General features: G+C 37.0%; 6 protein-coding genes and 2 pseudogenes across 11 annotated transcripts; 2 read left to right on the top strand and 6 right to left on the bottom strand.

The window, feature by feature from the left end:
• Positions 1-4,449: 4,449 nt before the first annotated feature.
• LOC117705640 (D-3-phosphoglycerate dehydrogenase pseudogene) lies at positions 4,450-6,766 on the top strand (annotated as a pseudogene).
• A 17,057-nt stretch (positions 6,767-23,823) lies between these two features.
• On the bottom strand, positions 23,824-33,615 carry LOC117706026 (olfactory receptor 4K2-like). 3 transcript variants are annotated; one of them, XM_076931113.1, is made up of 3 exons: positions 33,565-33,615; positions 31,975-32,281; positions 23,824-29,090 (listed from the first exon to the last, which is right to left on the bottom strand). In XM_076931113.1, exon 3 carries the CDS (start codon positions 29,070-29,072, stop codon positions 28,092-28,094), a length of 981 nt encoding a protein of 326 aa, XP_076787228.1. In that variant the 5' UTR covers positions 29,073-29,090; positions 31,975-32,281; positions 33,565-33,615; the 3' UTR covers positions 23,824-28,091. The 3 variants fall into 3 exon arrangements, with proteins under 3 accessions (XP_076787228.1, XP_076787227.1, XP_076787229.1); XM_076931112.1 differs by having other exon boundaries at positions 31,997-32,281; XM_076931114.1 differs by lacking the exons at positions 31,975-32,281; positions 33,565-33,615 and adding an exon at positions 31,745-31,968.
• Positions 33,616-55,595: 21,980 nt separating this feature from the next.
• LOC117706168 (olfactory receptor 4N4C) lies at positions 55,596-59,369 on the bottom strand. The gene has a single exon (XM_034499030.2). It carries the CDS (start codon positions 59,354-59,356, stop codon positions 58,430-58,432), a length of 927 nt encoding a protein of 308 aa, XP_034354921.1. The 5' UTR covers positions 59,357-59,369; the 3' UTR covers positions 55,596-58,429.
• Positions 59,370-62,046: 2,677 nt separating this feature from the next.
• On the bottom strand, positions 62,047-72,117 carry LOC117706167 (olfactory receptor 4N2-like). Of its 2 annotated transcripts, none has more exons than XM_076931110.1 (2): positions 71,611-72,022; positions 62,047-69,944 (listed from the first exon to the last, which is right to left on the bottom strand). In XM_076931110.1, the coding sequence occupies exon 2, from the start codon at positions 69,933-69,935 to the stop codon at positions 69,009-69,011; it is 927 nt and encodes a 308-aa protein (XP_076787225.1). In that variant the 5' UTR covers positions 69,936-69,944; positions 71,611-72,022; the 3' UTR covers positions 62,047-69,008. The 2 variants fall into 2 exon arrangements, with proteins under 2 accessions (XP_076787225.1, XP_076787224.1); XM_076931109.1 differs by lacking the exon at positions 71,611-72,022 and adding an exon at positions 72,057-72,117 and having other exon boundaries at positions 62,048-69,944.
• Positions 72,118-78,613: 6,496 nt separating this feature from the next.
• On the bottom strand, positions 78,614-79,345 carry LOC117706087 (protein-L-isoaspartate O-methyltransferase domain-containing protein 1-like; annotated as a pseudogene).
• A 10,160-nt stretch (positions 79,346-89,505) lies between these two features.
• On the bottom strand, positions 89,506-100,417 carry LOC117706134 (olfactory receptor 4M1). 3 transcript variants are annotated; one of them, XM_034498984.2, is made up of 4 exons: positions 100,309-100,371; positions 96,445-96,484; positions 93,730-94,449; positions 89,506-91,807 (listed from the first exon to the last, which is right to left on the bottom strand). In XM_034498984.2, exons 3-4 carry the CDS (start codon positions 94,421-94,423, stop codon positions 91,797-91,799), a joined length of 705 nt encoding a protein of 234 aa, XP_034354875.2. In that variant the 5' UTR covers positions 94,424-94,449; positions 96,445-96,484; positions 100,309-100,371; the 3' UTR covers positions 89,506-91,796. The 3 variants fall into 3 exon arrangements, with proteins under 3 accessions (XP_034354875.2, XP_076787222.1, XP_076787223.1); XM_076931107.1 differs by having other exon boundaries at positions 89,506-94,449; XM_076931108.1 differs by lacking the exon at positions 96,445-96,484 and having other exon boundaries at positions 89,506-94,449; positions 100,309-100,417.
• Positions 100,418-110,487: 10,070 nt separating this feature from the next.
• On the bottom strand, positions 110,488-116,421 carry Or4q3 (olfactory receptor family 4 subfamily Q member 3). The gene is made up of 2 exons (XM_076931106.1): positions 116,265-116,421; positions 110,488-112,371 (listed from the first exon to the last, which is right to left on the bottom strand). Exons 1-2 carry the CDS (start codon positions 116,267-116,269, stop codon positions 111,402-111,404), a joined length of 975 nt encoding a protein of 324 aa, XP_076787221.1. The 5' UTR covers positions 116,270-116,421; the 3' UTR covers positions 110,488-111,401.
• Positions 116,422-130,018: 13,597 nt separating this feature from the next.
• On the top strand, positions 130,019-140,058 carry LOC117706147 (toll-like receptor 11). Its single transcript, XM_076931105.1, has 2 exons — positions 130,019-130,140; positions 136,035-140,058. The coding sequence occupies exon 2, from the start codon at positions 136,049-136,051 to the stop codon at positions 138,818-138,820; it is 2,772 nt and encodes a 923-aa protein (XP_076787220.1). The 5' UTR covers positions 130,019-130,140; positions 136,035-136,048; the 3' UTR covers positions 138,821-140,058.
• The last annotated feature ends 4,121 nt before the right edge of the window (positions 140,059-144,179 follow it).

Genomic DNA, 144,179 nt, shown 5'->3' with positions numbered 1-144,179 from the left:
AGTTTTATTGATGTTGTAAATTTAGTATTGTTATACTTGCAAAGTTCCCATTTAATGATAGAAAGTATATTTCACTCTTGAAGGATTGTAACCCTAAAAACAATGTCAAATCCGTATCATTTGGTTTGACATGAGCTATTAGTTTCTAATGTGACACACCCAAATGATGCTCTGCACTGCTTTATGACTTACTTTTCAATATATTACTTTATGATTAAACACTTTATACATTATTTGTGCATATTCAATGATATATATAATATTGGGATGTTATTAATAAACATCTTTCTATCTCTGAAGAATTGAGTTGGAATTTTGATGGGGATTTCATTAAATCTGTAGATTGCTCTTGGCAAGATGACCATTTTTACTATATTAATCCTGCCATGAGCATGAGAGATCTTTTCATCTCTAAGATCTTCTTTGATTTCTGTCTTCAAGGACCTGAAATTCTTGTCATTCAGATCTGTCACTTGCTTGGTTAGATTCACACCGAGGTATTTTATATTATTTGTAACTATTGTGAAGGGTGTCATTTCACTAATTTTTTTAGCCTGTTTATTGTTTCAGTAGAGGAAGGCTACTGATTTGTTTAAGTTAATTTTATATCCAGCCACTTTGCTGAAGTTGTTTACCAGGTTTAGGAGTTTTCTGGTGGAAGTTTTGGGGTCACTTAAGTATACTATCATTATCATCCTAGAATAGTGATATTTTGACTTCTTCCTTTCCAATTTGTATCCCTTTGATCTCCTTTTGTTGTCTAATTGCTCTGACAAGGACTTCCAGTACTATATTGAATAGGTAGGGAGAGAGTGGGCAGCCTTGTCTAGTCCCTGATTTTAGTGGGATTGCTCCAAGTTTCCATTTAGTTTGATGTTGGCTACTGGTTTGCTGTATATTGCTTTTACTATGTTTAGGTATGGCCTTTGAATATTGCTTTTACTATGTTTAGGTATGGCCTTTGAATTTCTTTTTTTTTTTTTCCAAGGCTTTAACCATGAAGGGATGCTGAATTTTGTCAAATGCTCTCTCAGCATCTAGTGAGATGATCCTGTGGGTTTTTCTTTTCTTTTCTTTCTTTCTTTTTTTTTTTTTTTTTTTTTTTGACTTTGTTTATATAGTGGATTAAGTTGATGTATTTCTACATATTGACCCATCCCTGCATTCCTGGGATAAAGCCTACTTGATCATACTGGAAGATTGTCTGCCTTTATATATTGACTTTTTTCCCTTACTGCTTTTAATATTCTTTCTTTGTTTTTTTGCATTTGGTGTTTTGATTATTATGTGATGAGAGGAATTTCTTTTCTGGTCGAATCTATTTGGAGTTCTGTAGACTTCTTGTATGTTCATAGGTATCTCTTTCTTTAAATTAGGAAAGTTTTTTTCTATAATTTTGTTGAATTTATTTATTGGCCCTTTAAGTTGGGAATCTTTGCTCTCTTCTATACCTATTATCCTTAGGTTTGGTCTTCTCATTGTGTCCTGAGTTTCTTAGCTATTTTGGGTTAGGAGCTTTTTGCATATTGCATTTTCTTTGACAGTTTTGTCAATGTTTTCTATGGTATCTTCAGCATCTTCTCTTCTATCTCTTATATTCTGTTGGTGATGCTCACGTCTGTGACTCCTGATCTCTTTCCCAAGTTTTCTATCTCCAGGGTAGTCTCCCTTTGTGATTTCTTTATTGTTTCTACTTCCATTTTTATGTCCTGGATGGTTTTGTTCAATTCCTTCACCTGTTCAGTTGTGTTTTCTTGTAAATCTTTTAGAAATTTTTGTGTTTTCTCTTTAAGTGCTTCTACCTGTTTGCCTGTGTTCTCCTGTACTTCTTTAAGGGAGTTATTTATATCTGTCTTAAAGTCCTCTACCATCAACATAAGAAGTGATTTTAAATCTGAATCTTGCTTTGCCAGTGTCATGGGGGTATTCAGGACTTGCTATAGTGGAAGAACTCGGTTCTGATGATAGAAAGTAACCTTGGTTTCTGTTGCTCATGTTCTTGTGTTTGCCTTTTGCCATCTTGTTATCTCTAGTGCTAGGTGCACTCACTGTCTCTGACTGGATCCACTCTCTCCTTTTATCTTGGTTGTGTCAGAACTTCTCAGATCCTTTGATCCTTTGATCATGAGATCCTGGGTGTAAGAGCTCCTAGGATTCAGGCTGCTTCTGGGATCCTGAAATCCTGGTGTGACCAAGCTCCTGAGATCCTGTGATCCTATGATCCTATGTTCCTGGGTGTGTTAGAGCTCCTGTGAGTCCAGCCTCTTCTGGGTATTCTGGGATTAAGTGCAAAGCTGGTGCCCTAGGTCTGCTCAGGGCACCAGCTCAGACCAGAAGGTGCTTGTTTCTGTTTTCTTAAGGAGCCTTATATCTTTTAAGTTAAAATTCTTCTATAAGTCCATCTGGCCTTGACTCTTTTGATCTGGAAGTCTTTTTAACTACTAGTTTAATCTCTTCATTTGATATGTATCTGCTTAGGTTTGTGTCTTCTTCCTGGTTTAATTTTGACTGAATCTTGAATCTCAGCTTTTCATCATCATGAAGTACAAGTTTTTAAAATATTCTCTTATATTTTGAATTTCTTTGTTTTCTGTTGTACTATTTTCTTCAATTCTGATTATTTTATTTTAGATGCTTTCCTTTCTTTCTTTTTTCTTTTTGGTTTTTTTTTTTTTTTGATTAATTGGGGCTTTTGATTAATAAAGGGTTCTTAGAAGTAGAAAGAAAAAAGAGAAAAAGACTTAGTGGAGGTAGTTTGCTGTACAGATGTGCTATGAACATTTGGGAAATAATATTGGAGATAGATGGTATGAGCACACAGGGGAGAGAAGGATGGGAGAAGAGATAACAAAACTAAGGTGTATTGAAAAGCCCTGAGGAAACCTATACTTTTATGAGTCTACTAAAAAGACCACGTGACTATTTTTGCTGGTCAACTTAACTATATCTAGAATTAAATAAAATATTTGGGTATACTTATGAGAGGCTTTTCTTAGTTAAATCATTTGAAGTGGGAAGAGCTACCTTTAATCCACATATTTGGAGGTGTGAAGATTGAAAATCTACCTTTAAGCTGGGCTACAAGTTATGGTAGCAGTCTATATAAAGTACATGGAAAAAGAAAGCACTTTCTCTTTGCCTGCTTGTGTTTACTCTAAATGACAAATTCATTCCTTCACTGACATTAGAGCCTTTTTTGGGTTTCCAAAATACACTGAAGATTAGATATTAGGTCTTGTAGGCTAATCTGGACTTTCTGTTGGTAGGTAGCAATTGATGAACTAGTTGGACCACAGCCTGTAAGACACTCTACTACATTCCATACATGTGTTCATTCTGTTAGTTATGTTCCTCTAGAGAAGCCTGAATAATACAGATTTCAGTACCAGGAGGAGTTATAGAGCAAAGATGTATAAGGATGACTTTTGTAAATATCTGAAATAGGCATTTGAATTTGATGACACCTACAGGTGACAAAACCTCTCTAGATACTGAAACCCTTCCTGGGAGTGCAGAGGGTACAGAAAAGCCATGGTGTGACATGTTACACAAACTTACTAAAACAAATGCATTTGATATTCCTGATTCAACAATTATGAGAGGCAAGTAATTTAGTTACTCTCTATACAAAACGTTTGACAACTTTTAGAAAAAATGAGAAAAGTAAAGATGCTGGTTGGATGTTCCTACATCTCTGGATGAATTGATGAAGGAAAGGGGTGATAAAAAGAACCAACTTCTAGTATCTCAGAATGCAGGAGAGAACAACAATAAATTCATCAATGAAATTGACTGGGATTCAGATACACATAAACAGTTTAAATGTTTCTAAGTGTGCCCTGGAAGAGACTCTTTTTCCAATAAACCAAAGATATCAAGCTGTAGACAATCAAACCAAAGCACTCATTGTAAGATTGGCTGAAATACAATGAAAATTCAAGCTCCAGCCCTGGAAAGTGTCAGGAGATAAAGTAAGGGCATCTTGGGATGGAGATGTGTGGGACCATCCTACTGAGGATGAGAACTTTGAATACTCAGACTGACAACAGTTTGTTTCACCCAAGAAAGTAGTCTCTCCACACTCAGCAGAAGATATACTCTTATCCTGACTTCTGAAATATTGCCTTTTCCACTTTTAAGTGAGGAAATTAACCTTTCTTTGTTTGCTAAACTAGCTATGACTTTCTCTGAAGGAGATGTCAGGCATAACAATAGTGATGTTGCATAGGGCACACCAATATTTGTCTCTAGACCAGTAATCAGACTTGAGGCAAAACAGGTTCCTAGACGGAAGTGCAGTCACACAGAAGTTTACTACACTACTGAAAACTTAATGAGTTTGTAAATGCATTCAACCAGAAGTCTAGGGAATATTTGTGTGAATGGATTTTAACCGTGTAGTATAATGGTAGAAAGAACATAAAACTGGATCAGACTGAGTTTTTTGAAATGGGTCCTCTGAGTAGAGATCTTGGATTTAATATGGAAGCTTTCACAGTTAAAGAAAAAGTGTCAAAAGTTTGTTTGAACGGTTGGCTGAAGCATTTGTCAACAGATGGCCTTCTGAAAAGGAATTGGAGATGCTTGGTATCCCTTCACTTAGTGTTGATGAAGGAACTCTAAAGCTCAAGAAAATTGATAAGCTAGATTATGTATGCTGTATAAAATCTAGTCTTCCACAATGGGAAGGCTCAGAGGTCATGCCCTTCACTAATTCTATAAAACTAAAAATGGTAGGAGGGGCATCAGTGCATCTGGCAAGCTTTGTTTTGCCAGACCTTAGAGTCAGAGATTCTGCTATTCAGTTAAATTTTAAAAGGATTCAATTAGGCCCAGTCAGCTACTAAGGTCACTGCTGATGTCATCAATGCAACAGAGAAGCTCCAGGTGGTGGGCAGGGCTGCTACAGGCCTTGAACAACGTGGATCTGGAGGCTGCCATGAAAAGGGCATCCTAGTCATGAACACCACCAACAGAAACAGCCTCAGTGCTGCGAAACTCACCTATGGAATGTTCATGTGCCTAGCCAGGCAGATTCCCCAGATGATGACTTCGATGAAAGATGGCAAATGGGACCAGAAGTTCATGGGGACAGAACTGAACAGGAAAACACTGGAAATTCTAGGCTGTTGGGAGCCGACTTGTAGCAGAAAGCGGCTATCAGCTTTGCAGCCATCTTGAGCCATATACCCTGACATGAGACTTCGTTTTCAACAGCCTACAACAGCTGAGCACACTCTGATAAATATCTTGTTTCTGTTTAGTGCCCACAGCTGCAAGGCGCACGTGCTATACACGCTATACATGTCTATAAGGCATACGTCATATCCACACCTGCAAGGCATGTGGTATCCACAAGCCTACAAGGCACTTGACAAAGTGTATAAATACCCCGACTTCCCTTCAGAGGGGGAGAGATAATAAAAGGGAGACAATAAGAGAAAAAGAGAGACTTGATCAGAATCTCTGTCTTGACTCCATTCTTCGTGTCTCTTGCTAGGCCCTGACCCGCAGGCCAGACCGGAGCAGCACAGAGCAGTCCACGACATTTTGGCCCCCAAGCATGGAGTGGAGTGGTCTGCAACACAGTAGCTCCCAAGCGTGGTCAGAGTGAGCCGCAACACTAGGCCTAGGCAGAATCGGAAGAGAGGTGGCCAGCCTAATGCAGTCCTTTGGAATGAAGACTGTAGGCTATGACCCCATCATTTCTTCTGAAGTTGCGGCCTCCTTTGGTGTTCAGCAGCTGCCACTGGAGGAGATCTGACCTCTCTATGATTTTGTAACTGTCCATACCCCACTCTTGTCCTCCAACACAGAATTGCTGAATGACAGCATCTTTGCCCAGTGCAAGAAAGGCATGCAAGTGGTGAATTGTGCTCGAGGAGGCATTGTAGATGAAGGCGCCCCCTGCTCCGTGCCCTGCAGTCTGGTCAGTGTGCTGGGGCTGCACTGGATGTGTTTACAGAAGAACTACCATGAGACCGGGTCTTAGTGGAGCACGAGAATGTCTTCAGCTGTCCCCACCTGGGGGCCAGCACCAAGGAGGCCCAGAGCTGCTGTGGGGAGGAAATCACAGTCCAGTTTGTGGACATGGTGAAGGGGAAAGCTCTAACAGGAGTGGTAAATGCCCAGGACCTTACCCATGCCTTCTCGCCACACACCAAGCTTGGTCTGGCAGAAGCATTGGGCACGCTGATGCATGCCAGGGTTAACTCCTCTAAAGGGACCTTCCAGGTGGTTACACAAGGAGTATCTCTGAAGAATGCTGGTACCTGCCTGAGCCCTGCAGCCATTGTCGACCTTCTGAGAGAAGCACCCAAGCAGGCAGATGTGAACTTGGTGAATGCTAAGCTACTGGTGAAAGAGGCTGACCTCAATGTCACCACCTCCCACAGTCCTGGGGTTCCAGGGGAGCAGGGCTGTGAGGAATGCCTCCTGACTGTGGCCCTGGAAGGTGCTCCCTACCAAGTGGTGGGCTTGGTCCAGGGTGCCACATCAATGTTGCAGGTGCTCAGTGGAGCTGTGTTCAGGCTAGAGGTGCCACTATGCAGCTTCTGCTCATATTCTGGGCTCAGACCTGCAACCTTGTAATGTCCACTATGATCAGCCTCCTGGCAGAGGCGGTGTACAGCTGCTATCCTTCCCAACCTCCAAGGTATCTGATGGAGAGACCTGGCACGTCATGGGCCTCTCCTCCCTGCTGCCCAGCTTGGAAGCATGGAAACAGCATGTATCTGAGGCTTTCCAGTTCATCTTCCGACCCTGAGGCTCAGTGGTCCCAGTGTCTCAGGCTCTTCTGAAGAAACCTACTCTCTGTGACTTATAGGGAGAGGAGATCCACATACCTGCGGCATCTGCCTGAGCTAATATCTAGTAAAGAATCTAATTCAAAAAAAAAAAAAAAAAAAGGTAGGAGCTTATGAACATCAGGTAATTAACGGAGTTGTACCTGGTGTCTAATAGATTCAGTGGGGGCCAAACTCATCTGTGTTTATTTCCCTAGTACAAGACTGTAATTTGGGTTAGATGTATTTAGAAGCTGGCAGAATCTTCACATTGCTTCTCTGACATGAGCAGTGAGGACTATTATGATTGGGAAGAATAAAAAGAAACCTTTAGTGTTGCCATTTCCAGGGAAAACCGCGAATCAAAACCAGTATCACATCTTTGGAGAAATTGCAGAAGTTAGTTTCACCAGGAAGGTCTTAAAAGATGCAGGGGTAGTCGTTCCCATCAAATCTCCCCTTACCTTTCTTCTCTGGTCAGTGCAGAAGATGAAGGGATTGTTGAGTATGACAGTTGAATATGGAAAACTTAAGAAGTGACTCTTTACAGATGCTGTGCCAGATGTGATGTCCTTAATCAAGCAAATTAACAAATCTCTTGATATGTGGTATGCAGCTATTGATCTAGCAAATTCATTGTTCACAGAACCTATCAAGACAACCAAAACCATTTTTATTTCAATTGGCAAGGCCAGCAGTATACCTTTACAGTTTAACTTCAAGGATACACATACACACACACACACACACACACACACACACACTCATATATATATATATATATATATATATATATATATATATATATATATATATAATTTGATCATCTGTCTTTTCCGTTAATTTTCATATTGGTTCACCATATAGCTATCATTAAATTGATTTGGCTCACTGGTAATACATATGCATATCAGAAGTTGAAAAATTAGTCCAACCAAAATTCAAGAGCATTCTTATCAACAAAATTTTTAGGAGCCCAGTGGTGTGAGGCATGCATAGATATTCCTTCTGAGGTGAAGGATATATTATTGCACCTGGATCTTCCCACCATCAAGAAAAAAGCACAATGTTTAGTGGGCCTATTTGAATTCTAGAGATAGCACATTTCTCATTGGGTTTGTTACTCCAACCCATAAGCCAAGTGAGTTGGAAAACTGATAGCTGCGTGTAGGGACATGTCTTAATTAGGGTTTTACTGCTGTGAACAGACATCATGACCAAGGCAACTCTTAATAGGACAACATTTAATTGGGGCTGGCTTACAGGTTCAGATGTTCAGTGCATTATCATCAAGGTGGGAGCATAGCAGTGTCTAGGTAGTCATAGTTCAGGAGGAGCTTAGAGTTCTAAATCTACTAGGAAAATACTGGCTTCAGGCAGCTAAAATGAGGATCTTAAGGTCCATGTCCACAGTGACAGACTTCCTCCAAAAAGGCCACACCTACTCCAACAAGACCATATCTCATAATGGTGCCACTCCATTGTCCAAGCATATTCAAACCACCACAGAGTAGGAACAGATGAAGGCTCGTGAAGAGGTCCAGGCTGCTCTGTAGGCTGCTTTATTACTTGGACCATGTGATCCAGAAGACCCAATGTTACTTGAGGTAACATAAGATTGCTGATTGGGGATTTTGGCAGGCCCCTTTGTGTGAATAATAAAAAAATATTGTTGAAATGTGGGAGCCAGGCTCTACCATTATCTTCAGACAACTGCCCTTCCTTTGAAAGACAACTCTTGACCATCTGTTTAGGCTTTTGTGGAAACCTAGTTTTTGACAATGTACCACCAAGTTACTACGCAACCTGAGCTGTTCATCATAAACTATATGTTATCCGACCTGTCATGGCAGTCAAAATAGAACATGCACAGCAGCAAATGGAAGTAGTATATATGTGATCAGGACAGAACAGGTCCTGAAAGAACACACAAATTGCATGAAGAAGTTACCCAAGTGTCTACAGTCTCTATTTCCATTACAATGCCACCTGCTGCCAAGCATACATCCATAGCTTCATGTAGTGCATCCTATAATTGATTGACTGAAGGAAGAGAAGACAAGTGCTTTACTTGCTAATGGTTCTATATATTATGCAGTCTAATTGGTGTTCTATAAGCTTCTTGTATGTTTATTAATATCTCTTTCTTTTTGTTAGGAAAGTATTCTACGATTTTGTTGAGAATTTTTTCTGGGCTTTGGAGCTGGGATTCTTTGCCTTTGTCTATTCCTATTATTTTTAGGTTAGGTCTTTTCATATTTCCCAGATTTCCTGGGTGTTTTGTGTCCTTCAAAGAACTAATGACAATACTCTTAAATTATTCTGCAAAATACAAACTTAAGGAAAAAATTTAAATTCTGTTTTATAAAGCAAAGCCATCATTACCTTGATATAAAAATCACACAAAGCCCCAACAAAAAATGTAGACCGTTATTTCTGTATGTATATAGATGAATATATTTTCAATAAATACTTGCAAACTGAATTAATAGACAAAAAATTATCATAATCAAGTTAGCTTCATCCCTGAGATGCAAAGCTCATTCAACATATGTAAATCAATAAATGTAATTCACCATATGAATGTACTAAAAGACAATACATGTTGTTTCATTCTTAGACATGTAGATCTTTCATTTGTCCTGGACCATTTGTTGAAGATAGAATTCTTCACTAAAACATCTGGTCCAAGACCATTTTTGGTTAAGAGACTTTTAATGACTGATTCAATTTCTTTAGCGATTATGGGGCTGTTTAAATAGTTTATCTGATCTTGATTTAACTTTAGTAAGTGATGTCTGTCAAGAAAATACTCAATTTTGTTAAATATTTTCCAATTTTGTGGAGTACCTTCTTTTGAAGTAAGACCTAATGATTTGAATTTTCTCAGTGTCTGATATTACGTCTCCTTTTTCATTGTTGATTTTGTTAATTTTGGATACTTTCTCTGTCTCTTGGTTAGTTTGGCTAAGGGTTTGTCTATCTTGTTGATTCCTTGAAGAACCAGCTCTTGGTTTCATTACTTCTCTGTATTGTATTCTGTTTCTTACTGATTGATTTCGACCCTGATTTTGATCATTTCCTGCCTTCTACTCCTCGTTGGTGTGCTTCCTTCCTTTTTACTAGTACTTTCAGGTGTACTTTTAAATTGCTTATATGAGAATTTTCTAATTTCTTTATGGAAGGACTTACTGCTCTGAACTTTCCTCTTAGCACTGCTTTTCTTTGTGTCCCATAAATTTGGGTATGTTGTGCCTTTATTTCCATTGAATTCTAGAAAGTCTTTAATTTCTTTATTTCTTCCCTGACCCAGAGATTGGGTAGAGAGTTTTTCAATTTCCGTGAGTATATATGTTTTCCAGGATTTCTGTTGTTGCTGAAGTCCAGATATAATCCATGGTGATCTGTTTAGATATAAGGCTTTATTTCAGTTTTTCTTGTATCTGTTGAGGCTTGCTTTGTGACCAGCTTTATGGTCAATTTTGGGCGAGAATCAATGAGGTACTGATAAGAAGGTATACTCTTTTTGTGGTTGAGTGAAATATTCTACAGTTGTTTCTTAGGTTTATTTGATTCATAATGTCTGTTTGTTTTGTTATTTATTTATTTATTTATTTATTTATCTAGATGACCTGGCATTTGGTGAAAGTGGAATGTTAATGTCTCCCACTATTAATGTGTGGGGTTTAATGTGCAATTTAAGATTTAGCAATGTTTCTTTTACAAATGTGGGTGCCTTTGTGTTTGGAGCATAGATGTTCAGAATTATCGTAGATTTTTTTTTATGAGCATGAAGTGTCCTATTCTGTCTCTTTTGATTAATTTTGGTTGAGAGTCTCTTTTATTAGATATTAGAGTGGTTAATCCAACTTGCTTTTTGGGTACATTTCTTGGAAAAGTTTTTTTCCAGACCTTTACTCTGAGGTAATGTCCATATTTACTTCTGAAGTGTGTTTCTTGTATGCAGCAGAATGATGGATCCTGTTTTTGTATCCATTATGTTAGCTTGTGTCTTTTTAATGGGGAAATGAGTCCATTGAGGTTGAGAGATATTAATGGTAAGTGATTGTTATTTCCTGTTATTTTTATGTTGATGGCGTTATTGTGCCTGTATGCTTGTGTGGTTGTGGGGTGTGTATGTGTGTGTGTGTGTGTGTGTGTGTCCCCTTTCCTTGTTTTTGTTTATATGGAATTACTTTTTTCCTGGGTTTTTTGTTTTTTTGTTTTTTTGTTTTTTTTTTTGGATGTAGGTATTCTTCTTGGGTTGAAACTTTCCTTCTAGTATTTTTTTTGTAGGGCTAGATTTGTGGAGAGCTATTATTTGACTTTGGATTTGTTTTGAAATGTCTTGTTTTCTCCATCTATATTGATTGAGAGTTTTGCTGGGTATAGTAGTAGGTTGCCACCTGTGGTTTTTTGGGTTTTTTGTGTTTTTTTTTTTGTTTGTTTGTTTTGTTTTTTTTAGAGGTTGCTGGCCCTTTTAGCTTTCAGAGTCACTGTTGAGAAGTCAGGTGTAATTCCGATACGTCTGTCTTTGTATGTTACATGTCCATTTACCTTTGCCACTCTTAATATTCCTTTTCTGTTCTGTAGATTTTGTGTTTTGAATATTATGTGTCAGAAGGATTTTTTTCTGGTCTAGTCTAATTGGTATTCTATAAGCTTCTTGTATGTTTAATAATATCTCTTTCTTTTTGTTAGGAAAGTTTTCTACGATTTTGTTGAGAATTTTTTCTGGGCTTTAGAGCTGGGATTCTTTGCCTTTGTCTATTCCTATTATTTTTAGGTTAGGTCTTTTCCTGTTTCCCGGATTTCCTGGGTGTTTTGTGTCAGGAATTTTTTTAGATTTAACATTTTCTTTGAATGGTGTGTCAATTTTTTTTCTATTGTATGTTCCATGCCTGAGATTCTCTCTTCCATTTCCTGTATTCCGTTGGTAATGCTTGACTCTGTAGTTACTGTATTCTCTAGGTTTTCCATCTCCAGGATTGCCTCACTTTATGTTTTCTTTATTGCTTGTATTTCCACTTTCAGGTCTTGCACTGTTTTATTTATTACCATAACCTGTTTAATTGTATTTTCCTGCATGTCTTTAAGGTATTTATTTGTTTCTTCTTTAAAGACCTCTATCTCTTTGATTGTATTTTCCTATATTTATTTAAGAGATTTATTCATTCATTTCCTCTTTAAAGGTCTGTATCGTCTTTATAAAGTTGGATTTAAGGTCATATTCTGGTGTTTCAATTGTGTTAGGATATACAGGGTTGCTATAGCTTGGTATTTGTGCTTTGGAGATGTTTTATTGCTTGTTGTTTGTGTTCAAGGGTATTTAGCCATCTGTATGCTAGTCCCTGGAAATCCTTGTCGTAGTTGGTACTGGGGATGGGGCCAACCTCAATGGCTTTGGTCTGTCAGGCCTCTGATGGGTATCCTTGGGCTGTATGGTTCCAAACTTTTAGGTCTGTAAGGTTCAGGAGCCTCAGATCTGATGAAGGTGAGTGAAGAGGTGGCAGGAGAATGGAGTTCTCTCTGAACTAGTAGGCTGCTAAGTGCAACTTGGTTTGGCAGAGAGGGCTCAGCCAGCAGGGAAGATGGGTGGGGGAATGTAAGCTAATCTGTATTGTTCAGGTGTTTGATGGAGGGGGAGGAGAGGTGCAGGTAAATGGAAATCCCCCTGGAATTGCTACTCTATATTTTAAAGTGCTAGTTTATCATTTAGTAATCTATCCCTTCTTTACATAGAGAAGTATTCCAATAGAATGAAAGCAAAACATAAAATCTTTTATGAACTCAGCTCTGTCTCTCATTCTATATTCCATCCATATATTGGCCAATAATTTACAAATAAATACATATACAATCACTAAAATTATGCTGCTTATAACTATTAGCATTAGAATATGTTATTGAATATAATTATTTATATTCTTTATAGCTATTCAATTTAAGGATTGCAAAGTCTAATTCAACCAGAATTTAGCTAGAAATCCAGGATTATGTTTTACATATTAGCTCCAGATATTTATGAAGTTCCTCTCGGTGTAGTTCTTGATAGTCTATAAACCATAAGTCTCTTCTGCCCACCCACCCCCATCAACCACACAAAATGTGCAAGTGAAACGATATTCAGATGTTGCGTTAGATTTAAAAGTTCAAACAAAGAACTGAAAGGCATGTTCCTAATAATGACTGGCTAATCATTTTACTGATGTATCCCAAGGGTATGTCTATATATGCCTTATTCATAAGTGAAGGGCTGAATTTGGTTCCTTGTCAGTTGGACAAATTATTGATGTAGTTAATCTCAGACTCTATTCTCCCAATCATTCTTACTTTTCCATGATAGCTATCTTTATTTTGACAAGTCTATTTAAATGAGTTACAAAAATTAAAACAACCAGGGAGCACTTTCTGTCCCTAATAGTTGGCACAATATCTCTAAATAATCAATGAAATAATAAAATGATAGCTATAAACTTTATAAATCTTGGAAGAGACACAGATATGCAGGTCAAAGTAGCCCCTAAAACTATTAAAATAGTTGACCACAAAAAGTTTTCTTTAGTGCATATTATAATCAAACTTTAAAACACTGAAACAAAAATAATTCTGTAAATGAGAGAAAGCATCAAGTTATGTATAAAAAGATCATCATTATCTGAACAAGGACATCAACAGACATGCTAAAATGGATAGAGAAAAGTCAACAGTGCTGCAATGCTACACAAAGAAATTTGAGTAACTGTAGAATGCTGTCAATGGGAGAGATTATCTTCTCCAGAAAAGAGCACACCAATTGGTTACCCAATAGCAAATGATCATACCCGAAAACATTCATGCAAGTAACATTATACAGGCTGATCAGGTTATATTTAGGAATATATGTTTATATACATACATACATGTAACAATTGATGAAAAAGGAGGGCATAATTTTTTCACATTTCAAACATAAATTTATTGAGCATCATTACCACACTATCTTTTTTATTTTATTTATTTACATTTCAGTCATTTCCTTACAGTCTCCCTACCACAGTTCCTCATCCCATTTCTCCTTTCCCTTGTTTCCAAGAATGTTCCACCCTCCACTAAGCCTCTCCCTTCCCTGGGGCCTCAAGTCTCTCAAGGATTAAGGACATCTTCTCCTACTGAGGCCAGACCAGGTAGACCTCTGCTATATATGTGCCAGAGGCCTCAGACCAGCCCGTTGTATGCTCCTGGTGGATAACTCAGTCTCTGGGAGCTCCCTAGGGTCTGGGTTAGTTGAGTCTGCTGGTCTTCCTACGGGATCACTCTCCATTTCATCTTCTTCAATTCTTCCCTTAATTCAACCTTAGAAGTCTCGACTTCAGTCCATTTGTTTGGGTATATCTGCCTCTGTCTCAGTCAACTGCTGGTAGGGCCTCTCAGAGGACAGCCATGCTGGGCTCCCATCTGTAAGCACATCATAGCATCAGTAATAGTGTCAGGACTTAGTGTCCCCCTCCATGAGCTGGATCCCAAGTTGTGCCAGTCATTAGACTCCCTTTTCTTCTGTCTTTTCTCCATTTTTGTCCCTGCAGTTCTTTTATACAGAAGCAATTCTGGGTCAGAAATTTTGACCGTGTGTTAATAACCCTGTCCCTCTACTTGAGGCCCTGTCTATTAACTTGAGGTAGACTCTTTGTTTTCCCTCTCCCCAGTGTTGGGCATTATGGCTAAGGTCACTTCCAATGATCCCTAATAGTCTCTCACCTCCCAAGTCTCTGATACTTTCTAGAGGGACCCCACCCACCCACCCCAGCCCCTGAGGCTGCTTATTTCCATTCATTCTCTTGGCCCTCTGGACTTCTCTCCTATTCTGCGCCCCCAGCCCCATATCTGACCCTACTCCCCTTTTCTCTTCTCCCTCCCCTCTCCCACCTATGTCCCTCCTCCCTCTGCCTCCCATGATTATTTCCTTCCCCCTTCTAAGTCGGATTGCAGTATCCTCACTTGGGCTTTTCTGCTTTTTTCACTTCTTATGGTTTGTAGATTGTATCCTAGGTATTCTGTATTTTTTTTGTCCAATATCCACTTATCAGTGAGTTTATACTATGCATGTCCTTTTGGATCTGAGTTAACTCACTCAAGCTGGTATTTCATAGTTCCATCTCTTTGCCTGCAAAATTCATGATGTCCTAGTTTTTATTAGCTGAATAATATTCCATTGTGTAAATGAAACACATTTTTTATATTCATTCTTCAGTTGAGGAACATCTGGGTTGTTTCTATCTTCTGGCTGTTACTAAGAAGGCTGCTATGAACATGTTGGAGCATGTGTCCTCGTGGTGTGGTGAAACATTTTTTGGGTATGTGCCCAAGAATAGTCACTGAGGTGTGTTTCTTGTATGCAGCAAAATGCTGAATCCTGTTTATGTATCAAGTCTCTTAGCCTATGTCTTTTTATTGGTTCTTTGAGTCCATTGATGCTGAGAGATACTAACGACACATGATTGTTCATTCCTGTCATTTTTGTTGCTTTAGGTGGTATTATGTATGCATGATTCTCTTCTTTGTGGTTTCTTATGAAACATTTAATTTCTTGTGTTTTCTTGTGTGTAGTTACCTCTATAGAGCTGGATTAGTAGAAAGATAATTGTTTAAATTTGGTTTTGTCATGGAATATATTGGTTTCTCCATCTACAGTGATTGAGAGGTTTGTTGGGTATACTATCCTGTGCTAGCATTTGCATTCTCTTAAGATCTGGATAACATCTGTCCAGGATCTTTTAGCTTTTAGAGTCTCTGTTGAGATGTCTGGTGTAATTCTGATAGGTCTGCCTTTATGTGTTACTTGGCCTTTTCCACTTACTGCTTTGAATATTCTTTCTTTGTTCTATGTATTTAGTGTTCTGATTACATGTGTTGAGAAGATTTTCTTTTCTGGTCCAATCTATTTAGTATTTTGTAGGCTTTTTGTACATTCATGGCCATCTCTTTCTTTAGGGAAGTTTTCTTCTATTATTTTGTTGGATATTTTTTTTGCCCTTTGAGCTGGGATTCTTTACTTTCTTCTACTTTTATTATTCTTAGGTTTGGTGTGTGTGTGTGTGTGTGTGTGTGTGTGTGTGTGTGTGTGTGTGTGCATGTGCATGCGTGTGTCTTGAATTTCCTGGATATTTTGTATAAGAAGTTTTTACACTTTGTATTTCCTTTGATGTGCCAATATCTTTTGTGGTATCTTCTATGCCTGAGATTCTCTCTTCTAGCTCTTGTATTCTGTTGGTAATGCTGGCATCTGTAGCTCCTGATTTCTCTCCTAAGTTGTTCACCTCCAGGGTTGCCTTCCTTTGTGTTTTCTTTATTGTTTCTATTTCATTTTTTAGTTCTTTGATGCTTTTGTTCAATTCCTCTATCTGCTTTATTGTATCTTCCTGCATTTCTTTAAGAGTTTTTTTTTTTCTTTAAGGGCTTCTACTTGTTTGCCTGTGTTTTCCTGTATTTCTTTAAGGGAGTTCATTATATTCTCCTTACTATAATACCACACATCCCAGCTGTCATCTTCATGAGATGTGATTTCAGGTCATTGTCTTATTTTTCATGTGTGATAGTATATCTAGGGCTTGCTGTAGTAGGAGAACTGGGCTCTGATGGTGCCAAATTGCATTGAGTTCTATTGCTTTTAATCTTGTGCTTGCCTCTAACCATCTGGTTCTCTCTGGTATTAACTGACATGGGTGTCTCTGACTGGAATCAGCCTCCTTTGAGGCAGGTTGAACTCTGTAACATGAGTTATAACTGGCCTCCTTGGAGGCAGGCACTGCTGCCTCTGATTAGGGTGGACCTCCTATGTCTCTGGTTAGAGTAGTCCTCCTGTGTCCCTGGTTACTGTGGACCTCCTATGTCCTTGTTTACTGCAGACCTCCTGGGAAGCTTGCAAGCTGTAGCCTTTGGTTTGGCCTTGTTGAGGAAGTGGACTAGAAAGAAGGTGGAACTCAGGGGTGATTGGATGAGATTCTCACCTGTGTCTTTGGTTTCTGTGGGCCTCCTGGAATGCAAGCAGGCTGTAGCATTTGGGTGGGTAAGGAGCTGCTGAACTGGCCTGGGTGGGGAAGTGGGCCAGAATAAAGATGGAGCTCTAGGAGTGGGGAGGCCTTGGCTAGAGGAGGTCCCACATCAGCTGGACTATGTGGGTGTCCCAGCTGGTGTGGGTATTGGGGTGAGATTCTCATCTGTGTCTTTGGTTGCTGCAGACCTCCTGGAAAGCATGCAGGTTGCATCATTTGAGTGGGCATTGAGCCACTTCTATGTCTGGGATAGGGAAGTGGGCCAGAAGCAAGAGACCATTCATTTAAGGAGAGAAAAACAGGTATATGAAAGGGTTTGGAGAGGAATAAAAGGAAAGGGAGAAATGATGTGATTATATTATAATATAAAACAAAGAAATGATAAGAATAATCATCACCCAAAAAGTAACTGTTAACTTCTCAACAAATTTTATAAAGTAGGAGAGTCTAAGATGAAAAATAATAACAAAGGGATGTGCGAATAATGATTTATTCAGAAGGTTCAAATAAAACCTTAAAACACAAGGAAAAATGTATATGTTGGATGCTCTTTGATTTGGGCCATTTGACCCAGTAGACCTAATAACACTCATTATATAGGAATGGAGTTTAGAGATGTTGGCAAACATTAGGTGAAACATAGCAGAGCTTCTTAATACCTTCTAGTAAGGCCTTACCATCACCTGAAGGCAAACATGCTTTCCTTAAGTGACAGGACTTACCCGCCTATTAAGCATTAGTGTTAATTGACCACTAATGTACCACCTATTAATTATTTAGCCTAAACTTCACATCACATACTGGATATTTTCTGATCTATAAATTGACCAAGCTGGAATGCAAAATCACAGTCCATTACCAAGTAAAAGGGTATTATACATGATTACACCCAAGAAGATTCAGAAACCACAGTAAATTACATGAAGAAGCAGCCCAAATGCCTTTCATGCCTATTTAAGTTATAATATTTTCTATATGCACTTTTTAATTATTATTATCTCATTAGATAGCCTTTATGATCAGCAGGTGGAAGGACAATTTGACTGAGGCCAGGTGATAATTTTTTTACAGTTCTGTATGGTGTGTAGGCAGCACAAACACCATGCAGCTGAAGTACTACCATTCATCATTTTATCAATCTTGAATGGCAGTGGTGAAAAAAATATTCACAATGGAAAGAATTTCAGACAGTGCACAAGAGCATACATTTTGCTTCATGGGGACCAAAGTTGCAAATATGAAATTATAATCTGATTCATTTTGCAGTAGCCAGTGGTTTGAGTGCATAAGTGGGAACACAAATGGAGACATGTTTGAAACATATGTGAAGAAAATGGGTAGAGAAGGGGTATGTGAGTATCCTTACTGGAATAGATACCTTTTCTCTACATAATGCTTCTGCCAAAACCCGTCTGTGGATTTATAGAATGTCTCATCCACCATTACTGGAACAATTTAATTCAAAGCCAAAAAAAGGGTGACAATGGCCTCATGTACTTTCTGGCCTTAAATCTAACTACTACTTTTAAACAGCTGACCTGATAGAATGGAATAGTGTTAAGGAAAGCACAATGAAATAGAAGGTAATGATCAGAAAGTGGGAAAGGAAAACTAACATGAAAGAACTTTAAAATAAACATATAGAATCTCTCTCAATCTCTCTCTCTCTCTCTCTCTCTCTCTCTCTCTCTCTCTCTCTCTTTCTCTCTCTCTCTCTCCAAACACACACATGCGCTTGCATACATGCACACGCACACACACACACACACACACTTCCCCAAGTAGATACATTATGCCACCCAGCTACCCAATAAAAAAATCCCAGTTGTAGGAATGAGTTATAATTTGCTGAGTCATTGAATAAAGAGGTCCCAGGAAATCCTCAAACATCCTAGGCTATTGCCCAAGGCTGTTAGTATGAACTTCTTAAAATGAAGTTATGCTGCCACCCAGATAGCAATATAGTGGATAATTGAAGCCTAGTTTCTAGAATGTTATATGTGCTCTGGTTCAGCATCAAAAATATGGTAATATTTCTCCCATAATCATATTTTATGAGTTCAATATCAAAGGATAACAATCAGATTTGTACCACACATCTTGATCTCTGTGGACTTTTGCTCTGCTGGCTCAGAACTCTTGGATCTACAGGGAAAATGAGCCAGAAGCTTAGATGTTCTCCTGGCCATTTTGACCTCATGATTAACTTGAAGTCTAAGAAAAGGACTCACTTACAGTGTTAGGAAAGAGGAATTATCTAATCTATTGGAGGTGGGGAAAAATTGACTAGTGTCCCACAATGGAGGAAACAAAGAGTATCTCTGAAATGTGAAAGATACTTTGTGGTGTTTCATAGTGTAGCCATATCTGACAATTAAAGTTTATAGATAGAAAACTATAAGAACCAAATCCAAGATGAATAATAAATGTCCCAAACACATTAGAAATTAATGTGTGGGTCATCTCTCAAGGTAAGAAGCCAATACACACAAAAGAGAGAGAGAGAGAGAGAGAGAGAGAGAGAGAGAGAGAGAGAGAGAGACTTAGACACACAAAACTATGTACAAATTTATACACAAATAAAATTAAGTACAAATTTTATTGATAAAACAGATTGCTATAGAAAACAGAATTCTAAAGAGGTAAATTTTCACAAGGTTTTGTGAAGTTCAAAAATTTAGGGAATTCATCACTATCAGAAAATCCCTAAATAAAATGTTTTGGGGGTTCTTTAGTAGAAGCCAGAGTATAACTAATGTCATTAAATTATGGGAAAATAAACTCACAATAATAGTTTAGATATATAAAACAGAGAAAATAATTTCACCTTCTTGATACAGAAAAAGTGCTTCTCATGATGTAGAAGAAAAGAACTCACTCCCAAAAATGTGCCCTCTAACTTCTGTGTGTATCAAGCACTCACATAAACAAACAAATAATAGAATGTGATTAGAAGTAAAGATATATTTTAAGAGAATATATTGTTTACCAGATACTCATTTCAGATAGGTGCATATGCTTATAATCATAAAGGTCAGTAGGAACCAGAGTGTCAGGATTTCAAAGCCAGTTTTAGCTACATCATGAGTTAAAGGCCAGCATGCTAATTTCAGATTCTATAATTTGGTTTCTCATTTTCTTTCCTGTGTTTAGTTGAGCCAAGGAACTGTCAATTTTGTTTATCTTATCAAAGAACCAGTTCTTTTATTCATAGGTTCTTTATATTGTTTTTTTTTTATACATTAATCTCTGCTCTGAGATTTTATTACACTTTGCTGTTGAGTAGGTTTGGATATGGTTTGTTCTTGTTTTTCTTAGATCACAAAGTCGCTAATTTGTAATTTTTCTTAGTTTTTTTAATATAGCATTCAAAGCTATAAATTTCCCTAGTAGGACTGTTTTTAATGTGTCCCAGGGAGTTTGTTGTATGGTATACTCATTTTCATTCAGTTCCAGGAGAATTTTTTATTTATTGATTTCTTCTTTGATCAGTTCATCATTTGGAAATTAGTTGTTTAATTTTCATGAGTGTGATGACTAATCTTGGTTGTCAACTTGACTACATATGGACTGATAAACCAAAATCAGGATCACATCCTTGAAGTAACTGTAGAAATTAATGCTACTATTAAGGACTTACAGGATGCAGAGGTATGTGTTCTATTTACATCTTTCTTTAATTCCTTGTCTTAGTGTTTTACTGAAGGGAAGAGATATCATGACCAAAGAAACGCTTACAAAAGGAAGCATTAATGTGGGCTTACAGTTTCAGAAGCTAAGTCTAGCAACATAATGGTGGGGAACACCACATTAGAGTAGTAGATGAGAGCTAAATCCTGTTCCACAGGCAAGGATGGGGGGCTCATCCTGGGCTGGGTTTGTGACACATCCAAACCCTCCCTACTGACACACTTCCTCCAAAAAGGCCATAGCTAATCTAACAAGGCCATGTTTCTTAAACCTTGTATTTTTTTCAAGGTGTTGTACTTCCTGTGACTGAGTATTCAAATATTTGAGTCTATGGGAGCCATTGTTATTCAAACTACCAAAATCCTGTATCTTGTCTGTGCAGAAAACATATGGATCATGGAGAATGATAGTTGACTAACACAAACTTAACTAAATATTGACTTCTGTTGTAGCTGCTGTACTAGATAACATGTCCTTACATGAGCAGATTAATACATCAACTGATGCACAACATACAGGTATTGATCTAGTAATTGCCTTTATCTCAGTACTTGTCTAGAAGTACCACCAAAAGCAGTTTGCTTTCAGTTGTCAAGGCCAACAGTATACTTACATAAGTATAGCTCAGAGGTATACTAACAATTTAACCCTATGTCATAAGTTATTCAGTAGTGATCTTGGTTGTCTCTTCCACAAAATATTACAGTGGTCCAATATATTGCTGACATTATGCTGATTAGACTAAGTAAACAGGAGCTATCAACCACTTCGGACCTGTTGGTAACACATATGTGCATGAGATGATGAAAAATACATCCAACAAAAAATTCAAGACCCTATTTCCTCAGTTAAAATTTTAAGAAATCCAGTGGTGTGAGTTATACAAAGATATTACTTCTAAGGTGAAAGATAAGTTATCTCACCTGGTTCTTCCCACCCCTCAGAAATAAACACATTTGGATCCATCTTGGATTCCTCAGTTGTGTGTGTTATGCTAGGCAATATGCAAAGTAACCCAGATTGCTGCTAGCACTGGGCAGAGCCTAGAACAAGACAAAGCCTTTCAGCAAGTGCAGGCTGATGTGCAGTATACTCTACCACTTGGACCATAGGCTCCAGCAGAATCAATGGTACTTGTGGTAGGAGCAGCAGATTGAAGATGCTGCTTGGACCCTCTGGCAGACCATTATAGTAAAGCACAGAAGTGGTCCTTGGGATTTCAGACCAAGGCTTTACCGTAATCTGTAGAAATCTACTCTCCATTTGAAAGAAAAATCTTGGCCTGCTACTGGGCCTTAGTGGAAACTGATCATTTGAATAGGGGTCTACCAAGTTAGCATGAGACCTGAGCTGCTCATTATTAGGTGGGTATTATCTGACTGACAAAGCTATAAAATATATTGTTCACAGTGTTATATTCATTATCAATCCTGACCAAGTCCTGAAATCAGGAAAAAGTTACATAAGGAAGTTTTCTGATTATGGTTCCTCCTGACATTAAAAAACACGACATACCTTAGTTGCAGAATGCAGAGAAAAAAAAATCTGAAACTGAGTTGGAAGCTTCCCTCCTATTAATTAGCCTTGTTCATCCAGCTAGAGAAAAATATAGCAATAGTTTTGCATTCAGGCTGCAATGTAAAATGGGGTTAGTGCCTAATAGGGGGAGGGCTCATGCCCTATACTGTAGGTCCATGACTGGCAGGACATGGACACCAGGGTTGACCTACTATTTTTGTTTGACTAAATGGGCATGTTGTCAAGCTTCATGTTAAATATTTATGTTTATACCTACAAGTGAGAACTCTTCTCAGTCTTAATCAAATGAGTGTTTTCTTTTTAGTGAATAGCATTTAGTGAAGAAACTTATGGAGATTAAGGTACTAATAACAAGTGACTGTTGAGTATTCAGCTAGAGTTCCTATAGCACTTTTTCTGAGGATAAGGGACCTTTGTGAAACAGTGAACAAAGCTAACATGAGAACCAAACAATAGGAAAGAAGATCTGAAATGCTGTCTTTTAAACATCTCATGGCCATAGCACTCATGAACTCACACATTTTCAATTCCCTGCATAAGATATTCAGTCATAGACAAAGGAGGGAGGAGGTGTTCATAGGGCAGCACTCCTCTAAGAAAGTTAATGGCAGTGGAGAGCTGTTAGAAACTAGGGAGCTGTCTTCAGTTATGTCGCCATTGATAAGTCACTTATATGCAGTCAGGGGTTTCATGAGTGGCCTTGGTTAATCTCACTTTGTCACTAAAAAAAGAAAGAAACAAAATAGTCACAGAACTGATAGAAGTGGGGACTTGATGAGAATAGACTAGGGTATTAGGAAGCAAAGTAAGGGTGAAGAGATGAGTGATATGGAGAGAGAGAGAGAGAGAGAGAGAGAGAGAGAGAGAGAGAGAGAGAGAGAGAGAGGGAGAGGGGGAGAGAGATGATAGAGATAGAGATATAGAGATTAGATAGATATAGATATAATTAAGATATATATATCTTATCATATATATATGAGAGAGAGAAAATGTGTGTGTGTGTGTGTGTGTGTGTGTGTGTGTGTGTGTATGTGTGTGCGCGTGTGTGTGTGTAAGAATGATAAGTTGGGACTGTATTTGTATAAGTGAGCTAAACCTTAGAAAAGCTGATTTTCCATCTCTCTTAAGCCATTGTCTACAGTTCTTGGGTAGGGCCCTGTAGATTTCCTCCAAATATTTTGATATGCCAACTAATCTTGTCATTATTGTTGTCTGGTTTAAGCAGCAATATTATTTAAACTTCATGGATACAGCTCCATTGCCATGGTTGAAAACAGTATACTGATTCTCTGTCTCTTACAATCTTTACAAGCCTACTTCTAACTTGTTCTCTGAACTTTATGTATAGTGCAATGTTGTAGATGTATAGAATAAAGTGGCACACCCTGAAGCTAGTTGTTCTCTGCCTTTAGACCAGTGGTAGATTTCTGTGATAGCCTTTCTCTGCTGTAAGAATACGTCTCTTCAATGAGGGATAGGAATTATGATTATCGTGTGTATAAAGTTAAATATTTAAAATGCAGTTAAAATTACAAAAGTGGTAGTAGTAGGTTATCCTCTAGGGTTAGGTGTGTGCTTATATATAGGCATACATGTGTGTGTGTGTGTGTGTGTGTGTGTGTGTGTGTGTGTGTAGAAATACCTAACTTTCAAATTTCCTCAATGAGACTTAATATTAAATATAATAAATATATACAAACAAACAAAAGTGAAAAAATTAAAGGTCTTTTTTTTAAGAATTATAAAGGGTGGTGAATGAGAATAAAATATAGAACAAATCTGTGAACATTTTTATTGACTATATTATAAATCTATTTTTATCTTCAATGAATATCTTCTAATTATGATGCACCTTCATTCTTCAACAACAGATATTTTATAATGGGCTGAAGAGAAAATCAAGGATTAAAAAAAATGAGAGATGACCTCACACAGGTGAATACATGACATGTTAAGGAATGGCTGTCCTGATACATCATATGAGTTCAGTACCATGTCCAGTCTGTGCAGTTGTGAGGTAATATTCAGAACAGAATTTGTTACCCAGAATTAAGCTACATACCTACCCACTCATTCTCTAAATTTAGAGACTTATTATTCAGAGGAAATACGCACTTTGAATTTTTCCTATGAAGTACTTTCTACCACATCCTTAAACAACAACTTTTTCATACTCTTGGAAATTGAAACTCTCCATGCCTATACTTAATTTTTTTACTGGGTTTGATATAAAGTGACTAGATAACAAATCATCATTTATTCACAGTTAATATTTTAAATAAATCATATTATATAAAACTTAAAACACCTACATTACTGTCTTTGGCTGTGTGAACACAGACAAAATATAGAAGTCATACTTTAAACTTCCTCAATATGGTTACTATTATTTGGACTCTTTTCCTCCTACTTGCTCGCCTCATCAAGCCTTGATATGAGGCTTTGAGCCTAATCTTACTGTAACTTGTTATGCCATTTCACTTAATATTTCTTTAAGGCATGCTCTTTCCTCAAGGGAAAAGGAGGTGGAGTGGATCTGGGAGATGGGTTAGGTCAGAGAAAGAAGATGGAAGGAGTGGAGGGAGGTGAAATTATAGTCAGGATGTAATATAATACATACTTTAAGTTGAAACAAACAATAACAATGAAAAAGAATTCTATTCTATTTTCCCTTCCCATGAAGATCTTTGCATCCCCCCTCCCCCTTAAGCCCTCCTTGTTACTTAGCCTCTTTGGATCTGTGGGCTGTAGCATGGTTGTCTTTTACTTTATAGCTAGTATCCATTTATACATGAGTACACACCATGTTTATCTTTCTGGGTCTGGATTATCTCACTCAGAAAGAATTTTTCTAGTTCTATCTATTTGCCTGCAAATTTCATGATATCATTGTTTTTAACAGATGAGTAATACTCCATTGTGTAATTGTGCCAAGTTTTTATGTATTCTTTAGTTGAGAGACATCTAGACTGGTTCCAGTTTCTGCCCAGTACAAATAAAGTTGCTGTGAAAAGAGTTGAGCAAGTGTACTTGTGATAGGATGGAGTGACCTTTAGGTATATATGTCTAGGAGTGGTATAGCTGGGTCTTGAGGTAGACTGCTTTCCAGTTTTCTGAGAAACTGCCATATTGTCTTCCAAGGTGGCTGTACAAGTTTTTACTCCTACCAACAGTGGAGGAGTGTTTCTCAGCTCCATATCCTTTCCAGCGTGAGCTATCTCTTGTGGTTTTGATCATTTCTTCAAGTACATCTCATCCATTAGAAACTCTTGTGAGGATTCTGTGTTATGGCTGAGTAGCTCATAGGAATTCCAACAGAGAGCAAGTGCTGTCCCTAACTCTTTTGGCTAATTGATGGACATGTTTCCTCCTACTGGGTTGCCTTGTCAAAGTCTGATGTGGTGGTATATGCCTGGTTTAATTGTAGCTTGCTATACTCTGTTTGGTTGATGTTCCTGTGAGGCCTATTCTTTTCTGAGGGAAGCTAGTAGAGGGGATAGATTTGGGGGAAAGCAGAGATTGCAGGGAGAGACTGGGTAGAGGGAAATTGCAGTGGAATATAATACATGAGAAAAGAACAGGAAAGAAAAAAGAAACAAAGAAAGAAAAAACAAAGGAAAGAAACAAGGAAACACAGAAAATGTTGTAAAGATACTGACCTGTCAGACATAGTATACTTATTTGATGTTTTCCATACAGCTATGGAATGTGTTTCAATTTAAAGTAAAGTTGTAAAATATAATACTTGTTTACAAAAACACAGCTGTACAATAAAACAATAAATGTACAAATGAACCTAGATTTATGACAAAAGTATTGGCATATATCTAATATTACAGAAAATAATACACTTTTATTAATATAGTACTATGTCAGGCAAGTTCAAGTAAGACCCTTCTATTTCAGTTCCTGCAGCTTTGTCCTTTTTAACACAACAGCAAAAGTAACAATATTATTACTTAGTATTTATTACTGCTAAATACCCTACACATATTTTTTGTTTAGTTTCAACATCAATAGTTGTTACACACAATTACTACAAATTTATAGGTGAAGAAACCAAGGCTAAAGAAATTTTTAAAAAAATTACTCAAAGTTTTAAAAATAGACCAAACTTCTGGGGTTTCAATTTAAATTTACAACAGACATATCTAATTACTGAATAGACATCTCTCTGTGACAAGGAAAAAGATCCTGTACTTGAATGACCCTGTAGCACCCAGCAAGGACTTGATACAATAGGTGCTCAACAATGAATGACTGAACTAAATGAGGGTACTTTAGAGCTAGACATCACATTTTAAATAAAGATATTTTTGCATAAGATTAGAAATGACACAGAAGTATACTAATATTTTTGTATGTTTTGTTTACCTGAGGCAACAAAATAATTATATATTTGCTCTAGCTCTCAAATTAAATGTGTGGCTTTATAGCTAATCTTAACACTACATATAAATATATATATATGTATATATATGTATATATATGTATATATATATATATATATATATATATATATACAAATAAACTTTAGATATTAAAAATGTACCTTTAAAGTTGTCACTTCTTTGAGAGGCAAGAGCTTATGTTTTTGCAGGATTCTTAGTCTCTGGTGACAGTTTGCTCTCATAATTCCTTTTATATCCATTAAATCAGGGAGAAACAACCTCATGGTGTATCAAAACATTAGGCATTCTAACCAGAATGTTTTTATCATCTGTTTTACCAGACCATAGTTTTAAAACAGAAAAAAATTAGAGCATTAAATGCGATTTTGCTACTGCTTTTCCCAGAATAAAGCTACTGTTCAGAAGCACATTGATTAAAATTAAAGCATAGTTGAGATAGTTCAAGAAAATAGAAATCACATGTCTACTTTACATAAAACATTATCATAAACATTTTAATCTACTTTTCATAATTTTCATACTAGAGATAAAAAAAGGGTTAAAAAGGTATAAATGAGTCATCCAGGATCTAACTCAGGAGCCTTGCTGGTCTCTATAATGTGCTTTGCTTCTTATCATGAGTTAGCCTTGAATTAGGAAAAAGTCTCTGTGCCTTTGGTTCTTCAGCAGTTTAGAAGATGGATCATCTATCTGACATTTAAAGATTATGTCAGATAAAAAAAAATCTACTTAACATCATTGGTAATAAACCAAGTTGGGTAGAAATGAACCATATATTTTAGAAATTAATTTCAGTTTTTCTCACTAAACATATGATATTGAAAACTAAATGCAAATTTTATAAAAATTTAATAGTTTGAACTAATTTATTTAAAAAACAAAGTGTATCATGAATTCAGCAGTTAAGAGTAATCTCATACAAAAAATTAAGAGTAAATGGGTCTGTTATACCTATTATTCATAGCTAAGTTCTAAAAGCCAGTCTACTTAAGTAGTCTTCTTTCTATTATTTAAATATCACAGATCCTCAATTAATTCATTATTTGCTATGTCACTCATCTGATAGCAGTAATCATCATATTAACTGAGAATATAGATTGTTAAAGTATTAATCTATTAGGTTCAAATTTGTATTAGGACTCAAACAGTGATTAAAATTATTTAGTTTTATTTACAATAATTGTTTCATAATATCAAATTTCCAAATAAATTTTCTAATGTTATGAATAAAGCCTGTTAATGTTTCAAAATACTAATCAAAGTTTTAAATTGAAGTGGACACCATAAAATATCACAAGACAGTCAAAGAGAAGTGCTCGGAATAAGCAAACAAGAATAGTTTATGTTAAACTTCTTACAGAGTATTAACCCTGGTATGTATGTGTCAGATTTCATGTATACAAGAAAATGAATCAGTGTTCAAAGTTATAGCAACATAAGTTTTCTATGAAAATACATTATAAACTTCAACACATTCAAGTGGATTCATGATCATAAAAACAAACACAGCACTAGTTTTAAAGCAAGCCAATGCATCTCTCAACCCTGACTTCTTAGTATCATAAATTAAGATCAAATGTTTAGAAAGGCAGATCATAGGTTAATTGTTTCTTATTCTGTTAGAAAACCTGGTCTTAATCTTTGGATCTCTCCAGTGCTCTCACTGTATAATTTGAATTTATCTTCTCAAAAGAGAAATATTGCTTACTTATTTTCTTCTTCACTGCTGTTCTTACCTCTTGATTTCTCAAAGTATAGATAAGTGGATTCAGAAAAGGGGTGAAGATGGTGTAGAAAACAGAGAGAATTTTATCCATCAGAAAGTTTGTGAAAGGCCACACGTAAATGAAAATGCATGGGCCAAAGAACATGAGCACAACTATGAAATGTGATGTGCATGTGGAAAGAGCCTTAGATGACCCAACTGAGGAGTGGTCCCTGATGGTGACAAGCACCACAATGTAGGAAATGAGCAAAAGCAGAAAACTTATAAGAGCAATAACACCACTGGTTGAGACCATGAAGATCCCAAGAACATATGTATCTATACAAGCCAGTTGGATTACCAAAGGAAGGTCACAGAAGAAACTGTCTACCACATTTGGACCACAGAAAGGTAAATAGAGGATAAACACTAGCTGACTCATTGTATGCAGGAAGCCGACCATCCAAGAAGTTACCACAAGTCCAACACACACTTTTTGGCTCATAATTGTTGAATAGTGGAGAGGTTTGCATATGGCAATATACCTGTCAAAAGACATGGAAATCAGCAGTACAATTTCAGTTCCTGTGAAAAGATGCAAAAGAAAGATTTGAGAAATGCACCCCTCAAAAGAAATGGTCTTGTGGTGAGCAAAGAAGTCCATGATCATCTTTGGAGTTGCAAAGGAGGAGAGGCATATGTCAATCAGAGAAAGGTTGCTGAGAAGGAAGAACATGGGTGAGTGGAGATGTGAAGTGGACAGGACAGTGAACAGAATTAAGCAATTCCCAAGCATTGTCATTAAGTAAAAAATGGAAAATGCCACAAAGAAGAATATCTGAAGCTCAGGAGAATCCGTGAGTCCAAGTAACACAAATTCCGATACTCTGGAATGGTTAAGCCTCTCCATCTATGCGTAGACTCTGCTCTGTAGTCATAAAAGACAAAAATATTACAGTCCTGGGAATGCATAATATGTCTAAAACTATATGTGAAGAACTTAAAACATTACTTAGTAATTATCTAACTCACTGGCTACCTAGAATCCACTGAAAAATGCTCTTCGGTTCAAGATGTTTCTTTTTCTTTTGGGACCACTTAAACAATTGATGCTGAGTAACACATCAGAGGCGCAGCCTCTTGGATCTATCCAGCAGCCAAACGCAGTACAGTACTTGTCAGGTTGAGCATCATAGCCCTCATAACACACCTGTCTGACTATACCCATGTTTGGGGTGTACATTTATAAAAACATGTGTTAAATTCATGGGAAGTGCTAAACAATACACATGCAAAAAATAAGAGCTGAGCTCTCAAAGCTTTTTCTGATGCACAAGAAGTGGAATTATTTTTGAATCAACCATTTTAACAGTGCATTTAACTAACAAGTTAAAGGATATGATGATATCAAAAAAATTCACTCAATCCCTATAAGAGTGACAAATTATTTAGTTTAAAAGTTTAAGCTCATGAAATTATTAGTGATCAAAAGTATACTTGTAAGCACTATAAAAGTAATCTCAATTTATATGATGTTATAATCCCAAAACCCTTTTAAAGTTAAAAATGTAAATATGCCACTTTTGCCTTTTTGGTCCAGCTTATACAATACAAAGTTAGTGTATTAAACTGAGATAAGATGTTTAGAACCATATTTTCAGAACTCAGATAATTTTAAAGTTAATTTTTCCATTTTCAGTTCTAAGTTTTGAAAATTTTATTGTTTACTAATGTCTATCAATTTGTCAAAAAAATTGTAAAAACAAAATAAAAATTGTTCCTGGTTGACAAAAGCTAATGTGAGAAATGAGGCAAACTCCTCCAGTCATCTACCTAGTGCACTGTAGACTTCTGACTACAGAAAGTGTGACTTGTTAGTAAAGTGCATGCTTATTAGAAAAATTTATCAAGTACAAATTAGCCAAGTACACAACAATGTAATGTTATTTCAGCTCAATTAGTTATAAAAAAATCTGTATTGCAGCAATATAAATTCTTTCCTCATTTTTAGTTAAACCAATATGTTTACAGGTAAAATTATGAGTCATTTGCTACATTGACTCATTGTAGAATTACCAGTATGTTTCATTTATAGTTTTCATGATAAAATTTGTCTATTCATAGGTACATTAGTATATATTATCCATCTTCAAAATGTGATTTTTGTTTATTTTATATATAAATTTTCTAAGTTCACCTAAAGTGATTAAAATTTAAATAAGTGTATGAAACAAGGTGGAGCTGTGCCAAGAAATTTAAACTGTCTTTCTATAATAACATTTAAGATATTCTTGATATTATTAGGTTTAGAAAAGAATGAAGTCTTTGTCATAAATTCAGAGGATGCTCAAATAAAAATAGAATCAATAAACTCTGATTTTTCTCCACTATTTATTTCTCTTTTATTAATTTACTTCTAATGATGCTCAAAATGTTTAAAATAGCAATAGAAACACATATTACAAAAGCATCACATGAAAATCAAACTAGGATTGAACTTGCTTTTGACGGAAGATTAACACACAAAGAGACAGAGATTGAGACACAGACAGACAGACAGACAGACAGACAGACAGAGACAGACAAAGAGAAACTTAACCCTTCTGTGAATACCAACATATAATTTCAATGAACAACATAGAGCATGATTTCCATTTGAATTAACATTTCAGTCATGTGCCTACAGTTAAAATGACGTTATGATTCCTAGCCAAAAAATAAATCTTAGTAAATATTAAAGCAACTCTTCCAAAATAATTTTGCATCTTTTTTGAGCACTTAACACAAAATTCCCATTCACTGCATCTTCTGCCTTTGGAGAAGAAATATGTCCAGTGTAGTTGTGGCTTACTTCATAGCCCATTCAGAAACAGGAAGATGACAAAAGGGAATAAAGCCACAAGTTCACATCTTAAATGCTGTACAAAAGAAGTGAACTAACTAAACTACAATCTTCCTCACTGTTTTGTCTTTAACTGTTTCTGGCCAATCAATGCCCAAATTTAAACCATTACTATTAATACAAATTTTTGTGTAAGTAACTTCCTGTTTTCTCATGAAAAAGGAAGTATATTTACATACTGTTAAAGTGTACATATTCAATTTGCCTTTTCATGATTAATAAACATGGTTAATTTTTTTAGTTAACAAAATTGGAGAAATCTTAAAATGGAACAATCACTCAGTAGTTATGTGTGGCAGTGATGTTTTTGACCAAGATCATATCTCAGCATCCTTTTGACCTGCTGACCTCTTCAATTGTGAGAGTTAAATTAGATCATTTATTTAAGGCTCTTAATGTAACTTTTGACTAATAACCAAAGGCATTTCTGGAATTGAAAATAAAATGTTCTTCAGAAATGATTCTTTGTTTAATTTTATTAGTAATATTTGATATAACATGTGCAACAAAATATTCTAATCTTGCTTCAATTTAGTGATTCAATAAAATGCTATGCTACCAAGGTAATTATATGTTCTTTCATACACAATTATTTTAAAAAGTTTTGCTTACACATTTTGCTCTTTCACATACTTCCCTGACAATGATTTAATTATGATAGAAACTACACTTAAAATTACCATAAGTGAGGGTTTTTCTCCACATCTCTAGACAGGCAACTCTAATCACTGTGCAGTAGAATAATCCAGCTTCTTTTTTCTTCAGGTTAAATATACTTTTTATTTATTGTATATCCACTTACACTTTATATAGTTAATCAACACAAGTGGCCACTTTAGTTACCAGAAGTCACAAACCACAATTTGCTCTCAACATTTTTACCATAATATCTGACTTTTAACCTACATACCAGCAGTCAGAATATGACTCACCACATCTTAAAAATGTGTAAGTCTTCTGAAATCATGATGGTCTTAGCGAGCATTAGTAGCCAGGAACTTGAATATATATCTTGATATAGAAGCCTCCAGAAGGCAATGACACTTGGAGGTGAGTGATTCAGACCTGCAATCTACTTGCAGTGGGAGTTATTAACATGCTTAGCTGTCTTCTTAGAGTTGCAAGGAGAACTTTGGGTGTGTCACCTTTATTTAAAGTAGGAAGTATTTTCATGATGAAGTGGTGTTCCTCAGAGAAAATGGCATGACTGAACCTTCCTGGGAGAGGAAAACAACGAATTCACAGAGTTATTTCCATTTACATTCCAGTGTTCAAAAGATCAAAGTTGGAAACTGTTCTTTAAGACACACCAATTTATCTCCAAAGATATGTGGTTGTTCTAAGACCAGTGAACTCAAGTATCAGACAAGACAGTAAATACTCAGTAAAACCAAATAAATATAAAGTTGACTGTTTCTGTGAATAGGTGAAGTCTACACAAAGGATAACACAAAGCCCTAAGTACCTTGGGTACAATAATTTCAGTTAAAATTTTTATGTAATTTATATATGTGCATGTGTATCATATATATGTATTTGAAGTTTGTAAAAAAGTTTCCATGAGCCTTCTCTTTTTTAAAATTTAAAAATTTTTAAATGTGTTTCATGTTTTATTTTACGTAATACATATGCCTGTGTGTATGTACCACTTGTGGTTGTCAGAGACCAGAAGAGGGCAAGGAATTATCTGGAACTCCAGTTTGATTGATAGTGACCACATGGATGCTAGAAGAGGACCTCTGCAAGAACAACAGGGGCTCTTAACTGCAGAAATATCTCTCCATCCATAATGTGGTCTTTTAAAACATCATTAGTGTCATCTATCTCTCCCCTTATAAACTCTTCTGCACTATGTTCCCACACTCCTCTCCACTTAAACTGTCCCCATTATCCATCCTTTACTCCTTTTTATTGAAATAATTGATATGAGAACATTACAGATTGCCAATCTTTATTAAGAGTATTGCGAGTTCTATACCCAGCTGACTAAGAGCCGGCTCACACCTAGGGAAAGACATCTCTTTTTTGTTTGTTTTGTTTCATTGGTTTTTAAGTCTGAAGGCTGCAACTATATCAGACCATATGAAGGCTGAGGAGATTTTTACAATGAGGTGGATCTTGTAAAACATCAGATAAAGACCATTCAGTAGAACAATTTGTATTCATCACAATCCTTTCTCAGCCAAAGGGGAGCCAATTTTGGTGTTGCAAAACACTAACAAAAGGAATGAGAAACTGTTTAAAGGAATATGTGACTCCAGAGTGGGAGAGATCAGGGTAAGATAACCTTGCCTAATCCACTTTAAAATCACCTCAGTATCACCCATGTTCTGTAATTCCCCTCCCTTATGTACTCCTCACTGACCCTTACGTAGTTCCCAAGTAGCTACAAGTTGTCTTATGTTATGTATTTTTTCCATTTTCTTCAATTTACCTGGAAATTACATTGGATCTATAGATTACTTTAGGGAAAATGGCCATTTTACAAGATTAATCTTACCTGTGGGAAGCGGCTCTGCTCTCGCCTTTACAAGGTGGTGCTTGTCATAGGCATTGCTTGAGAGAAAAGACAACTCCATATATGGAGTTGTCTGCGCTGAGAGGTGTGGTTATCTGATTGCCTTACCTCGCATCATTGAGAGTGGCCAATTAGTAGTGACATCGTGGCAATCGCTGATTGGAACACGGAAAAGGTTTTAAGGGTATGCATGGGGAGGAGAGAGAGAGAGAGAGAGAGAGAGAGAGAGAGAGAGAGAGAGAGAGAGAGAGAGAGAAGAAGAAGAAGAAGAAGAAGAAGAAGAAGAAGAAGAAGAAGAAGAAGAAGAAGAAGAAGAAGAAGAAGAAGAAGAAGAAGAAGAAGCAGCTCGCTGTACAGGGATAGCTGAATAAACCGCTTGAATAAGAACATGGTGCCGTTGCCTTATTCATTTTTTAACATTTTTCATTGTAGATCATGCAGGTCTTTCAACTTCTTTGTTAGGTTTGTTTTGGAATTTTGTTTTATTTTTCTATTGTCAATAGGATTGTCTCCAAGGTTCTTTTCTCAGTGTTTATTTATTCTCAGCATGTGAGAAAGGCTACTGGTTTGTAACCTAACATTTTGAACTGTTTATCAGCTCTAGGAGTTTCCAGGTTAGTCTTTGGGATCTCTCATGTACAGAATCACACCTCTTTATATAGAGATGTTTTAACTTCTTTTCCTATTTGTAACTGTTTTATCTCCTTCTCTTATTGCTGTAGTTATTGTTTTATAACACTGTATAAAACTAGTGTTTATACAGTGTATAAACTGTATAACACTAGTGTTTATAGCTCTGTACTGAATAAGAATGGAGATAGTGGGCACCCATGTTATGATCCTGGTCTTAGTGGTAATGATTTTTATTTTTCACCACTTAATATGATGGTGGCTATAGGTCTGTCATGTATAACCTTCATTATGTTGAGATATGTTTCTTTGATCCCTGTCTCTCTGGGTTTTTACCATGAAGGGATATTGGATTTTGTCAAAGTCTTTTTCTTCATCGATTGAAGTGATCATTGGATTTATGTCTTGAGTCTATCTGGTGAATTACTTTTATTGATATAAGTATGTTGAACCAATATTCTGCATACCCGGACAATAAAGGAGACTTGGAAAGAGACTTGATCACACCCTGTCTTGTCTCCATTCTTCACGTCTCCTGCCCCTGCAGCCCCACTCTCTCTCTTGACCAGAGCACTTAGCCCAAAAGCGTTGAGGCAGAGTAAAGGCCACAACATTGTGGTGCCCAAAGAGTACGGGCCTCAACATTGTGGCACCCCACGTTGGTCGCCACAACTGTCTCGGCCTGTACTGCCCGGCTTTGTGGGCCAAAATGTTGCGGCCTGCTCTGCTCCATGCTTGGCGGCCACTGTGTCTTGGCCCAAGCTGCCGCTCCAGTCCGAGGGTCAGGGTCTAGCGAGAGAGAGAGTGGGGATAAAGGAGAAGAGACTCGAAGAATGGAGACAAGACAGAAAGTCTGATCAAGTCTCGTTTATTGAAGGGAATTCTGAGGTATTTATACGCTTTTGCCACGTGCCTTGCAGGTGTTGATATGACGTAAGCCTTACAGGCGTCTATAGCGTGGACAGCACGTGCACCGCAATGCCTTGTAGGCATGGATAGCACGTGTGCCTTATAAGCATGTATGGCGTAGATAGCACATGGACAGCACGTGAACTGCATGCCTTGCAGGCATGGCCACCACGTGCGCCTTGCAGCTGGGGGCAGTAAACAGCAACAAAAAATATGTGGGATATCAGAGTGTGCTTCATCTGTTGTAGGCTATTGAAAACCAAATCTCTTATCAGGGTATATGGTTCCAGATGGCTGCAAAGATAATCTAGCCGCTTTCTGCTAAAAGTCGGCTCCCAACAAAAGTGAAATCAACCATGCTGCATGATCTTTAGGATGGAACCTTGAATTAAGTTTCCAACTTCTATATTGATAATTTTTGCACTCTTTAGCTAGAATTACAGACAATGGTAAGCCACCCAAGATAGATTCAAGAGAAAGTGCTCTCAGCTACTAAGCCATCATTCCAACTCCCTTCCTTATCTATTTGTAGAATAATTAAGGAATATTTACATTAATTCTTCTTGGAATATCTGGTAGAATCGTGAGTTTGTTCGCATATTTTTTGTAGTTTCTCTGATTGTGCTTTCTAGAGCTATTCCATTGTAGTCAGATACAATATAAAACATTGTTTCAATATTGCCTTATCTGTTGCGTCTGCTTTGTGTTCTAATACAGGTTCTATTTTAGAGAAGGTCCCATGGAGCGATGAAATATTTATTCGTTTATTTGGAATGAAAATTCTGTATCATCTGCCAGGTCCATCCATTAGATTTACAAATCCATTTAATTACAGGATTTTTTAGTTGGTTTTTTGTTTGTTTGTTTGGGTTTTATAGTTCTTCTAGCTAATTGTGAGAACAGTATATTTAAATCACATTTCATTACTGTTGAGTAAGTCTCATTTTCAGTCTAGAAGTACTTGATTTATGAACATCTATTAGGCAGTGCTTGGTGTAGGTCTCTTCTGCTCTGTTAATTTCCTCTTGATGGATTGTTCCTTTCATCAGTATATACTAGACTCTCATTTTTTTTTTTGAAAAGTTTGTTTTGAATTCTGTTTTGTCAGATGCTAGAATAGCAATGCCTTTTCATTTTCTAGCTAGATTTGCTTAGGATTTTCTTTCCCACCCTTTTTCCCTAGTAATGTTTATCGTTGATAGCACACATGTTTCTTGGAGAATAGGGGAATTCCAATTTCTAATTCAGTCTGCTAGTCTGTGTCTTTTTATTATTTATTTGTCAAGCTTTCACTATGTGGCTCTAGTTAGTATGGAGCTTACTATACAGACCAGACTGGCTTTGAATTCATAGAGATCTATAGACGGTTGGTGTGATGCTGCTACGTATTAAAATGCTAAATACTGGCCCCCTAAGACCTAGTTGCCCCAAGACTTGTGAATTCTTAAGTATACCAGCTTTTGTTGTTCAAACATTGCTCCCCAAGTTACCCCTGACTGGGCTATAAAGATGCCTACACCTTGGGCTGGACAAAAGAGAGGAAGCAGAGCAAAGGTTCCTGGGGTCTGAGGATGGACCAGGAGGAAGGGGGAGAGGAAAAAGAACAGGTTGCAGTGGAGAAACATGGATCTTGAACACACGGCCATGAGACCTAACGGAGTGGGAGCAGCCCAAGTGGAATCTTGGGGATCAATACAGGGAAGTAGACAAAATAGCATAGAGGGTTGATATCTGCCCAGTTTCAGTGTTTGTTTGCTTTTTATTTATTTAATTTTCAGTTTACATCCTGCTCACAGCCCACCTTCTGGTAACCGACTCCCCTTCTCCTGTGAGTAAGTAGGGGCCTCCTGGGTATCCCCCCACCCTGGTGCTTCTCTAGGAGGCTAGGCACTTCCTCTCCCAGACAAGGCAGCCATCTAGAACATATACCACATAAAGACAACAACTTTTGGGATAGCCTCCGTTTCAATTGTTTTGAACGCACATGAAGACCAAATGGCACAACTGTTACATATGTTCGGGAGGCCTAAATCCAGCACACGCATGTTCTTTGGTTGGTAGTTCAGTCTCTGAGAGCACCAAGAATCCAGGTTTTTGTGATTCTGTTGATCTTCCTGTGGAGTTCCTGTCCCCTCTTGGCCAGCAATCTTTCCTCACATTCTTCCATAAGATTCCCCATCCTCTATCCACTGTTTGGCTGTAGGGATCTTTTTCTGTCTGGGTCAGCTGCTGGTTGGAGCCTCTTAGAGAACAGCCATGCTAGGCTCCTCTCCACAAGCATAACAGAATATCATTAATAATGTCAGGGATTAGTGGCCATGGGATGGGTTTCAAGTTGAGCCTGTTATTATTTGGCCATTCTCTCAGTCGCTGCCCCTTCCCTAATTCCTGCACTTATTATAGACAGGATAAGTTTTTGATCTAACAATTTGTGGTTGGGTTGGTGTCCCTATGGCTCCACCGCGATTCCAGCCACAAGAGGAAGCCTCCCCAGGTTTCATACCCCAATGCTGTGAGTCACAGCTAAGGACATCCCTATTGATTCTTGGGCACCTCCCCATCCCAGGTCTCTGTCTCTTCCTGAAGATGCCCCCTGCCTCCTAGTCGGTTGCAGATTTCTACTCATTATCATGGCCATCTGGCCATCCCTTATATACCCGACCCTGAACCTCCTATTTCCCCCTCTATCTCCTCTCCCACCCAGTTCCCGCTCTCCATTTGCCTTCCATAACCATTCCATTTTCTCCCTTCAAGCATCCTTGCTTGTGCCCTCCATCCTGTCCAGCCTCCTTGGGTCTGTGGAATGTAGCATGGACATCCTGTATTTATAGATTATATTCACTTATAAGTGAATACCTATCCTGCATGTCCTTTTGGGCCTGGGTAAACTCACTTAAAGCTTATTATAAATCTAAAGGTCTCTGTTTTTTATTTGGGACAATCAGGATGATATTTAATGTTTGACTGATGTTCTAAGAACCAAACTCTGTTGCTAATCCATCCCTGTGGCTTGATTCCTATCTAGAACAATAATCACGCTCTAGAAGCTAACCTTTGCTAATAATAGCGTAACAGACACTTTGCAAGTACCAGTTGGCTTAGAGAACATAGGGACCCTGATCGTACTGTGTATGTTAATATTTTAGCAAATGTAGGCATTAGGGGAAAGAAAATATAGGTAAGCTGTCACAGGAAGATTAATAATCAATATGAGGTTGTTGGATGGCAAGTAGAGGAGAAATATATATATATATATATATATATATATATATATATATATATATGTGTGTGTGTGTATGTATATATATGTATATATGTATATATATTCTGATATATACATATATATATATATATATATATATATATATATATATATATATATATTAGAATGGGAATACTAAAAGCAAAAGGAAAACCTGGAGCGGAAATGTGGGGGTTTAGGTTAATGGTAGACTAAAAAGGTAGGGGTAAAGTTCTATACCCAGATATCATAAACTAGTTAAGCTTCTATGCTTTGGAGACATAACAATTAGAGCAATGGATATAGAAAAATTAAAAAAAAAAAAACAAAAAACTGAAGGTAGGGGGAAAAAAGAGCCAAAAAATTAAAGTCATGAAGAATAGAGGACTATGGTGAAATAATACACTGATATACTGTACTATATAGAAAAAAAATATAGCTGAATTGGGGCAGAGTTGGGTGGGGATACAATATAACAACCCCATCAGAAGATAATATCTGCAGTGAATAAGGAGACCTAGGTAGAGATATAGCCAATTAAGATCACTGGGCTAAAAGTTACTTTTGTCCCCTTAGAAAATTTGCTGCTTCCTCTTCCTTGTCTTAGTCTCAGATAAACTCTGTGTTTATTTTTATCAGTTTAATTCTTTTGTGGATTTTCCATTCCCCTTCTGTGGAGTTTTCTTGTCTCTCTTTTGTGAGCTACAGAGAGCCAAGTGAAACTCCACCCAGCTGTGGTTGCTGCATCCCAAAGGGTTAACAACTGCGGATTGGCTGTGTTGTGAGCCAAGCTACTTTGGAGCCTCTCATCAGCTTCAGCAGCTTTGGCTTTTCCTGTTAAGGTGCTAGTGGTGGTTCTAGCAAATAATCCTGGGAACTCCTTTTGTAAACTTCATCTTGACACAGCTTTGGCAGATTTCCTAGTGAAAGTAGATTTCTTTTAACTCAGGTTGCTGTCATCTCCTTAAATTCTCAGCTAACTCAAGTTATTTCCCTAATAATTTACTATTAATAAATTTAATAAATAAAATAATAAAACTGAATAAAAAATAATTTTCACTAAATAATCTAGACACAAGTGAAACAACGAAACAATCAAGAACAACGAGAGTGATGTGGATCCTTAAATGTACTTTATGGAATAAAACATATACTAAAGTTTACAAGTATAAGTATAAATTTGTGTTTTATCATATCTACATTTAACCTTTTATTTTGTTTTGTATCACAGGCTGGTCTTATAATCCTTGCCTCAGCCTCCCAACTGCTTGGATTACAGGCATGCATCACTACATCTAATCTATAAGCACATTTATTCATTCAATAAAACAAACATACAAAATAAACAAAATCCAAACTATTATTTTGGTATCTGGCAAATTTCCTCTTTCTTACTCAGTCTTTGAAATCAGTTATACTTGTATTAAGCCATGTCTCAAATCAGTGGAGACAGAATTTGCATGTCCTAAAGCCACATGTGACAAGTAATCACAATTGTCCAAATAGATGAAAAGATTATATTTAATAAATTTTCCTTTCAGCTGTGATTGGAGGATATTTTTCCCCCAATGAACAAAATAAATATAGAAACTCAGAGTTGTCCAAGGTATTGAGAATAAGTAAGGGTTGAGTCCTCAGTAAGGGCATTTATGTCACCTCTTCTAAGGCTAAAAGGTTATCTTGGAAGGTGCAGTGGAAAGGATATAGAAGCCGAAAGACGAGAGGTGCAGTATAATGCTTTCCTCTGACACGACAGGTCTAACACAGGCATAATCATGACAGGTCTAACACAGACATAACCTCACAGTAGCTGAGTCTGCTATGGGCTTTCAGAAGACTGGGTTTGAAGACAGTCATGGACTAGGAAGGAGCCCCACCTGTCTTTGCTGGATAATATCTGAGGGAGGAACAAACATTGTCTGCCTACTGGAGCTCACCAGGCTAAAATGAAAAGCTCCACAGTCATCCAGATGGCACTGCTGGGTAAACCCAGTGAGTCACAAAACAAAGCAAAGAGACTTGTATGTGGGAAGGAGTTAATAGGGAAGATAATAAGAGTGGGAAGGAAATAAGAGAGGGTAGGGGGGAGACTAAACAGAAAACCTACATATGCTTGAAGTCGTTAGAGAACAAATGTAGATAAAGATTGTTAATCTATGGTCTCACAGCTTTTTTTTTTTAAAGTGTTGTTCATTCAGAAAGAGTAAATTAAATTACTGCTAGTCTGCCTTGGTCATAAGCATAAATATTCATTTTATTTTAAAATTTTTTCAGTAAATTTAAACATTAGCTATTGAAATAGCTCAGTGAGTAAAGATGTGGTTTATAACTAGAGTTCAATTCCAAAGACCCACATGGTGGATGGAGAACCAACTCCTGTACATGTTCACACACACACACACACACACACACACACACACAGTAAATGAATGTAAAACAATTTTTTTTGTTTTCCTTTTTTTATTGGATATTTTCCTTATGTACATTTCAAATGTTATCCCCTTTCCTGGTTAAAAAATAATTATCTAGGCAGAGAGCTTTTGGGGCTGCTTGGCAGGAATCTGACATTGGCCAAGGACAAGGAAATGGGTTGCTTGGCAGGAATCTGACATTGGCCAAGGACAAGAAAGTAGGCTTCAGGCAGGAATCTGACATTAAGCTAGAACAAAGATGTAATTTCAGGCAGGAATCTAAATCTTAGACTAGAACAAAGACGTAGGCTTCAGACATGAAAATGACTTTGGACTAGGACAGGGAAGTAGGCTCAAATATTTTGGTCATTCTGATAAACCCTTAGAAATAGTGATCATGGGAGTGATCATGGAACTTTGTTTATTGCCTTGCTTGTTCTTTGACTATCTGGGTTTATTGTCTTGCTTGTTCCTTGACTATTTGCATCTATTGTCTTGCTAGTTCCTCAACCTAGAACTGACCTTAATACTTGCATGTAATTAAAATGGTATAAAAGCAAAAAGAAGGAGGGGGGATGGAATAAGGGGTTTCTGGAGAGTGGGGAATGGGGAAAGGGCAGGACATCTGAAATGTAAATAAATAAAATATCCAATAAAAAATTTTAAAAATTAGAAAAAGAAATAATTATCAAAGTTAATTTATTTCGTGTGTCTACAGTTGTTACTGCTAAGTGAAAAAAATAAAAATATCTATTTTTAAAATAAAAACCATACAGGCAAGCTGAATATGTGAAATTAATTTAATCAACAAAATTAGTAAAGACAGATAATTTCAATTGTTGTTGGTAAAAGACTAAATTGACAGAACACATTAATTTGCACAACTGTGACAGGGTAGAGTAGGGCTTAAAGTTTAACTTGGATTCAGAATTAGAAGAGATAATGGTGGTTTGGACTAAGGTGAAGGAATTATCTTGTATGGTAATTGGATGATGGCAGAACACAGTTTGACTTGTTCATAGACTGTAGACTATGAGAAATACGTCCTCAAAATATTATAAGTCCAAGTTCTGGAGAAGATACCAAACAGACAAAATTAAATCAACTATGCTTAGCTGGTATGGTGAAATCAACTATGCTTAGCTGGTATGGTGAAGAATAGAGGATACTGGAGAGTCAAAAGAGCCTAGGATTTTTTGGAGGAGACAGGAAGTGATGCCAGGAGATAGGCAGATGCATAGTAATCACAAAGTCTCAAAGAAATGAAGGAACAGATGATTAGGTAAAAATGAAGGTGGGAGGGAAGAGAATCGTATTGGAGGTGATTCTGTGGCAAATGATAATTAGAAGTCAAGTATTACTTAACAGAGAGGGAGAACAGGAAATTTTTAGGACATTCAAACTATTCTTTAAGAGATTGTGACAAGCAAAATCTTTAAAGTCCGTAAAACTATACAACACAAATAGTGAGTCCTAATAAAAATTATGTACTTTCATTATAGTGTATTTGTGCTTATCACTCATAAAAAATATTTTCATATGAGATCTTTATTGTAAAAAGTCTCTATACTTGTATGCATAGAAAAGAGTTTATATACAATCTTTATTTGGTAATTATATTTTCTGTGATCTTAAAACTGCTTTTAAAACTTTATCAGCTTGAAAAGAAGTAGAAACAGCTATAGAATATCATTAAAGAAAAGGAGAAGTTACATGTAGATAGAAGAAAGTATCCAGTAAGGTTTAAGATTAATACAGAATGTTGCTATATGCTGAAGGTGAAACTAAAACAGAGAACACAATTAGTTTGTGGAAAGTGGAAAACCTGGGCTAGTATGATGGCTCAGTGCATAAGAGTGCTTGTCACCAAGCCCGATGATCTGAGTTTGATCCCTGTAGGACGCATTATAGAAAAATGGAATCAATTATGGCAATTGTCCTCTGACCTCTACAAATGCACATGATGTGAATATATCCACATATGTAGTGTTTAAGGGCACGTGCTACTCTTGCAGAGAATGTGAGTTCAGTTCCTAGCATTCATATCAGGTGACTCTACAACAGCCTATAGCTCCAGCTCCCAGGGAGCCAACACTCTCTTCTACACATGTCAAGCACATTTTCTCATATGCTAGCAAACACACATGTACACACATAATTAAAAATTAAATATTAAAAACAAATTTATAAATGTTGTTTAAAAGAAGATAAAAAAAAGAAAAGGGAAAAGGAAGCAGGCAAGAGTTACCATCTGCAGCAGGAAGGACAGGATGAGTCCACTTTATCGGCAAGTAGAATGGCCTATGGAGGCACAAAACCATGACGCCTCGTCTCAGGAGAGAACTGAAGAAAACACAGATTGATTCTCTTCTCCACCTTTTCTCAGTGAAACAGGGAGCAAGATGTTTAGATTAGAGTCACAATGGGGAAGTTCACTTAGAGATTAAGACCATTTCGTCTATTAGACTCCTGCTATGCACATTCTTTGTAACAATGAATGTCTTAATTTTTAACTATTAGTAACACCATATTTTTAAATTAATGCTAGACTACCTGAGTTTGTTTTAAATGACATGTATTAGACATAATCATGTAAGATTTAGACTTATATTAAGTTTTAAAAGGAGGAAATGCTTCTGTTTTAAACTTAGTAGATATGTAATGATTCTGAATCTTCTTGATCCGACATTAAGGAATATTTAAAATAGCAAATGGTAAGAAAATGACTACTTTTCCACAATGAACCCTGAGCCTTTGGAGGACATAGAGCTTCAGTTTAGTGACTGAACATTATATGTCTTCCTCTCAACTCTTCAGACAATTGTGGGTTGTGGGGAGCCGACAGAAGGCGGCTATCATCCTTGCAGCCATCTTGAGCCATATACCCTGACAAGAGACTTGATTTCATCAGCCTACAATAGCTGAGCACACTCTGATAACATCTTGCTTTAGATACCCAGGATCTTCCCTTGGGTATGTGAGACTTAAAGCTGTGATTTAGAGCCAAGACTTAAGGGCGTGACTTAGAGATCAGATTTAGAGACAAGACCTAAGGGCATGACTTAAAGGCATGACTTAGAGGTGTAGCTTAGAAGTGAGACATATAAAAGGCGAGAGGCAGACAGGAGAGTTCAGAACAATTTGGAGTAACAGAGATTCAGACATTAGGAGTAGGAGTAGACATTAGACACTCGGAAGAGAACAACTTGGAGTACAACTTGGAACTAGGTATTAGGTTAGAGAGTACAACTTGGAGTACAACTTAGAGAACAACTTGGAGTAGTTATTAGGCATTAGGTAGCAGGCACTTGGAAGAAGTAACTTGGAACTTCGAGTACTAGGGACTAGGAACTAGGGACTTGGAGAGAAGAAGAGAGACTGAAGAATAAACTTGATTGAATCACACTCTGTTTGGTCTCCATTCCTCGCGTCCATCCTCTCTCTCTCTTGCTGAACCCCGACCTATGGACCGGAGCTGCTTTGGCAGAGCGGGTCCCAACATTGACAGAATGGTCTGAGACATTTTGGCCCCCAAACGTGGGGTACTACAGTTCTCAACATTTTTGGCCCCCAAGTGTGGGCTAGAGTGGCTCTCAGCATGAGGCAGCTCGGGCCACAACAGTGGGTCTCTCTGTTGATCACGTACTCCAGACTCTGGGGTTCATCTTATAAAATAGGACTTAGAACCATTCATGAAGTAGTTGGTTACATTAATGCCATTATTACAGTACTGGACAATGTCTTCACAGGCCAGTAATTATTGTAGCCCTCAGGTCTCACAGATGGAAATGATAGATGATTATTCTTTTCTTTCAGTAATATGCATAGAACTTTCTACCACTGTAAAAACTAGTTAATAGGGATAAAGTTCCAGGACAGTACAAACTTTATTTCTTCATGTGCTATGACACAAGTGTGTGCTATCTTGAGCAATAGGTACTTAATGACAAGTTTTAGGTGATAACCACATCACACTGATCTTTACAAACCTCTTCCCTTCTGTGGATATTTTAGATGGAACACATATTTCTAGAGATTCAAAGATAAAAGAAAAACATACTATAGTTCTCTTTGGGGGTCTAGGTTACATTACTTAGAAAGATCATTTCTTTACCCATTTACCTGATAAATAATTTTTATAATAACTTAATACTATGCTATTGTTTATATATATTCCAAATGTGAATTGTTTCATCAGTTTGATGGAAATCTAGGCTGTTTCCAGCACCTGAGCATTGTTATAGCAAAGCAGAAATGTACATGGAAGAGTGATCATCTCTGTAATAAGATATTTAATTCTTAGTGTATATGCCCAAGTAGTGCATCTAGATATGATAGATCCATTTAACTTTTTGAGTTACCTCCACACTGATTTCTATACTGACTCCACCACTTTGATCTCCTATCAACACTTAAGAAGTGTTCTCTTTCTCCTGCATCCATATTAGTTTTTTGTCCTCATTTGGGTTTTCAAACTTGAACATTTTGACCAGTGTAACGTGGAATCTTAGAGTAATTTGAGTTTGTGTTTGCCTAAAGGCTAAGTATGCTGGACATTTTAAAAAACATTTATTGGCAGTTTGTATTTCATTGTTTGAGAGCTCTCTTTCTTTAGTTCAATGACTCATTTTTCATTGGTATCTTAGGGTTTCCATTGTTGTGAAGAGACATCATGGCAACGCTAATAAAAGAAAACATTTAATTGGGGCTGGCTTACAATTTCACAGGTTTAGTCCATTATCATCATGGTGGGAAGCATGGCTGCATGCAGGCAGACATTATGCTGGAGGAGCTGCTAGTTCTACATCTTGATCCACAGGTAGCAGAAGGAGACTGTGTCACACTGGCCAGACTTGAGTATATATATGAGACCTGAAAGTCTGCCTACACTGTGATGCACTTCCTCCAACAGAGCCACACCTACTCCAACAAGGCCACATCTTCTATTAGTGCCCCTCCCTATGGGCCAAACAGTCAAACATATGAGTCTATGGAAGCCATACATATTCAGCCACTACAGTTGGGATGTTTCTATATTTTGGGAGTTTCTTTATTCTAGATGCTAACCCACTACAGAATAAATTGTTGGTAAAGATTATCTAGGCTTCTTCACAAAAGCTATAGAAATGTTTGATGTACAGAATGTGTTTTTTTTAATTCATGAGGTTCCATTTATTAATTGTTGGTCTTAATAACTATATGACCAGGGAAATTCAATAAATCCTTTTTCTGTATACATAAGTCTAGATGTATTCTCTACATTTTAATCTGTCAGATTCAGACATCTTATGCTAAAGGCCTTGATTCATTTTCAAGGTGAGTTTTGTGCAGAGTGAGAGATAAATATTCATTTTTATTCTTCTTTATGTATCTATCCAGTTTGACCAGCAGCATTTGTTGACTATTCTATCTTCTTTCCAATGAGTATTTTATTGTTTGGAAAAAAAGAGATAGATGGTTGTAGGAATGTGAATGTATTTATGGGTTCTCAATTATGTGCCACTGATTGATGAATCTTTTCTTTCCACCAATACCATGCGTCTTATTATTCTAGATTTGTTGGATGTGTTCATTGTACTATGTATTTCCAAGTCTTGTCTTTTGAGTATATCCAAGACTTCCTGGAAATTTCATTCATGTTCCTTTTTACCCATATAAGTGTCAGTTTGTACATTTGACTCAACTTAGACTTCCACCCCTAAAATGTATTATTTCTTGTGATATAGTCTATTAATGGTGGCATCATCAGTATTTTTAATTTGATTGACAATCATCCTCATTTAAAATATTTTTTGTTTGGATATTTGTAAATTTTTAACATCTTTGCTTAATGTTTCCTTCATATATTACACTGTCACAACTTCCTTCTACTTTGAAAACTTATTAATTAATTCATTAATTCATTAATTTTTCAGCACAGAGATTATTAGATTCATGCTTTGTTTGGAGTCAGTAAAAATATCTTTGATGAACTATAATGATAATTTAATTTGTGAATTGATTTTTGTTATTTCTTTTATTTTTCAGACAATAATATAATGTTTTCATTTTTCCCTTGCCTTTTTATTCTCTAAACCCTCATATATATTCTTTTTCTCTTTCAAGTTCATGGTCTTGTTTTGCATTCATTGCTGTTCCATGTGTATCTCTACATGTACATATTTAAAAAACATATACTTCCTCAGTCCTTATAATGTTACTTCTATGTATGGTTTCTGGACTAACCATTTGTACTGAGGTTCAGACTCAGCTTGAGAAGGATCTTGGGGAAGGTGGGAATGTGAGCAGTACATTCAATAATGATTCGTCGGAATCAGTAGTAGATGCAAGCTGTCAGTTCAAGTGCTCTCTCTTTGCCCAAGGATTCTCATCATTCTTTGTTCTTCTCCTTTCTTCCTTCTCCCTTCTCATTGTTTACATTTCCCTTCTCATCCTTTTGCCTTCTTCTGATTAGAGAAGCTGAATCCAGTGCTACATCATCAAGGCTTTAATCATTATCAATATTTTTATAAATTATTAAATTTACATAAATTCTATGAGAACTGAATCATTAGTCCAAACCTCTGCTTCCTTAAAACAGAAACCAAACACAAAGCAAAAGCCCACTTCCTTATAGTTTTTGCCCAGCCTGTTCTTCACAGGTAGCTGGCACAGCTATTGCAGTTTCCTAGTACAACAGATAGCAATCTTTAATTCTGTTCTCACATAAGAACAGAAAGGTGACAGACTACTAGGGTTAAAATGATTTCTTACACAGTTAAAAATTTTTGCAAGTAAAGCAACTTGCTCTCTCTAATATCTATCTGGGCATTCTCATCTCCAATTCTTTAAGGAGCCAGGAGAACAAAGCACTATTTTTTATATGCTTATACATCATCTCTTAATCCTCTAATTTTTGTTTCCTTATCCTAGCAATTCCATGGCTTCATGTTCTCTCCTAATACTATTTGTTTCTAGATCTTATGCAAACCTTTCTCCTATAAAATAAACCCATCTATCACTTGCTAGTATTTTGTCAATTCCTTCTTTTCCTATCATGCCTTTTCTTTTAGACACCATTTTAACTCTCTATCCTTGTCCCCAGGTTCACCCTGGCTAATTAATGCAGCCATCATTGGACTGGAAGGTACATATATCTTCTTATAATTCTAACTTCAAGGCCAAGTCTGGCAGTGAACAATTTCTAAAAGGACCAACTAAGCTTTTATAGTCTCTGTGGTTATGTTGTCTAGATCCTTTCCCATGACCCCAAAGACTAAGTAGAAGACCTGTTCCTCATTCTCCACAGCCTCATGATCACAACCATTCCTCATTCCCAAGAATTGCATCTGTTTTATTTATTATGACCTGATTTTTCTAAGTAATGGGGGGAGTGTATTCCTCAGGAGAAGAGATTGAAAGTAAAATAGAAGAGAAAATAGATCAGTGTCAGGCCATCCGTAGTCATCACCATACACGGGGATCGTGGGGATCAATGGCCTGGTTATGTTCCAGAGGCAGGAACTGTGTCACATCTCCCTTTATACAGCCATACTGTGCTGCTTGTTCCCTGTACCCCTACCCCCTCTTCCCAACCTCACTTGCCCTTGGGGGTTGGAGGTGAGGTGGCAAGGAATCGACAGCACAGAGGAGCTGTGAGAAATACTGCAGCAAGCTTATCTGAATGCTGCTACAAGCTCCTTTAATGACCTCAGCCCATGCCCAATCGGTCCCGGAAAAGCATCCTTCTAAACAGCAGTTCCTAATTGGCTGGCATTGGTTAGCAATTCTTGGTCTCTCAGACGGTCCTCTGTTAGTTCCTTCTGCATAAGATGCCTTTGCAACTGGGTCGCCCCCTGGTGTTTATGCAGAGACAATGCTGGACCTGGTACATTTGATCTCTGGTAACCAATTAGTGTGCTATTCTGCTACCAAGACCATTTATCCTAGTTTCAGAATTCCTTGGTTGACTTTAGTCAGGTATTTGTAAACTTTATAACCTCTTGTTTAATTTTTTCTTCCATATATTGAATTGTCACTTACAATTTACATTATTCTACTTTGGAAACTTTCTTATTTATTTATTTATTTACTTACTTATTTACTTATTTATTAGTTAATATAATATATATCAATAAAACATCTGTAATGGATTGTGATGATAGTTAAACATCTTTTATTTTATAGATGTGGAGATATATATATATATATATATATATATATGTATATGTTGAAGAACTCATATATAAACCCACACCCCTCTAAACATCTATCTATTTTTTACAAACAAGAAAATATTCATTGGAGAAAAGACATAAGTCTCAGCAAATGCTGCGGGTCAAACTGAGTAAATACATAAAGAAGAATAAAAATGAATCCCTATCTCTCACCCTGCACAAAACTCACCTCCAAAAAGTAGAGAATTGTCCTGACCTCATGCACACAGAAAAAGATTTATTGAACAAGATGCTAATCATACAGGTATTAAGACCAACAGTTAATAAATGAGGTTTCATAAATTAAAAAAAAGAACATATCCTGTACAGCAATTAGGTATAGGTTTGAAGCACCACAAACTTTCCCCCATCCAAATCACCATGACTAATTATGTCATCCCTTTTTAGGTCTTGTATATGCAGCAATGTTTGTAAAACTTTATGGGTATAGCTTTGTAGATCACTAAGAGATAAAATCTCACATCAAACGCCTTGATCCTCTCCCTCTGACTGTCTTTCAGTGCCCTTTTCCACAGTGATTTTTTTTTCCAGCCATTGATGGAGAAGTTGTTTTGTAGATGTGTCTATTGTGACTGGGTTCCACAATGATTCATTTTAAAGGGTAAGAATTTCTGTAATGACTTCCATATATTGCAAACAGTAGTTTTCTTGGTGGACATTAATGACTACATTTTTTTTCTGTGGGTATTAGTACAAACATGATGTAGTTAGGGGTTATGCTGGTTCAGTAAAGTTGAGGCCTTTTGGCAGGTGTCAAGGGAGTAGTATAGGTAAGTCAAATGATCAATTTATTTTTAGCTCTTCAAAGCCTTTCGATGCTGGTTTTCATAGTGGCTGCATCTGTTTGCAATCTCTCCAACAGCGAATAAGAATTTCCTTTCCTCCAAATCCATTCTAGCATTTATTTTTGCTGTTTTCTTGAATTTTGCCATTGTAATAGATGTAAAAATGAAATTTCAGAGTTGTTTTAATTTGAATTTATCTAATTGCTAGGGAGCATGAACATGTTTTAAGATATTTCTTAGCAGTTTTTTTTCTTTTTTTGAAAAGTTTCTCTTCAGATTCCAGGAATTTTTTTTCTGAATGAATCATTTACTCTTTTGAAACATTATTTTTTAATTTTCTATATATTCTAGATATTAATCTTCTGTCAGATGGATAGGTCACAAAGATTATTTCCTGTTCTATGGGCTTCTGCTTCACTCGGGTGTTGATTCTTCAGTTGTTCAGAAGCATTTTAGTTGTATATATTCTCACTTAGTAGTTGTTGGCCTCAATTCTCAAGTAGAGCCCTATTCAGAAAGTCTTGTCATATACCTATGTCATGTAAGGTACTATAAAAGTTTTCCTCTAGCAGTTTTTATTATTTCAGAACTCCTGCTGAGGCCTCTGACCCATTTGGTGATGTACACTCGGGTAAGGTAATAGATGGAAGTCTAACTGTATTTGCCAGCATACAGATATCTAGTTTCCCCAGAATAATTTGTTAAAGATACTTTATTTTCTTAAGCTTATATTTTTTGGTGTCTTTTCAGATACTAGATATCTAAAACTAAATGATGTTATGTATACTCATGTATGGATTTTCAGTTTTGTTCCACTGATCTACATATCTCTTTGAGTACAGGAATCATTTTGTTCTTTTATTTTTGAAATTATATATAACCTCAACATTTTGTTCTTCACTTTCCTCCTGACAAAGCCTCCCGTATACACCTTTTGCTTTCTTTCAAATACATGCCCTTTTTCTCATTAATTCTTATTCATGTGTATGTGCATATTCAAATATATATGTATTTCTAAATACATACTGCTCAGTCTGTACAATATTACTCATCTGTATGTTTTCAGGACCAACTATATAGTGATGGATAATTTTTTTCTCTTCCCTAGAAAAGACTACTTCTGCACTCAGCATCCCTTGGTTGCCCTTAGCTTTCTGTGTAAAATTAAGGTCTTGTGGACTTTTCCTTTTTCCTCAGACCTGTCTACTGGTGTCTTCCCCTTTCAGTTAATGTTTAGGCAGTTGATGAGAATTTATGGATGTAGCTTCTGACATTCATAATTCAGGCATTCTAGAATCTAGACACAATCTCACAGTAAATGACTTATGTCAACTATTCTGACTCTTAACGTTTCTGCCCCCTTTTCTGCAATGTTCTCTGAATGTTAGATATAGGGGTGTTTCATAGATGTGTTCAACAGAGCTAGTCTTTGCATCTCTGCACTTTGATTGGTTGTGACTTTCTGTTATGATCTCCTGTTGGAAAGAGACGTTCCCTTGATGAGGGGTGAAGACTACACTTATCTGTGAGTTTATGGACAAATGTTTATATTGTTGTTAGGGATTATACTAGTATAGTAAATTAATAGTTTAGCTAGGTAAACAAGACCAAGCATAATTTTCCTCCTGTTGATCAGGTTTCAAATTCAATTAGAGAGCTGTTGGTTACCAACAAGATATGTATGCCACTATCGCATGCACCCTTAGGGTTATCATGCCATATTGGTTATTAATAGGACTCATAAGTTACATAGGAATATTGGTTTCTTCCCTCATTTGGAATTTTGCATGGTATTTTGTGATACAATAAAAGCTAGTGTTCAGGGAAGATACCTTCAAGGCAGCTCCAGCTCAGGTACAATCTAGGCCTTGTTTCTGACGTGCCTGGTATCTTTAGTAATAAGAATTTATAACCGTCCTCTAGGGAGAAACCAAGGGCAATAATTGTATGCTGTATGTTTTGGGAGTTTCTGGTATAGCATTAAACAAGAACTCAAATGAGTTCCATTTCTGGTGTTGTATCTTTTACTAGACTACTTTTGGCTCTTAGAAGGAACATTATCAGTTCTGATTATAAAAGTTTATTAAAGCTACATAAGGACATATACCTATAATGAAGTGTGTGTTTTTTTTTAAGAATTCTTATTGCTATTTTGTCCTCCCCTCTTTTTCTGAATTTATCTAATTCCTCTCTTTTAAAAAGCCTCCTTTTTTGGTTTACCCAACAGTTCACTTGTATCCCACTATTACCTTCTCTATTGATCCCAAATTCCCTTATGCCAGCAATGGTCCTATTTTACTTTTCTGAAGTCTTTAGTTACTACTGGCTATGTAGTTATATCTGAAGATTGGGAGTGATCAACCCCCAATGAAACTGAAATGTGACATTTATTTTCAGGGTCTATGTTAGTTCACTCCATATGATTTTTTCCAGTTCCATTCATTTAGCTAAAGTTTCATGATTTTATTTATTAATTGTATAGGAATAGTTTTCAATAGCATATATGTACCACCTTTTTATTATCTATTCATTGATTGAAGAACTTTAGAATTGTTTCCATTCACAAGATAGTGTGAATAAAGCGGCAATAAAAATGCTTGAGACATTATATCTAGAATAGGATGTCAAGTCCTTTTGTCAATGCAAAGGAATGTTATAGCTGGGTCATATGATATATTTATTCTCAGCCGTTAGAGAATTCTCAGTATTGATTTCTATAGTAGCTACACAAGTTTGTAATCTCATCAACAGTGAATGAAGTTTTCCTTCACACACATGTCCTCCTGCATTAGTTTAAATTATTTTATTTGTTTTTAATATTCTCGCTGAGGTAAAATAAAAATCTCAAAGTTGTTTTGATTTACATTTCCCTAATTGCCAAAGAAATATATTTTCTTTTTTATAAAACTGAAGTTTTATAAAGTTGCATTTAAAAATACTGTTGACAACCATTCAGAGCCCCCAGAGTCTAAACCACCAGCCTGGGAGCACATAGGGAGGGACCCATGGCTCCAGCATGGCTCCAGCTGTATTTGTAGGGAAAAATGGCCTTGTCAGGCATAGGTGGAAGAGGAGATCCTTGGTCTCATGAAGGCTGGATGCCGAGTGTGGGGGAATTCGAGGGTGGAGAGGTGGTAGTGGGGGGGGGGGGGGTAAGTGGGTGTACATCCTCATAGAAGCAGGGGGAGGGGGATAAGATAGGGGGTTCCTGGGCAGGGGGTGGGGAGAAATGGTGTAAGGGGATAACATCTGAAATGTAAATAAAATATCCAATAAAAAATAAAAATTAAAAAAATACTGTTGAAGTAATTATTTAAAACGGCAGCACCTGATCTGTCTTGTGTTACAGAGCTGCCATGTGTCCGACTAGTCTAGGTCTAAGGTCATGAGCATAGGCGTGTTCTCACTGCTGCTGTGGCTCAGGCTGCCAGCTCAGGCTGGCCAGAACACCGACCCTGGCAGCCATGAGATGCCAGCATGGGAGATGGCTCTGCCAATCTTCCACACTGTCTCAACAAGGCTGGACTGAGCACAGACCATTCTGCCATCCACGAGGTACCCGGGAGAAATGAGACTCTAAGGCTTAATATTATCCAGTGGCTTTATATATTTGGTAACGCTCAAATATCAAGATGCCCACACAATTGGAAGTTTTAACCAATTAACTAACCTAGATATAAGTTGTTACCTAGGACTTCTCTCGACACATGCTTAGTCATCCATGGCTCCTACATTTCTGCCTCCCTCACTCCCTGTCTTCCTTCTCTTCCTCCCCTTACTCCTTCTCTTCCTCTCCTTACTCTTCCCACCTTAGATCCTCCCAACTTGTGAAAAAAATATGCTGCTACAAAATACAATTCTCAGCTGCACTTTTTCAAATAAATTTTGTTGTTGTTTTTTGAGTTATTTGTATGTTCTGGATATTAATCCTATGTTATATGTAGAGCTTACTAAGATTTTCTCCCATACTGTGGGCTTCCTTTTTATCCTGACTGTCTCTTTATCTATGCAGAAGCTTTTTAGTTTTATGAAGTCCAGTTTTTCAATAGTTGGCCTTAACTACTAAGCAAGCAAGTTCTATTGTGAAAGTTCTTCCCTAAACCTAAGTCATGTAGGGAAGATAAAGAGATCTGAAAATGTCTATGTTCTAGTCTAGCAGCTTTCAGTTTTACATTTAGGTAGTTAATTCATTTGGAACTAGTTTTGGTGCAGCTAGATGATAAATGGATACATAGATAGATGATAGGTAGATGGTAGATAGATAGATACATAGATAGATAGGATTCTGATTTTGTTCTTTTACATGTGGATATCCAGTTTTCCTAGTACCATTGGTTGAAGATGCTTGCTTTTTTTTTTCAGTTATAGTTTTGGTGTCTTTGTCAACCACTAAGTGGCTGAAATTGTTTTCATGTTTTGGTTTTTGATTTTGTTCCATTGATTTACATGTCTGTTTTTGTGAATATCATATAGTTTTTATTAGTATATCTCTGTAACATACATTAACATCTGAAAGTGCAATCCATACAGCATTGTTCATTTTATTCAGGATTGTTTTGGCTATCTGCTAACTTTGTATTTCTTATGAATTTTAAAATGCATTTTTCTATTTTTCAGAAGAATGAATTAGGATTTTGGTTGGGATTGCATTGATTCTGTAAGTAGATTTTGGTAGAATGGTCATTTTGACAATATTAATTCTAATAACTCATAAGCATGGGATGTTGCTGTATTTTCTAGTTTCATCTCTTTCTTCAGAGGTTTAATGTATGTTTTGTAGAGCTTATTTACTATTTAATTAGGTGTATTTTGAGATATTTTATTTTCTTTCAATCTATTGTGAGAGTGCATCATAACTTTCTTCTCTGTATATTTGTTGTTGTATCAAAAAGCTATTTATTTCTGCAGCTACTGTGTTCTTCTAGTTGTTATATTTGTTAATATTTCTACAAGTTTTGTAGTAGAATTTTTGTGTCATATCACCTGTGGATACATACAGTTTGACTCCTTCATTCCCTATTTATATTCCTTTAATTCCCTTCTCTTGCCTTATTGCTTTAGCTAGTACTGAAACACAATATTGAAAGGAAGGGTAGACAGTGGACAGCCCTGTTTTAATCCTGGCATTAGTTGGATTGCTTCAGTCATTTCTCCTTCTAGAATCATATAGGTTGGGGTATCCTGCATCTAGCTTTTCTTCTGTGAAGGCATGTTCTCTCTAACCTTACATTCCTTTGGAATTTTATCATGAGTACATGATTCATTTTGTTATAGGCCTTTTCTACATGAATTTAAATGATCATGTGATTTTTATATTTAAGTCTGTTTATGTGGTTTATGTTGTTGACTTGCATATATTGAACAATCTGTGCATTTCCAAGACAAAGACAAGTTTGTCATGCATGGTGTAAAATCTTTATGATGTATATCTAAATTCTGCTTGCTGTATTTTATTGATCATTTTTTAAATCTATGTTCATCAGTGATTTGGGCCTTTAATTTTCTTTTGTTGCTGTTATCTTTACCTGGTTTTTGTCTTACAGTGATACTAGCATCATAGAATGAGTTTGGGTATGCTTGTTCTGTGTCTATTTTTAAAAAATGACTAAGAAGGTTTAACTTTACTGAAAATCTGATAAATTCTGCTGTGAGTCCTTCTGGTCCTAGGCCTTTCTTTATCATATATATATATATATATATATATATATATATATATATATATATATATATATCCATGAATTTGAAAGAGTGTGGGGAGAATTAACAGGCTTAGAATAAAAAAAAAAACTTTTAATAAAAGTTTCCAAATGTTTCGACCCCTCTTTTAGCCCAATGATTAAAGGTAGGGGAGAAAATATGGTAAATATAATAAGGGGATGTAGACCTGTTTAGAAGTAGTTCCTTAGAGCAGTTTTCATTTTAATCAGAAGCCTAGTTCAGTAGTGTCAGGATAACAAACACAAATCAGAAGTGATAGCATGAACTAGTAGAAACTACCAGTCTTCTGCCAAATTGGCATGAGTCAGTAGCAGGAACCAGGATTATCTGGGATGTCAGTTCTCTCAATGAAGCAAAGATCAGCAAGGATGAAGACACAAGACCAATGAAACATTGTAAAGCTAGCCATGCAAGCATGCCTTCAGTGTTTGTTGACTCTTATTTATACTTTCTCCAAACATCACATGTCCTCCCATGAGTCTTGCCTCAGCAAAACACCACATAAGTCTATCTTAGCAAAACACTATATGAGTCTCCATCACCTGACACATCATATAGGAGGGTTTAGAGGAAGACAAGGGAAGGCAGAATTGTAATTTAAATACAATCTCAGAAATAAAATGCTTAGCTAGTATTCTAATTTTTCTCAATCTTCATCAAAAATAAGCATTTAAAATGATATTATATAAATATGTATCATAAAACCCTGACAATTGTTTGTTTACTTGGTTACTCAAAGTAGAAAGATATTTATCAACTTGTTAGAAAGTTACATAAAAGAAAACTGTGGAAAATGATAAATGCTTCATGTACAGGATACATAAAAGAGGGTATAAACAGGCAGTGTCTTTCTTGACTTTTCTGGTACATAAATATTTTCAAAAGAAAGTTGAACAGAGACTAAAACACATGGAACGTAAAATCAAAAGCCATCCTTTGTCCAGCACTTAGTAGCACCTGTGTCCAAGTAAGCAGGACAGGTACCGATATAGATGAAAAATGTTAACTAGGAGCCAGAGTGATGTCTCAGTGGTTAAGGAGCATCTTGCTCCTTGCAGAGGACCTGGGTTCACACTTGGTAGACTACAAGCACTATAAATGCAATTTCATTTGATTCAACACCCTTTTCTGAATTCTGTGAGCAACAGGCAAAGTATAGTGCACAGACGTAAATGAAGGCAAAACACGTATATATAAAATCAATCTTAACTTTTAAAATACATATTACTAACTGCAAAAAACAGCCAATTATTAACGGAAATAACACAGAGAACTGGCTATGTGGAGAGATAGTCCAATTTTAGCCTATAAGTTGAAGAAAGATAAACTGCAGTAACGTCTTCTTGGTTCTCAGTATGGTCATCATGTATCTGTCCACTGGTTACTGACTTTTAAAATTGCCCCATTATGAAAATTTCCTTTTGATATCTTTCACAATAGTTTAAGACATAGGTATTTGAAATGACAATATACCATTTTGCAAGTGCTTAAAAATGTAAATGTAATGGATGTTTGATAGAAATGTCATTATACTTTGGTTGGTAAATGTAAAAGAAAATGAGAAAGGAAACCTAAGATGATGATGTAGACAAAGTGGTCAAATTAGGAGGCAGGAAAAAAATTCCATGAAGCAGCTGAATTGACTTCAGACAACATCTTTGTATAGATAACACTGAAGGTAAATAATATAGATAAGTCACTTAAGTACGACATTAGCAAGTCTCACTTCTATACAGAAACAAAGAGAGGCATCAGTAAGTTTGACTATGAGAAAATGAAATGTTTTTAAAATGACTTTGGGGAGATTCATCTTGAAATACAATGAGATACTGAAAATAAGATGTTTTTCCTGTGGTCCAGATGATAAGAAAGGCAAAGGATCAAATGAAGTTGTGTCTCAACTCTGGGAACAGTCAGAAGAGGAAACAATGTCAAAAAACTTACTTGTGTTTATATCAAGTGATGAAAAGAACAAGGAAAGACCTCAGAAAAGCAGCAGAACAAAGACCTCTGCCATTTTGCCATTGATGCTTTCTAACCTACTAGTCCACAAATCACAATGAATCAATGTATTTATAGACTCCTATGGTCATGAGCCATTACACAACAAATAGAACATTGGGTTAGTTGTTCTTTTGTTTAAAATATAAAGATGGTATTACTACACTTAGAGGGTACTGAAACTGTTTGTTTTAGCCTAAAGCCTATCCTAGTTGGGGATATTATTGCTATGATGGAAAAAAAAATGGCAAAACATAGGTTGGGGACAAGATGGTTTATTTCACCTACAGTTCCATGTCTTAATCCTTCAATCAATGAAGTCAGACTAGGATCTCAAACAGGGCAGGAATCTGAAAGCAAGAGGAAAATCCATGTAAGGGTGCTGCTTACTGGCTTCTTCAGCCTTATTGCTTACAGAACCTAGGACCATCAACCTAAGAATGCCACATTTCACAGTGCACTGGGTTCTCTAGTATCAGTCACGAGTTGTTTTTTTTTTTTTTTTTTTTTTTAATGCCATATAGCTAGACCTTATGGAATATTCCTCAACTGAGGTTCCCTCTTTTCAGATGACTTGAGCTTGTATCAAGTTGACTTACAACAAGCCAACACAAGGGCCTTAAGGGATTTTCACTCACACGTCTTACAAGTTTTTCTCTTCACATATTTATCACACTCATCCAATACACTTCAACAGCTCTGTTACTCCTTTCAACCATTAAACACACAAAGAACTTGCTCTCTCTCTCTCTCTCTCTCTCTCTCTCTCTCTCTATATATATATATATATATATATATATATATATATATATATATATATGTCAAATGGCCTATGTATTGCCAGAAAAAGAAGACATACTCAAGAAGAACAACATTTCTTTTATAACAATAAATGTTATGCAAAGTTATCATATCGATTGCTCATTTAAAACCCAATTAACAAATAATATGTCGGATGATTAGCTTTCTCATGGAAGTTTTTACTTCCTGGTTCCGAAGGGTATAAATCACAGGATTCATCAAAGGAAATATTACCGTGTGAAAGAAAGAAACCACTTTGTCAGCTGGTAAGGCTGTGAATGGACGTGTATAAATAAAAATTGCAGGTCCAAACATAAGAAATATAATTATAACATGAGTGGTACATGTAGATATAGCTCTGTTTTTTCCTTCAGAAGCAGACCTATGAACATGGCATAAAATAACTGCATAGGAAGTCAGAAGACCAAGAAAGCACACAAGGGTAAGCAGGCCACTATTGAACACCATTAGGAGCTCAACTGCAAAGGTGTCTGTACAGGCTAACTTGATGACCTGTGGAACATCACAGAAGAAGTTATCTAGGTGATTTGGACCACAGAAAGGCAAGCGGAGGATGAGGACAACCTGAATAATGGAGTGAACAAAACCTCCAAGCCAGAGACCAAACAACATCATATAGCAAGCTCTAGGGCTCATGACAGTAGAATAATGCAAAGGCCTGCAGATGGCAATGTAGCGGTCAAAGGCCATCACAACAAGAAGTAACCCTTCACCCCCTCCAAGAAAGTGTAAAAAAAATAGCTGAGTGATGCAGGCCTTGTAGGAGATTATCTTCTTTTCAGAGAAGATGTCTACTAACATCCTGGGAGCCACAATGAAGGAGTAGGAGGCATCCAGGAAGGCCAAATTTCCCAGGAAGAAATAAAGTGGAGCAGTGAGTCCAGGGTCTGACCTGATGGTCAGGATGATGAGAATATTTCCAGGCAAGATAATGATGTAGAAAATTAAGCTCAGAACAAAGACCAAGCGCTGAATATCATGTGACTGAGTCAGTCCTATGAGGATAAATTCTGTGACAACTGTCCTGTTTTTTGTCTCCATCACCAGTCCCTACACAATATTAACAAATAAAGTAATTCTTTATGTCTCTTCTGACTAGATCATAGCTATTCTTCTAGAAGCATTGTTAGACACTGGTATATTCTCTCATTTCTTTATATTCAAAACCATGCCCTCTGTCCTTCAGCTCTTACATTTCATAACTGTAAACATCTTGTCGTTGAAGCCACACCTTCCTGCCAATGTTAGTACAAAGCTTCAGCTTGTCCCTCACATGAAATAATAGATGTCATTGCTCTGGGCTTAATTTGCATTGCCATGAAAGAGACTATGTTTTTCTGAAAGAGAAAACAATTTGCTGAAGGTATTCAAATCCTCATAACTGTATTTTATAGACTAAAAGTTTATCATGTATATATTTATGAGTAAACTGTATATTAGATATTTTTAGGTCAAATTAAGCCATAAGAATGCTGGAAACTACTTATTTCCTGAGAACATTCCATTTCCTTTACAGAAGATGCAGTCATTACCTAGGTATAAATAGAGAAATTTTGGTTTATTGAAGAATGGTGAATAGATACTATACTATCTAGTTATCTTGCTATGGGCCTGCACTCTGTAGCAAAATTACCATTATAAAAACTTTACTAATTTCATGCCATGCATATTTTTATCTGATTTTTTAAAGCCTTGTCATTTAATTGTGTTGTTCATATAGCATTTTATTGTGAATTGAGTATATGTATATATGAATTGATATATACTCTTATGTATGAATTTATATATAGTGAATATTTATATATGCATATATTTATGTATACACACACCTATGTATATAGATTTCCATATTAGTTTTAAATTGACATTTTATAATTACATTAAATCACACACACAAACACACATAAATTTTCACATAAATGTTTACTCATATAATACATATATAGATACATATACATTGAATCCTATGCAAAATCATAGCTCAGAATGTATAATTAGAATGGTCACAAACCCATTCACACATTGATAAAAATATACTTTGTCTTCAGCAAAGGGGGCACTAAAGGGAAGATAAACATAGTTGATAAACTATGTTTATCAGATAAACATAGTTGTAGATGGATATAAGGAATATGCTTTGTATAGATGTACAAATGCACAATTTATTCAAAATTCTAAGAAGTAATATGTGATAAAGATTGCCTTTCCCTACTTTCAGAGTGAAATACTTGAGTTTGATAACTACATAAATCTAAGATTACAAAATCAAAAATGACACTGGTTTATCTTCAGCCTGATTCCAAAACCCTAGATTAGTCTTCATCAGCATTATTTGTAAAAAGAGAACTAGTATTTTATAAAACCATAATCCTAAGAAATATATTTTTAATTCTCAGCACACCATTTCTGTATTGCTTGTTGGCTCTATTCTCTCCCTTGTTTCAGTTGCTGTATATAATTTGTGGCTAAAAACCAAAATGATGCACATTTAGTGAACACTATTCATTCCTAATATGACTATTCTAAATATCAAAAGAAAAAATATATTACTGAGAATTTACTATAACTTAGCATCCATAAACTGATTTATGTCTGCTTTATGTCTTTAAACCAATAATAACACTTGAATAAATATATCAGTTAAATCAGTTTACATTCCTCTTTTATTTTTTGAAAATTTGAAGAATAATAGGAACATTTACCTAACAGCCACCAATACTCTCAGACAGCAAACATAACTTCTTAGAATGAAATAGACAATACCAGATTGCTCTAACTTTTTAACTCCTTTTCCAGCAGAGAGCCCTTTTAAAATATGAGATACACAGCTAATTTGTGATGCAATGGAGAATTGTCCTTGGGGATTTAAAGTCTAACAAAGCTGTAGAGAGTTTCAGTGAGAACTGCCAAAATGCCAACAGGTTACTATTGAAAAATAAAACTAGGAATAAAATAAAACTAATGTATAAAACATTATGAATGTTAATGTATTAGAAATTTATGTTACTGTTATTTAGAAAATTACCCTGTGTTAGAGTGTAGTTTCCCTCATTTCCTCACATCTTTACTAATGCGCAACTAGTTTTCTAGTCCATGGAAAATGGAAAAATGTATGAGCTTACAAAGGCATATTCTAAATTATTAGAAATGCTCTGAGATTAATTTATACTAACTCTGAGAGATGGAATGTCTACTTTTCCACATATGATCTGTGAGAATATATTAGCATGACATATAAGAGTATCCCAATATCATAAGAGGCCCAGTAAAGATGGAAAATTTGAGATGAATTAGAGGCTATGATGACTAAAGGGGATGTGATCATTAAATACAATGTCACTGTCCTATATTTGCTTTAGATGTTTATCTTTTTTCTAGAGACAGAGGTAATTGAGTTTAACAAATCTTGAACTCATCAGATAGCTTTTAAGAACATCTAATTTATTGTTGTTTAATATTTCTAATATCAACCAATTTGTTTCATTCAGATAAAAGATTTTGTATAAAAATAAAGAGGTGTTCAAACAGGATTTTTGAAAGATTGGAAAACATTTTCTCAATTTAAAAAATAAACTAATTTTATCCAGGCTTTACTGAAAAATGACAGGTAAATTACAGATGCTGAAAACACTTAAATTTTTTAAACATGAAATATATTTCCAAGTAAGATAGGACACATGAAATCAAGATTAATGAAAGAAAATAATATACATGTTTTTAATTTTATTAAATAATGAGTAGCATTATTTTACCACATAGAAACACACTAAGTGAACTATTAAATGCCATGAATACATTTTAAAAATATTTAACTGTAAAAGAGTTTTTATAATTTGAGAACCTTGGAAATATAAAAGAAACATTCAGTTATGGGAGGTACTTAGTGTGAATGTAGTTGAAGATAAGTCTCTTCCAGCATTTTTAACTTTACAAAGATGTGTTTTCAGATGAAGGTGGTATGCATTTTTATGGGAAATGTGAATCTAAATGTTCATCATTTTGATTTCTATAGTAAAACAGGAGCTAAGAAGCACCATGTTAGTCTTTTCACTCTGGTCAGAATGCAGTCTTTTGTATAATAATTATTTTATTTATCTAGTTGACGAAGTTTTCTGTTTTTCTTTATCCTTCCAGGAAAAATAGGTCATTAATATTGAATGGATTATTATTTATCAAATTGAAAAGTCCTTTTATAACACTATACATGTTTTCCTTTAATAGAGATAGTATATAGATTTTTTAAATGGTGCCAAATAGTTTTAAGAAGATAATGAAAGTTTTCTAAAAGAGGTAAATTTCAGAAAGTAGCCAAAGATAAAGTTAACTATGATAATTTAATTTAGTATTATTGATTTATCTAGCAGACCAAATTTTATAAAAATATTTAAATATTTGTTCATTAAAACAAATCCCACTATCATCATGCTATGCACTAAGAATGTCTTATCTTCTATTAAAGTAGTGGGTATTGAAACTCAAAGTCTATGTCCAACAGGCAACATACAAAGCAAATAAAATCACAGGTTTTAAATGTCTAGCTTAGTAAAAAGAAAACAAGGCTCTGTTTTTTCTAGGCCAGTTTTACTGTAAATACTACTAAATATAAAGTCATACTTTGTAAAACCTTAGTTTGCGCTGGCCAATTGTTTCTAGGCATGAGGTCTGCCCAGTAATGTGATCGATATACTAGTAACACTCTACTAGAGAAAGCTGATTTCCCCTTTCTAAATTTGTTTATTTTTCGTCCTACTGGTTTTTCTCATTTTTAGTGTTTGTTTGTTTGTTTGTTTGTTTGTTTTGAAGTGTTTTTTAATAGAGAAAGAAAGAGAAAATGAAGTGTGGTGGGTAAAGCAATGAAGAAGATCTAGAAAGACTTGAGAAGGAGAAATAATATGCAAAATGTATTGTATAGTTTTTCTTTTCAATTAAAAATAAAAACCCACAGGTCACTCCTGCCGAGAAAGTAGATAGGCTGACTGAAGCTTTTCATCTCTCCTTCTGCTCCTTCAAATCCAATACCTCAGTCTCTTCCCCAGCTCCCTATCAGAACACCAGATGTAGTCTCCTGTTCCTTTCTTACCAATGGATCACAAAGATCTCCTCCTCCAATCTTCCTTCCCTAAATTTATTCCTCATCTCTAGGCTCCTACATCAGCAGACATTCCCTGGGGAGACACCAGATGAGTAGGCCAGGATACAGATAACTAGTTGTTAGTATAAAAACATAGACAATAACAGCCAGGGCAATATTGTCTCCACTAGAGCCCAGGAAGACACAGAAAATTTTTAAATGGCTGAAACACAAGAAAAATCCCCTAAAACAGTCTGTATGAACATGATAAATGTCCTTCTTTTCCATAAAACTGGAAAGTTGGAAAGTCTAAATGAAATGGACAATTTTCTTGATATAACTTACCAAAGTTAAATCAAGATCAAGTAAATAATTTACATAGACCTATAACTCCTAAGGAAATAGAAGCAGTAATTAAAATCTCCTAAACAAAAAAAACAAAAACAAAAACAGGGTCAGATGGTTTTAGTATGAAATCTACCAGACTTACAAAGAAGAGATAATACCAATATTCCTCAAATTATTTCACAAAACAGAAACAGAAGGAGCACTGCCAAACTCCTTCCATGAGGCTACAGTCACCGTAATACCCAAATCACCCAATAATTCAGAAAAGAAAGAGAATTTCAGACCAATTTCCCTCATTAACATCAATGATAAAATACTTAAAATATTTGCAAACCAAATCCAAGAATATGTTAAAAAAAAAACATCATCTACTATCATCAGGTAGGCTTTATTGTAAAGATGCAGGGGCAGTTCAGCATATGAAAACCTGTCAATGTAATCCACATGTACACACACACACACACACACACACACACACACACACACACACACACGATCATCTCATTAGATTCTAAAAAGCCTTTGACAATATCCAACACCCCTTCATAATAAAAGTCTTGGAGAAATCAGTGCTACAAGAGACATACCTAAACATAATACCAGCAAGAAACAGCAACACAAAAGCCAACATCAAATTAAATGGAGTCAAAATCAAAGCACTTCCACTAAAATAAAAAAACAAAACTGTATACACTGTCCAAATCTTTTCCATATACTACTTGAAGTTCCAGATAGAGTGATAAGACAACTAAAAGAGGTCAAGGGTACATAAATTGAAAAGGAAGAAATCACATAATCACTATTCTCAGATGATATGGTACTATACATAAGAGATCCCAAATATTCTATCAGGGAGTTGAGAAACACCTTCGGTAAAGTGGCTATCTAGAAGACTGATTGTAATTGAAAAAAGAAGTAGCCTTCCTACTTACAAGCAATAAACAAGTTAAGGAAGAAATTAGGGAAATATCAACAACAATCATAGTAGTCACAAATAAGAGAAAATACCTTGGCTTAACTCTAACCAATCAAGTGAAAAACCTGTATGACAGGAACTCTACGTTTTTGAAGAAAGAAATTGAAGAAGATATGAAAAGATGGAAATATCTTCCATAATCATAGATAGGTAGGATTAACATAGTAAAAATGGCCAGCTTACCAAAAGCAATCTGCAGATTCAATGTCATATCCATCAAAATTCTAACACAATTCTTTACAGACCTTAAGGAATAAAACTCAACTTCATATGAAAAAGGAAAAAAAAACAAAATAGCTGAAACAATCCTGTACAATAAAAGAACTTCTGGAAGCATCATCATCTCTAAGTGCAAGGTCTACTACAGAGCTATAATAATAAAAACTGCATGGTGTTGGCATTGAAATAAACAAATTAGTCAATGAAATTGCATTGAAAACAGACATAAATTTGCAGACTTATAGTCACCTGAATTTTGATGAAGAAGCCAAAATTATACAATGGAAGAAAGTATCTTCAATGAATGGCACTGATCTGCAGTAGAATGCAAATAGATCCATATTTATGCATAAGCTCAAATCCAAATGGATCAAAGACATCAATATAAAACCAGATACAATGAACCTGATAGAAAGAAAGTGAGAAGTAGCCTTAAACACATTGGCACAGGACACAACCTCTTGAACAGAACAATAGTGCAGGCACTAAGATCAACAATTAATAAATAGGACCTCATTCAAATGAAAAGCTTCTGTTAAGGTAAAGAATCCTGTCAATAGGACAAAATGACAGCTTACAAAATGGAAAAATATTTTCACCAACTCCATATCTGAAGGAAGGTTAATATCCAATGTATATAAAAAGCTCAAGAAACTAGACATGAACCAAATAATCCAATTAAAAATTAGGGTACAGATCTAAACAAAAAAAAAAAAAAAAACTATCTCATCAGAATAATCCAAAATAGCCAAGAAGCACTTAAAGAAATGTTATCTTTAGTCATCATGGAAATGCAAATCAAAGAACCCTGAGATTCTATCATACAGCTGTCAGAATGGCTAAGATCAAAACCACAAGTGACAGAACATGCTGACAAAAATGTGACCCAAGGGGATTGTTGCTCCATTGCTGGTGGGAGTACAAATTTTTACAGCCATGTTGACAATCAATATGGTGATCTCTCAGAACTCTGGAAGTTGATCGACCTCAAGATATATCATTCCTGGACACATATCCACAGAATGTTCCATCCTACCACAAGGACACTTGCTTAACTCTGCAAATAGCATTTTTATTTTGAGCTATCTAGAAACTAGAAACCAGATACCACCCCATTCAAAGAATGGATACAGAAAATGTGGTGTGTTTACAAATGGATTATTACTCAGCTGTTTTAAAAAAGTTATATCATGAAATTTTCAGGCAAATGGGTTGAACTAGAAAAAAATCATCCTGAGTGAGGTAATCCAGACTCAGAAAGATAAATATGGTATGTACTCACTAATAAGTGGATGTTTAGCCATAAATAATAACTATGCTACAATCCACAGACCCAGAGATGTTAACTAAAAAGAAGTGTTCAAGGAGGTGACTCATAATCTCCCTGAGTAGAGGAAATAGAATAAATTTTGTGGTTGGGGGAGGACACTGGGGATGCAAGGAGATGGGAACAGGATGAACCAGTTTGGAGGATGAAGGGAGAAAGTATTAGGAGTGACTACTGGAATTTGGGGGCATCTCCAGGATGAGCTAAAGACCTAATGCAAAGAAAACTTTCAGATAACTACAAAAGTAACCCTAGATAAGACTCCTAGTAAAGGGTGATACAAAGCTTAAACTGGCCATTTCCTGTAACTATGCAAAAATTCCAGTGGAGGGATTGGGCCATCAACCCAACCTCAAAACCTTTGACTTGTAATTTCTTCAATTTCAGACCATAGTAAGTCCTATTAAACTATCTGGCTTTTTGATTTATACATTTTATATTACAACTACAAGTTATATTGAATATCTTCCTTTATGTGTTTTTTTTATTGATAAAATTTTTCCCAAAAGTTCAATTATCTTGTTACAAATAACAATAGTTTGCCCTCTTTCAGCAAATATTCTTAGGTGTATGCCCAGATATCATGTTTTAGCCACCTATTTATTGGTTCACATGTTGCTTTCACACAATAGCTACTGTGAAGAATGCTATGGTAGTTCTGGTATTTGTTAAAGATACTATAGTTTACATTTCCATGAGAATGCACACAAACCCCCTTTCCTACATATAATTATCAATTTCTTTGTGGCCTTTATGGTCATTGTACTCCAAGAATTATAATTAATGCTATGTCATCATACATGTATACTGCATATTCTTTGTTTCACATAAGCACAACAGTGAAGACAGCTTTTTGTTCCTGGGTTTTCTCAATTAATTAACATATTTCTGGCAGGTTATTTTTTACAGATAATATTTAATTGCATTTTCCAGTTTAGATCAGGAACTTTGCTATGAGATATGTCTCCTAGTAATATCAGAAGTTATGCAGGTAACTTCTCACCAACATGACAGCCTAAATGTGAGACGAACAAGGATGATACCAATGAGCATGCCACACTGGAGGAGAAAGTCCATGAGTCCTCAACCCTACACAAAGCACTACCAGAAGCTAAGTAAAGTTCAGATCCTTGAAGGGGAGAAGACAGCAATGTATTGTCCCATGCCAAATGATCAACCCCAGTCATATACATTCAAGTAACATTATATGGACTCAGAAGTTTATATTTAGAAATATATATATGTATATTCAAATACATATATACATTCAATAACAATGGACAAAAAAGAGGCCATGAATTTGACAGTGAGCTAGGATGGGAATAGGAGAGCATTTGAAGAGAGGAAAGAGAAGGAGAAAGAACTATAATTAACGTATGATCTCAAAATAAAAAAAATAGCTCTTTTATATTTTTTCACAATTTTTATCAAAATTGAACATTTAAAGAGATGTAATGGCATTAAACAACCTCAGCTGTTTGTGGGCTTGATTAATGCAAGTGGGAAGAGACACAAACTTGACAAAAAGTGATATCATGAAGAAGTATAAAAAGAGATAGATACTTTTGACAGGATACATAAAAGGGGTAAAATCAGCCAAGTGTCTGTCTTGGGTTTCCTTTGACATGTATATTTTCACAAGAAAGTTGAACATAGACTAAACATATGAAAAGGGGAATGAAGATCTCTCCTCTTTTGTCCAGAAAGTACTGATGTAATGCCTGTGTCTAAGACAGCAGAACAGGAACAGATACAGGTATAGCCTGCTGACTAGAAGCTCAAGTGATATCTCTGTGGTTAAGAGCATTTGCTGAACTTTCAGAGGAGCTGGGTTCAATTCTGACAATAGCTATGGGTTCTCATTCATAACTGCAGTTCCAGGTGACCTGACACCTTCCTCTGAACTCTGTGGACAACAGGCACAAGTATAGTGCACAAACATACATGAAGGCAAAATAGTTATATTTATTAAATAATTCTTGAAAATGACTACAAGAAACAGTCACTGGCCATCAAACCACTAGTACATCATAGAGAACTAGCTGTATGGAAACCCAGTCCAATTTTGGCCAGTAAGTGTTGTTTCTCAGTGTGGTCAATCATGTGCCCATATAATTTTTAAAGCAGCTCCACTATGAGACTTTCCTTTTCTTCCTTATTTTTTATAATCATTGGAGAAATACATTTTGAAATAGCAATATCCCATTTTTCAATTGCTTTAAAAATGAGATCAATGGAGTCCAATACAAATGCCATTATACTTTGGTCTAGAAAAGTAAAAGAAAATAGGATATTTCTTTTTTGTAGAGCCACAGCAGCCTTTGCATGGAGATCCCTGATGAACCAAAATGAATGCATCTATTCATAGAATCTTATGGTCCTGATCTATTATACAACAGACAGAACTGTGAGTTACTGGTTCTGATGTTTGACTACAAAGATGGTATTACTACAGTTATGGAGATACTGAAACTATTGATTTTAGCATAAAGCCCTTTAGTGTTTTATCCACACATAATATAAAATTTAATCCATACAGCTATCATAATCATCCATTGTACTTAGACAAATCTATTGTTTCTTTTGCATCCTTTAAAACAAACATTTTATTCTCTCACTATGTATAAATGCATCAAATTGCCTATGATAGTATCTGAAAAACAAGTTCTAATCAAGAAGACCATCACTTATTATATAACTTAATACATACCATGTCAAATAACTCCTGCCTGATATCTCCTTTAAAAACCAATTAACAAATTACTTGACGGATAAATAACTTTTTCATGGAAGTTTTTACTTCCTGGTTCCGTAGGGTATAAATCACAGGATTCAATAAGGGAAATATTACTGTATGGAAGAAAGAAACCACTTTGTCAGCTGATAGGGCCGTGAATGGACGTGTATAAATAAAAATTGCAGGTCCAAACATAAGAAATATAATTATAACATGAGTGGTACATGTAGATATAGCTCTGTTTTTTCCTTCAGAAGCAGACCTATGAACATGGCATAAAATAACTGCATAGGAAGTCAGAAGACCAAGAAAGCACACAAGGGTAAGCAGACCACTATTAAAGATCATAAGAAGTTCAACTGCAAAGGTGTCTGTACAGGCTAACTTGATGACCTGTGGGACATCACAGAAGAAGTTATCTAGATGATTTGGACCACAGAAGGGCAAGCGGAGGATGAGGACAACCTGAATAATGGAGTGAACAAATCCTCCAAGCCATGGAGCCAACAACATCACATAGCAGGTTCTGGGACTCATGACAGTGGAGTAATACAAAGGCCTGCAGATGGCAATGTAGCGGTCAAAAGCCATCACAACCAGTAGCAAAAATTCCCCTCCTCCAAGGAAGTGCAAAAAAAATAGCTGAGTGATGCAGGCCTTGTAGGAGATTATCTTCTTTTCAGAGAAGATGTCTACTAACATCCTGGGAGCCACAATGAAGGAGTAGGAGGCATCCAGGAAGGCCAAATTTCCCAGGAAGAAATAAAGTGGAGCAGTGAGTCCAGGGTCTGATATGATGGTGAGGATAATGAAGACATTTCCAGGCAAGATGATGATGTAGAAAATTAAACTCAGAACAAAGACCAAGCGCTGAATGTCATGTGACTGGGTCAGTCCTGTGAAGATGAATTCTGTGACAACTGTCCTGTTTTCTGCCTCCATCACCAGTCCCTACACAACATTAACAAATAAAACAATTCTTTATGTCTCTTCTGACTAGATCATAGCTATTCTTCTAGAAGTATAATTAGACACTGGTATACTCTCTCATCTTTTTATATACAAAACCATGCCCTCTGTCCTTTAACTTGTATATTTCATAATGGCCAAATATCTTACTCTTTAAGCCACACCTTCATCCCAGCTTTAGTCCTGAATTCCTATTTGACTATTGCATGAGGTAAAAGATTCTGTTGTTCTGGGTTTATTTCTAATTGCCCTAACAAAAATTGGTTTTGTTTTCTTTTTTGTTTGTTTTGTTTCGTTTTTTACAAAAAAGGGCAACCTACCTGCATGTATTGAAGTCTTCATGTATATATTTTTTAAAGGAATGGATAAAGATTTGTAGTTAAGAGGAATGACACATAGATTCTATGTCTTAACTCTGAAGTAATTGTTTCATATGTGTATTTATTTATCAAAACTATTGAATTATATTATCAGTTGATATTTGTTTTCTGGACATCAGTTATGGCTTAAAAACTTTTCCTCAAGTAGTCACAAAAAAATCCCTCATTCTTTGAGGATACTTTTTCTTATTGACAACATAGCCATTAGTCAAGTGTGAATACAGAAACTTTTGGGTAGTTAAAGAACAAACTGATGCTTTTCTGCATAATAATCTCCCTCTGAGGAGTATGCTCTATATCAGAATAAATGTGAAATTTTACTGTTAACATAGTTGCTACAATTTCATGGCATGTATTTTTATCAAATATTTTGAAGACATCTTTCAGATTTATAGCTTTTATTAACATCATTCTGTTGTTGAGAACTAAACAAAGAAACCTTTATCCTACTTGTTTTATCACAAAGAGGTTATGAGTGAGGTGAAATTTGAATAAACAAAGGATCCTACACTACATAAAAATAATTCAGTCTGATAAAGAATGTTTTACACAGTTCTACCTCCAAAATGTGTTTTTTAATATGATAATATCATTGAAAATGGAAAGTAGAGTTGAAGTAAAGAAGATTTCATTATCTACAACTGAAAAGAGACAGATTGAAAGGGGGGAAAGGGAGAAAAAGAACAAGTCTCTCAAATTAAAAATCAGTTCAAATATTTAAAATTTTACCTCTTTTAAATGTCCAAGATCTAATCTGTCACGATCTCTTTCATTCATTTATCATTCAACTGTCTCTTCTAACTTTTTATTGAGTTTAATAATGATACAAATTTCTATATATTTCTGAGTTAAAATTACAGAATAAGCACATTAGATCAGAAAAACATGTGTATATTATCATACACACATGTGTATATTAACAAATAAATATATAGATAGATACACATTATAGCCTAAGCATAACAAAACTCAAAATGTGTGTAATAGATGGTCACATTCACATGTGCACAATGGCAGCACTAACTGAACTTGGTATTATTATTAACACTTAAAATGAAAACATGTAATTTGAAGGAAGTCATAGAAGGCACTAAGGGGGAGTCAGAAAGACATAGTGATTAACTGATATGAATAATATCATTTGTCTAAATGTGCAAATGCACAAAGTGTATAAGTTCTAGAAGTAAATAAGTGTGATACAGATTTTCTTTTTTTAATTTTATACTCAAATTGTTGCATAAATCTAAGATTACAAAATCAAGACTTACATAGGTATAACTTCAGCCTGATGTCAAAGCTCCAGATCAGTGTTCACGAGTATTACTTGTACAAGGAGAACCTCTTTTCCCAGCTGTGTGGGAAACCATGTCAGAGTTTTACTTTGTCAAAACCAGAATCCAAAGAAGTATTTTCTTTTCAATTCTCAGTATAACATTTCTGTATTGATTATTAGTTATATTTGCTTAGGTAGGTATAAATTTATGGCTAAGACTAAACAGTAAAAACTATTTTTTTAAACACTATGCAATCCTAATAAAACAATTCCAAATATCTGAAGGAAAAAGAACTGTATTGTTGAGAATGATTTATAAATCATTCTATTTTTGCTATACTTTTGTACATTCAAGATAGTGACCATACAACCTGAAGAATCATAGTTTCGCATCTGTTTGTTTTATTCTTTATAAATATGAAGAATAGTAAAAACATTTACCTCACTAAGTGTGCATCAATATTCTCACAAAGCAAACACCTCCCTCCCCCTCTAATGAAATAGGAAACACTGGATTGTTCCAACTTAATTTTAAACTTTTTTTTTTTTTACAACAGAAGGGCTGTTTACAGCTTGACATACACAACTAATTTGTGATGCAATGTAGAATGGGCTTTGGGGATCTCACGTCTAACTAAACTACAGGGAATTTCTGTAGGGACTGTCAAAAAAGGTTATAGACAAAGAAAGAAACTAGGGATTTAGTTAATATAAATGTCCAAATATGTATCAATCAAGATTTGCAAAGTAAGCAATGGGTTTTAAAACAAAGATTCTGTCACTAACTGATTAGAGACCCTTGAGAAAGAATTAATCTAAATGTCTCCCGCCACCTGAAGATACCTATCTTGATACCAGAAGGCTATACAAGCTTCCAAAGGAGGAAGGCAACCAAAGTCATACTCAGATATGATGCCTATGAACCACAGAACAACCAGTATGGCACAATAACCTGAAAGTGCAGCAGTGGCAGGCATACGTTGGTGATAATAAAAAATCTCTAATAAGACTTAAGATCCACTAAACAGGGAGGGAAATCTTGCCTGGCATTGAAAATCTAGCTAACTAATCAATTCTAGTGATGTCATAGCTGTCAGAAGAGAATCTACAACTACACAGTCACTAAATCAGCACATCCATAACAAAAATTAAAATAATTAAGAACACTCTCCTGTTTAACGGGGTGAAGTTACTATATAAAGAAAAGAAATAATTTAAAAAATCCAAATTTACTGACCAATTGATTGACAGGCCCAGTAAGATCAGACTCTGAAGCAAAGGGTTATTAATAGAAAATATTCAATGTTCTGATATTTGGAGCGGATAAAAATGGCATATCTTCATTCAGTGTTAGACTTAGAGTTCAGATTCCACTGTATTGTCCAATCAGAAGTAGAACTCATTGAATTGGTCTTTCAAAAGACCAGAAACTTTCAAATGGTAAATTGGAGGTTGGATCCTTAGCCAAATACGAGCAATTACTCTCAAAAACCTTCAAACTTTCTAATGCCAATTGATCTATGTAACCTTCCCCACTAAAAAGTTCAGACCAGCCCACAAACTACAGCCTCCATGCCTCCCAGGAAATACACAGTAACCAGAGACACAGGTGAGAATCTCCCCAAATACCCAGGCCAGGTGGGACAACCACAGAACCCAGCTGACTCAGGACCCAACCCCCAATCCTCATTCCCTGAGCTCCACCTTTCTTCTAGTCTCCTTCCTACCCAGGCCTATAACCTTTCACACCCTACAGCCTGCCTGGCTCCCAGGAGGTCTGCAGTAATTAGGGACACTGGAAGCCTGCTCTAACCAGAGATACAAGAGGCCCATCCTAACCAGAGACAGCACTGCCTGCCTCCAAGAATGCTAGCTCCAGCCAGAGACACCCAGGCCTGGTAACACCAGAGATAACCAAATGGCCAGAGGCAAGATCATAAGCAACAGAACCCAGTGCAAATTGACAAACCCAGAACGCAGATCTCCCACAACAGCAAGCCCTGAATAACCCAACACACCTGAAAAGCAAGATAATGACCTAAAATCCTATTTCATGAAGATAATAGAGGCTTTTAAGGAGGATATAAATAACTTCCCCACCCCCCTAAAAAAGATGAAAACAGGGAGAAGCCCTTAAAGAGGAAACAAATAAACCCTTTAAAGAAATACAGGAAAATACAATTTAGTAGGTGAAGAAATTGAACAAAAGGGATCAAGAACTAAAAATGGGAATAGAAACAATAAAGAAAACACAAAAGGAGACAACGAACAAATTTGATCCTGAACAAAAAGAGATCAGGAGCTACAGATGCAAGCATCACCAACAGATAACAAGAGATAGAAGAGAGAATCTGAGGCAAGAAGATACCATAGAAAATATTGACACATTAGTCTGAGAAAATTCAAAGTGTAAAAAGTTCCTAACCCAAATAAATAAATAAAAACTAAGAATAGGAATAAAAGAGGGTGAAAATCCCATCTCAAAAAGCCAGAAAACATCTCTAACAAAAAGAGGGAGGGATCTGGGTGGGAAAGGGAAAGTGGAGAGACAAAGAGGAAGATCAGGTAGGGAAGGGTGGACAGAAGAGAAACCCAGAGGGCCAAGAGACTAAATGGAGGTAAGCAACATTGGAGGGGTGTGAGATAGGTAGACCCTCTAGAAAATGTGAAGACTCAGGAGGTAAGATACTCTAAGGACTAAATGGGGGTGACCTTAGCCAAAATGCCCAACACTGGTCAGGAGGAACTCGAAAAGTCTACCTCTAGTAGATAGACAGGGCCTCAAACAGAGGGATAGGGCCACTAACCCACAGTCAAAATTTCTGACCCAGAATTGCTCTTGTCTAAAAGAACTGAAGGGACAAAAATGGAGAAAAGACTGAAGGAAAGGCAGTTCAATGACCTGTCCAATTTGGGATCCATCTCATGAGGGGCAGGGAGCACCAAGGCCTAACACTATTACTGATGCTAGGATGTGCATACAGATGTGAGCCTGGCACGGTTGCCCTCTGAGAGGCCCTACTAGTAGCTAACTGAGACAGCAGCAGAGACTTACACCCAACTGAAGTCAGGAACCCCTATGACTAGGGGAAGGATTGAAGAAACTGAAGGGGAGGTCAACCTCATAGGAAGAACAACAGTCTCAACTAATCCAGACCCCAGAGAGCTCCCACAGTCTGAGCCACCAACCAGGAGCATTCACAGAGTAGCCCAAGGCCCCTGGCACAAATAAGGCAGAGGTCGGCCTGGTCAGGCCTCAGTGGAAGAAGCTGCACTTATCTTCAGACAACTGGTAAGGGGTAGGTCTGGTACAGGGGAATACTATCTTGTAGCCAAGGGGCAGGAGGAATGGGATAAGGAACTGTGAGAGGGGGTACCAAGAGTGGAGGCAGTGACTGGAATGTAAATAAAAAAAGGGAAGTTCAGACTTAAAATCATTTAGGAGATAGTCATTGAGGTGATCTGGCTATTAGCCATTTTCTCTTAAATGGATAGTAGAAGAGTTTGTTCTTGTTGACTTTCAGTTCTTACACAATGGTCAGGGGACCAAGACAGATAGATGCGGATTGTCACTGGGCCATCAAAGAATAAATATACTATAAAAAGAAGAAATAAAATTAGCACAGCAGTTAAGCATGCAAAATTCAAACTCTATTAGGATTGTCACAAAATTTATAATAGGGATAACTTATCCTTGCCATGAAAACCTGAAGATCCAATTATAAATTATTCTTGCTAATCAGCTAAAATGGGAAATCACCTTGATATTTGAGGTAGAATCTAGAAATCTATTTGTATGTCTTTAGACTTTGTATTCAATAGTTAGAAGAATGAAGAGCTACATGTAGGGAGAGCGAAGAAAAGACATAATGCTCTTGCTCTCTATAATTGATCAATCGGGCTTCTAGAATTATTAATACGGTATGACTCTATTTCTGGGAACTTTAGTTCATAGATCTGCCTGTTGGCAAGCATCATGTTTCCTTTATGTCAAGATAAAATATTATACCACAATGCTAGGTTTATATATAAAAGCCTGAGTAGTCAAGAAGGCTAGCAGGGAAAAGAAACCCCTGGATCATTTTAAGTTTATTTGTAGTTGTGATCTGACTCTGATTTTTTTCCACCATCTTCTTCATTTGATATAATATTTCCATGTTATAGATAACATGAGAAGCCTAAACTTCAAATAGTAATGAAAATAAAATGGTCTAAAGAAGTAAAAGCAGCAAGTAGAGAAAAGAGGTGTTTTAAAACTCCAAAAATGACAAGTGTATACTAGGAAGAGGAGGTATACAATAATTAATATAAAAGTATAATATTCCCATTTGTAGTTTAATAAATATCAAAACTAGCATATTTTAAACATTTAGGAGTATACTAAAGAAAATTACAGCTATCTTGAATATGTTTAAACACCTTGAACTGAACAATTTAAGAAATATAAAATATGAGAGTCTTGACTATTATCACAGTAGTTTAAGTTTAGTTATTAATATATCTAATTGGAAATGTGGTAGAAGTTGAGTTTGCCTCAGATCCTCTGAAAATCTACAAGAGTGAGTTCTAAAAAGTTAGTGCAAGTCTGTAGAAAGAAATATGTATCAAGGAGTGTACCATATTTGATACCTTCATTTACATATACTAAATTATGCATGTATCTTCATTTCACATTACATATATTTAGGTTACAGAATGACTTTGGGAATCAATTCTCATTTTTCTTTTCCACTTTTTGCCAGTGAATCAATCTTGGGTGGGTAGAAAGGCTTGGCAGTGGGTACCTTTATCTACTGAGCCATCTCACCAGCCCACATATGCACAAATTAAGTTGTGGGGCTAGAGAGATTTCTAGGTGATTAAGAGCCCTTGTTGCTTTTGCAGGGGATCTAGATAGAGTTCCCAGCAACCACATGGTGGCTTACAATCACCATGATTTCAGTTTCAGGGTATTTAATGCCCCCTTCTGATTTTCACTGGCACTAGGCACACATACATATGTGCAGCCAAATATTCATACACATAAAATAAAATAGATAAATCTAAATAAATAAACTAATAGCAATTAAACATTAAAACAAAGATATTGTAGAAATGAAGTTGCTAAAGCTTTTGTTTCTTAGGTCATTCTTGAGACACAAAACAATACATCAGATAATCAAACTAAAACAATTACCATACAGAGACAATTAAATTATATAAGATATACTTAACTTAAAAATAGGTTTAAAGCTGGGCAGCAGTGGCACACGCCTTTAATCCCAGCACTTGGGAGGCAGAGGCAGGCTTACATGGTTTCACCCTTCTAATTTTGATAAATGCAACACACTTTTCATTTTTAGACTATCCCCAGCCCTGAAAGGAACTCTGTTTGGCAGACACTACATAACTCTGGACTTCCAACACTTGGCATCTCCCACACAATTCAGTCACAGCTTCACACAATGGCTTCTTAAAACCTCCATGACAGGGCAGCCATGCCACAAGCATGGCTTTCCTGAACCGTGAAACGTGGATCTGTCATGACTCTAAAGCCAGAACTTTAGTAGCTGATGCTACCAAGTTCTCATGCCATCTTGGTATGGAATCTGGTCCCTCCTTGAATTAAATGTGTACTAACTCTCCTTTCTTGTGGGGACTGATGATTGCTTTCTCCTCAAAGCTGTAGAATTAACTGGGTAAGTTCTCACCCTGAGGCCTCCACTCCCTCTTCCATTCCCCCCCCCCCCTTTTTTTTCAGCACAAACCATGGTTCCAACATTCAATTTTCCTGGTGCTCTTTTTCTGTAAATTATACATTTTATATTTCTTTTTGTCCCATGTTCTCTTTTCCATTATAGATCAATGTAAGTGTGATCACTAATAGCCACACAGCATAGTCAATATAACCTTGAAAATTCTTCTGCCAAAGAAATTATTCCAAAACTTTTCAATTTAGCCTCAGCAAGATTTTTAAAACAACAAGAAAAAAAAAGCCATGCTTCCCCCCTCCCCCAAACTATTCAAGAATGTTCTTTTGCCTCATTGTTAATATTGTGTTCCTCTGAAACCTATTGAGCTGGGCCTGAACAGTCCACGTGGCTCTCAACAATATTAATTTTTAAGTTCTTACTAGGACCACTCTTTTTTTTTTTCTGAAGGAAATTTTAATACAAAGGCATCTACATACAACTTCCATGACTATTTTTATATTAGAAAGACTCAGAGCAGATGGGGCCAGTGTAGTCTACCTTGTCAAAGATAAATATCCACTTGGAAAGGCAATCTTAAATATACTACCACTTAAAATTCTACTGTTAAGATAACCTTATTACCTTTAAATACTGAGAACACAAAGGGCCCATACAAACTAGTTGTGTCAAGTAATCACTTTCTACCTTAACATTCACTAGCTGTGCTCTTAAAGTCTCTATGAGAAAAGCAGGAATTTTCCCCATGCCTTTTGGCAATAGATTCAAAAGCTTAAGTTTCAGGTCTATAAAATTTCATGAAGTCTATGGTTTTTTAAAGCTAAATTATTCAGTATCTTGAATTAGTATTGCACTCATATGTTGTCCAGAATATGTCTAGAACAAAAGTAAGTAGGTCTACAAGCATTTGCTTTCTTTATTAGATAAGCAAGCTCCAATAACAGAAATGCAAACTGCAATTTAAATAAGCCTATATGTGTGTGACAATGTATCACCCTCTTATAGAATGAAATTCAACCGCCAATGCTACAAATCCATGAAGAACCAGAAAGAGTACTGTATACAAGTTCTTACTATTGACTCATTCCACTTTGAGATCAAAACAGTAATTCTTCAAGATTTAAGAAAAATAGATTTTAACAAAGAGACTCTTTTAAATCACTGAATACATCATTTCTGTCATTAAGAGAAATAACATTCTTTTTTCTGCAATAATTCATTCTAGTGAAGTAATTTTCTAACTCCTAATTAACACTACATTTACAAGAGTAAGGGAGTTTCTCAGTAGGCATTCTTCCTTGCTTTAAGTTATTTGTTTCTAAAATATGTCAAGTAAGCCTTTAAAGACTCTGGAGTAGCAATTTCATTATCTTTTCCCTCAGTAGGTTCTGAGGTGGCTCCTCGCGCTTCAGGGCTTCGCTGTGATTTTCTCCTCTTCTTCTTTGCTGTCTTCTTCCATTTTTTCATCCTCTTCACTATCTAGAGGCTGAGGGATAAGCTGATTACCCACAAATGCGTGTTAATTCTCTGATTAACTCTCTTTCTTTTCCTCTTGGGTGGAGCCCTTTGTGGAATCCCCTTGGCCTGCACCTCATCTAAGTGCGCACCGAATGTGAATAGGAGCCAATTCTTGGAGATTCCTGACAGCACACAGGGACGGGGGGGGGGGGGGGGGGGGGGTGTTTGGGGGGAGGGGAACCCCACAGAGCCGGTGTGCCCTCATCATTCTTACTAGGTTGTACTAGTGGTGCAAAAGAAACAGCAAAGGATATTTTTACTTTCCCAAGAGTTTTGTCCAGTCCGCATAATCTGTGTCAACTGATCCTCTATAGGCATGACCAATATGCCCCCAACTTTGAGTAAGATCTTCATGTAGTTTTCATGATCTTTCTGGACTCCAGCTCCACAGTAAATTCGATCATACTGATGATTGTCAGAAGCTATCTGAAGGCAATTATCCACCACAAGTGCGGGTTCACAGAATTCAAATTTATAAAAGCTATCACTATTTTTGATGAAGCTCTCCAGTTTTTTCCTTGGCATACTCCACCACATCTGAATGACGTTCAATCCCATGAATTATTCCAAAAGGACCAAAGACGCAGGAGATGCTCACACAGCAGCAGCAGCAGCGTCCGCTTGCCCGCTCGGTCCTCTGAGCCCCATTCCAGCCCAGGCGTCAGGAGCCTGCGTTAGGCCGGGCTGCGGGCAGAGCCCAGCAGAGACAGCGGACTGGCCCCGACAAAGCGTCCACCAGGACCACTCTTTAAGTACATTTATAACATTCAACCGTTTTTTCGAGTACAAAGACTCAAACTCTTCAACATTTCTCTAAAGATACATGGTCTGTCACAGTAATATGGCACTCTCTGATACAAACATCCATCCATCTTACTTACTTTTCTGTTGCCATGACAAAACATCATTACCAACGCAATTTACATAAAAGCACTTAATTTGGAGGCTTACAATTTCAGAGGGATAGAGGCCATTATGTATCAGGGAGGGAGAATGGCAGCAGGCAGGTAAGCATGATGTTGGAAAAGCAGCTGAGTTCTTGTGTTAAGACAACCACAAGCCAAAAAGAGGGTGAGCTGACTGGAATTGGCCTGAAATTTGAAAACTGCCAAGCCCATTTTTGGTGATACACCTTCTCTGCCAATGCCATATCTGCTGGTCCTTTCCAAATGCTCCCATTTTCATCAACTAGAGACAATGTATTCAAAAATATGAGCTTATGGGTGCCCTTCTCATTCAAGTCAACAACAGTGTCATTGCTGTCAGATGTCTATCCACTGATAAGACCCCCAGGTTGTTTTCTGTGAATACTCTCAAGCAATTGTCACAATATTTTTTATTGTGACAGCAATTTCTTGCTTCAGTATTGTTCTCTCTCTCTCTTTCTCTCTCTCTTTTTCTGTTCTCGGTGTCTGTATTTGTACACTTCCATGTGAAGTGTAAGACAGTTATTGTTTTATTTGCACATGTTTTATCAAAGTTAATTTTAAATCGATTTTTATTTCAATTTCTGTAAAGAATTGCTTTGGAATAAAAAAGTTCTGTAAGTGTAATCATTTGGTTTGGAGCAATAAACATTTTTATTGGATATTTTATTTATTTACATTTCAGATGTCATCCCCTTTCCCCATTCTCTTCCTCATAAACCCTCTATCCCATCCCTCATCCTCCTCCTTTTTGCTTTTATACCATTTTAATTACATGCAAGTATTAAGGCCAGTTCTAGGTTGAGAAATTAGCAATACAATAGATGCAAATAGTCAAGGAACAAGCAAAACAATAAACATAAATAGTCAAAGAACAGGCAAGATAATAAACAAAGTTCCGTGATCACTCCTATTGAACCAGAAGAAGAGAGTCATGCTCACAGAAGGAAAAAAATTTACATAGGCAAATGGATATACTCACATAAATTCATATACAAATTCATGCATACATATGTACACATATCTATTCACACCTCTTGGGTACAGCTACATACTTGTACATACTTGTAAGTATGTAGTTATACACACACAGACATACTTATATATACATATGGAACAAAAGACCAGGCACCATTGCAGAAAGAACTCACTCATTCTGGATGAAAAATAAGCTCCAATCTTTGTTGCACGGAGAAAGAAAATGCTTCTACCCTTTTGTTGCTAAATTAATTAAACCAAAGTGTGTAAGAAGAAAGCTTTGACCTCCTTTGTAAGACTAAGCCTGCCTTTCTGTTAAGAAAATATCTGTTCTATCTCATGGTAAGGAGAATAAGAAAAAGCCTGACTGCTCTCTGCTCTTTCTGTGCTTGCTCTCTCTCTCTCTCTCTCTCTCTCTCTCTCTCTCTCTCTCTCTCTCTCTCTCTCTCTCTCTCTCTCTCCAGCTTCTTCCTTTTTCCTCTTTCCCTCTGCATTCTGCATATTACTCTCTTAATTTTTTTAACTTGCCTTGTAATTTCTAAGTTTCTGTATCTTTTCTAGGAGAATAGATCACATGGTTTATCCAAGCATCCTTTTTTGTTTTGTTTTGTTTTGTTTTGTTTAACAAAAGTTCACTAGAAGTTCAAACATAAATTCAAATTATAAATTGGATAAGAGTATACAACAGAGAATGTTTACATGCATATCCATTAAGAGTAATTACCTGGCTGAACATTCATTATCTATAAGTTTTCTATAGATAAGCCTAGTCAATATTTTATTTTGTCCTTGTATCTATAATAAATTGTTCCCCTTTCATGACTTTTGGTTAATCATTTTACAATCTATTGCATGTTCCCTAAGTTGTAAATGCCTGCTTTCTATCTAAGAAGCAATTAACTCATGACACTTGAAGACTGGCAGAGTTCTCTTTGCAGCTTTGACATCAGAAAGGACATAATAGCAGGCCTAGTATAAAAGATCTCACTAATTGCTAATATAATTTTAGGAATTCTTAAAGGATCATCATTAAGAATTAAGAAATAATGTAATAATCTATTTGTTTATATAGAATCACTACAAAACAGTACATCTTTGTTATTCTGCAGAGATCTGCTCAAAAGAGTGGGCTAATAACTAGTGGTTATATATATATATACATATACATATACATATACATATACATATACATATACATATACATATACATATACATATACATATACATATACATATACATATACATACAAACAACAAGAAAAGCATATCAGTAGCAAAAATCTTTCCTAAAAGTGTAATCTTCTTAGCCTTGCCTAAAGAAGCAAAACCATCATAGATTTACAATCCATGGTGGAACCATCACAAGAAGATTTCTTGATAGTTTTTAGGTTTTCCTAGATGGCTCCTGGCAAAATTTGACAATGTGATTAATGGGATTGTGATACAGGTTGTATGAACTGGGGTCATTTGACCAGTTGCAGATTTCTGTAATGACCACCTGAGGGGTACAAAAGAAGGGCACTCATTTAATGAACAGTGATAACTATATTTATCTGTGGGCATAAGGATAGGTATTTACAATGAGGTTACAAATTATGTTTATTTGGAAAAACAAAAATAGTAGGCTTTTATCTAGGATCTAGACATTCACTAGCCATAGGTAGTTGGCTAGATTATTGTATGAGGCATGAATTCTCTCCTATTGAGCAGGCCTTAGTTCAATTAGATAGCTTTTAGTTATCCCCAAGATATAGGTGCCATGACTTTACCCTTGGGGCTTTCTCTGTTGATCATTGTGAGTCCTAGATTTTGCAGCTGGGTAGGACAACTTGCTTCTTTTCCTTTGCAGCTTTTACAGCAACTTCCTCTACCATGAAAAATATTTTTCAGGAAGATGCTTCTAGCTAGGCTGGTTCTATTTTAATTCTTCTAAATCTTGTATCCAAATTATGTATATTTTCAGCAACAGGGTTTTCTAGGAGGCAAGCAATGGATATTGAAATAGTTTTTGTTATTTTCTGTTTCTCTTAAATTCCCATGACCCTAAAAATTGTTGGTGAGATTGCAAGCTGGTACAACCACTCTGGAAATCAGTCTAGTGGTTCCTCAGAAAATTGGACATAGAACTACCTGAGGACCCAGCTATACCACTCCTGGGTGTATACTGAAAAGATGCTCTAACATATAACAAGGACACATGTTATATGATAGAGCTATGTTCATAGCAGCCTTATTTATTTAATAGCCAGAAGCTGGAAAAAATCCAGATGTCCTTCCACAGAGGAATGGATATGGAAAATGTGGTATATTTACGCAATGGAGTACTACTCGGCTACTAAAAACAAATCAGTAGCAGAACCTCGATCAACTCACAAACATCATTCACAAGTCTTCAATGACAGTTCAATGCAGAAGAAATCACAAGGCTCTGCTAATCAGCCCAAGTCTGCAGAAATGGAAAGAAGCCACTGAAATATCACAAGAAGTTATTTGGAGCATTTCTTTCTACAAAGTCCATGACAAGTGGTAACCAGTGAAGAAGGCAAGGCAAATTAATGACACAGCATCATCAGCAAAGCCCAGCATCAGCAAAGCCCATTGAAGACCAGCAAAGAGTGGCAAGGCAAACCAATGCCACAGCATAGTCCACTGTCTATTGTGTTACACTCATACTCTTGCCAAACATTGTGTGTTCTCTCAAGTATCCACTCTGGCAAAATACTGCATGTTCTTTTTTCAAGCAGTTTCCAGAAAAATAACATGTGTCTGTTCTCAGCAAAACATCCTCCCATGTATCTTCCTCAACAAAACATCCTCTCATTAGACAGTTTCCAGAAAAATATCACATGACCCAACTATGTCTCCAAGGAAACTAGAAATTTCCAATTCAGCTAGAATATACAAATAAGAAATATCATGTGGCATTTGTCTTTCCTAGTCTGGATTATGTTAGGTATTATAACATTTCCTAATTCAATACAGAATGCAAACTTCATTTTTATGACAGCTGAATTGTATTCCGTTGTGCAAAAATACTATATATTCAGTATCCATTCATCTTTCAAAGGACTTTAGATAGCTTTCATTTCCTAGATATTGTAAATAGAGTAATAACTGACATAGATGAGGAAATATCTGTTGAGTTAAGATGTCAAGTCCTTTGAGCATATGTCAAGGAATGATATAGGTAGAATAGCTTTTTTTATTCTTTTCAAAAAAAATTTATTGGATAATTTATTTATTTACATTTCAAATGTTATCCCCTTTCCAGGTTTCCCCTCAGGAAACCTCCTATCCCATTCCCCTCCCCCTGCTTCTATGAGGATTTTCCCTCACCCAACCACCCACTCCTACCTCCCTCTCTGACATTCCCCTACACTAGGGCATCAAGCCTTCACAGAACCAAGGGCCTCTTCTCCTATTGATGCCCCAAAAGGCCATCTGCTACATATCCTCTGCTACATATGCAGCTGGAATCATGGGTCCCCCCATGTGTACTCTTTGGTTGGTGGTTTAGTCCCTGGGAACTCTGGGGGTTCTGGTTGGTTGATACTGTCGTTCTTCTTATAAAGTTGCAAACCTCTTCAGCTTCTTCAGTACTTTCTCTAACTGCTCTATTAGGGACCCCATGCTCAGTCCAATGATTGGCTGCAAGCATCCACCTCTGTATTTGTCAGGTTCTGGCAGAGCCTCTCAGGAGACAACTATATCAGGTTCCTATCAGCCAGCACTTCTTGGCATCCACAATAGTATCTGGGGTTAATGTGTGTATATGGGATGGATCCCCAGGTGGGACAGTCTCTGGATGGCCTTCCTTCAGTCTCTGTTCTACGATTTGTCTCCCTATTTTCTCCTGTGAGTATTTTGGTCCCCCTTCTAAGAAGGACCCAGCTACCTAATGATCTCTGTCATTGTCTTTCTTCATATGTCAGAAAACAAAATAAGAGACATAGATGCTAAACTAGATAACTTAAATAGAGTCTCTCTAAATAAATCCCAGAGGAACAAGGGCCAGATGGCAACACTAAGTCCCTGAAGGATAGATAGGTGTATTATTATAATGGACATCATAGACAGGGCAAATGAACAATTGCTTGACTCATATAGACCTTTATCTCTGGCTAATTAATCATAGTGTTGCCAGAGTGGAATGATTTAGAAACCTTTTACGTATTTTTCAATCTGTATGAGAAGTTCAATGGGTGCCTGAAATCATTCCATAATTATTTCCTCAGTCCTAGAAATATAACAGAGATAGACCAGATTTATCTCAGAAGTTACAATAATCCTCTGCTGATCCCTTGATTTGTAGAATAAAAGGTTTTGTAGTTTAAAGATAAAGTAGAAAGAATTAGAGATATTTCTAACAGATAAAACAATTAACAAAGACCTGCTGAGGTGTTTGCTAAGTGTGACCTGAGTAAAACTATAGAAAAGGAAACAGCTCATAGGTTTCACAATTAGCTACATAAACAAGGATTGAAATTGCTCTGAGTGTTTCTGCCTATTGTGTGTGTGTGTGTGCCTATGCGTGTGCACATGCGCGTGTGTGTGTGTGTGTGTGTGTATAAATATATATTTTTTATTGGATATTTTATTTATTTACATTTCAGATGTTATCCCCTTTCCCCATTTCTCTCCCCCAGACATCTCCTATCTCATCTCCCCTCCTCCTGCTTTTGTGAGGGTGTACCCACACCCACCCACCCACTGCCAGCTCCCCACCCTTGAATTCCTCCACAATGGGGCATCCAGCCTTCATGAGACCAAAGACCTCCTCTCCCAACTATGCCCAACAAGGCCATCCTCCCATACATATACAGCTGGAGCCATGGGTCCCTCCCTGAGTGCTCCCAGGCTGGTGGTTTAGACCCTGGGAGCTCTGGTTGGTTGGTATTCTTGCTCTCCCCATGGGCCCACAAACCCCTTCAGCTCCTTCAGCCTTCTCTCTAATTCCTCCATTGGGAACTTCTTGATAAGTTCAATGGTTAGCTGTGAACATGTTAGGCTCTGGCAGAGCCTCTAAGAAGACAGCTGTATCAGGCTCCTGTCAGCATATACTTCTTGGTATCCACAACAGCTTCTGCTTTTGGTGACTGCACATGGGAGGGATACCCAGGTCGAGCAGTTGCTGGACAATCCCTTCTTTAGTTTCTGTCCCACACTTGGTCTCCATATTTGCTCCCATGAGTATTTTGTTACTCCTTCTACTAAGCACCCACACTTTGGTCTTCCTTCTTCATGAGATTCATGTGGTATGTGAGTTGTATCTTGGGTACTTCGAGTTTCTGAGCTAATATCCACTTATCAGTGAGTGCATACAGTGTGTGTCCTTTTGTGATTGGGTTGCCTCACTCAAGATGATATTTTCTAGTTGCATCCATTTACTCAAGAATTTCATGAATTCATTGTTTTTAATAGCTGAGTAATACTCCATTATATAAATGTACCACATTTCCATTCCTCTGTTGAAGGACATCTGGGTTCTTTCCAGATTCTGGCTATTATAAATAAGGCTGCTATGAGCATAGTCAAGCATGTGTCCTTGTTATATGTTGGAGTGTCTTTTGGGTATATGCCTAGGAGCTGTATAGCTGGGTCCTCAGGTAATGCTATGTCCAATTTTCTGAGGAACCACCAGACTGATTTCCAGAGTGGTTGTATCAGCTTGCAATCCCACCAACAATGGAGGAGTGTTCCTTTTTCTCCACATCCTCACCAGCATCTGCTATCACCTGAGTTTTTGATCTTGGCCATTCTGACAGGTGTGAGGTGGAATCTCAGGGTTGTTTTGATTTGCATTTACCTGATGACTAAAGATGTTGAACATTTCTTTAGGTGCTTCTCTGCCATTCGAGTTTCCTTAGTTGAGAATTCTTTGTTTAACTCTGTACCCCATATGGTTATTTGATTGGAGTCTAATTTTTTTGTGTTCTTTGTATATATTGAATATTAACCCTCTATCAGATGTGGGATTGGTAAAGATCTTTTCCCAATCTGTTGGTTGCCATTTTGTCCTATTGATAGTGTCTTTTGCTTTACAGAAGCTTTGCAATTTTATGAGGTCCCATTTGTCAGTTCTTGATCTTAGAGCATAAGCCATTGGTGTTCTGTTCAGGAACTTCTTCCCTGTGCCCATGTGTTCAAGACTTTTCCCCATTTTCTCTTCTATTAGTTTCAGTATATCTGGTTTTCTGTGGAAGTCCTTGATAGTAGTTTCCCTTCTCGTGTTGGAGTTTTCCATCTGTTATCCTTTATAGGGCCGGATTAATGGAAAAATACTGTGTAATTTTGTTATGGAATATCTTGGTTTCTCCATCTATAGTAATTAAGAGTTTTGCTAGGTATAGTAGTCTGGGCTGGCATTTGTGTTCTCTTAGTGTCTGTATAACATCAATCCAGGATATTCTGGCTTTTATAGTCTCTGGTAGGAAGTCTAGTGTAATTCTTATAGGTCTGTACTGCTTTTAATACTCTTTCTTTGTTTTGAGCATTTGATTTTTTGATTATTATGTGACACAAGGAATTTCTTTTCTGATCTAGTCTATATGGAGTTCTGTAGACTTCTTGTATGTTTATAGGCATCTCTTTCTTTAGGTTAGTGAAGTTTTCTTCTATAATTTTGTTAAAGACATTTACTGGCTTTTTAAGTTAGGAATCTTCACTCTCATCTAAACCTATTATCCTTAGGTTTGGTCTTCTCGTTGTGTCCTGGATTTCCTGGATGTTTTGGGTTAGGAGCATTTTCTTTGACAGTTGTGTCAATGTTTTCTATGGTATCTGCTGTACATAAGATTCTCTCTTCTGTCTCTTGTATTCTGTTGGTGATGCTTGCATCTATGACTCCTGATCTCTTTCCTAGGTTTTCTATCTCCAGGGTAGTCTCCCTTTGTGATTTCTTTATTATTTCTACTTCCATTTTTTAGATCCTGGATGGTTTTATTTAATTCCTTCTCCTGTTTTGTTTACTTGTAATTCTTTAAGGGATTTTTGTGTTTCCTCTTTAAGGACCTCTACCTATTTACCTGTGTTCTCCTGTACTTCTTTAAGGGAGTTATTTATGTCCTCCTTAAATTCCTCTATCATTAACAGGAGAAATTATTTTAAATCTGAATCTTGCTTTTCCGGTGTCATGGGGTGTCCAGGACTTGCTATGGTGAGAGAACTGGGTTCTGATGATGCCAGGTAACATTGTTTTTTGTTGCTTATTTTCTTGTGCTTGCCTTTCACCATCTGGTTATCTCGAGTGCTACCTGTACTCATTGTCTCTGACTAGGGCCTGTCTCTTCTGTTATCTGGGTTGTGTCAGAACTCCTCAGAGTCCAGCTGTCTTTGTGATCATGTGATCCTGAGGTCCTGGGTGCAAGAGCTCCTGGGACTCAGGCTGCCTCTGGGATCCTGAAATCCTATGATCCTGGGCATGTTAGAACCCCTGGGACTCCACCTTCCTCAACTGCTCTGAGTACAGCAGATCCTCCACTGCTCTGAGTGCAGTGGTCCCTCCACTACTCTGAGTACAGTGGTTCCTCTGGGATGGGTTAGGATATGGTGTATACATGGGAGCAGACCAGCTAGGATTCTGGCCCGGTGAAAGGGCATATATATGTGAGAAAAACATATTGTTAAATCCTGACCAAACTTCTGGCTATAACTGAGGTCAGCCTGACCCTCAGACATGTACAATACTTACAGAAATTTTACTAACCTACATTGTTCTGGTTCTGCAATCACAATTTTTTGCTCCTCAATCAGACAGAAATACCATGGTAACACAACTGTGGTCTTCTTATTAAAAATTGGTATTTTGCCACACTTGGTAACAGCCATCATAGTGGTCCAAAGGTCTGACACTATTACTGAGACTATGGAGCACTCTCAAAAAGGGATCTATCATAACTGTCCTCCAGAAGACCCAACAAGCAGCTGGAAGAGTCAGATGCAGATCTTTGTACCCAACCAATGGACAGAAGCTGCTGACCCCTGTGGTTCAATTAGGGAAAGGCTGAAAGAAGCTGAGTAGGAGGGCGACCCTGTAGGAGGATAAGCAGTCTCAATTAACCTGGACCCCTGAGATCTCTCAAACACCGGAACACCAAAAAGGCAGCATACATCAGCTGATATGAGGCCCCCAACACATATATTCAGCAGAGGACTCCTGGGTCTGTGTTCAATCAGAGATGATGCACCTAACCCTCAAGAGCCTGGAGGACGCAGGGAGTTTAGAGGTCAGGGATGGGGGACAGCCTCATGAAGACAGTGGGCTAGGTTGGAGGTATAAGATTGGAACAGTCAGAAGGTTGATGGGGGGTGTTGAATAAAATCTGGAGTGTAAATAAATAAATAAATAAATAATAAATAAATAAATAAAATACCAGCCATCATAGCTATGCTAACAGGATGCATTAAACGTGGTTTTTACCTTTATATCAGCCCTAGTCTCTCAGCTGGGGCTGTCTTTTTAGAATGGTAGTCACAAGAGGGCATGCCCGAGGCTGGGTCTGTGTGGCTCAATAAAAATTTCAAATTCATAAAAGAGCTGTCCTGGTCTCCTTTTCTTGGATAAGAAGAGCCTGAATACAACAGTATTAACCAGATATCTGTGGGAGTGTTATATTTCTTCACCATGAACATAACATTGGTTTAGATAGTATCTATATTTAACTATTGTTAAATCTAAATTGTCATAGTTAACTTATGGGATACTAAAACAATATATATTCTCTAAAGACTTTGCCATCTCTTCTTGGAAAATAGGAGGAGTTGAATATGAGGAAGATATAATATGTTATGAGCACTTTATTGTTTTCATTTGAAGATTTAGCATAACATAAGAAGATATAGTCAGACTGTAAAGTTGACAAATAATAGATAAGTGACCAACTTATATTCATGTACAAAAATATCATGACGAAAGTCAGTGAGTACCATGCTATATATCAACAAAAATTGAAAAGTCTTATTTACATTCATATGGTTCATAACTTTTTGTCTCTTACATCTTTCTTATGAGTTGGGGATTTTAAAAGAAATGCTTTATTACCACCCTGAAAATGAATCTTCTGGTGACCTCTGGTGGTTGCAAATATACTATTATGTGAGCCTTTGTCTTTGTCATCTATACATAATCATTCCCATGCCATTTCTCCAGCCTTGAAAAACTGAACACATATTCACATACAGCTATTTCTCTTCGTTTACTTTCTGAATTCACAATTTTATTTTAGTTTTAAATGTCTGTGTGATGCAAGAGATTAATTTTGACAATGCTTATCCAAGATACATATCTATTTTTTAGTGAAATCATCAGGATGAAAATGAAATGAAATTTTGTAATTCTATGATTTTATTGTACTTTATTTCACTTTGCTATCCAAATCCAGATGATACCAGTCTTTTACTCCAGCTTCTTATATTTCATATTATTGGCTGAAGGTTATTACCTGGTAATTTCTTAGAAAGAGTTCTAGAAAACAACTTCTTGGACTTTCATTGTACAGTTGGAAACTCTTTAGCATTTGTTTAAATAAATGAAAATGTTAACAAATTAAACATAAATACTTTCTTGGTAGAAAATCTAAAAGTCACATGTTTCTGCAAAGAATTTTTTACTTTGTACTTAACCCCCAACATTCATTTATTTTAAAATTGTCAATTAGATTATGAAACAAAGCAGGATAGATCAACTGAACTGGTTTTAATAGTGTTTGATGAATAAATTTTATAAACTTTATAATCTTATTTGACAAGCTACTGATTGATGGGATATGTTTTCCAAAATACTGTCCACATTTTGTGTCACCATTTACATGATCATATATTTTGAACATCTAATGAATTATTTTTAGAAATTATATGCAGAAAAAATGTAAAATACTGTTGAGAATTTTTGTTAGATTAAGTAAGGGCCATTTGAATGCTATTGAAGTTAGAAAAATAATATGAGATTAATAAAACCAAGACTGTAAAATTTCACAGAAATCCATCTGATTAAATACAGTTTCAATTTTGGCATATGGGAATTATGCTACTAAGTCTATGTATTTCTGGTTTTGAAAATAGAACTTCAACAGCAATCTCTGAAAAAAAAAGAATAGAGTAGCAGAGACTGGAAGACCAAAAAGGAAAAATACAAAACAAAAAAATCCTAAAGGATAGTTTAACTCAAACAAGAGGAAATGTATAATAATAGTTGACATTGGAAAATTAGCTCTCAGCAAGCTTGGAATTTTGCTGGCGCTGATGGTGGATTATTGAGGGATGATGCTGTGGCACTGACTACACCACCAAGCTAATGTGTGGTGTGAATAATGGCTGTTTCTCCCATCATTGTTCATTACCTAAGTTAATTCTCAGTGTTAACACTAATGGCATTTGGGGCCAAGTAATCCAGTGGGACAGGCCACTGTGTCATATTTATGTAGTCATTCATTTTGAACTTCTAATGAACTTTTTTGTGACTAAAAGTGGGAAAAATATAAAGTTTGTTTAGAAAGTAAAGCTAAGGATTTTTGTCAGATCTATTAAAAATCATCTCCACTCATCTATTGGTGAGAACGGCAAAATGAATCCCCAACTTTCTACTCAGTTATTTTCTCCATGAGTCAGGCAGGCTAGGTCATGACTCAGTAGTTTGCCAAAGCATGGCCCTCCTTGTCAATATTAACTTCAGATTCAGATAATTTTTCTAAGTAAACAATTAGTGCACTACTGCTTCTATACATTATTAGCTTAGGTATGTTCAACAAATATTCTTACACTAGTGTTTGAAAACCACGAAAAGTGAACAGGCACTTTTCAAGTAATATTATCAATAATGACACAAGCATATGTTATAAAACAAAAGCAACTTTTTGAATATATATTAGCTGATTCTGATATTAAATAAAGACAATAAGGTAATATAAAATCTGGAACCATGATTCATTATTTAGTATTTATGTGTATGTCTTTTGAATTTTCATGTTTTTAAAAACGTTTCAAAATGTATCGCATTCAAAATGTACTGTTTTATTCAGTTCCAGGTGATGAGGTGTTGACTCAATATTCAGAAATCAGAATTGTAGTCTGTGTCATTGCGTCCCTAGAAAAGAAGTCATGTTGAGCATAGAGGATGAAGGAAGGTCAATATAAGAAAAAATGTTTAAGGCAAACAATCAACATAAACGTACCACCACTCCACTTTGAGATACACTGGGCCATGCCTGAATTATCTCCTAAAGTAAGAAATGTACCTCTGCAAGTAATTAATAATAAATATAATCTCTGGAGGACCTTTTATCATTCATGTATGTTATTCCTGACACTGACAGAAATCTATTTTTTCAATATCAAGTCATATTATAACATCAAATACAAGACTAAATTAAACATAGCACACATATAGTGAGAACTCCTTTTATGGAGACTTTTTTGTTTTAAAATTAAACATTTAAATTTAGACAAATAGTAAATTCTTATCAACTCAAATATTTATACTTACCTTTTATACTCTGAAACATGGTTAGTCATTGAGTTCTAAGTATCAGAGTATAAAAATTACTCCCTAATAACCAATATACTACCCCTTGAAGTACATTATATTTAAGTAGGTATAATCTATATAAACTATAAAACATGATTTAATGGAAAATAATTAAATTATAGTGCTAAATTTTAACATTAATTATTAGACTAAATTTATTTAAATTAATACTACACACGGAAACATCAACCATGGGAAACAAAAATGACCAAGGAGATAGAAGTTTGTATTTAAAACACACAGATACATTTCTGCTGATCCCAGTCAGCATAGAGCTATTTCCTTCAGGACTGGATTTCCTTTGAAGATTATTATGTAGACTATAAAAACCGTGAATTGATTGGTGAATACATTTGAAATGGGAAAAAATCATATAGCAAACAAATTATATTGTGCTCTGTATGCATAAACATTGTTTCCATAGTTGGTTAAAGACCTCAGATTGGTCAGTAATGCTGTCCAATACATGCCACCTGAAATAGGAGTTGAGATGACTTATAGAACAGAATCTTCAGGTTCTATCAAGTCTGGGAGAGTTGGAAATAAGGGACAAAGAAAACAACATTTTCCAGGCTCAGAAAGATAGTTTGCCAAATACTCCTACTGACCTAAAAATGAAATACAACAATACTTAATTTGGTAACATGATATTATTATGTTTACTTGCTAGCCATTTCTTCAAGCATATAATGAAAACATCTCCAAAGTGTTATTTATTTTTATTATTTCACAACATACATTCTCCTCACAGACCTACTATGGAATAGTTACTCAGTGAACAATTAATGAATATGTGTGCTTTAGGAGATCATTATTAAATCTAAATTCTAATAATAGTCTGCTTGACATTTCAGAGTGAATTTGTTCCACTTCATTATGTTTGTGCTTTACCTTAGAAAGAAATATAGGAAAAAGATGAGTTTAAGAACTGAGAGAAGTACTCAATGTTTGAGATAACTGCTGTTCTTATAGGGGACCCAGATTTTGTTCCCAGAACCTAAATATTGGCTCATAACCCTCTGTTAACTCCAGCTCCATGGGATCTTCTGACCTCTGTAGACACCAGGTATGCATATGACACACATAAACAGATGAAAAAACATTTATACAGTTATACAAACAAAATAAAAATGAATAAATCTTAAAATAGAGTTCAAATAAGAGAATGTAAATGTGACATTACCACCACTTCCTGTGATTAACACAATGTAAAATATATCATTTATTTATTTTTCACTTTCCTTTGCAAAAAATATATCTATTCACCAGCTTTTTCATGGCTGACTTTACTTCCTTGTTTCTCAATGTATAGATGATGGGGTTGAGTAAAGGGAATATCACAGTATGAAACACAGATACCACTTTATCTAGAGAAAACGAGTCAAATGGGCGAGCATAAATGTAGATGGATGGTCCAAACATTAGCACCACTATGGTGATGTGGGAATAACAAGTGGATATAGCCCTGCTGGTGCTCTCACCTGAGCTTGAGTGTTTCTTGAGCATGGCCAGAAGAAAGGCATAGGACATTAGAAGAGCAACGAAGCACACCACAGAGATCAGGCCACTGCTAAAGATCATGACCAGTTCCTCCATGAAAGTATTGGCACAGGCAATCCGGACAACCTGTGTGATGTCACAAAAATAATTGTCTAATTCATTGGGCCCACAAAATGGGAGTCGAACAATGAGAGCCACCTGTATTATAGAGTGGACAAAGCCCCCTGTCCAGGAAAGGGCCACTAAGATACAACAGAGACGGCGGTTCATGATGGTAGCATAGTGGAGAGGGCGGCAGATGGCAGCATAGCGGTCAAAAGCCATCACTGTCAGCAGGAACATCTCAGAGGCCCCAACAAAGTGCAAGAAGAAGAGCTGAGCAACGCACCCACCAAAGGAAATGATCTTCCTTTCCACAAAGAAGTCTACAAGCATCTTAGGCGCTGTGATAGAGGAGTACCAGATATCAAGAAAGGCTAGATTAGCCAGCAAGAAATACATAGGAGAACTCAAATGGGGATCAAGCCTGATGGTGCAGATAATAAGGATATTCACTGGAAGTATGAATAAATAAAAGGATAAAAATATAACAAACAAGACTAACTGTACTTCTCGAGTCTGAGATAGACCAGTGAGAACAAATTCAGTCACGGTGGTATCATTTGCAGGCTCCATTTTTTTCAATTAATTTTTTATTATGGCTATGGAAAATAAAAGAAATTATAATTACTACAAATAATCTTTAGCTAGAACTACATCACTATTTTCAAAATTATAATATATCTTTATCATTAGGAGATTATAGTGGGGTAACGGAAGATGGCTTAGTGCTCTTGCAGAGAACTCAGTTCAGTTCCCACCACCCACAGAGCAGCTAATAATGTGCAATTTTAGTCCCAGGATAGCCAGCATTTTTTTTCTGGTCTTCATGGACACAAGGCATGCATGTAATAAACAGATACACATGCAAGCAAGACACCCATACACATAAAATAAAATGAGAAGTAATAGATTGTATTAGAAAATCTTTGCTTTCCCTTTTATATTTAATTTAAAAAATTAAATGATGAACTTGAAAACCAGACATACCAAAATGATCTGAGATACACCGTACATTTAAAAGCCTACTTTGGGACTATGCCACACACCCAAAAGCCAAATATAAGCTTGTTAATTCTGTAAAAATTTATTTTTTACAAAACCCATTGGCAATACTTTCTTCAAATTATTTACCCTATACTGACTTCTGTAGTTAGCTAACGTTTAGATTGATAATCGGAAATGCAGACTCTTCTCTCTAGATCACTTTTTGCTGGGCAATCCTGCTAATATGAAAACTAAGCTTATACTTGTTTTCTGGTTTTTCTTTTATTATTTGTAATTATAGGCATGTGGGGGTGGGGAATACACACTGGTGCCTGGATCTGAGAGGCATCAGTTGCACCTGGAGCCAGATCTATAAACAGCTCAACATGGGTACTGGAAACAGCTGAGTTCAGGTCCTCTTGAAAAGCACCAAGCACCAATGAGCTATCTCCTTGGCCTGCACTACTTTGTAAACTAAGAAGTTTACAACGAACCCTATGATTTTATATGTAGTAAATGAATAATGAAAATTTTCCTGCTTAATCCTTGGTAACAGGTAAACAGAAAGAAGAGAGGGTGATGCAGGCTGTACCTGTGAAAATCCTCTCTCTCCTTTCCCCCACCTCATGCCAATCAAAACAGAAAACAAACAAACAAAAACCCAATAAGACAAAAACTACCTAAACAAAACAAAATGAAACAAACACATGAAAAAAACAAAACAAACAAAAGAACTCATGAAGTCCATTTTGTGTTGGCCAATCACTCCTGTGTATGGAGCATGGCTGCAGTGTGCATTTATCCAGTGAATTTGGGTGGGGAGATGGGGGAAGAAGATCTGGGGATGGGGGGAGGAAACAGAGTTAGGGAAGGAGGAAAAACATAATCAAAATATATAATATAAAAATTTTAAATAAAAATTAAACTCTCTGCCCGCTCTCAAAACCCCTTTGCTCATCACTACGTTGACTGTGAATTTGATTCACTGCTTGAGAAAAGGCTGAAAGAAGGAACAGCCATCTAAAAAGTAGGAATGTGTGCCATTGTAGCACGTTCTCATATTGATTAGTTCTACCGTTTCCAAAAGAAAGAGGAAGATTATCCTAACAGTATTAAGATTCAATATTAAGTGCAGCACTACTAAGAAAAAAAAAAAAAAACACCAAAACAAAACAAAACCAAAATAAACAGGAAAAAATAAAAAATCAAGCCAAGGTGTGGTAGCAGCTGCTTGTTATGCAAGCAGCGTGGGAGGCTGAGGCAGAACTATAACAAGTCTGACAGCATACTGCTTTACATACCAAGTTAGAGGGCAACTGAGGCTGTGCCACAGGAGCAAGTCAACAACAACAAAAAATTTAGGAAAAGGAAATGAGATATTTGCTTTCTGAATTGCTTTCCTCTTTTAAGAAAGTTTGAAGTTTTATACTTTATATAAGAAAAATTAATCTGGCTATTCCTCGGGAAAGAAATATAGAGACTCAACCTCTCATCACTGCCACAGAGCTGCCAAGAAATGTATTCTGCTGTATCTCACTCCAGTAGTCAGTAGCCAACACAACAACGGTGCTCATCAAAACAAAAATGCTCAGCAGCTACCTACTACTTACATATGAATGCACAAAATAGCTGTGGTGAGCCATGGGACTTCTGCAGGAAAGAACAGATAAAATCATCTCTTCTGTTACTGCAACCATAGACTCAGAAAATGTACAGTTTTAATGATACCCAGAATATTTTAAATTACACATGCCAAAAAAAACTATACATATAATATCTAACAGGATATTCCCAGACACATAGTTTATATCATTTCTATAAATTGTTCATTTGTTTGTTAAATAAATATTTAGGGAATAACTTTGTGTGTCAAATGTTATAACATCTATGAACATAGCACAGCTTCAACCTCATCAAACTTCTGTTATAGAAATATAAGCAGACAGTAAATATGCAAAAGAGAGAAAAACAGAGAGAAGGATGGAAGGAAAAAAGAAAGGAAAGGCAGGAGGAAGGGAGGAAGGAAGGAAGGAAGGAAGGAAGGAAGGAAGGAAAAAAGGAAGGAAGGAAGGAAGGAAGGAAGGAAGGAAGGAAGGAAGGAAGGAAGGAAAAAAGGAAGGAAAGAAGGAAGGAATAAAGGAAGGAAGGGAGTCATTCCCATAGTAACAAGAGACAAGAATGTAATAGAAATGGAATTCCAACAGAGAATACATTGTAGTATAGTATAGAGGTTGGTGTTTCAGAAACAGTTCTCCGGTTTGATGATTAAAATTCAAGAGAAAGGCATTTTAGAAATGAAAAAAAAAAAATGAACAAAAATGCCCCACAGCAGAAAAGTGTTTCCAATTACTGTAAAAGATCCAAAACTTTGGAGCTGGGTGTTGGCTTTATAGAGTATTTCTACACAAATGTGAAGCCAGGAATACATATCTACAAAAGTCATACAAACACCAAGGAGTGGTAGCCATCTTCTATAATTATAGCCATCACTCTGGAGGCAGAGATGGAAGGGTACCCAGACAAGCCAGCAGCAATAAACTCCAGATTCAGTAAGAGACAACACCATAAAAAATAAAGTAAGTGGCCAGTGAAATGCTCAGTGGGTAAAGGCCCTTGTCACCAAGACTGAGATCAATCCCCTGAATACAGCCGGTGGAATGAGAGACACAGCTCCTTCAAGTTGTCCTCGGTCTCCATGTGCAATCCTTAGCACATGTGCACACATACCACCCACCCTACACACAGAGGAGAATAAATTAATTAATTAACTAATTAATTAATTAATTTGAAATATAGTGTGAAGAGTGATTAAGGAGCCCACAGTCAACTTCAGGTCTGCACATACCCAGGGATATATCTGCACATACATGTGCATCCTGGCACCTGCAAGCACATATACAAATGCACACCACACACACATATGCTTGCAAAAAGGTGGCACAAACAAAACAATATAACAGAGAGCAAGTTGTGCAGCTTTCAACAATGAAATTAAGTTTTAATAGCTTCTAATGTGCTTTATAATAAACTCTGGGAGATTGCTTAATAAGTTTACATTTTAGGACAATCATTCCAGGTGCTGTGAGAAATAATAGAGCAGGAGACCATTTCAGGAAAAGGAAAGCTGTTACATGGAAAACAGCAATACCCATTTAGAAAAGTGAATGTTTTATTTCAAAGATAATTAGGAGACACAACCGGCAGGATTTAAAGTGGACTCATTGTTACTACTGTCATATCACCAAAGCTAGACGGACTTTGAGATCATAACAGCAGTTTTACAAGATCTTTATCTCCTGTGTGTAAGACAAGGCAGCTTACCAAGTCATTAAAACAACATATTCATGCTCTGCTACAATCTAAGAAAGTCTGGGCACTGTGCCAGTAAGATCCCTACCAAGGAACTGTTTTGTGAGAAATTTCTGTAGGAGATAAGTCACCCATGAATAACAATTCGGGGCATTTCTTCCTCAGACTGTCATGTAGAATGATTTATTCCAGTGTTTACAAACAAAACAAAACAAAAAAACTAAAAAAGTTGAAAGAAAAAATTTTCTCTCCATCTTGTATCCACTCATCTTTGCTTCCCAAATTTCTGGATAATACTCACTCCTCTTGGAAGCACTTAGCAAACATCTATTCTTCATTTAATCTTCAGGGACGTAGTATCTAGAGGATGGTTATGAAGACAGCTAGGGGCACAAAGTCCTTCCCCATAGGTTAGTGAACTGAAGACCTCCTCGTGGGAACCATTGCTTTGGGGAAAAATAGAAATCTGTGCAGAAATTCATCTTGCTAAAGCCCATTCATGTTGCTTGCATAGACTATGAGGGGGCTATGATGGTGAAAACTGAGACTAGAAAAAGAAACAAAAGGCAATGCTATATTGATAAAGGAAAAGAAATCTATTAAAAATGTACAAATCCTATTTTTCTGAGTATATTATAGTCTTAGAGTTTACACGCATGCCAATAGGTAGAAAAGATGAAATATTAATAGCTTCTTTCCAGTAGTTTTTTTAACTGAAAAATTCTTTTAGAAGATGGAATACACTATTATCCTTTCAAACCTGCTGTTAACAGGGAACATGATGAAAGTATGTTGTGTAAAGAAATGGAGATCTCAAAGTCCCGAGGAAATAGCAAAAAAGGAGAGCAAATAAACATAACAAATCATAATCTTTTAAAAAAGAAAAAGCACAAGGAACATGTACAAACATACAAATTTTTAAAAATCACAAATTATACTATACAAAAAAAAGGTCAATAAGATACAAAGTGCCGAAATAAAGTAATATGAGACCAAAAATCTATAAAAATATTATTGTGTTTGTCTTGTGTTGGTCATCTCCTGCTAGGAATGGGGGTCTACCCTTAAGTGCAGTTAATATAACCAGAAAAGCTCTATTGGAAAAACTAATTTAAATATGTTTTAGTTGAAATACAAGTAAATCACTTCCTCCTTTTCTTCTCTCCAGCCCCTCAATAGCTATCCTCCCATGTCACCCTCTCTCAAGCTGATAATTTCTTTACTATTATTATTGTTAAACACACACACATATATATATACATACATACATATTCATATAAATGTGTATGCATGTTATGCACACTCATGTGTATATATAACACCTTTGTAAGTAAAATTAAACATGGAAACCACCCAACCACATGATTTCTGAAATACTTCCATTTGATATCTGCTTATATTGCTCTGTATTGAAATGTTAATCTTGTATCTGAAAATAACAGCTAAGAACTATCTTAGAAAGTAACATAAGGACATCTGACTTGTAACTACCACCATTATTGGTCCAGATTCTGAACCCATAGCCACATGTGACAGTTAATAATTCATTTTGTTCAATCCCTTAGTGTCTGGCAGAAAGCCTTCTTTCCAAATGCCTAAAATTTTGCATTAATCTTTTTTAGAAAGCTCAGGAGAGACTTTTATCTAGGCTCCCAGAACAACAATCTGTCCATATATTCACTGGAGAGTTCAACAAATTCTGATCAAACTATAATAGAAAAGAAGCCCCTTCAGGCGATAGAGCATGTCTTATACCTAGCTATAGATCAGCATAATTTCTTCAATAAAGGGTGCTCAGGGCTCTTATTTTGTGAAAGGGTAGATGATTAAATAGAATTTTTAAATCATCAAGTGAGTTTGAGAGAGAAAATTTGAAATACAGACTTGTTCATTCACGTCCCTGACTTTGATTACTATTTTGGAATTTTTATTTTAAAATATCAAGTTTTTTCCCTATTTACATTCAAAATTGCTAGTGCTGACTCTAATACATTCTAACACAGCATCACAAATACCAGCTCACCCAATTCTTTACCCTGGATACTTTAGGGTTTCTGTATTACAACACTGTTCTCACAGAATTTTAAGTTACTTCTATCAATATATTCATGTCGTCTAAAAATTCAAATGATTTATGTAAACATTTTAACAGAATTTTTACCTACCAACTACTTTTCCAGCCTGGATGGTATTAGAATCTATAAATAACAGTTAGGAGAAGTATCTCCTCACACCCATAAAGAAGACTGCATTGTCTATATTTTAGTATTTATCAGGTCTTGCCCTGATGTAACCACACACTAACTAATACCATGGGATATAACTCTAAAAGTCAACTCTCTGGAGTCTAGAGATAGCCAAAGAGAAGAAAACACCAAGGGGGTAATTTAAAGTTCGTGTATGGTTCATTGTTGAGAACAGAAATACATATTTCCCCACAGAAAATGGCTAGTTTCCCAGGTTATAGATGGAATTGTTATAAAACATGTGATAATCTTTTTTATATTTTTCATTGTGAGCCTGGCCTTTCACAGCTGAGCTATCCCTCCAGCCCTATAATAATCATTCTAATACCTCTATGTAAAAAAATTTTATCACCAAATGTACTAAATACTTGGGAAAATGGAAATATGTCCAAATACAATCTTAAGACTTCATAAACCCTTTAAAAAGATACCTTTTAAAACTATTTTATTTGTTTATGTATGTGAATTCATGCATGCACAGCATACAGAAGTCAGAAAACAACTTGCAAGAGTTTTTTTTTTTTTTCCTTCCACCATGTAAGTACTGGAGTTTGCAGCAAATGTCTTTACCCACTGAGTCATCTTGTGGCCTTTACCTGGGGTTTTGATGAAATCTTATGTCCTTAATTTAAGCTGTATTTCTAACTTTATTCAATGTTTCTATATACATATAATAATTATCTGCATCTCAGACATTATTATAGGTACTAGGAATATAATGACTAACATAACAAGAATAGTCCATAAATCAAACAACTTTCAGCTATCTGTGAAACTACAAATAGTTGTATGCATCTGTTTTGAATAAATAATAGGCTTGCACTGTGGATTACAAGACAAAAGGGAAGGTGCAGAGCAGCAGAAGTTGTTGGGCTAATCCACCCCCAAAGTTGATGATGAAGAGAAATGCGCGGTGTTTATTTCTTACATATATACACACTTAGCCATTACTGTGAATATCTGATTAAATTGTATATTACTCCATGATTCTAAGTGAATTACTAATCGTAATTCCCACAGCTTCACACTCATTTAATGACTCTCTTGCAGAGTTAAATATACCAAGCCACACGTTCTCTGATAGAAACACTGGGTTCTAACTCAGTTTTATCCTGTCAACTTGTTCTCATTCTGACTCTTTTGTGAATTATTCTTACAATATTACTTCTTTGAAGTTAAATTAGGATGAAATAACCAATATGAGCTTGATAAAATAAAATGAAGAACAAGCAAGAAAAGAAAAAATACATTTGACAGAGGACAATAAACTTAGAAATGTTCCACACAGAATTGTGAGCGTGACCAATTCAGTGGCTCATTTCTCCTCAAACCCAGAGATTTAAAGGCAGGAAGAGTCTAGCAAGCCTAAGTCCACTCAGGGCTACATAGTTCTAGACCAATCTAAGCACAGAATGGGACTTGTGTTTAAATTTTTAAATGTAATATGAATGTCGCCTTTCATCGTTTTAGTAGTAGTAGTAGTATTTAATGCCTTTTTACAGTCCAGCATTATCCCCCACACCCCAGCTCACCCTCCTACACTTCCTCATTCCATTCTTCCTCCTCCCTTTCCCAAAAGAATGTCCCCACCTCACCCCCACCCTACCAAACCTCCCTACTCCCTGGGGCCTCAAGTCTTTTGAGAGTTAGGTGTATCTTCTCTCACTGAGGCCAGACAAGTCAGTCCTCTGCTGTATATGTGCTGGGGGCCTCATATCAACTAGTGTATGCTGCCTGATTGGTGGCTCAGTGTCTGAGAGAACGCGGGCTCTAGGTTAGTTAAGACTGCTCCTCTTCCTATGGGGTCTCCCATCTCCTCAGCTTCTTTCTAGTCTTATATTCTCCAGCCTTAAAGCTTTCTAATAAGTTCTCTTATGATGTAATATTTTTGTTGAGCTTCTAAGTTTGTTTTTCTATGTTTTTTTTTAATTCTTTATTAATTTATTTACATTCTCTCATAGATCATGAAAATTTTGTCACAATTGTTTTGAATTTGTTGCTGGGAAATTCATATATAGTTAATGTATATATAATATATATTCATACACACAGACACACAAACATATAATAAATGAAAAAATTATATATACACATATGCATATAATCTTTGGTTAACCATACATTTCAGTGACAAAATCTGCTAAGAATAATGATCTTTGGAAAGTCCATCAGGAAGTTTCTAACACAGCAGTTCCTATATGGACTTTCCAAAGATCATTATTCTTAGCCATCTCTTCCCATAATCCCCTCCTTTCTCCTCTCCACTCACTTTTCTACTCACTTAAACCATGAATCCATAAGATTTTGTCACTGAAAAGTATGATCAACCAACAATTACCACAAAGCACAAATGCTTGTCAACAAATAAAATAGCTATGGTAGCCAACACCAAAAGATAGAGATAGATTATATATATATGCATGGGTATGGGTACACATATATGCATATATATTATATATTAATATAATATATATTAGTAGAATTATGAAAATAATAAAAATAGATACAAGAGATTAAAAATAATCAAAGTGTAACATACCAGTCTAGAACTTACAGAGGAAATGAAAGTAAACATATAAAGAAAGAGAACTGCTGTATCAGGAAACAATAGTTTCCCTTAACTGAGCCCTAGCAGACGCCTCTATTGACTCACACAAAACCACTCTTCACGTGTAAAACTACTTCTACTTGGTCCTCTAAATGCCATAGGACATTTTTGCTTTATGTATTAATATGTTAACAAGAATGTATTATGTCAATGGGCCAAAATAATTCCCGAAAAATAAGCAGTTTTCTACCATTCAACGTACTTTCATGGGAGAGCAAAAACTATCTCCAAAAACATAAATTGTCTTCCTATTTGCCTCTAAAAACACCTTGTCCCTTCAAAAGTGGGGAGTGGTTTTTTGGTGACTTAACTAAAACTATGTCTTCTACCAAATTCTGTCTCCTCATTTGTTTTGTTATAGTTGGCAAATAGGAGGACTTACAAGTATCAGTACCAAAATATGTTGCATATTTCTGTGAAATTCTCAAAGAATAAAGTGAAAGATATTACAGGGAAAGGAGAATAAAGCTGTTTCCAGCCTCTAAATTATATTAAAAGTATCATGATAATTAATTGTTACTTTCAGTGTCTAAAGCAATATAGTGGCTTCCTGCTTAAAAACAATTTCTATCTATAAAATAGATTGGGGTACTTTGAGTCCTAAAAGAGACCCTAATGTAAAAATGCCTTCATTTGCCATTAAGAACATGCCAATAGTACATAGAAATTATTTCAATTAAGGAGCAGAAATATTTGAAAATTATAATATTACTCCAATTCTTAATCCCTTTGCCTCAAAAATATAACCCAACTATTTCTGTCCTTTTTCACATAGATAAAAATTAGACATGTTTTCTGTATCAGGTGTGTTCAACCTGTGGCCTACAGGATAACTATGTAGATGGCTCAATATAAAATTGTTAATTCATTTAAAACATTATTTGATTTTTTAAATTTTTATAACTTGATTTCATAGTTACTAAACAAGAACTTTATAGATAATAATATTGTGTTTCAAAGCCAAATGATTAGATCTAATAAACACATATGGATCATTTCATCCAATATTAGCACAAATAACATAGAATATTCTCAACTATAAACTATAAAATAAGACATGAAATATGTCCAATTTAAAACTGGAGACCATATATTTTATTATTCTATTCACATGAATTATGTAGAATAGGCAAATACATAGAGACAGAAAGATTAGTAAACAGTCTTTTTTTCAGAGTAATGAAATATTCTGGAATTAGACTATAATAATGGTTATAAAACTTTACAAATATGGACTGGAGATATAGATCAGTTGACACAGTGCTTTCTCATCATCCAAAAAATTCTGAGTTTTCTCTGAGCACCACATAAAACCAGGTATAGAGGTACATGCCTATAATACCACAACTCATTAGTTGAAAATAAGAGGATCAGGTATACAAAATTATCTTTGGCTACATAGTGAGTTTGAGCTTAGCCTAAAATACATGAGACCATCTCTTTTTTAAAAATGCCTGATGTCATTTTATACATTTTGTCATAGGAATGCCTAAGGTATGCACAGAAGGATATCGAATGAGCAGCCAAAGAAGCATTATTGAAAGAGTTGAATTATGGGACAAGATCTTAAAAAGTTCCTCAAAGTGAAAAAATTATCAAATCATCAGCTGTTCTCCATCCTCACTGGCACCATTAAGAATGGACTGGTGTAAGCACTTTCACTGACTGTGCAACTCAAGAATAAAGCTATCTGTCTGCTCTAAATCTACTTTCTGTGTTTTCCTTTATAAAAGATACATGATAAAATTGCTGTTTCAAAAAAAAAACATTGTAACATTTTTTGTATTTATAAACTCTTTATGTTTATAATCCTAATCAGTACACTGGGATATTTCTATATTGAAATTATGGTTTCTTCTATTCAGTTACTATATAAAAATTAAAAGTTAAATTAGTAGAAAATATTGAAATTGTCATATAACTTATGCCTGTGATAATAAGCTATCTTATCTTCCACAATCAAACAGATGAAGGAATTGAACAAAGTGGTCTAAGACCTAAAAAAGGAAGTAAAAACAATAAAGAAATCACATATAGAGGCAACCCTGAAGATGGAAAACCTAGGAAAGAGGTCAGGAGCTACAGATGCAAGTGTCAAAACTGAATACAGGAGATAGAAGAGAGAATCTTAGGCATAGAAGATACCTTAGAGAATATTGACATAATGATCAAAGAAAATTCAAAGCATAAAAAATTCCTAACTCAAAAGACTTAGGAAATCCAGGATGCAATAAAAAGTCTAAACCTAAAAATAAGAGGAATAAAAGAGAGGGAAGATTCCCAGCTCAAAGGACCAGAAAAGGTCTTCAACAAAATCATAGAAGAAAACTTCCCCAACCTAAAAAAAAAAAAGATGGCCATAAATGTACAAGAAGTCTACAGAACACCAAATAGATTGGACCAGAAAAAAAATCCTCCAGTCACATAATAATCAAAACATTAAATGCACAGAACCACCAGGCAGCATACATGAGCTGTACCAAGTCCCCCAACACATACAGCAGAGGACTGCCTGTTCTGGCCTCAGTGAGAGAAGATGCACCTAACCCTAGAGAGGCTTGAGGCCCCAAGGAATGCAAAGACCTACTGGGGTGGGGCAGGGTGTTGGGGAATGTGGGGATATCCTCTTGGAGACAGGAGGGAGAAGGAATGGGATGAGGAACTGTGGAAGGGTGGGTCAGGAGGGGTAAAGACTGGACTGTAAAAAAAGTAATAAAAAATAGCTATAAAATCATGGCACATATCACACACATAAAGAACTGAACATATCACACACACACACACATACACACACCACTAATATACATCACATGTTTAAAAGAAATACATAATCACCACTTCTCAGCTGTTGAAAAATATGCTGACTGGCAGGAGAGAGAGGGGAACCACCTAAATAGGAATCTTCTTGCCAAAATCTTAAAACATATGGTTATTTCTGATACCCACTTGAAGTATATTCCTATACAGCCACAGGAGAGAATAGTCCCTCGCCAGGCATGGCACTCAGTAAGAGTTCAAAGAAATAGAAAATGACTAAACCATATTTCTGTTCTTCCTGAATGGTAACATCTCAGATTTATCAAGACTTTCACTTGCCCCAAGATCTTTCTCTTTCAATGGAAGTTAAAGTATTGGTATTTAAAGATGGAACAGCTGGTTTGGGGGTAGCACAAAATAAATATGTAGGCCAATGGAATAGAATAGGGGATGCTGAAATCAATTCACATAGCTATGTATGCCTAAACTTTGACAAGTGTATCAAAATGTGTGATGCAAACATAGAAAAATAAAACATTCATAGGACAAAGCCAGTCATTTAAAGTTCTATCTTTAAATTATCTCAATAAGTCTGCTGAAGGCCAGCTCTACCATTTGTGTTCTCTCTTTAAGATAGCCAACAGGAAAGAGTGAAGGCAAGGGCAAGACTTGGTCTTGGAAGATATTACAGTTGCTTTTAATATAATAATAACTATTTTTTCCTTTTTGCATATCATTTTTATTGGATATTTTATTTACATTTCAGATGTGATCCCCTTACCCATTACCCCCAACAGGAATCCCGTATCCCATCCCCCCTCTTCCTGAGTCTATGAGGATGTGCCCCCAGCCACCATCCCAATCCCACCACCCCACCCAAGAATTCCCCCACACTGGGGCATCCAGCCTTCACTGGACCAAGGACTTCCTCTTCCACCTATGTTCAACAATGCTATCCTCCCCTACATATATAGCTGGAGCCATAGGTCCTTCCCTATGAGCTCCCAGGCTGCTCATAGACACTGGGAGATCTGGTTGGTTGGTATTATTGCTCTCCCCATGGGGCCACAAACCCTTTCAGCTCCTTCAGTCTTCTCTCTAACTACTACTTTGGAAACCCCATAATCAGTTCAATGGTTAGCTGTGAGCATCCACCTCTGTATATGTCAGGCTCTGGCAGACCTCTAAGGAGACAGCTACATCAGGCTCCTATCAGCATGTACTTCCTGGTATCCACAACAGCTTCTGCCTTTGGTGACTGCACATGGGATGGATACCCAGATGGAGCAGTCTCCAGACCTCCCCTTGGATGAAATGGACAATATTCTAGACAGATATCAGGTACCAAAATTAAATCAGGAGCAAATAAACCATCTAAACAGTTTCATAACTCCTAAAGAAATAGCAGCATTCATTAAAAGTGTCCCCACCAGAAAAAGTCCAGGACAGATAGTTTTAGTATAGATTTCTATCAGACCTTCAAGGAAGACCTAATACCAATTCTCTCTAAACTATTCCACAAAATAGAAACAGAAGGAACACTGACCAATTTGCTCTATGAAGCTACAATCACACTCGTACCTAAACCTCACAAAGACCCAACAAAGAAAGAGAATTTCAGATATATCTCCCTTATGAATATCAATGCAAAAATACTCAATGAAATTCTAGCAAACCGAATCCAAGAACACATCAAAACCATCATCCAACATGATCAAGTAGGTTTTAACCCAGAAATGCAAGAATGGTTCAATATTTGGAAATTCATCAATGTAATCCACTATATAAACAAACTCAAAGAAAAAAACCACATGGTCATCTCACTAGATGCTGAGAAAGCATTTGACAAAACTCAACATCCTTTCATGGTAAAAGTCTTGGAAAGATCAGGAATTCAAGGCCTACACTTAAACATAGTAAAAGCGATATATAGCAAGCCAGTAGCCAACATCAAACTAAATAGAGAGAAACTGGAAGCAATCCCACTAAGATCAGGCACTAGGCAAGGCTGTCCACTCTCACCCTACCTATTCAATATACTACTGGATGTCCTAGCCAGAGCAACTAGACAACAAAAAAGAAGTCAAGGGGATACAGATGTGAAAGGAAGAAGTCAAAATTTCTCTATTTGCAGATGATATGATAGTATACTTAAGAGACCCTAAAATTTTCACCAGAGAACTCCTAAACCTGATAAACAACTTCAGCAAAGTGGCTGGATATAAAATCAACTCAAAAAAAAAAAAATCAGTAGCCTTCCTCTACTTGAAAAATAAACAGGCTGAGAAAGAAATTAGGGAAATGACACATTTCACAATAGTCACAAATAATATAGAACACCTTGATGTGTACCTAACCAAGCAAGTGAAAGATCTGTATGACAAGAACTTCAAGTCTCTGAAGAAAGAAATCAATGATCTCAGAAGATGGAAAGATCTCCCATGCTCATGGATTGGCAGGATTAACATAGTAAAACTGATCATCTTGCCAAAAGCAATCTACAGATTCAATGCAATCACCGTTAAAATCCCAACTCAATTCTTCAGAGAGATAGAAAGAGCAATTTGCAAATTCATTTGGAATAATAATAAAACAGGATAGCGAGAACTATTCTCAACAATAAAAGAACTTCTGGGGGAATCACCATCCCTGACCTCAAGCTGTACTACAGAGCAATAGTGATAAAAACTGCATAATATTGATACAGAGACAGGCAGGAAGATCAATGGAATAGAACTGAAGACCCAGAAATGAACCCACACACCTATGGTCACTTGATCTTTGACAAAGGAAAAAACAGTCCAGTGGAAAAGGACAGCATTTTCAATAAATGGTGCTGGTTCAACTGGAGGTCAGCATGTAGAAGAATGCAAATTGATACATTCTTATCTCCTTCTACAAAGCTCAAGTCCAAATGGATAAAGGACCTTCACATAAAACCAGATACACTGAAACTAATAGGAGAAAAGTTGGGGAAGACCCTCAAATACCTAGGTACAGGGTAAAAGTTTCTGAACAGAACACCAATGGCTTATGCTCTAAGATCAAGAATTGACAAATGTGACCTCATAAAATTGCAAAGCTTCTGTAAGGCAAAGGACACTATCAATAGGACAAAACAGCAACCAGCAGATTGGGAAAAGATATTTACCAATTGGATAGAGGGCTAATATCCAATATATACAAAGAACTCAAGAGATTAGACTCCAGACAGCCAAGTAATTCTATTAAAAATGGGGTACAGAGCTAAGCAAAGAATTTGCAACTGAGGAAACTCGAATGGCCGAGAAGCACCTAAAGAAATGTTCAACATCCTTAGTCATCAGAGAAATGCAAATCAAAACAACCCTGAGATTCCACCTCACACCTGTCAGAATGGCCAAGATCAAAAACTCAGGTGATAGCAGATGCTGGTGAGGATGTGGAGAAAAGGGAACATTCCTCCATTGTTGGTGGGATTGCAAGCTGATACAACCACTCTGGAAATCAGTCTGGTGGTTCCTCAGAAAATTGGAAATAGCATTACCTGAGGACCCAGCTATACCATTCCTGGGCACATACCTAGAAGATGCTGCAACACATAACAAGGACACATGTTTGACTATGTTCATAGCAGCCTTATTTATAATAGCCAGAAACTGGAAAGAACCCAGATGTCCTTCAACAGAAGAATAGATACAAAAATTGTGGTACATTTACACAATGGAGTGTTACTCAGCTATTAAAAACAATGAATTCGAGAAATTCTTAGGTAAATGGATGGGCCTCGAAAATATTATCCTGAGTGAGGTAACCCAATCAGTAAAGAACACACATGGTATTCACTCACTGATAATTGGATATTAGCCCAGAAGGTTTAAATACACAAGATTCAACTCGCAGACCACATGGATTTCATGAAGATGGAAGACTAAGTGTGATGCTTCGGTCCTTCTTAGAAGGAGTAACAAAATACTCATGGGAGCAAATATGAAGACAAAGTGTGGGACAGAAACTGAAGGAGGGGCGTCTGGAGACCATTCCTCCTGGGTATCCATCTCATGTGCAGTTACCAAAGGTAGACACTGATGTGGATGTCAGGAAGTGCATACTGACAGGAGCCTGATGTAGCTGTCTCCTTAGAGGTCTGTCAGAACCTGACATATTCAGAGGTGGATGCTCACAGCTAACCATTGAACTGATCAAGGGTTTCCCAATCAAAGAGTTAGAGAAAAGATTGAAGGAGTTGGAAGGGTTTTTGGCCCCATGAAGAGAACAACAATACCAACCAACCAGATCTCCCAGTGTCTAAACCAGCAGCCTGGGAGCACATAGGGAAGGACCTATGGCTCCAGCTGAATGTGTAGCGGAGGATGGCATTGTCTGGCAGAGGTGGGAGAGGAGATCCTTGGTCCAGTGACGGCTGGATGCCGTGCATGTGGGAATACGAGGGTGGGGAGGTGGGAGTTGGGGGGTAGGTGGAGGCACATCCTCACAGAAGCAAGAGGAAGGGGATGGTTTAGGGGTTTCCTGGGTGGAGCGGGTGAAATGGAGTAAGGGGATAACATCTGAAATGTAAATAAAATATCCAATAAAAAAAATTTAAAAATCAAAAAGTAAAGAAAGAAAAACACAACCAATCAACACAGATCAGAAACACACAGACCACACAAAATACAGAGACATCACTATGAGACTCACTGTTTATACAGCGGAGGTGCCGAGCTTCCTTTCCTTAATAGGACAGGGCTGTGTTTGGTGCTTCTGAAGATATCTTTATTGCATTTAAATGATGCCATTGATCGTTATTTTTTTATAACTAGTATCAAGCAAGTTATTTAACAGCCCTGAGATCATTTCTAAGAAATGAAGTAAATAATACTGCCTGTGACTCAAAGCATCTTTGTAACTCATTGGTTATAACAAGTACCTCAAAGGTAGGGAAAGTACTCTAAAACACAGTTTGCTTTTCTTCTATCTCTTCTTTAGAATAAAACTTACCCTCCATGTGAAAGAGAATGTTGCCTCTAAAGAAGACTACCACACAGAGAAAAGGTTAGTACCTCCCATCATCCAAACATTCCTACCTTCACACATGTAAACGTTTATCAGATTGATATGTGCTTTTAAAATTTGGCAGTGCAGAAAACAATTCCCTTTGAGCACTGTGCAGGAGGACTTTAGGGTTTTCAGGCTTTGCTAGAGAGTGGACAAGAGGAACTGGCACAACTTCAAAAGAGACTGCAAAAACAGCAGGTGTGTCCTCACAGAATGGACTCTTAGCAGGGAAGACGCAAAAGGACATCATATCTCTTGCCACTTGAATAAAGTAAAGTAGTAAACTAAAATAATGAAACGAAAACATGCTGGAAACAAAAGCATAGAGAATTAATCTTTCCAGGTATTCTCTGGCCCAATCATGAAATTACTGCAGATCCTTTGTTAGCCAGTAAATGCTCCTGAAACCAGCCTCATATCAACACCCAGCAAAGCCAACTATGTCTCACAACTATTATAGCAGGTCACATGTTATAATTTCATGCTGTGTTATCTTTGATACCAAGTCTCTAAAGTGGCTTTAGCATATGCATTCATTAAAGTAAGAGCATCAAGAATGCGTACTTTTTAAAATAATGATAACTTTGACATCCTTTAACATTCTTTATAATCATCCTTTAACAAAGCAGTGGGATGCCACTTGCTTCTTTCTCAGCTTTTCTATAGCGTGCTTCATGTCTGCATTTCTGAGTGTATAGATGAGGGGGTTCAGCATAGGTGTGATCACTGTATAAAACACAGAGACTACTTTATCCACAGAGAAGGTGCAGAAAGGTCTCAAGTAAATGAATACGCAGGGTACAAAGATCAGGCTGACCACTGTCAGGTGAGAGGCACAGGTGGACAGTGCCTTGCTCTGGCCCCGGTAGAGGTGAGTTCTCAGATTGATCAAGATGAGAGCATAGGAGAGGAGCAGGACCAAGAAGCAGACAAGAGATAATATGCCACTGTTAGAGACCATCAGCACCTCAACCAAGTAAGTATCCATGCAGGCCAGCTTGACAACTTGGGGGACATCACAGTAGAAGTTGTCCAGTTCATTGGGACCACAAAAAGGCAGCTGGATGACAATCATGACCTGTGTGATGGAGTGGATGAAACCTCCACACCAGCAGCCAAACACCAACCGAAGACGCAGGTGGTTATTCATGACCATCAGATAGTGCAAAGGGTTGCATATGGCAACGTACCTATCATAGGCCATAACAGTCAACAGGAACATCTCACTGGCTCCCAGAAAGTGAAGAAAGAATACCTGGGCCAGACATCCTGAAAAAGGTATTGTCTTCTCTTTCTGTAGAAAATCTCCTAGCATTTTGGGTACGGCAACACAGCTCAGGCAGAGGTCAATGAAAGACAGATGGCTTAGAAAATAGTACATGGGTGACTGGAGCAGGTGAGCATCAGCCTGGATGACCATCACTATTAAAAGATTTCCCAGAACAATAACCACATAAATCAACAAAAATGTTAAGAAGAGAAATAACTGTAGCTCCCAGGAAGATGACAGGCCCAGGAGCACAAACTGTGACACCTCAGAGCTGGTTTTATTTTTCTCCAAGCCAAGAATACCAAGCAACCTAGTGCAAGAAAAAATAAATTGAATTAAAGTTAGGTTAGACAAAATGGAAAAATTATGAGAGAGTACTTCTGCATGTACAGTATGTAGCAAAAGTTCAATAACATTAAACTGAAAAGAGAATGCTTCAGTTATAATGAACTGCTATGTTCTACAAAAGAGTAGCGCTCCACCCCAAATTCTAACTGCTCGCTGTCCCTCCCACCCACTTTCACTAGAGTAGAACCTCTGTGCCCAGAAGAGACGTTGTTGTGTCTAAAACCGCTCTGGGAAAATACCAAAGGAGAAAATGCTTGTATTTTCTTTTTGTGATTTATAGGTTTTCATATGCTTTTTTAAAAAAGTATTAAACTTTACTTGTTTATTTTGTGTGAATGTGTGTATGAATGTATGTGGCTCCATGTGTGCTGTGGTATACATGTGGAGGTCAAAGGGTGACTTTTAGAAGTCTATTCTGTCCTACCTTATGGGTCCCAATGATGCAACTCAGGTATGGCAGCTGACCGATCACACTGGCCCAGCATTTGTATTTCTTATTCTTGCTTAACCCAGTCAATACTGTAGTTAATTCTTCTGAGATATTCAGACAATTTGGTTAATAAAATCACTAATACTAGATGTAAAAAGTATAAAGAGGGAACATGCAGAATGGTCCAGATTTTCTAAAAATAAAACCTTAAATAACAACAAAAAAAATATTTCTCCAAAATAGTATTTCGGTAATAAGCAGATGTGAGAAATATTCTGGGCTGAGAAACATCTGGATACACCTCTACTAATGTGTCTGCCCTCTCCTCTTAAGCAAGGTATGAAAGTCCATCTCACTCTACAGAATAACAAGTCATGGAAGCAATTGCCTTACCTTCTAGAATAAGATAGAAAATAAAACAAAGGGAAAATACAACATAGAAAAGGATTTGATTTCTTGTATACAGACATGAGCTATGCTACACTGAGACCCCTCAGTCTTTTTCTGAAGCATCAAGAGGGAAAACATTGTTGAACAAACAGCTTCTCAGTCATTTTCTCTTGTTCTTATTCTTGTTTTGTGTGGTTTGGGGGTGTTTTAAAATGTTTAGTTAATAGGGATCAAGTTTTTTTATTTTTTTCTGTTTTATTTTTTATTGGATATTTTCTTTATTTACATTTCAAGTATTATCCCCTTTCCCAGTCCCCCTCTCGGAAACCCCCTATCTCATCTCCTTTCCCCCGCTTTCATGAGGGTGTTTCCCCACCTACCTACCTACTCTTACCTCCTGGTGCATTGAGCCTTCACAGGAAGAAGAGCCTCTCCTCCCATTGATGCCCAACAAGGCCATCCTCTGCTACATACGCAGCTGGAGCCATGGGTCCTTCCATGAGTACTCCTTGGTTGGTGGTTTAGTCCCTAGGAGCTCTGGGGGGTCTGGTTGGTTGATATTATTGTATGGAGTTGCAGATCCCTTTAGCTCCTTCAGTCCTTTCTCTAACTCCTCCATTGAGGACCCCATTGGGGACCCCATGCTCAGTGGTTGGCTGCCAGCATCCGTCTCTGTATTTTTCAGACTCTGGCAGAGCCTCTCATGAGACAGCTAAGCTATATCATGCTCCTGTCAGCATGCACTTCTTGGCATCCACAATAGTGTCTGGGTTTGGTGACTGTATATTATAATTATAATCTCTAATACCATATTCTATAAACAATAAAAATAAATAACGTACACACACATATATATTAAAGAATACACACACACATATAATCAGATTGATGGGTAGGTGAGATGTTGCTGCAAGCCCAATGACCTGAGTTCAATCTCAGAATCCAACCCATATGGTGGAAGGAAAGAACTAACACCTTCAAATTGTTCTGACCTCTACACATGTGCTGTGCCATATTTACTCATTTACACACATTCACACACAAAATAAATTAAAAGAATGTAATTTAAATTTTTATACTGAAGAATTTCTTGTGAGGTTTGATCCTTATAGGAAGGGTGTAATGTATACCAATACATTATATTTCAAAAGTATAGTTCAACAGAGAGATGATCTTGCATTAAAGTATGTACGATTAAAATTAAACCATAGTGGTAGATTAAATAAGAATATGTAAATGTATCAAAACCCATATAATTGCAAGCTATTTTAAGCCTGAGTTAATGGTCTACTTCTTTGAAGTAATATTGAGGAATTTCAATGCTGTTCATATTTAGATAGCTCCTAAGGTTTATGATAATAACATTTTGATTAAGAATGCAATCACATTTTTATACTTAAAATAAAATAACATTTGTTGTAAATGTTTGATTATTTGAGTTATTATCGGTTAGTTGAGTTATCATTAAGATAAAGACTAAGTTTTAGATTTTACATATTTTTTGTTCTTGCTTGTTCAAGACATACATTGCCTTCAGATAATATGAAACATAATGCCAAAAAGTCCAGTTTACTTTCAATACTTAATAAAAATCAACATGTTTCCTAAAAAGTATCTGTTTCTGATAATCTCTAATCACAGAAAGAAAACGAGCCACTGAATGTTTTATTAAGGATACAAACTGTATTGTCTCCTTTGACATGAAAGAATGGTTACTAATAAGATTATCTTCCATTATGATGTATTTTATCTCTCCAAAAATGAAAAGGAACAGAGCCATTATGAAGAACAGAATGACCCTGAAATTCTCCTTTACTATGGAGGTATAAAACCCTTTAGTGGGTTTGTACCTGAAAGAAATGAAATTAGGATATGAAGAGGTTTCTGTTCCCCCATGTTTACTGCAGCATCATTAATAAGAGTCAGAGAGTAAAAGCAATTTAACGCCCTGTCAGCTGATGAATGGATAAGGAAGACAGATACACAAAGAGATAGTGTTTAAAAGAAGATGAAATTCTGTTATTGATAACAAGGTAGACAGAACTGGAGAAAACTACAGAAGTGCAATAATCCAGGCAAGGAAAGACAAATGTTCCTGATTTTACTCACATGTGGAATGGAAAAAGATTTATCTCATACAAGTTGAAACAGAAGACCAGAGGTCAGTGAAGATGTGTAAGTTGGATGAGGAAATGCTGATTTAATTGCTGAATACCTGGTTATAATCAGGTAAAAGTCAGCTCTGGTGTTCAACAACAACAAAATGATCCATCTACCTCATAAGGCTAGAAGGAACATTGACCATTTTTACCCTAAAAAATAATTGTTGCAGAAAATAGTATTAGTCTGGTCTACATTACACAGTGCACACAGATATCAAAGCATCATGCTGCCCCATTAATATACATGGTTTGCATGCTTCGTGTGCAAGTCAAATGTTATTTCAAACTTTTTTTCCTAAATTTTACAGGACCAAGCAGGTGAAATAAAAATTAAGATTTCAGCTTCGTTGTTCCATTCCAGCCTATCAGTCATTTCATGCTGCTTTTCCTAGGAATAACGAGAATTTTCAAAAGTTAGCAAATATGTTCAGCTCACAAAATACATCATAGAATGAAAACTTTTAAGAGTAAATGTGTGTTTGGGGAAGAATCCTACTGCATAAGGGAAAGAGAACAACAAAAATAGCTCTTCAAATAGTCCAGGTACTTACTAAGAGTTGGGCAGTAGCTTATAACCTTTCTTCCTAAACTGAGGTCTAAGGGATGGAGATATGGCTCAGCAGTTAAGAGCATTGATATCTCTTCTAGAGGACCAATATTTAATTCCCAGAGCCCACATGCTTCTGTAACTCTAAATCCAGGACATCCAACACCCTGTTCTGGACTTGATGGACCCTGCAAATTGTATCTTAGATTAAAATGATAAATACCAGAGTATAGAGACTAAAACATGAAATGCATTTTAAAAGCATTGAAAACTAAAGTGAGACGAGAGAAGTGGGTATAGTTTGATACGCATCTATGTAAACTTACATCATTGCTTATGGGCAACAATGTGCTTGAAATGTGATGAAAATAATGTAGTATCTTGCTGATCATCACACCTATGTTCCCTCAATCTCAGGCTGAGAATAAGTAATCTTCAGATGACCATCCCAGTTGCCAAAACTGTGTCTTAACTACTTCTTTATAAGCCACTCTCTAATTAAACAATGGCTGTGTAGATTAGAAACATCCCTTGTCCCTAAGGCTCTGGCTCTGTATGGGATTCTTCTGGTCATTACACTATCGCTAAGCCTAATGAGCCCTGAGATTCCCTGGGTTGCTATTGTTTGAGTTAACTGCATATCAGTTATTGTTAGCAAGCTGACCTGAGATTTGTATGCTCCCAAATTCTCAGGCCTGGGGCACAGACCAGACAAATTTTTAAAACTCACTTTAGATTAATTAATTTAGAACTGTATCTACCAACCAACTTCTATGTCTCAGTCTCTGCCTGAATGAAAAGCCGGTGTGGTTTTAACTCAACAATGTTCCTGAAGTGATAGAAGTGAAGTATCAACACAGTTACCTGGAAACTGCAGAAGAAACACATCCTTCATAATGCTACGGAGCTTAATGCATATCTGCCTCATGACACCTCAGACAGCTCATCTCAGGTCACATGTGTATGCATTTATATAGAAAATACAGCTGCAATTCTTAATGATTGACAATTTTTATAAATTGCTCTCCTTAAGATATAATAATTTTCGGTCACTATGGACTATTCCCCCCTCTTCTTTTTGTATGACTAGTTAAAATAGAACTACATCACTTTTCCCTTCCCATTTCTCCTCCCAGCAAATTCAATTTGTGTTCTTCAATGTTCTTCTGCGAGGGCCTTTCCCCTGGAGCATAGCCAAAATCATAGAGCTCACACGGGTAAAGGAAAGTGGCACTTGCTGTCACTGTATCTATCAATTGTCAGCAGCTCAACTGGACATGGCACTTTTGACCATTTCTCTCCAAATTGGAATTTTTGTCTGGCTTGAGCTTCTACTTTTGTGGGTCTGGGGTCACTCACTCAGAGATTCACCATGAGCCTGAATACATTTTAATTTAATAAGAAGAAGGTTTATAATACTGGCTTCAGATGCCCATGGTGTCAGGACTGCAACCAAGAATTTTCTCAAGATGCAACATCTAGTTATGTTTGTCTAAAGCATATAAAGTCAAAAACCACAAAGTTACATGTAGGCAGGGTCTAATTTGAACATATTGTCTTGCAGTTGTTCTAGTCATTGAGCAGAGTAAGCAAGTTTGATTACAAAAACAGAAAGACCTGTTAGTTTTTTGAGCTAAAAATGCTGTATCTTGAAAAAAAAAAAAAAAAATATATATATATATATATATATATATATATATATGTGTGTGTGTGTGTGTGTGTGTGTGTGTGTGTGTGTTTTACAAGATCTACCAATTTAGGAATAGTCTTCAAAGTTGGGGGTGTGTGGGTGTGGGAAGGAAGTGGGCTGCTAGGGTACAGCCTGTACAAGATAGGGGATCACATGTTAGAGGCGTCTTTTGCAAAGTTGGTCTCTCAAGCATAGTAAGTCTAAATGTAATGTTAGCTATCAGGCCTTGTTGCAACCACTGTGAGTTGCCATGTGCAGCTTCCCTGTTATGTCCAGAAAATATTGTTTCTCTGTTGTCATCCATCTCTTCTAGCTCTAACTACCTCTCTTCCCACTCCACTGTGATTATTACTCTTAAGCCTTTGGAGGAGGAGATGTGATAAAGATATACCCTTTATGACTGAGCACTCAGAAACCTAGTTCTCTGAACATTGAAAGGGTGTGGATCTCTGTTAATTGCCATCTACTGTGAGAAAAGGCCTCTCTGGTTCAGGTTTAAAAATGCACTCACTTTTGGGTACGGTGGCCTTATTGGAGAAAGTGTATCACTGTGGTAGGCTTTGAGGCTTCAAAAGCCCATGACAGGCCCAGGGTCTCTCTCTTCCTACTACTTTTGGATCCAGACATAGAACTCCTAGCTACTATGTCTGCCTATGTGCCACCATGCTCACTCCATGATGACAATAAACTATTCTGTGAAAGTGTAAGCAAGACTCAATTAAATGCTTTCCTTTGTAAGAGATGCCATGGTCATGGGTTCATTTCACAGTAATAGAAAACTGTCTAAGAAGTCAATCCTAGGGAACAAGGTATTGCTGTGGCAGGCCTGGCCATGCTGTTTGTTGGTAGAATGTGTATTTGGGACTTCAGATTACAGAATCAGTTAAAAAACATTAAACAGGGCTTAATGGTCCATATTAATAATGACATAGAAGACACTTGTGCTGAGGGCAATGGAGATTATGATGGCCCAGCTCAAGAGGTTTCAAAGGAAAGTAGTATTAATAAGTGACCTAAAGACTGTTTTGTAATTTTTTAAAATAAAGAATTAGGTTAGAAAACAAAACACACAAAAACAAACAAACAAACAAAAAACAAAAATGGCATTGCTGGAGAAGATTTCAAGACACTCTGTGCCTTGAAGGTGGAGATTTCAAGATATTAACTGTGTCATGTGGTTGCTAGTGGCTCATCTTATGCAGGTGTATGATGAAAAGTAGCAAACTGAGAAAGAAAAAAATACAAAATGTAACATTTGAGGAGAAAGAGGGCACAAGGAAATATAAAACAGCTAGGTTCAGTGTTCAAGAACATAAAATATTTAAAGAAAAGCCTGGTCCCAAATGAAATGAAGGGAGTGGGAATCTCAGGGCAGGACCCCACCCAGAAAACTTTCAACTTGTGAAAAGGAATTAGAGAAAAGCCTAAGCAATGAAGGAAAACACTGAAGACAGCAGATGAAAATGTAGCCTCAGTAAGCAGAAGAACTAAGCAGCTTTGGCCACATCAGCCTGACTTTAGAGACAAGGATAAAAGAGAAAGACTTTGGAATCTTTGTCTGAAGTAGAAATTTCTGGTTTCGTTGGAGATTCCATTGTGTCAGGTGTTTTTCTGGAAGCTGTCTTAAGAGAAGTTGTTTTGCTTTAGTAAACATAGGAGAGTGTTGTAGTAATTATTTTTAAAATGGCCACTGGTGAAGCTGACTGTCTAAGCTGTGGCAGCTCTGCCTAGATCAGCTGCCATGTTGCGTAGCCAGAAACCACATGCGTGCTGCAGCTAGAAACAGCCAGCTAGAAACACCAGCCCTGCCACCCACGAGACGCCAGCATGAGAGATGGCTCTGCCAATCTTCCACACTGTCTCTGCAAGGCTGGGCAGTGCCAGGACCATCCCGCCAACAACACAGGCTCGGTACAGATGAGATTCTAATGCTTAGATTATCCAAAGGCTTATATACTTAGTAATGACCAATAACAAGATAATCTTACAATCTTGCAGTACCCAACCTAGATATACCAACTACCTTTGACTGCTACAGACAAGCGAACATCGGACTCCATGTCCACTTCTCTCATTCTTTATCTCTCCCACAGCTCCTCCTCCTCCTTCTCCTCTTCCTCTCCTTTACTCCTCTCACCTTAGCTCCTCCTACATGAGAGGATGTTTTTCTGAGAACAGACATGCAGTGCTTTTCTGGAATTTGTGTGGTGAAAGGTCATGTGATGTTTTACTACAGCGGATGCTTGATCATCATATTTGGAAAGTGTAATAGTATAACCCAACAGGCAGTGAATGGTGCTCTGGAATTGGTTTGCCTTGCTGGTCTTTATTGGCTTCACTGACAATGCTCTTGCATTGGTTCATCTTGCTTTCTTCTCTAATCTTCACTTGTTACTTCATAGAGAGAAACACTCCAAAGAACTTGTGGTTTGGCTGCTTCTTGCTTCAGCAGATTCCTGCCGATGGGCGAAGTCTCACAATTTTTTCTAGGTAGAGCCACTGCTGCTGATTCATGTTTGGTGTTTTGCTAGTTGTTGGGGTCCACACTAGCCCCATGTTGGGGTGGCCAAAAAAAGTCACAGCCCAGGCAAAATGTTGAAGCCTGGGCCGACCCACGTTTGGGCGGCCACTGTATCCCGGCCCAAGCTGCCGCTCCGGTCTGCGGGTCAGGGTTCAGCAAGAGCGAGGGTGAGGGCAGACTCGAGGAATGGAGACCAGACAGGGTGTGATTCAATCCCATTTATTCTTCAGTCTCTCTTCCTCTAAGTGTCTCCTTCTCTGTCTCCTCTGTCTGCTGTGTCTGATTCTGTCTGGAGCCAAGTGTCTTCTACCTAATGTCTGATGTGTCTGATTCTCTGATCTCAGTCTGATTCTGATCTGTTCTGTCTCTGCCTTTTATATGTCTCACTTCTAAGCCACGCCTCTAAGTTACACCTTTAATCATGCCCTTAGGTCTTGTCTCTAACTCTGATCTCTATACTTCTAAGTCATACTCTTAAGTCACACACCTTTAATCTCACACACCTCTAATCTCACGCACCTTTAATCTCAAGGTATCTAAACCAAGATTATCAGAGTGTGCTCAGCTGTTGTAGGCTATTGTAATCCAAGTCACATGTCAGGGTATATGGCTCAAGATGGCTGCAAAGCTGATAGCCGCTTTCTGCTAAAAGTCGGCCCCCAACAGCTAGTGGACTGGACTGATGACAATGAAGATTGGAATTGCTCTCAAAGAAGTATTTCTGAACATGTCCACACACACACACACACACACACACACACACACACACACACACACACCCTTGTTCTCTTAGCCATCTTCTTCCACTACCTCTGGTCAGTGTTTAAGAACCCTTACTAAAGCAGGTTTTGAAAACTATAAGCCTTCAGACAGGAAAATGACTTTGGGCTAGGACAGGAAAGTAGGCTCAGATACTTTGGTCATTCTGATAAGCCCTTAGAAACAGTGATCACAGGAGTGTTCATGTAATTGAGTTTAATGCCTTGCTTGTTCTTTGACTATTCACTACTCATGTTTCTTGTCTTGTTTGTTTCTTGACTATTTGCATCTATTGTACTGCTAGACCCTCAGTCTAGAACTGACCTCAATACATACATGTAATTAAAATGGTATAAAAGCAAAAGAGAGGAGAGAGTGGTAGATGGGGTTCTAGAGAGGGGAAATGGAGAAAGGGAATGACATCTGTATTCTAAATAAATAAAATATCCAATAAAAAAGAAAATGCAAAAAAAAGTTTTTTAAAAAAAGAAAAATATGCCAGGCGGTGGTGGCGCACGCCTTTAATCCCAGCACTTGGGAGGCAAAGGCAGGTGGATTTCTGGGTTCAAGGCCAGCCTGGTCTACAGAGTGAGTTCCAGGACAGCCAGGGCTACACAGAGAAACCCTGTCTCGAAAAACCAAAAAGAAAAAAAGAAAGAAAAATATAAGCCTACAATTTTTCATGGCAAATGAATGTTGTTGAGCCCAGGAATGTATTAGAGGTGTCCCTGCATGGAGTCCCAGAAAGACCATTACATAAAACCCTGAAAATGAAGCCTGGATTTCACTACTAAGATGTTGGAGATACCAGAGTTGTAAGATGCCTACCAAGGAGAGCTACTAACATGATGTTGAACCAGCCCAAGAAATAGAAGTGTGTTTCAGTTAACAAAGCTGAAAGGAAGTAGATCTGAAGAGCTCTTTGACATCACACATGAAGATACAGTATTTGTAATTTTCCCAGCTGGTTTTTAGTTTTCTTTTAGTCCAGTATTTCCCTACTATGCTTTCTTTCCCCCATTTTGGAATGGTAATGTATATTCTGTACCATTGTGTGTTAGAATCATATGGTCTTTTTTATTTTGATTTGTAGGATCTTATGGCTGAAACATTTCCTTGAGTCTCAGAAGAGATTTTGGACTTTTAAGCAGTCGTGAGACAGGAAATCTATGGGGACTTTTAAGGTTAGACTGAATGCAGTTTTTGCATTATGTTATGACTATATGTCTATGTTGTCCAGGAAGTAGAATGTGGTGGTTTGAATAAGAGTAGCTTCCATAGGTTCATATATTTGAGTTCTTGGTCATCAAGGAGCGGCAGTACTTGGGATTAAGAGGTATGGCCTTGTTGAAGTAGATGTGTCCTTGGTGGCGTAGAATTGGCCTTGTTAGAGGAAGTGTTTCTCTAGGGTTGGGCATAGAGGTTTCAAACACCCATGATAGGCACAGTGCCTCTCTTCCTACTGCTTTCAGATATTGATTTAGACCTCTAAGCTATCACGTTTGCCTTTGTGCCATCATACTCCATAATGACAATAGACTAACCCTCTGAAACTGTAAACAAGGCTTTTTTCCTTTACTGCAGGTAAAGGAAAGTTAAATGCTTTCCTTTGTAAGGGTTGCCATAATCATGGTATCTCTTGACAGCAGCAGAACACTGCCTAAGATGATGGGTTGTTAGAATAAATATGAGTTGTTAGAAGATAATTTAATTATCTTGTCATTTAGCAAGATAATAGAAGTATCACCTGTAGCATGAGTCTTCTCTAGTCACAGGTTATTGGCATCAATAAGTATGCTAGATCTGGGTTGCATCTTGTGGAACAATACTTCAATACAATCAGAAAGTTTTTGCTTAATCCCATAACATTAGTATTGCTGTTGTACAAGGGGACATGTATTGTCAGGACAATTATTTTACATCACATAGTTTACAGTAGAATAGATTGGTGATTATTTTTAACCTCTGATAATTCACACAGAACCTCTAAACATTATGAAAGTTAGCCAATGGTGATAAATCTTTCCACTCATTACCCACATGGTTTATCCATGTTCTATGACCCAGTATGTTGTGTCTTTAGCCTTAGAACCTTGTCAAAAAGTTCTGGGTGGTAAGCAAGAATGCTAGCAGTAGCCTGTGATGTTTGGTGGTCCATGGAATCACTAGCCAACAACATCCAAAGGAGGTTCTTCTTGATACCTTCTTGATACTGTATTTTATTTTCAAATTGTGGTCCCCAAGAGGGATATTTTCAGCATATTATAGGTTAACTCTATTTAAACATTTTGTGTATGTATTCCTATAGTAGAATAACTCTATATAATGTTTCAAAATGTTTTTAGTATTAGTTACCCCTCCTACTATTTCCTCTTTTATCATACATCCCCATTTTCAACTCAAATTAAATCTTCCCATTTCAAGTCCCCTCTAAACTTTTGTATCACGTCTTCTTTTTGTCCTACCCTGAAAGAACTATCTCCCACCTGGTCCCTTAGTAGATTCCTGAACTTTGTGGGTATTACAAATAAAACACATATATCTAAAGAACTAAAGCTAGTATTCATATTTAAGGAAAAACTTACAATGTTTTTGAATCTGTAATAACTAACTCAAAATGACGTGTTTCCAACTCCATTCATTCAACTCAAATATCATAAATTTCCTTAGTAGTTGAACAGTATTCTGTGTATAAGTGCACCCCATCTCCATCATCAGCTCGGCAGTTTATAGGCATTTAGAATCTCCTATCTCTGGTTATTGAAACTACAACAGCAATCTCCAAGGATGAACAAATAATACTGTAAAGTGAAGAGCCTCTTGGAAATATACCCAAAACTAATATATCTGGGTTATAAGGCAAATTTATTTCCAGTTTTTTGTGGAGCCTCTACACTGATTTACATTATAACAACTGTTTGTGCATCTACTAGAAACAAATAAGTGTTTCTATTTCCAAACATCATACCATCATATTTTGTCACTTATTTTAGATCTGGCTAGGTTAATAGGACATCTCAAAGTTGTTTTGATTTGCATTTCTCTCATGAGAAATGATGTAAATATATATATATATTTATATTTATATTTATATTTATATTTACTGGACAACCTAGAAAGTAACCAAATATATGCATGGATTATACACACACACACATATATATATATATACACACATATATATATATACATATATATATACACATATATATTATATATATACACATGTGTATATATATTATATATATACACATATATATACATACACACACACACATATATATAATCCATGCATATATTTGGTTACTTTCTAGGTTGTCCAGTTCCTTACAACTTTTTATTGAAAATAGATTCTTTTTTCATGCAATATGTCTTAATTAGTTCCCCTTCCTCTACTCCTTCAAGTTCTAACATATCTCACACAATTCAGATCCACTTTTTTCTGTCACTCATTAGAAAAAGAATAGGCTTCTAAAAGATAATGACAAAATGTAACAAAATAAAATAAAAAAATTTAAATGTCATATCAAGGTTGAACAAGGCAAACCTACCTTAGGAAAATAGCCCCCAGAGAAGGCAGAAGAATCAGAGACCCGTTCATTCACAAACTCAATAGTTCTATAAAATTGCTAAACTGAAAGCTATAATATGTTGTAGAAATTTTTAATCCCAATCCATGGTTTCTATCCTGCCTTTGGCCATTTAGTTCCCAGATAAAAGATACATACAACCTTTATATTTACAATAAACCTTAATCAGCACTAAGGCCTAAGCAGATATATACCCTGTATGCTATTAAAATCAATTCCTATCAATAATTCTGAGTTATTACTAACTATGTTTTATTTGGGCTGCTCTTAACTCCAATTGGCCAACCCTCAGAGCCACACTTTCTTAATACCTAACCAAAGGTGTCTGCCTTCTTCTCTTTCACCTTTATCTTTCTCTCCTGTGGTTTGCTCTGACCTCTAAACCTAGAATATGAAGCCCCACCTATCTCAATTCTGCCCAGCTATAGGCTACAGGCTTCTTTATTTACCAATCAGAAATAATTTTGGAGCAAGGTCACATAGCATAACTTGGGTCTACAGACTCTCTCACCTTCAGGGTAACCACCTCAACAATAATTTATACACAGAAGAACTGGTGCAGAATTATGGAGGCCCTGTGTTTCATTCTCTGTGAATTCATGTGAGCTTTGCTTGGCTAATTTAGGATACTAAAATTTGTTTTGAGAATTGTATATTGCAGAATGATCAGCCTTGGTGTATCTACTCAACAAGCAAGCTGGGCAGACCTGGTCAAACCTCTGAGGTCCAGGAATTCCATCTGGAGGCAGCGAAGACACAGCATCAGAGGATTGTCAATTTGCTCTCCCCCCTCCCCACTCCTCTTCTAGTATCTCAACGCCCATAATCAGCTTGAAGAAGCTAATGATGAGTCAGCGCTCCTATTCCCTGGGCTTGGGGACTAAGGTGGTAAATGTTGGGCTGTCTCTCTAGGGAAAAGTAGTGGTTTTGTCGGAATAGAGAGGATTAGCTAGGGTGTATTGCATAGCCATAACCTATTAGTAGAAATCTGTATAATTAATATCAAGATGAAGATATAAATTCTTAAATGGCACCAATTTACTTTGTTTACAAATTTTAAGGTTTTCATTGGCATGAGTTTCTTAATGATATAAGAGTGAGATGAATATTGTTACTCTCACAGGCATTGTACCAGTATAACACATTTAGGAATACAAAGCTTAGACCCAGTCCTTCTTTAACTTTTTTTAACTGATTTGAGATGGTCAGCCTGTGAGTTAAGGGACTATAGCAAATTCATGACTTGGAGTTTATTATAAGGGTGTTCTCTATGTTTTATTTAGAAATAGCTGAGTGGAGTTAACAGGCAACAGTCCAGATTACCTTACATGGATAGCTGGTTTTCAAAACATCAGAAATCCTTAGAATTGACATGACAAACATTTCAGTATTAATGTTCATTTTCATTAGAGACCTGTCTGCTCCGGACAGCTTCCTATATTGAATTCTAAGAAGAAATTGAGCATCCTTGGAGTTACTCCAGTTGTGGTGAGACAGCCACTAGGCAAGAATTGCCACTTTCCTTCTAAAGACAAATTACTGTCCAGAAAAGGACACACTTGCAGAATAGTCGACTGATTAAATCTGCCTAGACAGAGTAATCAGCCCTTAATAAGTCTGCAGCACTGAAGTCTGTCAGATGATCCTGGGCCAGAAGGCAGAAGAACAGATGCTCCAATGTTTTGAAGTAGAGCGAGTGTCCAGGTGTTCAGAGGTCTCTATAAATTGGCTAAGTTTTAGAAACTATGATTTGTGCTTCTCACAATTATAGTTAACTCAGTCATTCTGGATTTCTGATGGGGTTGAAAACATATAGCTATTGATCTTAAGAGAAAAGATTTGAGTGGATGGTCATCAGCTGACATTCATCCTAAAGCCAGGTTCAGAACTAAATGTTTTAGTTAGAATAGATGACAGAGGAGCTGGTTAGTCAACAAAAGTATTGACTGGGTATTGGGACTATCTTGTACCTCACTGGTACAAATTGGCATAATTATGCTCTAATTGTATTTTGAGAGAAAAGTTTCATTTTAACAGGAAGGGTGATGTGTAGGAGGAGCTAAGGTAGGAGGAGTACTGAGAGGAAGAAAAGGAGTAAGAAGAGGAGAAGAAGAAGGAGAGGAGAAGCTAGGTGATGAAAGAGAGAAAGAGAGGGGAGACAGGGAGGCAGATATTCATGTATCTCCACCAGTCAAAGATAGTTATATCTAGGTTGGTCAGTGGGTTACACCTCTGATTGAACAATTCCAAACTTATAAAGCCTATGATTAACATTATTTTTTAAAAAATTTATAAATGCAAAAAGGAAAAGGGGGCATGGGATAGGGGTTTCCTAAGGGGTTGGGGGGAATGGGGGTAGGGGATGCCATCTGAAGTGTAAATAAAATATCTAATAAAAAAACACAAAAAAATAAAAACAAAAAAAACAAAAGAAATAAAATAAAAAACCATATGGAAACCTACTGTTATAGAAACTTCCTAAAATGTAAACTTACATAAAAGGAATTTAAATAGAGTTACCATGTAATGAAGAAGACAGTACTCCCAACTAGATAACATATGCTACCCAATAAAAATCCATAGTTTCAGAAATGTTTTACATCTTTTGAGTCATTGGCCAAAAAAATGTCATTTAGATTCCTCCAAACATTATATAGTATTGACATTATATACTATTGGGTGATGGTAAGACCCTGTTGCTGAAGACATTACATACATATGTCATAGACTATGAAAAAAAATCAAGCTAATACTCAACTGAAAGCTTCATCCCTACTGACTAGCATTTATAGTATGGGAAGGAACTACTGGAAGAGAAAAGTAATCATCAACTTCACCTAACTATGAACCCTATCTGCTACAAGAATAAAACAACTTCTATTCTATTGCAAGATGGTACAATAATGGTACAATGTGTTATAAATTTCTCAAAAATTAAAAACATTCAAAAGTAATATTAAAAGAGTAAAATAAAAAACCCAGGATAGTGAAAACAATTCTTAGCAATAAGATAACTTCTGCGGAAATCATCATCTCTAACACAAACTATACTACAGAGGGATAGTGATTAAAAAAAAAAAACTGCATGGTATCGGTACAGAGACAGACCAGTGGATCAATGGAATAGAATGGGAGACTGAGAAACAAAAGCACACACATGGAAACCTGATCTTTGGCAAAGAAGCCAAAAATATACAATGGAAAAGGGAAAGCATCATCAACAAATGGTGCTGGTCTAACTGCCAGTCAGTATGTAGAAAAATGAAAATAACTCCATAGTTGTTACCTCACACAAAGCTCAAGTCAGGTGGATCAAGGACCTCAACATAAAAACAGATAAACTAAATCTAATAGGAGAGTAGGAAAGAGCCTCAAACTCATTGGCATGGGGGGTGGGGGGGGAGATTTCCTAAACAGAACTCCTATGGCACAGACTCTAAGATCAAGAATTGATAGATAAAACCTCAAGAAACTAGAAAGCTGTAAGGCAAAGAACATAGTCAATAGGACAAATTGGCAACCTACAGATTGGGAAAAATATTTTCACTAAATCCACATCTAACAGAGGGCTAATATCCAAAATATATAAAGAACTCAAGAAGCTAACCTTCAAAAAACTCAAACAACCCAATCAAAAAAAATGAGGTATAAAACTAAACAAAGAATTCACAACAAAGAAATCTTGAATGGCTGAGAAGTACTTCAAGAAATGTGCAAAATCCTTAGTCATTAGGGAAATGCAAATCAAAATGACCCTGAGATTCCACCTTACACCAATCAGAATGGCTAAGATCAAAATCTCAGGTGACAGCACATATTGTTGAGAATGTGGAGAAAGAGGAACACTCCTCCATTAATGATGGGATTGCAAATTGGTACAACCACCCTGGAAATCAATCTGGAGGTTTCTCAGAAATTGGAAATAGATCTACCTGAAGACCCAGCTATACCACTCTTGGGCATATACACAAAAGATGCCCCACCATGCCACATGGATACATGCTCCATTATGTTCATGGAGGCCTTATTTGTAATAGCCAGAAGCTGAAAACAACCCAGATGTCCCACAATGGAAGAATGAGTACAGAAAATGTGGTTCATTTACACAATGGAATCCTATTCAGGTATTAGGAATGAAGACATCATGAGTTTTGTGGGCAAATGGGTGGAACTAGAAAATATCATTTCTGAGTAAAGTAACTCATACCCAAAAGGACTCAGGCTTACATGACAAACTCTGAGACCAAGCAACCATGCAAGGTTTTTTTTGAACTTTGAACTTCCCCTGATTGCAACAAGAATTGTACAGGCCCCCTCCAACAAACAAGCAAATTACCTCTAGCAGCCAAATAAAGACCTACCCCTTCAGAAAACTCTTCATTGCCTTTGTTAATAAAATCTCTGTAACAACACCAGCTTCGGGGCTGCATGCTTGCTGGAGCTAACATTTCTTGTGCAATGGAGTCTGTGCTTTCACTACAAGCTTCACTCCTACAACTCCATGCCTAGTTCTATTCATTGTTTAAGCATCATATCACAGGACACTGAGATCCCTCTAGTAACTGTAGTCTGAAGACAAAGGAATGGTAGAAATGGCAGAAAGCATGAAACACTCTTATGTTAAGACTCAGAATTGTCCAGCAAAATGAAGACTGCTTTTCCAGATGTTAGTAGGATGTGATACAAAGTATGTGAGAACTGAAACCCACAGAGTACACTAGGAAAGAGGAAGTCATAAAACTGAAAGAAAATAAGACAATCTAAAGAGAAGTCATTCTCCACCTTTCCTAAAATTAACTAAGCACTCTCCCTCTTGCCTAGAACTTCCCACCTATCACCAATAACATATTTCTGTGCAGCAGAGCAGGAGCTGTCCTGGAGGGAAGAGGAAGGTTTTCTTCTTTGGCTGTGGGAGATGAAAGAAAACTCCTCCTGAGAACATAAATCTGTCTCCACAACCCCATGCTGAAAGGTAAGAAATGTTGTCCTAATAACGGGATTTTCTGAACAAGGTAGATGAGCATTATTGACACCAGCAGGGAAGAATCTAAGAATCACTAAGCATCTACCTCTCTTGAGAGAGAGCCAAAGATCAGGGCCTTTGGTGACAAGGAAGAATCTGGGGAAAATTGGACTAAGGGTTGCCACAGTTTAGGTGACCACAAGAGACACAGTAGTTCTTGGACAATCTATGTATGTCTTTCAGGGTTATATTAAACCTGATATCTTGAGACACAAGTTGCTATCATACCCGTACATCTATAGTGCCAGAGTCTCAGTACCAAGGTCACTGTGTCTCCTTGATCTGAGATCTAGTCTAGTCCCTGAATTCATCCTAGATAAACTAAAAGGAAAAAGAAAGTTTCTCTTTTTTTCTAGATTTGTTTTATCATATTGCTTTATTTGGGCATTTTTTTAAAACTTAATTTTATTTATTTTTCTCTCATATATCACATCCCAGTCACAGTTTCCCTCTCCCTCCTCTCTCCCCAGCCCTACCCCCACCCCTTACCCCCATTCTTGTCTTTCTTTATTTCCCTTTAGAAACAGGCAGGCCTCCTGGGAATGTCAATCCGACATGGACTATCAAGAATCTTCTTGCTCATTTGCTTGGATATTATGGTTTCCAGTTTTGTGTTTTTGTGAGTTATTTTTTTAATATTTTATTTACATTTAAGATGCCATCCCCTTTCAACATTTCCCCTCCCTAGAACAACCCTGTCCCATGGCCCCCCCTTTCCTTTTTGCTTTTATATGATTTTTTAAATGTTAATCAAAGGATTTATAAGTTTGATAATACTCAATCAGAAGCGTAACCCAATACCCAACCTAGATACAAAAACTATCTTTGACTGGTGGAGACATGTGAAGATCTGCCTCCATGTCCCCTCTCTCTTTCTCTCTCTCATCACCTAGCTTCTCCCCTTCTTCATCTTCTCTCCTTACTCCATCTCTTCCTCTCAGTACTCCTTCCCACTTAGCTCCTCCTACACATCACTCTTCCTGTTAAAGTAAAACTTTTCTCTCAAAATACAATTAGAGCATACTTATTCCTAATTGTACCAGTGAGGTACAAGATAGTCCTAATACCCAGTCCATCATTTTGTTGACTAACCAGAACCTCTGTCATCTCTTCTAACTAAAACACTTACTGGCTTTTTTGGCTTTAGAGTGAATTTCAGCTGAAAACCATCTACTCAGATCTTTTCTCTCAAAGTAAATAGCCAGGATTGGTTATGAGACTATAGGTCTTCAACCCGATCAGAAATCCAGAAAGACTGAGTTAACTGAAGTTATGGGAAGCACTAAACATAACTTCTAAAACTTAGCCAATTTATAGAGACCGCTGAACATCTGAAAAGCCCCTATACTACCAAACGTTGGAGCATCAAATCTTCAGCCTTCTGGCCCAGAATCATCTGACAGACCTTAGTGATGCAGGATTATTAAGGGCTGATTACTCTGTCCAGGCAGATATAATCAGTCAACTATTCTGCATGTGTGTCCTTTTCTGGACAGTAATTTGTAGATGGAGAGAGGCAATTCTTGCCTAGTGGCTGTCACCACACAACTGGAGTAACTCCAAGGATGCTCAATTTCTTCTTAGAATCCATGACAGGAAGCTGTCAGGAGCAGACAGGTCTCTAATCAAAATGAACATTAATACATAAATATTTGTAGCGTCAGTTCTATGGACTTCTGATGTTTTGAAAACCAACTATCCATGTAAGGTAACCTGGACTGTTGTCTGTTCACTCCTCTCAGCTATCTCTAAATAAAATATGGAAAACACCCTAACAATAAACTCAAAGCCATGCATTTGCTATAGTCCCTTAACTCATAGGTTAACCATCCCAAATCAGTTAAAAAAGTTAAAAAAGGGCTGGGTCTAGGCCTTGTATTCCTAAATGTGTTATACAGGCACAATGCCCATGGTAGTATCAATATTCATCTCATTTTTATATTAATAAGAGGCTTGTACCAATGAAAACCTTAAATTTGAGATCAAAGTAAATTTTGTACCATTTAAGAAATTATAACTTCATCTTGATAATAATTATACAGATTTCTACCAATAGGTTATGGCTATGCAATAAGTCCTAGCTAATCCCCCCTGTTCCAACAAAACCACTACTTGTCCCTAGAAAGACAGACCATTATTAACCACATTAGTCCCCAAGCTCAGTGAATAGGGGCGCTGACTCTTCTTTAACTTCTTCAAGCTGATTAAGGGCGTTGAGATTTTAAAAGAGGGGTGGGGGGAAGAGTAAATTGATAAGCCTCTGACGCTGTGTCTTCACTGAATCCAGAAGGATTTCCAGGACATCAGAGGTTTGGGCAGGTCTGCTCAGTATGCTTGATGATAAACCAAGGCTATGTATTCTGCAATATACAATTCTCAGAACAAGTTTTAGTATCAAGAAAAAAAAATCCCCCCCCTCAGGGGGCTGACATTTTTTTTTAAAGATGTTGGTTCTGACAACTTTTTTTTTCACTTGTTAAAATTGGTTGTAGTATTTACATTTCAGATTTTATTCCCTTACCCTACTTCCTCCCACCACCCAGAAACCTCCTATCCCATCCCCCTCCTCATGCTTCTATGAGGCAGTGACCACACCTACCCACCTCACTATCCCCTCCCCGCACTCACATTCCCCCCACTCTGTGTTCATTTTTTTTATGGGACCAAGAAACTCCTCTCCCACCTATGTCCGACAAGGCCATCCTCCCCTACATATACCTCTGGAGTCTTGGGTCCCTCCCTATGTGTTCCCAGGCTGGTGGTTTAGACACTGGGGGCGGGGGGGACTCTGGTTGTTTGGTATTGTTGCTTTCCACCTGGGGTCACTAACCCTTTCTGCTCCTTCAGTCCTCTCACTAAGTTCTCCATTGGGAAACCCCTGATCATATCAGTGGTTAACTGTGAGCATCGTCCTCTGAGTGTGTTAGTCTTTGGCAGACCTCTAAGGAGACAGCTATATCATGTTCCTCACATTATGCACTTCCAGCCATCCACAACAGTGTTTAGCTTAGGTGGCTGTACATGGGATAAATACCCAGGTGGAATGGTCTCCTGATGGCCCCTCCTTCAGTTTCTGTTCCATGTTTTGTTTCCCTATTTGCTCCCTTGAGCATTTTTGTTTCTTGTTCTAAGTAGAACTGAGGCATCCCCTCTTGGTCTTCCTTCTTCATGAGCTACATGTGGTCTGTGGGTTGAGTCTTCGCTAATACAAGCTTTTAGGCTAACATCCGTGGAGATATGTTTGTGTAGCTACCTTCTTTTACAGTTTTTGGAAGATTACTTTCTTGCTTTTTCTAGGTTGTAGTTTCCCTCCTTGTGTTGGAGTTTTCCACCAATTATTCTTTGAAGTGCTGGATTTGTGTTGAGATACTGTGTAAATTTGGATTTGTCATGGAATATTTTGGTTTCTCCATCAATAATGATTGACAGTTTTGCTGGGTATAGTAGTCTGGGCTGGCATTTGTGTTCTCTTAGGGTCTGTATGGTATCGGTCCAGGATCTTCTGGTTTTATGGTCTCTGGTGAGAAGTCTGGTGTAACTCTTATAGGTCTGCCTTTATATGTTACTTTGCCTTTTCCCCTTACTGCTTTTAGTATTTTTTCTTTTTTTTTTTTTTTTTTTTTTTTTTTTTTTTTTTTTTTTTTTTTTTTTGTACATTTGATGTTTTGACTATTATATGGCGGGAAGTATTTCTTTTCTGGTCTAAACTATTTGGAGTTCTGTAGGCTTCTTGTATATTTATGGACATCTCTTTCTTTAGGTTAGGGAAGTTTTCCTCTATAATTTTGTTGAGGATATTTACTGGTCTTTTAAGTTGGGTGTCTTCCCCCTCATCTATTCCTATTATCCTTAGGTTTGGCCTTCTCATTGTGTCTTGGATTTCTTGTATATTTTGGGTTAGTAGCTTTTTGTATTTTGCATTTTCTTTGACAGTTGTGTCAATGTTTTCCATGGTATCTTCTGCACATGAGATTCTCTCTTCCATCTCTTGTATTCTGTTGGTGATACTTGTGTCTATGACTCCTGATCTTTTTTTTATGTTTTTTATCTCCAGGATATTGTCCCTTTGTGATTTCTTTATTGTTTCTACTTCCATTTTTAGATCCTGCATGGTTTTGTTTAATTCCTTCTCCCGTTTGGTTGCATTTTCTTGCAATTCCTTAAGGGATTTTTGTGTTTCCTCTTTAAGGGTTTCTATCTGTCTACCAGTGCTCTCCTTAAGTTCTTTGAGAGTGTTATTTATGTCTTTCTTAAAGCCCTCTATCATCATCATGAGAAGTGATTTTAATTCTGAATCCTGCTTTTCTGGTGTGATGGGGTGTTCAGGGCTTGCTCTGATGGAGGAGCTGGGTTCTGATGATGCCATGTAACTTTGGTTTCTGTTGCTTACGTTCTTGCTCTTGCCTTTTGCCATCTGGTTAACTCTAGTGCTGCCTGTACTTGCTGTCTCTGACTGAAGCCTGCCTTTCCAGTTATCTAGCTTGTGTCTGATCTTCTAGGGATCCAGATGTCTCTGTGATCTTTTCCAGCTGCACTGATTACAGTGGTACCTCTAGGATGCCTCAGGATATTGTGCTTCCAAGGTAGCAGTCCAGCTAGGTGTCTGTTGTTCTGGGTGCAGTGTCTCCTCTAGAATATCTCAGGATATGTTGTCTGACACTCTGAGTTCAGTTGTTCCTCTGTGGCTCTGGGTTAAGTGGACCTTCCAGTATGTCTCAGGTGGAATCCGGGGTCCACACAACAGCAGACCTGGCAGAGGTCTGATCCAGGCCTCAGATCTGAGAACTAGTTTCTAAGACACTGTCCAAGTTAGAGCGCCTGGGATCCCTGCTTCCTCTGGGTTCTTGGAGGTTGGGGACAGAGCTGCCACCCAAGATCTGCTCAGCGCTCTGGCCCAGACTGGAAGGAACCAGTGTTCTGGGCCGGGAGTGACTTCCTGGGTCCTTGTGGGTCTCAGTTACTCCCTGTTTAGGGTGGGCCCTGCTGTCAGCTTACCTAAGATACTGCCCGAGTTAGAGCGCCTGGGATCCCCGCTTCCTCTGGGTTCTTGGAGGTTAGGGGCGGAAAAAGAAAGTTTCAATTACCATGGTACACTATTTGATACTTCAAAGCTCGGAAGGAAGGAAGGAAGGAAGGAAGGAAGGAAGGAAGGAAGGAAGGAAGGGGGAAAGGAAGAAAAGAAAGGAGAAAAGGAAAAGAAAAAAGAAAACAAAAGAAAAGAAAAAACACCCTTTGCTGTAGAAAGATGAGATAAGATCAACAAAGAGCATCTACAATGTGGCCATGCCTTTTAGAAGATGAAGTCTCAGACTCGACTCTTCTCTCGGCTCCTCTGAACTTCAGTTGAATCTGAGGCTCAGGAGGAAGAGAGAAAGAGTGGGGGGGGGGGGGTAGGGAGAGAAAGAGGGAGAGAGGGAAAGGGACAGACAGAGACAGAGACAGAGACAGAGAGACAGAGAAAGGTCCTTGGACACAATATACTTACATAGCTCCAGAGTCAGTGTGTTACCACACAGGAGAAATAGTGATCAAAATAAAGTAGAGAAGTCCATGGCATTCCATGCTAAATCCTTTGCTCAAGGGCATGAGCTACTGAATAGGACAGTGCCCTTCTTGTGTGACTAACTGGTGCCTGTAATCCCCAGAACAATGGACTACTATCCTGTCTCTTCCAGACCTTTCAGGGACTTTCATGACCACCACTAATTTAACAGTGGTCACTCAGAGGTCTCTCTCCATGAAAGAAGAGACACAAATAATGAGAACATAGCCAACTCACCATTACCACCACTAGTGCTAGGCTCTAGGCTCAAAAGTATCAAGACATTATTTCCTTTGTTTTTTATTAGGCTACTTCCTTTATTTCCTTTGAATATTTTACCTGAACTATTTTTGAATATTGTCTCCCTGAACTCAACCCTAAAATCTACCTGAAAGGTTTCCTTAGTTCTATCTGGGAACATTTATGTCAGACCACTAATCCTGGTAGGAAAAACATTGACTATAGTCTCACGTCTGGCACTTTCTGCTTCTTTGACTAAGACACATAATTTAGTTTCATGGCCTCATTAGTAAAGGACTACAGTCCTCCGTTGTCACGTGGCTTAGAGCTGTCTTCATATATAAATGTGTCAGTAGCTTGGTTCCCTTTTCCAGTGTACTCGCTAATGAACAAGTCATCTTTCCGCCTTGTTTTGGATGATGGCTTCCTCCAATAAACTCAGTAGCCTGAGCCAGTTATTCCCAGCAGGGAGATTGGAACATCACGGCCTTCTATGGGTCTCCTGTAGCCCTATGATTCTGTTTCCTCTGGTTTCCTACCAGCTTGGAGTCACACATCAGTGGCCACAACTTGACTCTGTGCCTTGGCAAATGTGTCACTAATATCTTGATTAAAGGGATATTTCCCAATATGTCCCAAAATCCCAAGGATATTAAGCATATTAGAAGGTCCAGGCTGGGATTGCTCATCACTATAAGTTGTTAGCACATTCTTTTTCTCTCTTTTTCTAGAATCAGTTCCAAGGATGGAAAGACATCAATTCTGCTCTGTTCTCCTCATTCTGATACTATTGACTTTGGTGAGCCTTAACTTGACTGGCTGGGCATGGACCATCCCTGATTGCATCATAGCAGACAGCTTGCTATTTCCTAACCTTTCCTACTACATCCCATTCTGTACCTTGGCCCCAGGACTGCACCTTTTGGCATCTTGTTCCAATGTTAAAAACATAAATCATACTCTAGAAAGAGTGCCCAGAAATACAGAAGTACTCTGCCTACAGGGCATGGTTCCTACTCTGCCAGCTAATGCTTTTGATCGCTTCCACTCCCTACAACTTCTAAGGCTGCAATTGGGTACAACCAACATCTCATCTAGGACTTTTCAAGGACTGGACCAGCTACAGTACCTTTTTTTTGAGCATCATGCTCCCTGTTGCCTAAGCCTATTCCTCCCTCCAAATTGTTTAGAGTTTCTCAGATCCCTTAGACATCTTTCCTTTCAAGGATACTGCCTGACTTATAGCCAAAGCATCTACTTGCCAACTAGTCTTAGGCATCTAACCATAAGAAACAGCTGTCTGACAAAGTTGCAGGAACTTCAAAGGCTCTTCCCAGATCTTCTGCTGAGTGCCTCTTCTACACCCAATACCAAACCACGGGCACCCTTTCTAGAGATGCTAGATTTATCTTACAACCTTCAGCTGAAGCAGGCATGTGTCAGAGACTTGAATGGCCTCATACTCCATTCCCTAATATTGGATGGCACCCCACTAAGAGCACTTGATCTCACAAGCTCAGGAATCCTCCACTTGCACTTCCTCTCCCTTGTGGGTACAGGTTTAGAAAAACTGCCTGCAAATGGGACTGGCTACTCTGAGCTTCGTACACTTGATCTTGGGAAGAACCAAATCCAGGACATCTTGGAAAATGAAGATCTCCCAGGTTATAAAGCCCTAGAATTCCTTAGCCTTCATGATAACCATCTGCAATCACTTCCCATCAGGTTCCTACATTCTCTACCCCAACTTCAGAAGCTCAACCTATCTATGAATAAGCTTGGCCCAATCTTGGAGCTTCCAGAAGGACTGTTTAGCACAAACTTAAAGGTGCTAGATCTGTCCCACAACCAACTCTGTGATGTACCCCATGGGGCTTTCTCCTTTCTTTCACAGCTCCAGGAGCTCTGGCTGAGTGGCAATAACATCACTAGTTTATCCAATGAGAGCCTGCAGGGACTGAGGTGGCTGAGGACACTAGACTTGAGCTGGAATCAAATTAAAGTACTCAAACCAGGCTGGCTCTCTCATCTTCCTGCTCTGACTACCTTGAACCTTCTGGGCACCTACTTAGAGCATATCTCAGGCACACAACTTCAGGGTCCCAAGATGCTAAGACATCTAAAACTTGGTTCTGTTTCAATGCTGGACATATATCCTCCATGGCTCCCAATGCTCCTCAGTTTAGAAATACAAGCAGAAACATGTATTCAGTTTATAGTTCGCAGCGGAGAGCCATTCCTATTCTTGGAGAGCCTTACCTTAGAAACTTCCTACCTATTACTGAAACCAGACACTACCACAATTCACTTTCCCTCCCTGCGTCGCCTCATCTTGCGTGGCTACAGCTTCATCTTCTCAACCAGTCAACTTCAGAGATTCTTCTCACAACAGCTTCCTCTCCTGGAACACTTGTTTATCTGGAGTGAAAACAGCAATGCGGTAGACCTCCGTCTATTTGGGATGCCCAGGCTGCGTGTGCTAGAGCTGGGGTACCTTAACTTTTTCTATGAGTCAAGTACTATGAAGCTAGAGACACTACTGAAGGATGTGCCTCAGTTACAGGTGCTGGCATTGAGCCACCTGAATCTCAGGAACCTCTCTGTGTCCAGCTTTAAGGGCTTGCAGGACCTCAAACTGCTGCTGCTCAACTCTGAAAGGGCCCTGGAGATTAACAGCAACCTCCAGGAGTTAATTCCTCAGATGCCTCAGTACGTTTATTTCTCAGATGTCACCTTTACCTGCCAGTGTGAAACTTCCTGGCTGGAGTCTTGGGCTACACGGGCCCCAAACACTTTCGTTTATGGGCTGGACAAATCCATCTGCATGGCTAATGCCTCTGACTACTCCAAAACTCTACTGTTCTCCTTCCTTGCAACTAATTGCCCACATGGCACTGAGTTTTGGGGCTTTCTCACCAGTTTCACTCTGCTGCTTCTGCTGATCATCCTTCCTCTGATTAGTTGTCATAAATGGTCCTGGCTTCGTCGCCTCTGGACGATCTTTCACACTTGTTGGTGGAAATTAGGTGGACATAGACTCAGAGGCCAATTCAACTATGATGTTTTTATATCCTATTGTGAGGAAGACCAAGCTTGGGTGCTGGAAGAACTGGTTCCAGTTTTGGAGAAAGCCCCTCCTGAAGGTGATGGCTTGAAGTTGTGCCTGCCTGCCAGGGACTTTGGGATTGGAAATGACAGGATGGAATCCATGATTGCCAGCATGGGCAAAAGCAGAGCCACCCTCTGTGTGCTCACCAGCCAGGCCTTAGCAAGTCCCTGGTGCAATCTAGAGTTAAGACTGGCCACTTACCACTTGGTAGCCAGGCCTGGGACCACTCGCCTCCTACTACTGTTTCTGGAGCCCCTCAACAGGCAGAAGCTCCATAGTTACCACCGTCTCTCCCGGTGGCTCCAGAAGGAGGACTATTTTGATTTGTCCCAAGGAAACATGGAGTGGAACACTTTCTGTGATCAACTGAAGAGACGGCTCAGAAAAGCTGGACAAGAAAAAGATTAAGGGCTGTCTGAAATGTTACTATGAAACAAGATCCTGTCAGCAACAGAGGGAATGCTTCCTCATCACTGGAGCATGGGCTCACCAAGGGGGCAAAATGATATATTTTAAGTGCTATATTAAATCCCACTTGAAGGGAAATCTTTTAAAACACTGGGAAACATTCCTTCAGAAGGGGAAAATATTCATTCAGAAAACAATTCTGTTATGTCTCAGTTCCAACATGAGATGATGCTCACCACACAAGACATGTATCCATAGTGGTTTGTGCAATCCTGTGTATGTTTTTCCAAAATTTTTCAAAGTAAATCTATCCTGCCACTATGATGTGCAAAATATTCACTTGTTTGGTAAAATGTTGTGCAATTCTAGATAGGTGGAGAATCAATGAGTCATTTGAGTTGAAATGGTATTTTCAGTTCATCCAGCGTCCAATAGGCAGGTTCCTCTAACTCAGGTTTCTCACACTTAGAGCATTATGTGAGTCAAATCTGTTGTTTTAATGTGTATTGTTCAAGGGGAACTGAAATCTGCACAGGCAAAATCTGCACAGGCAAAATCTGCACAGGCCTTAGATCCCTGGCTCAGATCACATATTACCTGTCTCAGATCTCGCTTCTCTTCTGCTATCTAAGTTTACTGTGCTTTAGCTTCGAACAAATGGAAAAAGCAGGGAACTCTCACTTTCTTCTCACAGATTCAAAGAAATATTGCTAAAATTATAAATTCCCAATAGAAGTACAATGGCAAAAATGGAATGTCATTCACAAACTAAGTCCCAGGTTTCTGGCATGATGTTGTTATGCAAATAACATTGTCTTGTCTTGGGGCTATTTAGTAATATGGAAAAAAGACAACAGAATATTAAAGGACACTATTGACAAATGGCATATGCATCCATATTTGAAAGCTGGCTGTGTATGTACATAAGCTGGATATACATGAAGTATGAAGAAGAGGAAGACTAGAAATGCAAAATATAAAGGGACCTAGAATACCTCTGCAAGCTAGTAAAACTTCTTTACACTTTCCTGCTAGGTTTTAGTAAGCATGTATCATTTTATGATAACAATAAATTATCTTTCAAGAAAAATAAAACTCTTTGGACTAAAAAGATAGCTTGGCAAGTAACGGTACTAGACAACAAGCCTAATGACCTGAGTTAAATCCCTGAGACATACATGATAGAAGGAGAGAATCAACTTTTACATGCTGTTTTCTCACCTCCACATGGCATGCAGGTCTATACATATACAATAAATAAATAAATAAATAAATAAATAAATAAATAAATAAATAAATGTAATAAAAAATTTTGTTTTATTCTTATAGAATCGGTGGTTTTTTCTTTTAATTATTTTACTTATTTACATTTCAAATGTTATCTCCCTTCTCACACCCCCTCCATGAGTCCCCACCCTATTTACCCTACCCTTAGCCTCAAGAGGGTGCTCCCACTCCTACCTCACCCTTCTAGCATCCTCTTCTCTGGGGCATTGACCCTTTCACTGAGGTCAGACAAAGCAGTCCTCTGCTACATTGGTAGCAGGGGCCTCAAACTAGCCCATATATGCTCTTTGGTCTCCAGGAGCTCTGAGCTGTCTAGTAAGCTGATAGGTTAACTGATACTGTTGTTCTTTCTATGGGACTGCAATCCCCTTCAGCTTCTTCAGTCCTTCCCCTTATTCTTCCATAGAGATCCCTGTGCTCAGTCCCAATAGTTGACTGTAAGCATCTGCATTAAATTATTTATTTATTTATTTATTTATTTATTTATTTATTTATTCAATTTACATCCTGATCACAGACTCCTTCCTTCCACTCTCTCAGTCCCATACTCCCATCTCCTTTTCCCCATTCCCCCCTTCCCTTCTCATCAGAGAAAGGGGAGTCCCCTATGGTACCAAACTCCACCCCCTACCCTTCCACCCCCAGCAAATCAAGTCACATAGGACTAAGTACATCTTCTCCCACTGAGGCCAGACAACGCAGCCCAGCTATTGGAAAAGGATCCAAAGGCAAGCAACAGAGTTCGAATCAGAGAGAGCCCCATGTGATGTCAGTTGAGTTTTTAATCTTAGTCATTCTGACAGGTGTAACATAGAGTCTCAAAGTTGTTCTGATTTGTATATCTCCAATGGCTAAGGGTATTGAACATTTCTTTTTGTGTTTCTTGGCCATTTGAGATTCCTCTGTTGAGAATTTTCTGTTAAGCTCTGTACCCCATTTTTAATTTGCCTTGTAAATCATCATGATTAATGCACATGTAAAGGTACAGAGACTGAGGCAACATGCACAGTGCCTGCACAGGTCTGCACCAGACGGGGTTCTAGAATGAAAAGAGGTGGACACATGCCACCACTCACACCCCACCCCTGCCTAACTCAGGATCAATGTACAATTGATAACCATTTGAAAATAAAAATTTATTTTCCTCCAAGGAAATCTCACTGGAAAAACTGTTCTTAAGGGTCAGTCGCATGTCCATCAATAGACAACCAACAGAAAACAAAGTCAGTGGTATCTTTGGAGATTCATTGTCTTGTCATTGACTCATCATGTCACATCAGAGCCTTTTCTTTAAAAAAAAAATCTTATTGTTTTTATTTTATTTACATGTATTTTTTCTTCTTTCCTTTTGTTCTGTAGGTTCTTCGTATATATTATGGCTTCCAGTTTAGTGTTTTTATCGGCTTCTTGACAAACAAATGGATCTTTGTTTCTTGTGTCTTCTCTTGGGATCCTATCCTTCTTCTCGTTTGTGTTGTACAATTCCAACGGGTTAGTTTTTGCTTTATTTTATTCCATTTTATTTTTATCCCTTAGAAGCCTGTCTGTTTTCTAATAAGAAAAGGGGTGGGGTGAATCTAGAGTCGAGGATCTGTGGGAAGGAACAGGAATTCCCTGTCTTAGGGAAACTATAATCAGGATTTATATGTGGGGAAAAAATCTACTTTCTATTAAAGGTAAAAATAAAAATGACATAAATATGAAATATAGTAGTGAGGTTGCATCAGATTAGTTGGAAGGAAGAAAGAGAAGGGAGAAATGATACAATTAATTAGTCTCAATTTTAAATAATTATGCAATACGTTCATATAAACAAAGTAAAAATAACTAAAATGAAAAAAAAACTGCAATTTCTCACATACATAGACCCAAGGAGAGATACCATATGATTATCTCAATAGTCACAGAGAAGTCCTTTAACAAAAACTGATTACTCTTCATGATAAAATACTAAGAGAAACAAGGGATGAGAAAGACATATCTTCACATGATAAAGGCTGTGTATGAGAAACTAGTAACCAACACCCATGTCAGGCAGTTCATAACTAACTCTGTCTCTAGAGGATCCAGTGTCCTCTTCTGATCTCCACAGGTACCCACACGTGCATGTGTATGCTCAGACATACAGAGACAAATACACATGAATAGTAATACTTATTTTTAAAGACATAGAAAAAACTTTCTAAAATAAGACTCCAATTGCTCAGGAAATGAAGAAAAAAAAACACCTCCTAAATCAGACCTCATGAAATTAAAAACTCTGCAAACAAAGGAAGAACTAACCCACAGAATGGGAGGAAATCTTTGACAGCTACACATTTGACAGAAGATTAATATCTAGAATATATAAAAAGAGTTCAAAACCTTAAAGATCCAGAAAAACAACCCAATTTTTAAAATTGGATGAAGGAAACAAAGTTCTTCAAAGAAGAAATAAAAATAGCTAATAAATACTTTTAAGTGCTAAGCATTAGCTATCAGAAAAATGCAAATTAAAATTACTTTAAGATTTCCATCTCCCTAGTTAGAATGGCTATTATTAAGAAAATGAATAACAGAGCTGCCATAATGGGGAGAGGGCAATTCTTATTTACTGTCAGTGGGAGAGGAGTCAAAACTGGTGCAGCCACTGTAGAAACAGGTTTTGAGGTTTCTCAAAAAGCCAATACTCATCTGCCGTATGACCCCAATATAGCACTTCCAGGCATAGACGTGGACACACACACACACACACACGTACACACACACATACACACATACACACACACACACACACACACACAGAGAGAGAGAGAGAGAGAGAGAGAGAGAGAGAGAGAGAGAGATAGAGAGATCATTGCTTTTCTAGTTGTAACAGCTAGGCAATGTCACCAACCTAGAAATCTATCAACTAATAGTTGGATAGGATATTCATCTGTCACTTATTCTCCACACCTGTGCAACTATATCTTCATTCCACACTGTTCAGTGGAAAGAGAGACTTATCTATTTAAGGGTAAGAGCAAGACATACATAAACATAAACAAAAAACAATTTAGTATTATATAAATTCAGCTAAAAAAAAAAAACAGGTTTTAGTTTCTCCTAGGTCCTATGATCTCCCCCACCGTGCTCCAATCCAATGGCCCTAGTTAAATTAAATGGATGAGAAAACAAAATTTAAAGTAATGAATCTAAACATAACTGGTATGAAGAAAATTGATAAGATGAAGAAAAGAAAGTCATCATCAGTCTTACTAGTCACAAACCCTGTACTTTCTAGGTGAGATAAACCCACTTGTGCAATAGTGGTATGATTATTGGAAACATAACCGATTACTTTCTTGTTGGATTTGAGGCCCACACTTACTATAAACCTGGTTAAAACATATGCCTTGACTTCATTAAATCTTCTATTGTTGTTTTGATAATGGATATGGTATCAAACATACTTCAAGTATATATGATTTTATATGAGTTAGTGTTGTTCTCAGCCTGAAGAACAAGAAATTTCTCTTCGTGGAGAATGGGGGCTAATACAGAGACTTGGAGCTGCTCAAAGTTTTGAGAGTAAGCAGTTGTTGAGTGCTCAATCCTAAACAGGACATCCGTATCATGCCTTCAGGGTTCTAGGACCATTGTGGAATAGGGGCCATAAAGAATATAAGGCTGGAAGACAAGGAGTGTTGTAAAAGGCTGTCTCCTGTGTATAACATGGCCACTGAAATTATGACCCCATGACAAAAATATTTGTACAAGACTGGGCCGTGCAATGTTTTATCCTGAAAGGAAGAAGCAAGGAGCTCATGAGGTGGCATGCTTGGCTGAGTATTTTTTGTCAGTTAATAGTTGCCAAAGAGACATCATCTCTTACTTCAGAAGTGTTGCACTGGTAGGTTGTACACGCTCCAGCAAATAACCCACTACCCATCCCCAGTAAAATGCAGTGGGTCAGACAAACTCATAAAAGTAATTTGAAAGAAGAATGGTTATCAGAAGTGGAAAGGCAGTAAGAGAGGTTAATGAAGTTGGCAATGGTCACAATCAAATGTGTTCAGGTATGATACTGTGATCAAAAAGTGTTGAGTGAATT

This window comes from Arvicanthis niloticus, chromosome 3, assembly GCF_011762505.2.
Source record: "Arvicanthis niloticus isolate mArvNil1 chromosome 3, mArvNil1.pat.X, whole genome shotgun sequence".
Classification (NCBI taxonomy): Eukaryota; Metazoa; Chordata; class Mammalia; order Rodentia; family Muridae; genus Arvicanthis; species Arvicanthis niloticus.
This window is presented reverse-complemented; position numbering and strand designations above follow the sequence as displayed.

Bases quoted from the DNA above. Each gene is read 5' to 3' on its own strand.
- LOC117706026 (XM_076931113.1), bottom strand. From the start codon at position 29,072: ATGGAGAGGCTTAACCATTCCAGAGTATCGGAATTTGTGTTACTTGGA.
- LOC117706168 (XM_034499030.2), bottom strand. From the start codon at position 59,356: ATGGAGACAAAAAACAGGACAGTTGTCACAGAATTTATCCTCATAGGA.
- LOC117706167 (XM_076931109.1), bottom strand. From the start codon at position 69,935: ATGGAGGCAGAAAACAGGACAGTTGTCACAGAATTCATCTTCACAGGA.
- LOC117706134 (XM_076931108.1), bottom strand. From the start codon at position 94,423: ATGGAGCCTGCAAATGATACCACCGTGACTGAATTTGTTCTCACTGGT.
- LOC117706147 (XM_076931105.1), top strand. From the start codon at position 136,049: ATGGAAAGACATCAATTCTGCTCTGTTCTCCTCATTCTGATACTATTG.